Source organism: Schistocerca serialis, chromosome 6 (assembly GCF_023864345.2).
Source record: "Schistocerca serialis cubense isolate TAMUIC-IGC-003099 chromosome 6, iqSchSeri2.2, whole genome shotgun sequence".
Taxonomy (NCBI): Eukaryota; Metazoa; Arthropoda; class Insecta; order Orthoptera; family Acrididae; genus Schistocerca; species Schistocerca serialis.
The window spans coordinates 134,293,085-134,423,420 of record NC_064643.1 but is presented as its reverse complement, the minus strand read 5'-3'; the positions used below and the strand labels follow the sequence as shown (position 1 = coordinate 134,423,420).

At 43.0% G+C, this 130,336-nt stretch overlaps 1 protein-coding gene across 1 annotated transcript; it reads right to left on the bottom strand.

The window, feature by feature from the left end:
- Positions 1-51,215: 51,215 nt before the first annotated feature.
- Positions 51,216-129,998, bottom strand: LOC126484143 (UDP-glucosyltransferase 2-like). Its single transcript, XM_050107537.1, has 7 exons — positions 129,915-129,998; positions 93,570-93,819; positions 88,119-88,373; positions 70,736-71,056; positions 62,399-62,621; positions 58,703-58,922; positions 51,216-52,158 (listed from the first exon to the last, which is right to left on the bottom strand). Exons 2-7 carry the CDS (start codon positions 93,804-93,806, stop codon positions 51,882-51,884), a joined length of 1,533 nt encoding a protein of 510 aa, XP_049963494.1. The 5' UTR covers positions 93,807-93,819; positions 129,915-129,998; the 3' UTR covers positions 51,216-51,881.
- Positions 129,999-130,336: the final 338 nt, after the last annotated feature.

The following is a 130,336-nucleotide window of genomic DNA, read 5'->3' as shown; positions in this document are numbered from 1 at the left end:
CTAGTGGGAGTCCACAGTGCTGTTCTTTGGTGACACACTCTCACGGATGTCAACACACTACTAATGCACGTGGCTTTCAAGTGTGTGCATATTACTGCACTTATCAGCGTAGAAGTGCATGGAGTATTGAAGAAGTTAATTACTAAAGTAATTTTGAAACAAGGCACTGTGTTTATTGACTAGTTGGTTTGATTTTTGTTTAAATTTTGATTTGCTTTGTTTGTGATAAAGTAATAGCTCATGGAGCCCGAGAAAGGACATAGGTCTATTAAAAGGATGCTAAGTATTTTAGTTTTTCATTGCATCTCCTTTGTCAACTTGTGTGTTTAAACTATGCCTGTCAGGAATAGATTTTCCAGAGAGGTGCAAATTACACCCAGGAAATCATTACACACTGACCAGCAAGCTCTTCTCAAGTTTCTCTGTGTGCTACTTTCCTGTACTACATCACCATTGCCCATTAAAAGTGCTATTTTGATCTTCAAAGTTAATGGTTTTGAATTATGTTTGATGCTTGTGAGATGCATGTAGTTTGTAGGAATATGGTAATGGAGCATAAGACTGTGGCTGCAGGACAACTCTGTTGTCATAAATGTAATTTATTAAAATTTGCATTTGTGATAAATGCAAATGCAAATTATGTTTCAAAATTCAAAAACACGAATCTATGTAATAAATGCTATTTCATAGTGAATAGTAACCATCTGGAAAGAGAAAGTTTGAAAGAGGTTTATTTTGTGCATGTAAATAACAAAGCGGAAACCAATTTTCAGTTACTGGTACTGCACATCATCTGACAAATGGCAATTTGGAAAAAGAATCTGCATAAGAATGCGTTTGGTTTGCAGCCAGAGACTGTATGTGTGTGTGTGTGTGTGTGTGTGTGTGTGTGTGTGTGTAGCAACTATCCTTGTCATAATATTGTCATTACTCCATCTTGGATTTTCCATTGTTTGTTGTCAAGAATGGGTCACACAGCTCAGAAAGGACTCTGCAATATGTAGATTAGGGCTTATTATGCTAGATTCAAAATCACTGTTTACAGATTTTGTAATTTATTGAACTGAGACGTTTGAATTCCTTTTCTGCATTTTTATATTTTCTCCTTTCATCAATTAAATTCAGTATCTCTTCTGCCAAGGATTTCTACTAGCCCTCGTCTTTTTACCTACTTGATCCTCTGCTGCCTTCACTACTACATCCCTCAAAGCTACCCATTCTTCGTCTACTGTATTTCTTTCCCCCATTCTTGTCAATCGTTCCCTAATGCTTTCACTGAAGCTCTCTACAACCTCTGGTTCTTTCAGTTTATCCAGGTGCCATCTCCTTGCTGTGCTGGTACTGTGAACGGCTGAAAGCAAGGGGAAACTACAGCCGTAATTTTTCCCAAGGGCATGCAGCTTTTCTGTATGATTAAATGATGATGGCGTCCTCTTGGGTAAAATAGTCCCCCCCATTCGGATCTCCGGGCGGGGACTACTCAAGAGTACGTCGTTATCAGGAGAAAGAAAACTGGCATTCTACGGATCGGAGCGTGGAAAATTCAGATCCCTTAATCGGGCAGGTAGGTTAGAAAATTTAAAAAGGGAAATGGATAGGTTAAAGTTAGATATAGTGGGAATTAGTGAAGTTTGGAGGCAGGAGGAACAAGAATTTTGGTCAGGTGAATACAGGGTTATAAATACAAAATCAAATAGGGGTAATGCAGGAGTAGGTTTAATAATGAATAAAAAAAATAGGAGTGCGGGTAAGCTACTACAAACAGCATAGTGAATGCATTATTGTGGCCAAGATAGACACGAAGCTCAGGCCTACTACATAGTGCAAGTTTATATGCCAACTAGCTGTGCAGATGATGAAGAAATTGATGAAATGTATGATGAGATAAAAGAAATTATTCAGGTAGTGAAGGGAGAGGAAAATTTAATAGTCATGGGTGACTGGAATTTGACAGTAGGAAAAGGAAGAGAAGGAAACGTAGTAGGTGAATATGGATTGGGGCTAAGAAATGCAAGAGGAAGCCGCCTGGTAGAATTTTGCACAGACCATAACTTAATCATAGCTAACACTTGGTTCAAGAATCATGAAAGAAGGTTGTATAAGTGGAAGAACCCTGGAGACACTAGAAGGTTTCAGATAGATTGTATAATGGTAAGACAGAAATTTAGAAACCAGATTTTAAATTGTAAGACATTTCCAGGGGCAGATGTGGACTCTGACCACAATCTATTGGTTATGAACTGTAGATTAAAACTGAAGAAACTGCAAAAAGGTGGGAATTTAAGGAGATGGGACCTGGATAAACTGGAAGAACCAGAGGTTGTACAGAGTTTCAGGGATAGCATAAGGGAACAATTGACATGAATGGGGGAAAGAAATACAGTATAAGAAGAATGGATAGCTTTGAGGGATGAAGTAGTGAAGGCAGCAGAGGATCAAGTAGGTAAAAAGACGAGGGCTAGTAGAAACCCTTGGGTAACAGAAGAGATACTGAATTTCATTGATGAAAGGAGAAAGTACAAAAATGCAGTAAATGACGCAGTCAAAAAGGAATACAAACGTTTCAAAAATGAGATCGACAGGAAGTGCAAAATGGCTAAGCAGGGATGGCTAGAGGACAAATGTAAGGATGTAGAAGCTTATCTCAAGAGGGGTAAGATAGATACTGCCTACAGGATAATTAGAGAGACCTTTGGAGAAAAGAGAACCACTTGCATGAATATCAAGAGCTCAGATGGAAACCCAGTTCTAAGCAAAGAAGAGAAAGGAGAAAGGTGAAAGGAGTATATAGAGGGTCTATACAGGGGCGATGTAATTGAGGACAGTATTATGGAAATGGAAGAGGATGTAGATGAAGATGAAATGGGAGATGTGATACTGCGTGAAGAGTTTGACAGAGCACTGAAAGACATAAGTCGAACAAGGCCCCGGGAGTAGACAACATACCATTAGAACTACTGACAGCCTTGAGAGAGCCGGTCCTGACAAAACTCTACCATCTGGTGAGCAAGATGTATGAGACAGGTGAAATACCCTCAGACTTCAAGAAGAGTATAATAATTCCAATCCCAAAGAAAGTAGGTGTTGACTGATGTGAAAATTACCAAACTATCAGTTTAATAAGCCACAGCTGCAAAATACCAACACGAATTCTTTACAGACGAATGAAAAACTGGTAGAAGCCGACCTCGGGGAAGATCAATTTGGATTCCGTTGGAACACGTGAGGCACTACTGACCCTACGACTTGTCTTAGAAAATAGATTAAGGAACGGGAAACCTACGTTTCTAGCATTTGTAAACTTAGAGAAAGCTTTTGACAATGTTGACTGAAATACTATCTTTCAAATTCTGAAGATGGCACAGGTCAAATACAGGGAGCAAAAGGCTATTTACAACTTGTACAGAAACCAGATGGCAGTTATAAGAGTTGAAAGGGAAGCGGAGGTTGGGAAGAGAGTGAGACAGGGTTGTAGCCTATCCCTGATGTTTTCAATCTATATATTGAGCAAGCAGTAAAGGAAACAAAAGAAAAGTTCGGAGTAGGTATTAAAATCCATGGAGGAGAAGTAAAAACTTTGAGGTTCGCCGATGACATTGTAATTCTGTCAGAGACAGCAGAGGACTTGGAAGAGCAGTTGAATGGAATGGACAGTGTCTTGAAAGGAGGGTATAAGATGAACATCAACAAAAGCAAAACAAGGATAACGGAATGTAGTCAAATTAAGTTGGGTGGTGCTGAGGAAAATAGATTAGGAAATGAGACGCTTAAAGTAGTAAAGGACTTTAGCTATTTGGGGAGCAAAATAACTGATGATGGTCGAAGTAGAGAGGATATAAAATGTAGACTGGCAATGGCAAGGGAAAAATAGAATAAAAATTAAAACAAAACTTGCAGTTTATATCATACCATGGATATCCCATCTGCCTATTATTCACATGGAACAAATTACATATACCAAGTTGCCACTCACCGCAAAGCGGAGATGCTGAGTCGCAGATAGGCATAACAAAAAGACTGTCACAGATAAATAAAGCTTTTGGCCAGTAAGGCCTTCGTCAAAAATAGATCTCTGTCTCTCTCTCTCTCTCTCTCTCTCTTCTCTCTCTCTCTCTCTCTCTCTCTCTCTCACACACACACACACACATCTCACACACAGGGCCATTGTGTTCTTATTACATTTCATCCTGGATTTTCCATTGTTTGATATTATACATGGAATCTAATATATTGGGTTGACATGAGTTTGGTAAGAGAGGAATTTCATCTAAGTACTTCAAGAAACGATACTGAACAATTGGAACATGTACCACAAGCACAATGTAATCAATAACAAAAAACAAAACACAAACCAGTTTACCCAACAAAACAGTAGATGCAGTTGATTAATGTCTAATAGTTACAGGCATAGGTCGTGTGTGACTTAGGGATGGAAAATGAGACCACATGTCTTAAAAACTGCTTGATGCATTTCTTTTAATGCATTTCGTGAAACTCGAGAATGTATGCATGCCTCTGACATCATGGTTCTGCAGTACTCAGAGTCTGAAGACTACAACAGGCTTGGATGTCTTGTGGAATGGGGCAATTTATCAAGTCAAACGAATATACCTGTATGCCTGTGTGTGTATGTGTGAACTGCTGGAACTACAATACATGATAAAAATGTGGTTATTTCATACGAGATGCATCGTTTGTTTCTGTGAATAAGAAAGTGCTGTACCGAACACCATAATTGTACTGAAGTTTGTGAATAGGAAATTGTGGGCCTGACAATATTTAACAAGTGTCAGAAGATGAGGTAAATTTCATATTTGTGCCCAGTAATGTTTTGAAAGCCAAAATACAGTGAACATGATCCGCCAATTGAAGAACCTTGAAATATTAGAGGCAGTCGGATATTAGCAGTACCTCTTCTTCTTTGAATATTGCTAGTGTAGATATGACTAATAACAATACCAAGTTACTCATTTTCTGGGTATGAAAGATACTTCTATGTTATGGTTAAAGCCATTTGAGTTGTATCATCTTAAATACTGCAATATGTGGTCAGGTTTCTTTGCTGTTGCCCTATCTAATTTTTTCCATACTTGTGTGCTTTTGATCTGTCTTCATGTACTCAAAAAATGTAAAAGGTATTTGACTACCTAGATATTTCAACCTTTGAGTATGTTTAGGGAATAAATTATTGTGCTAGCAAGGAAATATACTGTAGATGTAGATGTAATTTACATCTGCTGCACAGAAGAAAAAAATATTAATGTTTCAAAAGGAATAAAAGTTAAACAACCTTGCAATTTAAACATAAAATATTCAGGGCGTGTACGGTTCTTTTTTTTTTTTAAAGAACCTGTGGTCAAATTCATGTGGTAACATGGGCTGTGGATGTATTTGGAAATTATAGAAATTGTGCCTGAAGAAAGATAATTTGTTGAAGGATACATGGTGGTGACTTACTGTCGCAGTATCAACATTCAGAGAGGGATGAAAATTCGAAATTGTGACTTATTTACAGAATTTGGTACAGAAACCTATTTTTGAAAAAGCATATATTGTCAGATTAAGTGCCATTGTAAAAGGTGTCTTTTTTTTCATCTGTGTAAGTACTATCTAGAAGAAGTTCTTAATTCTGTTACTTTCAATGTCTCCACTACTAGCACTTTGCTCCAGTTTTCTCAAAGGCATTTTGTCACGTTGCTTTTAATTGCAGTGTGATTCCTTTTAGTGGAGGATTCTAAGATGTCCCACAAATTATCAACATACTTAAATCATGAGGCTGGAATGTCTTCGGCTGTATTGACATATTGTATCGGAATAACATTATAATATTTGTGGCAATATGCTTAATATCATTTTCCTGTTGGAAGATCAAATTGTTGTGGTCTACATCTGTACTCCACAAGCAACCATTTGGTTTGTGGCAGAGGTATTTTATTTTTTTTATTATTTACTTCATATACTATTGTTTGCAGTCAAACACACACACACACACACACACACACACACACACACTCTTGCCTGTCACTAAACCATGTTGCCCATTATTCCACCAATGAAAGACAGGTTTTCGACACCATCAGAACTTATAAAGTGTTCCCAAATGAAAAGTAGTCTACTTTTATACTTGAAGAAATTTCAGTAACAATATTATTATTACAATTCATGTGGAAAAGTACAACTGTACATCATTGACACTGATACAGCGATCTCATCACCTAGGAAGGGAGTGGAAAACTTCAGTATAGAAACTCCTGGGTTGCTGACAGATCCAGTTTCCCATGGTACCCTGCATTTCCTTGTCACACGTGAACCTCTGACCTTTCAGAGATTGTTTCAAGAGGCCAAAGGTATGAGAGTTACATGGGAAGATATTGGGGCTGTAAGGAGTATGTTCCAGGTCCTCGTATATAGGCTGCTGTTCACTGCATGTGGTATAGCATTGTCCTAGAGAAGCAATATTCCATTTGATAGCTTGCACCCGTGCTTGTTTTTGATGGTCTGTTTGAGCCTCAGCAACATGTTGCAATACTGCTTAGCAGTAACTGTTGCACCCCATGTTATCCTGTCGATGAACAGAGGTCTTCTTTTGTAGCCAACTGATGACTAGAAGTCCTACTTTGTTTGTCTTTTCTGGAGCAGTGAGCGTTTTTGAACTAGGGGAGTCGGGATGCTACCACTCCACGCTCATACATTTGGAGGCAAGGTCAAAGTGATGACACTGTTTCATCGCATGCCACTGAGCAATGAAATCCATTCCTTGCTCTGCAAATCTCAATGGACGGGCCAGGAAACCTCACATTCTCACCATCTGATTCTCAGAAAGATCTTGGACACCTACTGTGCACAAACTTTACCATGACGAAGCTTCTGTTGGATGTGATGCACAGTTCCTTTTGCTTATCGACAGTTCAACAGCAATGTCACTGTGGAGATCCAACAATTTGTCCATCTGAGCTTCTCCACAGCCAAAATTGTGGTACTGCTGGTAACAGCTTGCTCCCGTCCAGGGCATGGTATACCCTTGATGTTTACAAATTCCACCTCACAATGCTGACAGAACTGGAATATTGTGCACTGTTTGACACACTGCTCTCCATACTCCTCTTTCATCCTGCAATAAATTTGTGAAGTGTGTTCCCATTTTGCATAAAGAAATTGGATAACTTTTCTTTGTGCTGATCATGAGGAATCCATCGTGCAACGAACTGCAGATACAACTCTCCAGAATTGTGAAACTGCTGCAATGCTGTTAACTCCATTTGTGCAACTGACCACAATGCCATCTCTCAGCACTCACATTTGTGCTCTGAAATTACATACACCACCACTACAGTTAGGATCACCTTTTCAATTGGACATAACTTATTCTATTCGTCCACAAGCAAGCACTGGCTCACTTCTTTATTTCGTAGTTGGAATTACTGTACATACTGTGCCGACAGCTTTGTATGTGCTAGATATACAGTTAAAATTATAAGGGAAATCAGTGAAATAAATAGTAGCACCATGTGAAATGCATTGTTCACTACGATGTGGTGGTTACAGTCAATGGGCTGGCGATATACTGGTCACCAATTTACAGTTTTACAGTTCCTACCTTCCACAGTTATTCAAAGTTTGAGATTTCTGGAAGTTCCTGGAGCTTTTTTATAAAATATTGGAATCTCCTAGACCAGACTATGCAAGCAAAAATAGGAACATACACTGTTGAAACAGACAGTTTAGGTCTGTGTACGCTGAGCAAACTTGCAAAGTGCTGGTTCTAACAAGGAAAATCCAGAATGGAATGTAACAATACCAGAGAAGGAAAGTTTCTACTCACCATATAGCGGAGATGCTGAATCGCGATAGGCACAACAAAAAGATTCACACGATTAAAGCTTTCGGCCATTAAGGCCTTTGTCAGCAGTAGACGCACAGACACACAACGCGCGTGCACACACACACTCACGTAAATGCAACTTGCACACACGTCTGCAGTCTTGAAGAGCTGAAACCACACTGCAGTGACCGACACACTAACTGGTTCTTAATTCTGGGTTTCTATATTCAGTATCCATAATATAGATAACAAACTAAGTTTTCATTAAGAGTTGAATAAACTGTGTTCTGCCATTATTTATTTTATTTGGTCTTACTGACTGTAGATCAAAACTTTTTATGTTTACTAGGAAGAAAATTCAACTTTGTTTAATGAGATACAATAAAATGTATTTGCTCCTGAACACCTTCCAAACTGGGTTTCGCTGTGTGTCAAATATGGTTGTAAATAAACACTTCCATATTAATGAAGAACAGGTGCTCCAGACACAAATGTAGCCATCAAACTTGCATATCAACTGCTCAATTGCCACAGGTTGCTGTTTTGCTACATGCACACAGCTGCGTTTGCGACTACAATGGTTGCACTTTGTCAATCCACAGCTTAATTAAATAGGACTACTACCTCTGAATGCTCTTTACATTAACAGTATGTTCATTTACTTTTTCACGTGTTAACTGTTTAAAACTAGAATGACAGAAGGACTCAAAAGACCCTTGCTGTATTTTTACCTTCAGTGTTATATCCATGTTTTTACTTTGTTCATGAAATCATGTGACTATTCCTAACTTTTTTTTTCATCTTTATGAAGATGTATTAGGATTATCAAAATATTAACATTTTCTTGGAAATTCCATTTGATATATCTGAAGGGGTCAATTTCTGTTAATTATTTTCTGAATATATGTAACTAATCCAACAACAAACTGGCAAACAATCAGCAATTATGCAGAATTGTTGCTGCTCGTTGTTGCATCATGGCACATGCACATTCCAATCTGCCACATTCATACCATGTCATGCAGGTAGTATTATCTGTCCATGAAATATTTCTTCAAACGAGTCATCTCAGCATGGACTTTCTGATGAAGAAATGTGACATTTCTTAGAGAATTCTGACACTGACTGAGAAACTGACTTCACTGATGAAGACGAGGATTTTGTAGCAGAGACAAGGGAAGGTGAAGAAGACATTGTGGACAAGGAAGGATTTGGGCAGGAGGATTCATATGCAGATCTACATAAATCCTCACTTCATCCATAACAGCAGGCCGTGTTGAATGTCTCAACAAAGATAGTCACTACGGATGGAAGCAAGTGGGAGACTGCAAATTTTTCGTCTTCTGGAAGGAGGTCAGCTGTGAACATTCTAAAGGAGAAAGGCAGTCCCACTATTTATGTTTGCCAACGAGTAGTGGATCTGTCATCAATGCTTTCCACATTATTTTTGACAAAGCAGTGCTACATCTCATGAAGAAATACACAGAATCAAATGTTCAAAAAGTACTAAAAAACAGTTATTGGACCATGTCACTTGAGGAGCTGAAAAAATGGATAGCTGTCTCATATGCTCAGTGTCATTTGTACAAAAGGTATGTCTGCAGATGGTATTTGGTCACATTCCTAGGGACCTACTTTCATCAAGGACCGTCTTGTGAAGGGACAGATTTAAGGAGCTTCTCAGATTTCTCTGTTTTGATAAAAAATGAATGAGCACCGAACACCTACCAGCCAACAAATTTGCTCTTTCATCTGAAATTTGGGGACATTTATGGAAAACAGTATTAATTATTACTACCTAATCATAGACAAACAACTGTTACCAAGCAAAACAAGATGCAGGTTTACTCAGTTAATGCATGACAAACCCAGTCTCAAATTCTGGATTGCTGCCGATGTAATGACAAAGTATATACGGGGTCAAGAATGAGATTTTCACTCTGCAGCGGAGTGTGCGCTGATATGAAACTTCCTGGCAGATTAAAACTGTGTGCCCGACCGAGACTCGAACTCGGGACCTTTGCCTTTCGCGGGCAAGTGCTCTACCAACTGAGCTACCGAAGCACGACTCACGCCCGGTACTCACAGCTTTACTTCTGCCAGTATCTCGTCTCCTACCTTCCAAACTTTACAGAAGCTCTCCTGCGAACCTTGCAGAACTAGCACTCCTGAAAGAAAGGATATAGCGGAGACATGGCTTAGCCACAGCCTGGGGGATGTTTCCAGAATGAGATTTTCACTCTGCAGCGGAGTGTGCGCTGATATGAAACTTCCTGGCAGATTAAAACTGTGTGCCCGACCGAGACTCGAACTCGGGACCTTTGCCTTTCGCGGGCAAGTGCTTTACCAACTGAGCTACCGAAGCACGACTCACGCCCGGTACTCACAGCTTTACTTCTGCCAGTATCTCATCTCCTACCTTCCAAACTTTACAGAAGCTCTCCTGCTCTCGTGCTTCGGTAGCTCAGTTGGTAGAGCACTTGCCCGCGAAAGGCAAAGGTCCCGAGTTTGAGTCTCGGTTGGGCACACAGTTTTAATCTGCCAGGATCTTTCATATCAGCGCACACTCCGCTGCAGAGTGAAAATCTCATTCTGGAAACATCCCCCAGGCTGTGGCTAAGCCATGTCTCCGCTATATCCTTTCTTTCAGGAGTGCTAGTTCTGCAAGGTTCGCAGGAGAGCTTCTGTAAAGTTTGGAAGGTAGGAGATGAGATACTGGCAGAAGTAAAGCTGTGAGTACCGGGCGTGAGTCGTGCTTCGGTAGCTCAGTTGGTAGAGCACTTGCCCGCGAAAGGCAAAGGTCCCGAGTTCGAGTCTCGGTCGGGCACACAGTTTTAATCTGCCAGGAAGTTTTATATACGGGACGGTTCTTAATAATGTTTAAAAACTCCTGAAGTGGCATAGGTGATGCTGATGCAAGTAATTTGACACACGTGGGGCAGCAAATGTTGACAAATACAGCTAAAATGGATGAGAGAAATGTTGAACATGTGATGTCGACAGGTGACATACTTCGCCACACCTGCAGGGCTGTGAAGGGGTGATTGAGTGATGTGATATTTGCATTCAGGCAAACGGTGCAAATTTTGGACACTGTAGTAATCGTGATCTGTTGTAAACATAGAAGTTACAAAATTATTGTCCTTGGTATAGCCAAGGAAAAGCTGTTCTTATTTTGTGTTTCTTTCCATTTGTCCCTTTTTTTGTTTACAGACATTATTTAGTAAAGAAAACGCAGGTCATTTACCGGGAACAATGCAGTTCAGAAGGATATACTCATTTATTGCATTTTTGTTGTACTGTACTTTGCACTAGGCCAGCGGAGACTATGAGATCGTTAAATAAAATAGTAAATTTTACTTCAATGTCTACTCCAGTGAAAAAAGTACTGTCTGCTAGACATAGGTGAACCCTTATCCCCAGATGCTAAAGTCATTCACGTGGGACCAGAGCCACACCGACGCAAGTACTTGACTAGTATTGGTATGATCAGGTGTAACAGACTGAGAGGCTCAACTGCTGCACATGTGGTGAGGTACGTCATCTGCTGCCATCACGTGTTCAACATTTCTCATCCACTTGTGTGACATCTAAAGCCCTGTGTGTCTCACGTTAAATTACTTGTCTCAGCACCATGTACATCATTTCAGAGGTTTTTAAACATTAATAAGAATGTAGTACGTAATGCCTCACCACAGCTTGGCAAAAAGGACACACATAGAGAAAAACATCTGCTTGGGTAGTATGTCATTCTACGTCTCATGGTACCATTTCTAAATTAAGGAAGAAACATGAGGACATACAGTTTCTTCACATCTCTTCAACTTACAAAAAAATTCAAAGAAAATAAAACTTCATTACTTGGAAGATCAATCACAAAATCTCTGGTGAGGTAAAAAAGTCAATTGCTGAAATACGCTCCATCACAATCCTGTGCCAGACTTGCAATACTGACTGTGCTATGACCATATTCCAAGGAAAGAAGAATAAAAATGTAATTCTTCTGAGTACACTGCATGCCAAAGTAGCAATAGGGAAAGAAGAGAACTGAAACCAAAATATTCTACAACGCAATGAAGTATGGGGTGGATGTGTTTGATCAAATGACCCATATATATACTACAAAGGTTGCATGTAGGATATTGCTGATGCATGTCTTCTACAACATTTTGGACATGGGAGCAATAAAGGCATGGATCACTTATACAGTAGCATCAAGCAAGAGAATGGGAAAGGAGTAGTTAATACTTCAGTTGGTGAATGAGTTCTTTTGAATGAAAGAGCTGGAAGAAAAACAAACAAAAGAAGAGGATACAGGAGCAAAAACATCTAGAAAGTTGAAGAAGTGCCAAAGCCTCTGCAAAGGCAACAAGATTAGTGACAACTGTGTAAAGTGTTCCAAAGCTGTGTGGAGCTAAAAATACAACAAAGCTGCCAGTAAAACACAGGAGACTATAATATGGACCATATGTACTACATGTGTGTTCTTAATATATGAAAGTCTGCAGTTTATGAAACTTGTTACATGAGCCATGACAAATTGGTTAAGATATTTATTTGTGGAAATATGTAAGTAATTTACAAATTATTGTGTTAAACAGTTATTGTTACAACTCAAAAAAGGTAGGGATTGAAAAACACTAAAATAATTTATTTAAGTCAAATGTGGAAATATTTTATGCAGGTCCAAAATGATCCCTTTATGCTATTTTAGGAATGTCAGACACTCACCCATTATAATGTTAAAGTTACTTCCACATTTATCTATCAGTCAGCAAGTGGCATGTTACTTGTCCCTTCTAAGCTTGCTTACAAGGGTTTATGTAGCCACTCCTAAGGTAGAATTAGAGAACAAAACACTAGTGTGTGACAGTGTTCCCTACCACACACCCTGAAAGTTTTTAAAAAAAATGTGATTTGAATTAATTGTGTGAAAAGCCAACAAGGTGTACAGATTGAAGTTTCAAGGCAGCCATCACTGTAAACAGAAGATATATCTTGCTGCTGACAATAAAGTTATGAAATAATAGAGCTTTTAAGGTAATAAGCGATGCTGGAGAGAGGGTGGGCAGGTAGACAGAAAAAAAATGTCCTCTAACTCAGGACAACCAGGAGGCACATATACAAGAGCCTTCACATAACCCTGCAGAAAGAAACCAGTGGATGCCATGTCCTAGATCCAGATGGCCAAAAGCCGAACATGGTGTCATTATGTCTAGTATGACAAATCCAGCTGTTTGGAAGATGTTCATTTAAAAATGGACAAATCTCTGTACACAAATGTGGGGCTGCTCCAATCAAAATTTTGAAACTTCTTTTTCATTCTATGTAATTCATATCAATGTACTTCTATGCATTAAATAGTTGTTTTTAATTGCTATATTCATTTTGAATTTTGCTGTGTACAATGCTTTGGTGAGTATATCCATACACTATGAATGTGAGCATTGGCGTCAAATGGGAGATGAGCTCTGTTAGTGTTTCACTAGTGTATCTACATGACTAAAGTGTGTTTCTTTTAGAGTGCAATGGGACAGTTTTTTTTTTTTATATTTATATAGGTACAGGATGTAAATGCTCAATTCTGAAACCATGATAAAATTTTCACTATGCACCCACAATAAGATCTGTCTTTAGAGAACAACCATCATTACATTGTAATTTTTTCAGTGCAAAAACATACATTTTAATTTTGTGCGCTCAGTAGGTAGGTTTTAATCAATCCAGAGTCTTCCAGGGCACTTCACTGAACCATGTTTTACATCATAACAGGTGGTGCACACCCTACAGGTTGTGACACACCCAGCCATATGTGAGTGCTGCTCCTTGTCTTCAGCAAATAGAGACTCTTCCGTTCCACTGATGTAGATAATAACTTGCAACTGAAGCAATCCAGGAAGATGAACCCAGAATTGTTTATAAGGAAAAAGACATGTACACCATAAAAAAATAAGTTAGCACAGAAAAACTCTTAACTGAGAGGAGCTTTAGAGTGAACCATGAGAGAGAGAGAGAGAGAGAGAGAGAGAGAGAGGCACTTTAACAGTAGACTGAAATAAGTTTTGTGGAGGGAAGTCTGCCTTCAGTCACTCTTATATTTTATGTACCCACACACATTGCATTTCAAAATTCATGGCTTCATCATCAGGCATAGATTGCTCAAATTACAAAGCTTACTGTAAAAAAATATTAGTCCCTCTTTAAAAGAGCATACATAGAATAATCAACATGATCAGTCATGGGTAAATCAGGTGGTAGACTTCATTTTTTAGGTAGAATACTGTGGAAGTGCAATCAGTCTGCAGAGGAGATTGCGTACAAATCACTCATTTGATCCAGTCTGGAATATTTACTCAGGTGTGTGCAACCCATACCAAATAGGACTAATGGGGAATATTAAACATATAGTGGGAGTGTGTCACAGAGATCTTGAAGAAACTGAACTGGCAGACTCTTTATGATAGACATAAACTACACTGAGAAAGTTTATTAATAAAATGTCAAGAACCAGTTTTTAAGTGATATTCTAGCAACATACTACAACCCCCTACATATTGCTCTCATATGGATAATGAAGACAAGATTAGAATAATTACTGCATGCATAGAGGCATTCAAGCAATCATTCTTCTCACATTCCATAAGTGAATGGATTGGGAAGAAATCCTAATAACTGGTGAAACAGGATGTATCTTCCACTATGCACTTCACAGTGGTTTTCAGAACACAGATGTAGATGTGGATGCTCACTTTGGAGAACATTAGATGGTGTAGAATTGGTACCAGGCAGTTATGTGACTAAGAATAGTTGACATAAGTCATAGATGCCAATGAAATGGCATGTATGTGTCAGTCACCTGTATGGAATCAGCATAATTATATGGGTTGACCTGGAGATGTAACAATCAAGAATGAAGTTGTCTGATTTGTTGATGTGTCAGCACAGATTGTCCAACAGGACTACAAGTAATGGTTTATCAGCTGCATCCAAGTAGGAAACTGTAGCAGATATGGTCATGAAACAAAATGTGGACATGATTTTAAACTGCAGAGAAGGGCCATAAGAGCTGCTCACTCTTACTGCACCAAGAGAGTACATATACCAGTCTGTAGTGTATATCAGGGAAAATACTGATAAATATTGCACTAATAGTTCTATACATAATCATGGAACAACAGCCAGTTTGGAGTTACATTTACTCAGGAAAAAAACAAACAAAAAACTCAAAATGGTTCAAATGGCTCTGAGCACTATGGGACTTAACTGCTGAGGTCATCAGTCCTCTAGAACTTAGAACTACTTAAACCTAACTAACCTAAGGACATCACTCACATCCATGCCCGAGGCAGGATTCAAACCTGCGACCGTAGCGATCGTGTGGTTCCAGACTGTAGTGCCTAGAACCGCTCGGCCACCCTGGCTGGCCAAAAAACTCAAAACAGCATTTCATATCACATTATAAAATTGTATAATGAATTGCCAAATGATGTGAAAAAGGAAGCTAAAATATTTTTCACAAGTAATGCTTGTTGTGTGGCATAATTAAAGATTATTTAGAGGACTCAGAGTAGGGGATAGTAAATAATGAAATGGGATAACTACAGCAGCTTGTCACCCTTCAGTACGTGATTGTGGTTTACTGCTTTCACAAGGATGATGTGTCAAGAAGTATAATGTAAGACAGTAATGTCTGTTGGCTTAATTTTTCAGGTTGATAGTAGCACTTAGTTGAACATGGAGTCTGAAATTGAGGCAAGGCACACAGCAGCATCTTCTTAGTCCAGAAATCATCAGTGGATGCCTAAGTGTGTGTAGCAGTGAAGAGTGGAACCATGTTTTACATTGCAAGTGACCAGAAACAGTGCAGGAGTCATCAGCAGATGTACTCAGTGTGCGAGCAGCAAAGAAGGAAATTACGTTTTATATTGCAAGTTGCCTGAAACAATGTGTGTGTAAACAAAAGAACATTATGCAATAGAGAATTACTGAATGAGGCAGTGCAGGTTTAAGACATTGATCACATATTTGGGAGAATGGAACTGCTCTGTCCAGCCATCCTGATATGGATTTTCTGTGTCCTTGCTAGATCGCTGAGGCAAATAATGGGATGGTTCCTTAATCAAGCCTATGGCTTTATGTTCATAAAGCCTAGGTATGTCTAATTTTGTTTTGCCTCTGGTATTATGGTGGTATATGTTTTCCCTCATTTCAAAATCTACTATATTGTTTTTTGCATACAATGCTGAGGCGTATATATAAAGATTAATAACTGTTAATATTTTCAGCTGAATGAACAGTGGCTGGCAGTGCTCTGATCTACCAAAATTGCTCATTGCCCTTATCACTTTCTTCTGAATTTTTGGAACTTCAGTGATGTGAAGAGAGTGTCCCCATATCAGCAGTCCATACTCTATGTGTGACTGAAAGAGTCCAAAATAAATAACTCTTAAATATTCTTTTGCCACCAGGCTCCTCACTTTCCACATTAAATATGTAACTCGAGACAATTTTGTGCAGGTATAGTTGATGTGTGTTTCCCACGTTAACTTAGAGTCTACATGAATTCCTAGAATTTTAACTGTTTTCACCTCTACCTCTTTTGACAATCCTAGTATACTCTGTTGGTTTTTATCAGGCTTGCAAAGCAGTATATTTGATGAGAACCAATTTAGTGCTGCTTCCAGGCAAACTTGTATCATATCTTGCAGAACTGATATGTTCTCAAGCTGAGCAAGCAAAGTTGTATCATCAGCATAACAAATAACAGTATTGGGGGTACAATGGGGTAAATCATTGACTGCAATTATAAAAAAGAAGGACCCAAGGACAGAACCTTGTGGGACTCCTGTCTTAACTTCTAGCAATTGTGATTCTTTGTTTCTGACAGAGGCAAACTGCTTCCTATTGTTTAGGTATGATTCAATAACTGCCATGCAGGGTCTTGTACACCATAGAATTTGAGTTTAGCAAGTAAGATATCATGAGAAATGCAGTCAAATGCCTTACTAAAATCACATAAAAGAAGTGAGGCTTTATTTTTATTCTCAAAGGCTTTTATTACTTCATTCACAATTGAAAGAACAGCAGTGGTGGTATTTCTTCCCTTTGAGAAAATGGGAACTATTGTAACTGGTCAGTAATTTTTGAAATCATGTTTGTCCCCTTTTTTGCACACTGGGATAACTTTCGATATTTTTAGAGTTGTAGGATAGACTCCAAACTTTAGACACATATTAAACAGAAAGGTCCATGGTTCACTAATTATATGCACTGTTTTTTTAATTATGTAATTGAACAACCAAGAGTAGTCCATGATCTTGGAGTTCGAGAACTTTGCCACTACCTTTGTAATCTCAGTGGGTGTGATTGTCCTCCATTTAAAGGTATTGTTTGCAGGTTGATGCTGCTTAAGTAGATCACTTGCATTAGTATTTGTTGTTTCAATTTTGTTCCTAATATCACTTACAGAGTCCATGAAAAAATGATTAACTTTATCCAGCTCAAGAGCTATGCTATGTTCATCGTTCCTGCAATGCTCTTGTGGAACAACATTCCATGCAGCTTCGCACTTATTAGGAGCCCCTTCAATGTATCTTTCGTATGCTGTTCTTTTTGCCATTCTAAGCTTAGTTCTGTAGGTTCTTTTACATTCAAGATATGCTTTGTACAATTCATCTTTCTGCTCCATTCCATATTTAAGAGAATTTTTATACGTGTGGTACAACAATAACATATTTTCCCTTGTATTGGTAAGTTCCATCTGTGTATCACTTAATGTTTTTCTTTATAGGTTGGCTTTTATGATTGATTTTTATAAGAGGAGGACAAGAATACCACAAATCTAAATAAATTTTAATGAAGTTCTCCAAAGCAGTTTCAGTTTTATTTACTCCCACTTGACAGTTATATATACAGTCCCACTTAATATCTCTGAGTTTCTGAATGAACTGGTTTACTACTTCTTCCTTCTGCCCTCTAATCCACATTACCTTTTCCTTAGCATTGGCACCTGTGTTGGAGGGGAGTCCTTTAATTTTGTTTTGGTTGAGTGTGAGGAGTATTGGATCATGGTCTGCAAATCCCCCACCTACAATACTGACAGTGTACAGATCCCTATAAAAGTTAACAATGATGTTATCTGTACATGCTCCATCACGTGTGGCATTTCTATTGCTACAATATAGACTGAACATTCTGAGGAGGTTGAAAAAACTGTGTGTCTTGCTCACAATCATTTCCCATTTCTGTATTGAAGTCCCCACAGATAGCAATTTTTGATTTAGATTTTAACAACTTTTCCATTATTAATTCAAATTTCTCAAAGAAAACACACGTCACCTGTCCTAGCCCCTGAAAGCATGTTATATGTGCCATATGTCATATTTTGGCCCACTGATCAGCACTGTATTACATTGGCAAATCCAATATCATTGTGAAATGATCCTTGGGTGAATAAAGATAAGTAAAATAAACCAATAGGGAATGGAGGCAAATGTCGCACATTGACAGTGACAATCAGTTTGAACCCAATGGGAACTGCTGCTGATGGTGAATGTGGTTGTGTCTCAACCAGTTTCCAAATGAACATTATGAAGTGAACTGCATACACACACTAATCTGCACTATGTGAGTGGGTTAAACAACAGAGAAAATGGACAGTAGCTGGATCAAGACATGTTTTGTGGTTTGGCAAGTCACTCTTCAAATGATAGAAGGCATCAAGTACACCAATGGCTCAGGTTGGAGGTGGTTCTTTGATGTTTTAGGGGTGTTTTCTATTCCATGCCTAGGGTCCACTCATTCAGGTTACTGTGAACATGTACCAGGATATTGTTAACATTGTTGGTGACCAAGCGTACCCTTTACTATGTATCTTCCAATTTGACAACAGCTGTGTTCACAGGAGTGCATGTTCACATGCCTTGTTTGACAAACACTTAGGCATCTGAATGCATGATGACTGACTGATAGATCACCTAATGTTATTCCTATGGAAAACAACTACCACTATTTTCAACTGTAGTTGAAATGTAATAGTCAAAATCTCCACAATTTGGTGGTTCTACAGGATCTAGTCATCCTCCCTGTGGGTGGCAATGGTTTCCATTGTCATAAGCTTCAGATTTTATTCAAATTTGATGTGGGAAGCTAAGCAAGAATTTTTTATCCAACCTACCTGCACGGCTGTCATGTATCATGTGGTTTTGTCAAAAATGTTGACCAAGCAAGGGGGCATAGCAGTTAGCACACTGGAGTCGCATTTGGGAGGACGATGGTTCACACCAGCATCCGGCCATCCTGATTTAGGTTTCCCATGATTTCCCTAAATCACTTTTGGCAAATGCTGGGATGGTTCCTTGAAAGAGCATGGCCGACTTCCTTCCCTATCCTTCCATAGTCTGATGGGACCAATGACCTTGCTGTTTGGCCCCCTCCCCCAAATCAACCAACCAACCAAATATGTTGGTTTGGTGCTGAAGAAATGAAATGTGTGTACTGGCTACATCAATGTTCTGACATTATCTTCTGCCACTTGGACTGGTGGGTTGTGTGTTGCTACATTAGCCTCCATTGTTGAGGTCATTAAGTACTTCAAGCAGCAATGGATATGTAGCAGTCATTGCTGGTGTGCTTAGAGGTAAGGTTAGTGTTCTCAAACTCACCCTATTCAACCTGTCCAACAGTGTCCGTGCTGCAAGTGTTATAAGTAGAGCTATGATGTTATGTAATTACATATTCTGTTCCTTTATATGTAGTTATAAGAAAAAACTAAAATGTCTACAAATTACAGTGAAAGGACCCCTAAATCAGAGTTTTAAAATACATATTTTGTGGTATAATACATAGTTCACACTATATCATATAATTTTACATTTTCATAAGTCCCATAGATTGTTGTTACATAGCTAGAAACGTAAAAAAAATTAAGTTTTGTTGTTGTGTTTCTCATATTGCTGTAAATCCCATTACACTTAAATCTAAATTGCACAAGTTCAATATGCACAACAATGATTTATTTTAAATGCTTTCCTTTCTCATTCTCAAATGCTTCACACTGTGTAAAGTCAGTTCCATTTAAGTTAACCATGGTACTGGTTCCATCTTCATTGTCATCAAAGCTGAAAACATGGATTTCTATTGACAGTGCTTTAACCACCAATGGCTGAATAGTCCTCTGTGAAACATGCGATAAATTTCTAGGATGTACGATGAAATCTCAAACTGAACACCACTCACAAAGTGATCTAGATGTGAGGAATAAATAACAGATTTTTCAGATAATGAGGTTCTACTGACACAGTTGTAGGGACAACCTACATCATCTAATAGTGAATTTTTAAAAAACTGTGCTTTGCATTGGTTGCAGGGAACATACAGCAGAAAAACTTCAGGTACTCGGAATTCAACCTTTCTTACAGAAATACTGCAACTGCAACATTTCTAACTAGTTCATCCCCAGAAAGAATGATCTGGATTCTTGCTATGTTGACATATTAGGAAAAAAAAGAAAAGAAAAAAATTGGGACTGACATTGGCAAATCACTTATAAGGATTTCTGCCAATGGGGCAGTGGATGTGGTAGGCTATTTCATTGTTAATATAATTGTGGGCAAGTTAGACTCTGAGGCTGCATCTAAGCCCTATTTAATTTATTGTAAGCCTTTGAAGGAACAAATAGTTCAACAATTGCTAGATTCATTGATGATGGTCAGATGGTGTAAAAGAAGAGAGTGTCATATTGATTAACTGATGCTGCCCCTTACATGTTGAAAGTGGAGAAATTGCTTAATGTATTTTATTCTAATTTAGTGCATGTTACATGTATGGCTCATGCATTGCAAAAAGTGGCAGAGAGAGTTAGACATCAATTCCCAGAAGTAAATACCCTGATATCAACAATGAAGAAGCTTTTCTTGAAATGTCCTTAAAGTATACGCTGCTACAAGTAACAGCTACCTGATGTACCTGTGTCTCTAGAGCTAGTGATAATAAGGTGGGCAACATGGACTGAAGTTGTGATTTTCAACAGTAAGCATTCTGAAGCTGTTAAGTCAATGGTGGAGAATTTTTCTTTTGACCCTGCAGTGTCTAGCAGTGAATCCTTGTCAGCATTCATTCAACAGTTTTAAAGTGCTCAATTCAGTTTTATACATTGCTAGTCACTTCAGCTGGTTTCCCAACAGTATCGAGGAACTGGAGACTTCAAGTATGCCTCTCCAAGAGAATGTGGGAATAATGTAGGATGTAGTTCAGAAGGTTAGTGTTGTAGCAGATGAAGTGGGTGGTGTAGTTTCTAGCAATCTGCACTGAATAACAATCCTGGATGTTCAAATCATGTCATTTTGTCTTGCTTATTTAATGGTAAAATTGTACAACCCCCTGAGAATATTATTTCTAGCACAACCTCTCTGTATAGATACACACCGTTGACTTCATGCGAAGTTGAGCAATCATTCTCTATTTATAAAAACACGTTGTCAGACAGAAGACTGTGAATGGCAACAGAACATTTGAAAAAGTATATTACAATTTATTGTGCATTCCATTCCAGCATGATTTAAATACTTGAGTAGGAGACACTAGTATTTTAGTACTTTGTAGCAGAAGTGAACTTATTTACTTTACTTTCCATCTAAAGTCTCTTCTTCCAAAACTCTGCAGCTTTAGTGGCCTTTTCATTGCACAAAAATGACCTTCTGTGGTATTTGTATTTGTATTTTATTTGTCTCACAATATACGTTTATGATCATCCAGTCCATACATAATTCCCTACACTACTTTTTACTGTATTTGTATTTCATTTGTCTCATAATATACATTTATGATCATCCAGTCCATACATAATTCCCTACACTACTTTTTACCAGTACAGGTTGATATTGGACATAGTAATACTATTAAATTGTTTTTCTTATATGATGTAACAGTACATTATCTTTATATATGTATACAATATTATATACAGTGCTATAATATTAAACAGTCACACTATTCAAATGATGGCCATAGTGCAAACAAATTCTACCTGTGGAAATATGAGCAAATGTTCAATCGTCTATGTTTCTCCACATTCACACTGATGATCTTCAGAGTAGCTCCACTTAGCAATGTTTACTTTGAATTTTGCAACTTCTGTTCTTGATCTATTCAGTGTTCTTCTTGTACTATACTGTAGTTGCTGCCCTTGGGGCAGTACCCTCTTTGGGGTGCAGGTTAGTATTTTGCAGAGTGTCTAATCATAAATATAGGGGGCGTACCCTGGAAATGTTGAACTAGTGTAATGCCAATTTCTTGTACCATTGGGAAACATCAGAGAAAAATGGCTAACATTTGATAAGTGAACTGATTAAGAATTAACATAGATATTTGACTAGCCTAACTGTAAACTTATATTTTCTAGCAAAAAAATAAAATTTTGAATTTGACATATAATTGCTTCATTGCATATTTATTTACATATTTCACCAATTTTGGGGAACACATTTATGTACATATTTCTTAATTTGATATTAAATAAAATCCAGGTTTTAGTTATAAGCTGCTGTGGCAACTAAGATCAAACCTCCTGCATTGAAAGTCATAGTTGACAGTTGCCAAGTGTGGTGGTTTGGGGCATCGACATATGCAACATATTCTGCAGGAAAATCTGTACAGCATCCACTACATTAGATTAGGTTCTAAATGCTGATGGACTGTTTCTTCACACAATTACACATTTCAGCAGGGCAATGCTTTCCCACATGTAGTGATGAATGGGCAAGCTTCCTTAGAAGAGCTACAGGTATGATTGCTTCCCTAGGCTGCCCATTGAACATATCTGGGGTATGATTTATTAGCATCTTGTTCATTTTAGTCCTGCAGCAACAACTGTAAATTATTAATAGGCATACATTTAAACCATTGAAATCCCATCATAGAGTATTCAGAGCCACCTTTGTGCTGATACCATGATAAGACATTCTGACTGAAACAACTGAGGACAAAAGGGGACAGAATTTTGAGGTCAGAGGTTATGTTAAGTTCTCTACTTGTAATCAGTTGTGCTTAGTCATTCACATAATTTGCTGTACAAGATTATCTTACATAAGATTTATCCTTTGTGGTGTTGTGGTTTTACAAAAATACAAAATTTAAAACAGCATCAGTAAGGATCAGCCACTGCAACACCTATAAGGAAGTTCAACAGACTGCCACTATATACCCGGTCTGGTACTGTGCACCGCAGAATTTGAATCCCCGCCAGACGTCACGTACATTGAAGATCCTTAGAGGTCTCTGACCCATTGCACTGTAAGCTGTGGCGGCACATGCGTCCTGGCCCGCATTTAGTGTGAGGGTGCCACAGTGGAACACGTGGTACAGTGGCCAATAGTGGTACCCCCGATAGAGTATTTAAGTGCCTGTCTCTCGCTCAGCCAGCGAGTCTAATCGTTGCGTGAGTCTTGACACATCGCCTCAACAACAGACAGTGTATTTATCGTTCTTTGTTTTCATTACTAGTGGACGTCTTGGATTCGTTTGGTTGTTTCTGTCACTCCATTGCTTCTTGTGTGTTGTCGTCATCAGGTCTCTCTCCATCATCCGTCGTCGTTTCGTGTCCACCCTTTCCATTCGTTTGTTTGTTCATGGGTCGCTCTCTGTTTGATCCCGCCACGCTTTCTCGGCCACCCCGCGACCGGAATGGTCATGCTCACGACAGGTTACAACACCTGGGTACTGTACTGCATGCCAGAGATGGCACTATGGTGGCTATGGTGGTGGGGGATACACAACTGGTGGCACACAGAGCCGTCTTGGCAGCCAAAAGACCCATCTTCGAGGCCACGTCCTGCAGTGATACACTGGAGGCTACCAGTGGACAGGTCACTATCACAGACACTGAGAGCTGAGTGCTGCGCCAGCTGCTGTCCTATCTGTACATCCTGCATCTGCAAGGTGGAAGTCAGTGGTCTTAAAACTCTTGAAAATGACTTTTTGCCATCTCTGCTTAGAACATCCATGTATTGTGTGCCACTGGTTTCCATGATGTGTGCTCTGCTGGAACACACTATGAAGTGATACTGTGCGGGATGTGGAAGTGACCAAGGTAAGTGCTGTAATTACAATGTTGTGTGTGTCCTGCTTCATAGTTCACGCATGAAGTCTGTGCTCAGTTCAGCCGTTAGAGGCCATCCAGCCTCCTAATATGACAAAAGCCATGTGCTCAGCCTCCCCACGGTTCCTCCTGTTGGAACTAATTACCTTATAGGTTGGAGCACAATTTGCTGTATAAGATTGACTTAGATCAGATTTATCCTTCGTGGTGTTGCGATTTTGCAAAAATCAAAAATTTAAAACAGCATCAGTAAGGATCAGCCACTGAAACACCCTGGTTTAAGTATGGCAATGATTTTGGCTGTTTTCCATTCTCTTCAGCCAAAATAATTGCCATACTTAAACCAGGAAAGAGTGAAACTGACACAGGAAACTTCAGGCCAATCTCATTACTGTGCATAACCTACAAACTGTTTGAAAGGATACTGTTGGAAAGACTTAAACCAGTACTGGAGGAACAACTACCAGTGGAGCAAGCAGGTTTTAGACAAGGAAGAAGCTGCTGCGACCAGGTGCTGGCACTTACCACACACATTGAACGAGGCTGTCAGGAAAAGAAGAAAACAGGGATAGTCCTCATTGACTTGACATCAGCGTACAACACTGTATGGCTAAATGGTCTCATGTTAAAACTGGTAAAGATAGTCAAATGCAAAACAACGTTGAAGCTCATGAACAACATGCTGAGCGAAAGGAAGTTCAGGGTCAAATTAAATGGTGAAACCAGCAAGTGCCATACTCTAAAAAATGGTCTTCTGCAAGGGTCAGTCTTAGCTCCCTGGCTCATCAACATTTATATAGCAGATCTGCCTGATCTGCACTCATATTAATTTGCCTATGCAGATGATTTAGCTATTACAGCGCAAAGTAACTCGTTTGAAAACCTGGAATCAACACTAAATGGAGATCTAGCTACACTGAAAAAATACTATGACACATGGCATCTAAAAATCAATGTGACAAAAATAGTAAGCACAGTCATGCATCTAAATAACAAGGAAGCGAGAAGGGAACTGCGCCTGGTTATAAATGGTAAAGCTGTCAGCCACGAGAATTTCCCAAAATATCTCAGTATTAAGCTAGATCGCAGCATGACTTTCAGACAACACCTAACTGATACTGCCCAAAAGCTAAAGATGAGAAATAACCTTCTCAACAGACTGGCAGGCACCACTTGGGGTTGTGATGCTGCCACTCTACAAACCGCTGCACTGGCACTGGTGTATAGTGCTGCAGAATACCGTACCCCAATCTGGAGCAGAAGCCCGCACGTCAAAAAAGTGGATGTACAACTAAATGCCACTCTGAGAACCATCACCAGCACTCTCAGACCAACCCCCGTTGAGTGGCTTCCTGTGCTGGCAAACATCGCTCCTGCTTCCATACGTAGAGAGAAAGCAACCCAGGACATAGTAGAAAAAATTGAAGCAAACCCAAGGCTACCCATAAATGCTGACATGGGAGGACCCACGAGACTCAAGTCCAGGAAACCTATCGGCTCTAAACAGGTTTCGCATGGGAGTTGGACGATGCAGACAGCAAACAACCAAATGGCGCTATACAGACGATTCGTGTTGTGACTGTGGCGAGGTAAAAACAATGGATCATCTTCTGGTTTGTAACATTCATGGTTTCAGAGACAGCTCTCTAATGTCACTCCACAAGTTAACAGACAATGCCAGGAAATGGCTCCATAATCTTAATGTTACTGTGTAATTAACTGTCTTCAATTTATGTGATTTATGTTCCATTTAATGTAATAATGTAGTTTCCCTGACATAATTGTAATGTAATAACTGATATAACTTGTTTTGACATTGTAAGTTCCAAACATTTATTGTGATTAATATTAATCTTATCTGTCCTTTGTAAAAGGTATCTGGCAGATCAAACGAGAAATAGTAATAACTGCAACACCTATAGGGAAGTTCACCAGACTGCCGCTATAGACCTAGGTACCGTACTGGATAACAGAGATGGCACTGTGGTGAATTTGGTGGTGGGGGATACATGACTGGTGGCACACAGGGCCGTCCTGGCAGCCAGAAGACCCATCTTTGAGGCCACGTCCTGCCATGACTCACTGAAAGCTACCAGTGGACAGGTCACTATCACAGATATCGAGGTCCAAGTGCTGTGCCAGCTGCTGTCCTATCTGTACATCCTGCATCTGCAAGGTGGAAGTCGGTGGTCTTAAAACTCTTGAAAATGACTTTTTGCCATGTCTGCTTAGAACATCCATGTATTGTGTGTCACTGGTTTCCAGGTTGTGTGCTCTGCTGGAACACACTATGAAGTGATACTGTGCTGGATGTGGAAGTGACCAAGGTAAGTGCTGTAATTACAATGTTGTGTATGTGCTGCTTCATAGTTCATGCATGAAGTCGGTGCTCAATTCAGCCATTAGAGCCCATCCAGCCTGCTAATGTGACAGCAGCCATGTGCCCAGCCTCCCAGTGGTGCCCCTTGTTGGAACTAATTACCTTATAGGTTGGAGAAAAATTTACTGTATAAGATTAACTTAGATAAGATTTATCCTTCATGGTGTTGCGGATTTGCAAAAATCCAAAATTTAAAACAGCACCAGTAAGGATCAGCCACTGCAACACCTATAGGGAAGTTCACCAGACTGCCGCTATAGACCTACGTACCGTACTGGATAACAGAGATGGCACTGTGGTGACTTTGGTGGTGGGGAATACGTGACTGGTGGCACACAGGGCCGTCCTGGCAGCCAGAAGTCCCATCTTTGAGGTCATGTCCTGTCATGACACACTGGAAGCTACCAGTGGACAGGTCACTATTACAGACATCGAGGTCCAAGTGCTGCGCCAGCTGCTGTCCTATCTGTACACCCTGCATCTGCAAGATGGAAGTCAGTGGTCTTAAAACTCTTGAAAATGACTTTTTGACATGTCTGCTTAGAACATCCATGTATTGTGTGTCACTGGTTTCCAGGTTGTGTGCTCTGCGGGAACACACTATGAAGTGATACTGTGGAGGATGTGGCAGTGACCAAGGTAAGTTGCTGCTTGCATGGAGTTTTACCACAACCAAAAGCAGCCAAAATAGTCATACAGGGCATGGGCAGCAGAACTACATGAACTTGGCCAGCATTGCAGTTTTGTGGCCATTGTTCATAAGGAGTCCTATTCAGATAAAATGGTTCATGATGCTTTCATACATTTCCCCCCTGATAAGGAAGTTCAACAGAGAGCTCTGCACTGTGAAAATCCTATGCTTATGGCAGTACTGGACGTAGCTCAGTCATCCAAAGTTTCAAGGGCTGCAGGTAGTCAGATAGAAGCCCGGTCTAAAGTTTCAGAAATCACTTCTTCTCACCCCTCCCACCCTTCAGTCAGTTCAGAAGAGAAGGTAGACATTCTTACAGCAGTCCAGCAGATGCATCAATGTCATATAGGGCATCAAACAATGGAAAATCAAGGATGGAATGTAACAACATGAGAGAAGAAAAGTTGCTACTCTCCATACAGCGGAGATGCTGAGCTGCGATAGGCATAATAAATGTGCAAGATGTGTGTGCAAGTTGTGCTTGTGTGAGTGTGTGTGTGTGTGTGTGTGTGTGTGTGTGTGTGTGTGTGTGTATGTGTGTCTACTGCTGACAAAGGCCTTAATGGCCAAAAGCTATGATTGTGTGATCTTTTTATTGTGCCTATCGCGGCTCAGCATCTCCGCTATATGGTGAATAGCAAACTTTCCTTCTTTCATATAGGTCATCATCATTCATGACCGCCGTAGTCCGCATCACAACAGCACCAACCTCATACTCCACTGCCTTTGTGCCCATACTGCTTTATTCAATATGAACAAACTGTCTGTCTCAAGTGCTGGGCAACATGTAATAGGTGCCATAAGGAAGGACACATTGCTTCTGTATGTAACTCCTTTCCAAACGTGAATGAAGATGAAATGAACATAGATGTGAGCCATGTGTCAGCAGTGACAGTGTTTCAAAGCAAGTTATACACTGAAGTGTGTGTGTTTAACAAGTCCTTGAGAATGGAAACTCTGTCAGCAAATCTCAGTAAAAACCCTAAGAGGTTTTGGCCATATGTAAAAATCAGTAAGTGGGTTAAAATCATCTATTCATTCACCCAGTAACCATACTGTCACCAAAAGGGAAGATAACAGAGAGAAGGCCAAAATACTGAATTTGGTCTTCTGAAATTGTTGTACCATGGAAATTGTAACATGGTTCCGCCTTTCAATCATCGTACAAATGTTGAAATGGAAATTACTGAGTTAACTGATCATGGGATTGAAAAACAACTACAATTGCTTAGTAGTGGAAAGGCGTCAGGAACTGATGAGATACCTGTAAGATTCTACAAAGATTATGTGAAAGAACTTGCTTCCCTTCTAGCAGTAATTTACCATAGATCACTTGAGCAATGATGGCTATGTAGCAACTGGAAGAAATCACAGGTCATTCCCATTTTTAAGAGGGGACATAGGACAGATGTATGCAGTTATAGCCCTTTTTCGTTGACATCAATCTGTTGTGGAATTATGACACATGTTTCATGCTCAACAATCATGATGTTTCTGGAGAATGAAAATCTCCTCTGCAAAAATCAACATAGATTCCACAGAAAGAGATCCTGTGAAATTCAGCTTGCTCTGTTCCTCCGTGAGATCCACAGCATCATAGACAATGGCACTCAGGTTGATGATGTGTTCCTTGACTTCAAGAAGGCATATGACTCTGTTCCACATTGCTGTTTAGTGAAAAAAATGAGATTATGGACTATCAGACCAAACTTGTAACTAGATTCAAGACTTCCTTTCAGATAGAACCCAATTCGCTCTTAACAAACAAAATTGACAGATGCAAAGGTAATTTCCGGAGTACCCCAAGGTAGTGTGATAGGACCTTTACTGTTTACAATATATGTAAATGATGTAGTAGAAAGTGTCAGACACTCTTTAAGGCTGTCAGATGATGTGGTTTTCTATAACAAAGTAGCAATGCCAGAAGATACTGATGATTCGCAGAATGACCTCCAGAGAATTGATGATTGGTGCAGGCTCTGACAGTTGACCCTGAACATAAAGAAAAGTAATGCATTGCACATACATAGGAAAATAAATCTATTACTTTATAGACACACTATTTATGACAAACCACTGGAAACAGTATCTACCATAAAATATCTAGGAGTAACTATCAAGAGTGACCTTAAGCGGAATGAGCACATAAAATGAACAGTTGGAAAATCTGATGACAGACTCAGATTAATGGGAAGAATATTAAGGAAATGTAACTCATCCACAAAGGAAGATGTTTATAAGGCACTTGTTCAACTGAATATTGAGTATTGTTCATCTATCTGGAATCCCTACCAGGTACGGCATAGAAGAGGTAGAGAAAATCCAATGAACAGTGGTGCATTTCATCATCAGATTGTTTAGCCACCATGAGCACGTTATGGAGATGCTCAGCAAACTCCATTGACAGACATTACAAGAGAGTCATCATACATCACAGAAAGATTTACCACACTCTATTCGTGGGTGAAACAGGTCTGGAGGGCTCAGTTAGTAGTATAAAAAATATCCTCCACCACACACCATTAGGTAGCTTGCAGAGCATGATGTAGATGTAGATGGAGGTGGACATGGGTGCAGCAGCAACATTGGTAAATTCTTAGACTTAGTGGACTTGGGTTCTCCGCCTCTGACTCCAGAGTCATGGAGACTGATGAGTTATACCAGACAGCATATTCCTATGCACCTGCAACTTGTGAGGCTGTGGTTTGTTCATTAATATTCCTAGTTGTGGACAAAGCTTGCACTAAAAATCTGTTTGGTTTGGATGTTTTTAAACTGTGTGAGATTCTCTATCTCCTCTGGTTGTAGTCCAAGCTGCCCTTTGGTGTGAAATTATGTGTTTGTTACATGTGGACTATTGGGGTGTGTCACGTACGAAGGCAGTAGCATGCAGATATGATTTTTAGCCTGGCATTGATGGGTAAATAGTGCAAGATGTTGCAGCCTGCCCACAGTGTGCCACCCATCAGGCAGATCCCCATGCTTCTTTTTCACTGTGGTTGGATCCACAGCAGCCTTGAAAACAAATTCTTGTAGATTTTGCAGGACTTTTTTTTAAATTTCTACTGGCCTGTTGCAACCAATGCTCATTCAAAGTCTCCATATGTGCTACATTGTCTGTCTACTTCTCCAGTGGCAACAATTTCCCCTTTGTCCAAATCAGTTACTGAGAATGACCCCCAGTTCATATCTCAGGAATTTGAAGATTGTTGTAAAAAAAGGAGTGTCTGCCATGTCACAGTTCCTCTTTTCCATCCTCAATAGAACTACGCAGAACATTGCAGACTCAGATGACAAAATATGTTTCAGATGTATCGCCAGTAGCAGCTCTTGACCCATTCCTCAGTTGTTATAGGATCACCCATGTTGGCAATAAGAGTCTGTCAGAGTTGTTACACGATCATCAGCCCTGGACTCTGCTACATTTGCTTTGGCCTATGCCAGGCAATCCATCGGCAACAGTGCCACAATGTTTCCAGCTTGGCTCAGCTGTTTGGGCTCACCGGGTTGGCCGCCAGCTGAAATGGGTGCCAGTAGCAATTGAGAGCACCTGTAGCTAGTGCCGCTGCACCATCTGCATGGCTGAGGAAAGGGCATCACAATGTGTTGGTTGGCGTCACAATGTGTTGGTCGACCAGCTACAACCGTGCACGGTTGGCTGAGCCCTTGGTGTGCCTCTGCTCCATCCAAGTCCTCCTCCTGCCTGGATGCCTCCCCTTGGCTTCTCTGCCACTGCCAATGTCTTCAAAAATGTCTCCTCTGCTGTAGGTGCCCCCTTCAGCTATCGGGGCCACAGGTGGACCCTGGCTCCTATGCTGTTGCAGCCGACTCCTCCACCACTGCCGCCTTTTCTGACCCCTTCGTCCCAATCGCACTGGTGGCAGTGCATCGCATGACTCGACAAGCTATGTTGACCACAGGAGAGGTGGATGTGAGTACAGTGCTCACTTCTCCACAAAGAAAGAGGAGTGCTGTAACTACCGATGTTGTGTGTTACAACATGGCAACCATTTTGGAAGCCTGGATGCAACCTGTAATTTTTAAATGGAAAAAGAGCCATGTGATGTATCAAATGGGTAGAGACCTACAGAGTGAAAAAAACAACAGTGGCTTTCATCTGAGCAGAGCTTTATTAATTCCTGAATTATGTTACATTTTTTGTGGCCAAAATTCTCATTTTTTGTGTGTGGCTGACCCCAGTTTCCTTCTAAATGTGGCAAGTACTGTGCTCTGGACTCCTACTGAATGATTCGAAAACAGTGGTTGATGTTACTTCATCCCTAGCCATTTTTAATCATACAACATTCCATTTGTCTGCAACACAACCAGTTTTATGAGGCTTTACAAGAAATTTCACCACCACATTGAGGTTTATGGGTGGTCTATCTGTGTGGCTTTCGTTGAAATCTTCTGTGATAACACAGATGTTCCGCTCTCCAGATATCAGGATGATCTCAATGCATTCAGTATCATTAGTGCCATCAGATGCCACATCAACTTTACAGAAGGAACACCAATAATAACTTGAGAATGAACAAAGCTATGCTCACATGAAAGAAACCATTATTTCTCATGTATTTCTCTACTTCTTTGATATGTGTTGTTCCATTTGAAAATCAAATATAGCGGCTTATGAAATGGCCATCTGGTTGGTAACAAACCTCACAGGTTTTCCTCCTCTGTCACCTCAACTAATTTCTTTAAAATTCTGTTTATTCACCCATTTTTCTTTGAGAAGGGTGGCTCTAAACCTATTCACCACTCTGTAGATTAACCATGATGCCTTGGAGATGTATCAAACGTTTTCCTGATATTGTTATTATTAACAACATCTAGTGGGGAAAAAGCTATTATTCACTGCAACACATGCATTCCCTTATGATGAAGGTGTCATACTGTGATTACTGTATTTATTCCTCATCTATTGCTGCATAGTACTGCAGGGTGAATGGCTGTGTTGTATACCTTTAACACAATTTATATTGCGGCAACATAACATAGACTATGACAAAAATGTAACTTAGCAGTTCCACACACTTTTGAAATGGAAAGAAAACCATGATGTGCCATGATAACAAGGTAACTCAAACAGAATGACTTCCACCATTCCAACCATCACGAGTTCTGAAAACAAGTGATATGAAACCCAATTCACATTTTTCTCACATGACTTGGTTCAAGGCAATTGGGAGGATGCAGTATTTACTTATTTTTAAAAAGCATTTGACTTGATTATCATTTATTAACAAAAGTACAATCGTATGAGGTAGTATAAAAAATTGCTGAATGGCCCATAGATTGTTTGCTAGGGAGGACACAGCATGCTGCTTTGGATGGAGAGTCATCATCAGAAGTAGAAGTAACTTCAGGCATGCCCCAGGGAAGTGTGTTGGGACTCTTGCAGAGCACATTGTATATAAATGGCCTCACAGAACATACTAAATAGTGACCCCCAATTTTTTGAAAGTGATGCAGTTACCTAAAATATGAAAAAAGTTCCATAAATATCCAGTCAGATCTTTATAAGAGTTCAAAGTTGTACAAAGTTTGGCAACTTGCTTTGAATTAAAATTTTACTCTTCACACAGAAAAGTGACCACAGTATCGATGAGTCAGTACTGGAATAAGTCAACTCCTACAGGTGCCTGGGTGTAATAGTTTTTAGGGATACAAAATGGGATTTTCTCATAGACTCAGTCATGGGTAAGGCATAGCAGTCTTGTTAAAGTGAAATGTTTATATTACCTCTCTTTGCTACATAGCATATCTCTGTATGAAATGTCTTTAGTTGTTATAAATACAAGTGTATGCAGTAAGAACTACACTGTGCATGTGTTTTATGTTTCCCCTTTTCTTTGGGTTTCCACAACATGGCAGCTCAAGAAAGAAACTGGGTACTATTATTGTACACCTTGAGGTGGCAGTAACATGTTTGCATGTGTAGTTTGATTTGCATGTTTCATATGATATGTGAACAACTGTCTGGCACATTCTCACATGAAATTTTTGCAGCTGGAAATCTAAACTGTTTTACATGGACACAATGCGTTTCTGTGGCATAGAGAAACTCTGTGGTGCTGAAAATTAGACCGTATGGAAGTTTGCAGCACAAAACGTATTATGTGCATCAAACTGCAAATATGAGGTATTTGTTGGTGAAGTGCAAAAATCAGCAGCTTTGTTAGCATATGCAACAACAGCACAAATAGATGCATTTAATGCTGTGCCAAAAACACAGGACAAAGCTGATCATGCAGCAAGTCAGAACATCATTAGAACTGTGAAAATTGGAAAGATAATGGCATTACTCCTAAGTGAAATGAGTGTTGAAAAACTGGAGATTCATAATGAAAATGATGCAAATGAGTTTAAAGAACCTGCAGAAACAAGTTCTGCTGAGAGAGAACTGATAAATGGGCAACACCTGAAGAAACCAGATCATGTTATTGAAATCATGCTGGCTGAAGTAAACAAGCCTAAAATCTGTACAGCTGCTATTGAGTCTGTGGACTGTGAACATTGGAGAAAAGCAATGGAGAAAGAAATGGCTTCACTGGAGGAAAACATCATGTGGACTTTTGGAACCTCTGCCACCAAATCTTAAGCCATTACAAACTGTAGGGTCTATAGAATTACACACAAAACTGATGGTAAATTGACTGATATAAAGCAACACTAGTTGTTTGTAGATTTAGCCAACAAGAAGGTATTGACTACAACAAAACAATTAGTCCTGTTCTTAGATGTCATACAATTCAAGAAATCTTCAGTGCTGCCACAAGTGAGCATCTTCACTTGGTGCAGTTCAATTTAAATTTCCTTTTCTTAATGGATCCCTAAAAGCAGATATACATATGCAGCAGCCTGACAGATGTATTGACGGAGCTGATTGGGTATGCAAACTTCATAAAAGTTTATATGGTGTAAAACAATCTCAGGAGTGCTGGAATCAAAAGTCCAAGGACTTCCTAGAGGATCTTGGTCTTGTGGAAGGCAAGGCAGTTCTACAGAGAAGACTGCAATGATAAATTGATGGTAGTTCTGTATGTTGATGAGGGATTAAGAAGAGGACACTAAAGTTTTCCTGAGGGAAATTTGAGATCAGTTTAAGAATGCTATAGAGCCAGTTGGATATTTCTTAAATTTTAATATTATATGCCAAAAGAATGTATCAACAGAGAATATTCACAAAAGTTAAGGTAAAGACATGCTTTGATGGTTTAACATGGCAGAGATAAATAATCTGTCATCTCCAAATGAGCAGTCTCTGCGACCAGTTGAGCTGACCAATGTTAAACAAACGAATGTTCCATATTCTAAAGCAGTTTGCTATTTATCATATGCCTATTTATCATATGCCGTGAGTAAGCAGTATTGTGAAGAGCACCATAGACATTTCCTGCTGTTGCACAGACAAGTTCTTTTGCCGCACTCACAGCTTCAATAAGGATCAATAACCATGACAACTAATATGGCAGTTCAGCAGACTACCACTGTAGGACGAGGTACCCCACTCGATGGCAGAGATGGCATAGTGGTGACTTTGGAGGTGGGAGACACACAACTGATGGCACATTGAGCCATTCTGGCTGCTAGAAGCCCTGTCTTGGATGCCACATTCTGCCACGACATGCTACAGGCCAGCAGTGGTGAGGTCACTATCACAGACCTCCAGGTCACAGTACTGAGACACTTACTGGTGTACTTGTGTATTGTACAGATCTCCAAACCCCCCCTCCCACCACATTGCTGCACAAACAAGTTCTTTCGACACACCCACAGAGTCAATAAGAATCAATCACTGCGGCACCTAACAGGAAAGTTCAGCAGACTGCCACTGTAAGCCAAGGTACCCTACTGAATGCCAGATAAGGCACAGGTGGCTTTGGTGGTTGGAGACATGCAACTGGCTGCACACAGGACCATCCTGGCTACTACAAGCCCTGTCTTTCAGACCCCGGCCAGCATTGGTGAGGTCACTATCAGAGACTTCTAGGTCCACTATGACAGCTGCTATCCTTCTTGTACATCCTCCAGTCCTCCAACCCCACCACAAACCCTCCTTCTCTCCCTCCCCCCCCCCCCCCCCCCCACCCACCCAACCTGCTGCTGCACAGAGAAATTTTTTGCCGCAGCCACAGTGTCAGTAAGGATCAACCACTGTGCAACGTAATACGTAAGTTCAGCAGACTGCCACTAGAGATAAGGGTACCCTACTGGATGAAAAAGACGGCACTGTGATGACTTTGGTGGTGGGGGACACACAACTGGTTGAACACAGGGCTATCCTTCCTGCTAGAAGCATAGTCTTCAAGGTCACATTCCGCCACGCCATGCTAGAGTGGCAAGGTCACTATGACAGTACTCGATGTCCCCATAGTGTGACAGCTGGTATCATATTTGTAATCCCTCAAGTCCTCCAATAACCCCCACCCCCACCCCCCGCCCCCAATACCACCACACATGCACGCACGCACGCACACACTGGTGCGCAGAAAAGTTCTTTCGCCACACACACAGCAGCATCAGTAAGATTCGACAACCGTGGCACATAATAACGAAGATTAGCAGACTGCCACTGTAGGCCCAGGTACCCAACTGGATGCCAAAGATGGTGCTGTGGTGGCTTTGGTGATGGGGGACATGCAACTGGCTGCACATAGGGCCGTCCTGGCAACTATCACAGACATCCATGTCCCAGTACTGAGGCAACTACTGTGCTACTTGTACATCGTCCAGTTCTCCAAAAACACCCCTCAACCCTCACTATTGCACAGACAAATTCTTTGTGGTAACTTTGGTGGTGGGGGACACATAACTGATGGCACGCTGAGCCATCCTGATGCTAGAAGCCCTGACTTTGAGGCCGCAATCTGCCATGAAATACTACAGGGCAGCAGCGCCGAGGTCAGTATCACAGATCTCCAGGTCCCAATACTGAGACAGTTACTGGCATACTTGTACATCACCCAGTCCTTGAAAATGCCCCTCTCCCCACACTGCTGCACAGACAAGTTCTTTGGCCGCACACACAGTTTCAGTAAGGATCAACCATCGTGGTGCCTAACAGGGAAGTACAGCAGACTGCCACTGTAAACCCAGGGTCCCTACTGGATGCAAGAGATGGCACTGTCGTGACTTTGGTTGTGGGGGACACGCAACTGGTCCCACACAGGGCCATCCTGGCTGCTAGAAGCCCGATCTTCAAGTTCACGTTCCACTGTGACATGCTACAGGAGAGGAGTGGTGAGGTTGCTATCACAGACATCCAGGTCCCAGTACTGAGACACCTATTGGCTTACTTGTACATCATCCAGTCCTCCAAAATCCCCCATCCACACACGCCTACTGCCAGACAAGTAGTTTGTGTGACATTGCTGGTGTGTGATATGCAACTGGCGGCACACAGGGATTTCCTGGCTGCTAGAAGCCCTGTCTTTCAGGGCCCTTTCCACCATGACATGCTAGAGCCCTGCATTGGTGATGTCACTATCAGAGACTTTGAGGTCGACAATGACAGCTGCTATCCTACTTGTACATCCTCAGTCCTCTAACCCCCCCCCCCCCCCCCCTTCTTGCTGATGCACAGAGAAGTATTTTTGCCACACCCAAAGCATCAGTAAGGATCAACCACCATGCCACCAAATAAGAAAATTCAACAGGCTGCAACTGTAAACTCAGGAAACTTACCGGATACCAGAGATGGCACTGCAGTGTCTTTGGTGGTGGGAGACACACAACTGGCCACACACAGGGCTGTCTTGACAAGTAGAAGCCCCGTCTTCGAGGCCATGCTCTGCCATGACATGCTACAGGCCAGTAGGGGTGAGGTCACAATCACAGACACCCAGGCCCCACTACTAAGACAGCTACTGGGCTATTTACACATTGTCCAGTCTCCATAACACCTGCCCCCTCACCCCAACTGCTGCACAGACAAGTTCTTTGTGTAACTTTGGTGGTGGGTGATACGCAACTGGTGGCTCACAGGGAATTCCTGGATGCTAGAAGCTCTGTCTTACAGGCTCCTTTCTGCTATGACCAGCATTGGTGACGTCACTATCAGAGACTTCAGGGTCATCTGTGACAGCAGCTATCCTACTTGTACACATGAATCCTACTATTAAAAACTCCAGTTCTCCAACACCACATTTCCCTCTCCCGCCCACCTGTCACACAATGCAGCACAGGCAATGTTCTTTTGGCGCACCCACAACGGCAGTAAGGATCAATTACCATGGCACCTAATAAGGAAGTTCAGCAGTCAGCCACTATAGAGCTAAGCACCTTACTGGATGATCCACGTTCAATGATGATGTACTGGAGGCCAGCGATGCAAGGTCACTAGTCACTATAATATACGTCCTTGTCCCGATACTGTGACAGCTGCTATCCAGTCCTCCAGCACCCACCCCCATGCTGTGGCTGCATAGACCAGATCTTTTGCTGCACCCACAGTGTCAATAAGGATCAACCACTGTGGCACCTAACAGAGAAGTTCAGCAGCGTGCCACTGTATACCAAGGAGCCCTACTAGATGCCACAGACAGCACGGTAGTGACTGGTTGTGGGGGAGAAGCAACTGATTGCTCATGGGGCCATCTTGGCTGCTAGAAGCCTGGTCTTCGAGGCCATGCTCCACCATGACATGCTCAAGACAACAGTGGCGAGGTCAGTATCACAGAAATCGTGGTCCCAGTACTGAGAAAGCTACTGGGCTACTTGTTCGTCATCCAGTCCTCCAAAACCACTCCTCACTATTGCATAGACAAAATTTTTGTGGTTACTTTGGTGGTGGGGGCACACAACTGATGGCACACTGAGCCATCCTGGCTGCTAGAAGTCCTGTCTTTCAGGCCCCTTAATGCCATGAAATGCAATAGCCCAGCATTGGTGACATCACTATCAGAGACTTTGAGGTCATCTATGACAGCTGCTATCCTACTTGTACACATGTATCCAACTTTTACAACACAAGTCCGCCAACACCACCTTTCCCCCTTCCGCCCCCCCCCCCTCCCCACACGCTGCAGCACAGGGAATATTATTTTGCCACTCCCATAGCAGCATAAGGATCAATTACCATGGCACCTAAGAAAGAAGTTCAGCAGTCAGCCACTATAGAGCTAGGCACCTTACTGGATGCCAGAGATGGTGCTATGGTGACTTTGGTGGTGAGGGACATGCAACTGGCAGCACATAGGGCAGTCCTGGAAACTAGGAACCCAGTCTCTGAGTCCATGTTCAACAATGACGTGCTGGAGGCCAGTATTGGCAAGTTCACTATCACATACATCCTGGTCCCAGTCCTGAGGCAGCTACTGTCTTACTTGTACATCCTTCAGTCCTCCAGTCCTCCAGCCCCCACCCCCATGCTGTGGCTGCACAGACCAGTTCTTTTGCTGCACCCATAGTGTCAGTAAGGATCAACCACTCTGGCACCTAACAGGGAGGGTCAGCAGAATGCAACTGTATACCAAGGTGCCCTACTAGATGCCACAGACAGCACGGTAGTGACTGGTTGTGGGGGAGAAGCAACTGATTGCTCATGGGGCCATCTTGGCTGCTAGAAGCCTGGTCTTCGAGGCCATGCTCCACCATGACATGCTCAAGACAACAGTGGCGAGGTCAGTATCACAGAAATCGTGGTCCCAGTACTGAGAAAGCTACTGGGCTACTTGTTCGTCATCCAGTCCTCCAAAACCACTCCTCACTATTGCATAGACAAAATTTTTGTGGTGACTTTGGTGGTGGGGGCACACAACTGATGGCACACTGAGCCATCTTGGCTGCTAGAAGTCCTGTCTTTCAGGCCCCTTAATGCCATGAAATGCAAGAGCCCAGCATTGGTGACATCACTATCAGAGAATTTGAGGTCATCTATGACAGCTGCTATCCTAGTTGTACACATGTATCCAACTTTTACAACACAAGTCCGCCAACACCACCTTTCCCCCCTTCCGCTCCCCCCCCCCCCCCCCTCCCCACACGCTGCAGCACAGGGAATATTCTTTTGCCACTCCCAAAGCGGCATAAGGATCAATTACCATCGCACCTAAGAAAGAAGTTCAGCAGTCAGCCATTATAGAGCTAGGCACCTTACTGGATGTCAGAGATGGTGCTATGGTGACTTTGGTGGTGAGGGACACACAACTGGCAGCACATAGGGCAGTCCTGGAAACTAGAAACCCAGTCTCCGAGTCCATGTTCAACAATGACGTGCTGGAGGCCAGTATTGGCAAGTTCACTATCACATACATCCTGGTCCCCGTACTGAGGCAGCTGCTTTCCTACGTGTACACCCTCCAGTCCTCCAGCCCCCACCCCCATGCTGCTGCTGCACAGACCAGTTCTTTTGCTGCACCCATAGTGTCAGTAAGGATCAACCACTCTGGCACCTAACAGGGAGGGCCAGCAGAATGCCACTGTATACCAAGGTGCCCTACTAGATGCCACAGACAGCACGGTAGTGACTGGTTGTGGGGGACAAGCAACTGATTGCTCATGGGGCCATCTTTGCTGCTAGAAGCCTGGTCTTTGAGGCCATGCTCCACCATGACATGCTCCAGGCCAACAGTGGCGAGGTCAGTATCACAGAAATCGTGGTCCCAGTACTGAGACAGCTACCGGGCTACTTGTTCGTCACCCAGTCCTCCAAAACCACTCCTCACTATTGCATAGACAAAATTTTTGTGGTTACTTTGGTGGTGGGGGCACACAACTGATGGCACACTGAGCCATCTTGGCTGCTAGAAGTCCTGTCTTTCAGGCCCCTTAATGCCATGAAATGCAATAGCCCAGCATTGGTGACATCACTATCAGAGACTTTGAGGTCATCTATGACAGCTGCTATCCTACTTGTACACATGTATCCAACTTTTACAACACAAGTCCGCCAACACCACCTTTCCCCCCCTTCCGCTCCCCCCCCCCCCCCCCCTCCCCACACGCTGCAGCACAGGGAATATTATTTTGCCACTCCCATAGCAGCATAAGCATCAATTACCATGGCACCTAAGAAAGAAGTTCAGCAGTCAGCCACTATAGAGCTAGGCACCTTACTGGATGCCAGAGATGGTGCTATGGCGACTTTGGTGGTGAGGGACACGCAACTGGCCGTACATAGGGCAGTCCGGAAACTAGGAACCCAGTCTCTGAGTCCATGTTCAACAATGACGTGCTGGAGGCCAGTATTGGCAAGTTCACTATCACATACATCCTGGTCCCCGTCCTGAGGCAGCTACTGTCTTACTTGTACATCCTTCAGTCCTCCAGTCCTCCAGCCCCCACCCCCATGCAGTGGCTGCACAGACCAGTTCTTTTGCTGCACCCATAGTGTCAGTAAGGATCAACCACTCTGGCACCTAACAGGGAGGGTCAGCAGAATGCAACTGTATACCAAGGTGCCCTACTAGATGCCACAGACAGCACGGTAGTGACTGGTTGTGGGGGAGAAGCAACTGATTGCTCATGGGGCCATCTTGGCTGCTAGAAGCCTGGTCTTCGAGGCCATGCTCCACCATGACATGCTCAAGACAACAGTGGCGAGGTCAGTATCACAGAAATCGTGGTCCCAGTACTGAGAAAGCTACTGGGCTACTTGTTCGTCATCCAGTCCTCCAAAACCACTCCTCACTATTGCATAGACAAAATTATTGTGGTGACTTTGGTGGTGGGGCCACACAACTGATGTCACACTGAGCCATCCTGCCTGCTAGAAGCCCTCTCTTCGAGGCTACATTCCACCCTGACATACTACATGCCAACAGCACCGAGGTCACTCATTACAGGGTCCTGCAGGTCTGCGATAGACAGTTACTGGCATATTTGTGTATCGTCCCGATGTCCAAACCGCCTCCCCCCTCGCTGTTGTACAAAGAAGTTCATTTGCCACACCCAGAGAGTGAGTAAGGATCAACTGCTGTGTCACCTGACAGTGATGTTCAGCAGACTGCCACTGTAAATTCAGGTAACTTACTGGGTACCAGAGATGCCACTGAGGTGTCTTTGGTGGTCGGGGACATGCAACTGGCTGCACACAGGGCCATCCTGGCAACTACACGCTCAGTCTTTCACACCATGCTCTGTCATGACGTGCTAGAGGCCAGCAGTGGTGAAGTCGATGTCACACACATCCAGGTCCCAGTACTGAGGCTGCTATTAACCTACTTGTACAGTGTCTAGTCCTCCGAAATACCTCTCCCCCCACATTGCTCTACAGACTAGTTCATTCCCGCACCCACAGTGTCAGTAAGGATCAACTACCATCACTCCTAATGAGCAAGTTCAGCAGACTGCCACTGTACACCCAAGTCTCGCCTCGATGCCAGGGATGATGCTGTGGTGACTTTGGTTGTGGGGGACATGCAACTGGCTGCATACAAGGGCATCACTGCTACTAGAAGCCCAGTTTTCGTGGCCACGTTCTGCCACAACATGCTACACGCCAGCTGTGGTGAGGTCAATATCACAGATATCCAGGTACCGGTACTGGGGCTGCTATTAACCTACTTGCACATCATCCAGTCATCCAAGAAACCCCTTCCCCCCTAACTGCTGCACAGACAATTTATTTTGCCCACGCACACAGTGTCATTGTGGCTCCTAATAGAGAACATCATCAAGCTGCCACTTTAAACCCCGGGGGCCTACTGGATGCCAGAGACAGCACTGTAGTGACTTTGAAAGTGGGGGTCAAGCTGCTGGTTTCACACAGGGACATCCTGGCTGCTAGTATGGTCTGCAATGCCATGTTCCGCCATGATGTGCTAAGCCCAGCAGTTGCGAGGTCACTATCACAGACATCCAGGTCCCAGTACTAAGACAGCTACTGCGCTACTTGTACATCATCCAGTCCTCAAAAATCACCACTCACCCTACACTACTGCACAGACAAATTCTTTGTGGTGTTTCGGTGCTGATTGATATGTAACTGGTGGCACACAGGGATTTCCTGGCTGCTAGAAGTCCTGCCCCTTTCTGTCATGACTTGCTAGAGGCCAACATTGGTCAGGCCACTATCAGAGACTTTGAGGTCGACTATGACAGCTGCTATCCTACTGGTACATCCTCCAGTCCTCCAACCCCACCACATACAACCGCCCCCCCTCCCCCCTCCCTTTGCTGCTGCACAGAGAAGTATTTTTCCCATACCCACAGCATCAGTAAGGATCAACCACCGTATCACCTGATAAGAAAGTTCAGCAGACTGCCACTATAGACACAATTACCCTACTGGATAGCAAAGACGGCCCTGTGATGAAGTTGGTGGTGGGAGACACACAACTGATTGCTCACAGGGATCTCCTGGCTGCTAGAATCCTGATCTTCAAGGCCAGGTTTGCCATGACGTGCTACAGGCCAGCAGTGGTGAGGTCACAATTACAGACATCGCGATCCCACTACTGAGACAGCTACTGGGCTATTTACACATTGTCCCATACTTGAAACACTCCCCTCCCCCCCACCCCCACCCCCGCCCCGCCCCCTACCTCAAGTGCTGCACAGATAAGTTCTTTGTGGTGACTTTGCTGGTGAGTGATATGCAACTGGGGGCACACAGGGATTTCCTGGCTGCTAGAAGCCCGGTCTTTCAGGCCCCTTAATGCCATGTAATGCAAGAGCCCAGCATTGGTGACATCACTATCAGAGACTTTGAAGTCATCTACGACAGCTGCTATCCTACTTGTACACATGTATCCAACTTTTACAACACAAGTCCGCCACCACCACCTTTCCCCTCTTTCCCTCTTCCCTCCCCCCCCCCCTCCCTCACCACACGCTGCAGCACAGGGAATATTCTTTTGCCACTCCCATAGCAGCATAAGGATCAATTACCATGGCACCTAAGAAAGAAGTTCAGCAGTCAGCCACTATAGAGCTAGGCACCTTACTGGATGCCAGAGATGGTGCTATGGTGACTTTGGTGGTGAGGGACATGCAACTGGCAGCACATAGGGCAGTCCTGGAAACTAGAAACCCAGTCTCCGAGTCCATGTTCAACAATGACGTGCTGGAGGCCAGTATTGGCAAGTTCACTATCACATACATCCTGGTCCCCGTCCTGAGGCAGCTACTGTCTTACTTGTACATCCTTCAGTCGTCCAGTCCTCCAGCCCCCACCCCCATGCTGTGGCTGCACAGACCAGTTCTTTTGCTGCAGCCATAGTGTCAGTAAGGATCAACCACTCTGGCACCTAACAGGGAGGGTCAGCAGAATGCCACTGTATACCAAGATGCCCTACTAGATGCCACAGACAGCACAGTAGTGACTGGTTGTGGGGGACAAGCAACTGATTGCTCATGGGGCCATCTTGGCTGCTAGAAGCCCAGTCTTTGAGACCATGTTCCATCATGACATGCTCCAGGCCAGCAGTGGCGAGGTCACTATCATAGAAATCGTGGTTGCAGTATTGAGACAGCTACTGGGCTACTTGTACATCATCCAGTTCTCCAAAACCACCCCTCACCCCACACTACTGCAATAGACAAATTTTTTGTGGTGACTTTGTGGGCAGTGGGGACACACAACTGATGGCTCACTGAGCCACCCTAGCTGCTAGAAGCCCTATCTTCCAGGCTAAATTCCACCGTAACATATTACAGGCCAACAATGCCTATCACAGACCTCCAGGACCGGGTACTGAGAAAGTTACTAGCGTACCTATGTATAATCCAGACGTCCAACCACATTCCTCCCCCTCTTCCCCCACACTGCTGCACAACGAAGTACTTTTGCCACACCCACAGAGTCAGTAAGGATCAACTACTGAATCACCTAACAGGGATGTTGAGCATAGTGCCACCGTAAACTAAGGTCACTTACTGGATACCAGAGATGCCACTGAGGTTTGGTTGCAGGGGACATGCAACTGGCTGCATACAAGGGCATCATTGCTTCTAGCAGCCCAGTCTTCGAGGCCACGTTCCACCATGACTTGCTACAAGCCGACAGTGGCGAGGTCACTATCACAGATATCCATGTCCCAGTACTGAGACAGCTGCTGGCCTACTTCTACATCCTCCAGTCCTCCAAAACCCCCCTTCCCTCCTAACTGCTGCACAGACAAGTTCTTTTGCCCATCACACACAGTGCCATAGTGGCTCCTAATAGAGAACATCAGCAAACTGCCACTTTAAAGCCCGGGGGCCTACTGAATGCCAGAGACGGCACTGTAGTGACTTTGATGGTGAGGGTCATGCAACTGGTTCCACACAGGGCCATCCTGCCTGCTAGAAGTGCGGTCTGCAAGGCTGTGTTCCGCCATGATGCGCTACAGCCCAGTATTACCTGCCCCCCCCCCCCCCCCTCGTCTCCCACACACACACACACACACACACACACACACACACACACACTGCAGCACAGAGAAATGTTCTTCTGCTGCACCCACAATGTCACAGACATCCAGGGTCCTGGTACTGAGACAGATACCCTACTGGGTGCCAAAGACGGCAGTTTGATGACTTTGGTGGCAGGGGACAGGCAACTTGCGGCACACAGGGTCACAATGCCAGCTAGAAGCCCGGTCTTTGAGGTCATGTACCACCATGGAGTGCTAGAGGCCAGCAGTGGTGAGGTCACTATCAGAGATATCCAGGTCCTGGTGCTGTGGCAGCTGGTATCCTACTTGTACATCCTGCAGTATTACCTTCCCCCCCCCCCCCATCTCCCACACACACACACACACACACACACACACACACACACACACACACACACACACACACACAACATTCTTCTGCTGCACCCACAGTGTCAGTAAGGATCAACTACCATGGCATCTAATAAGCAAGTTCAGCAGACTGCCACTGTAGAGCCAGGTACCCTACTAGATACCACAGATGCACTGTGGTGACTTTGGTGGTGACGGACATGCATCTGGCTGCACATAAGGCCATCCTGGCTACTAGAAGCCCAGTCTTTGAGGCCACGTTCCACCATGTCATACTGGAGGCCAGGAGTTGTGAGGTCACTACCACAGACTTCTACGTCAATTGTGACAGCTGCTATCATACCTGTACATGGTCCAGTCTTCCAGTCTCTCCCCCCCCCCCCTGTCCCCCCAACTGCTGCTGCACAGACAAGTTCTTTTGCTGCACTCACAGTGTCAGTAAGGATGGAACCTAATAAGGAATTTCAGCAGAATGCCACTATAGACCAGGTATCCTACTGAATGCCAGAGGTGATGCTGTGATGACCTTGTTGATGGGGGACACTCAACTGGTGGCACACAGGGTCATTCTGGCTGGTAGAAGTCTGGTCTTCGAGGCCATGTTCCGCTATGATATGCTGAAGATCATCAGTGGTGAGGTCACTATCACAGACATAAAGGTCCTGGTATTGACAGGGCTATTGTCCCACCTGTACATCTTCCAGTCCTCCAACTGCCACAGATAAATGTAGCATTTTGGTTCTGAAGGCAGAGTGTGGACAAATGTGGCCACACAGCTGCCTGTAGATAACACAGCTCCCACAGCTGTTCTCACACTGAGGCATTCCTGCAACAGTCTCAGGCAGACTGCCATCACATTCACAAAGACCTGCACCCACAAGGTTTCGGCCACGAAGGGCTGGGCTGTATGATGCACACACAGCCTGAGGATCTGATCGAAATGAGTCAGCTGCTCACAGAGGTGTTCACGGGCCTTTCTGGACAGGAGAAGTGCATGTGGCTGAGCCAGGCGTTTCAGAGGGGGCAGTGGGGTAGCTGTTCGCACCAGCCTCAGACAGTCTGCCAATCACATTCATGAAGACCTGTACCCATGAGGTGATGGCTACGAAGGGCTGGGCTGACAAGGTGCACACACAGCCTCAGGATGTGATCAAAGTGAGTCAACTGCTGACTGAGGTGCTCTTGAGCCTTGTTGGACACCAAAAGAACAAGAAGCTTATCTAGGTACCACAAGAGGAGGCAGTGGAGGAGCTGTGGGTGGGCACCACCCTTAGGCAGGCTGGCATCTGGAGGCTGGCACTGAGCAAATCACTATCATAAACATCGAGGGTCCAGTACTGCGCCAGCTGCTGGCCTACCTGTACATCCTCCAACCCTCCCCCCCCCCCCCCCCACCTCTCCCTCCCCACCCCCTGCCCTGGAAGGCAGAGTGTGAGTAGGAGGTGGCCGCGCAGCTGAACGTGGAGACTGCGGTTGCCACAGCTGTTCTCACAGTGAGGCACTCACCTACCTGCCTTAGGCATACTGCCATCACATTCATAAAGGCCCACGCCTATAAAGTAATGGCCATGAAGGGCTGGACTGATATGGTGTGCAGACAGCCTGAAAATGTGACTGGAGTGAGTCGGCTGCTCATTGAGGCACCAGGAACTCTTCTGGACAGGAGGAGGGCAAGAGGCTGATCCAGCCATCTCAGGATGGGGGCAGTGGAGGAGTTTAAGTTGCTGCTAGTGGCAAGGGCAGACTTGGGGTCAAGAGAGGAGGCCTTACACAGCAGGACTGCTTGCACTGGGCAGCAGCCACGAACACGTGAAGGCAGTGAGGTGCCTGGTAGAGGGCAGAGCAGTGGTGGACACAGGAACAGACGGCAGAACACACTGCAGCATTTTGCCACTCTTGTATCCCTGGTTTGGCTGCTGACAGCATGTTCTGCTGACATTGGCACTAGGAATGTGGACAGATGGATGCCTTGCATTGGCTGGCAGGCGGAGGCCATGCAGAGGTGGCAACTGTCCTGCTTGGGACAGGGGCCAACAGGTTGGCCAGAACTAACAGCAGGGCACCTCCTTGGACCTCATCTGGCACAAAAACCACTAGCAGCTGATAGAGATGACCTCCTGAAACTTGCAGCCCAACATACATCTGTGGAATAAAGTTGAAAGAGTTTCTTCACATAAAAATATCAAAAAATATATAAAAAACTATTTCAGCTTTACTCCACAGATGTACATTGGGCTGCAAGCTTCATGAGAGTATTCCTGTCAGCTGCTGGTGGCAGCTGTGCCTGGTGATGTACAAGGTGGTGTCCCCACTATTATTTTTGACCACCCTGTTGGCCCTGCCTCGAGCGACGCAATCTCCATCTCTGCATGTCTACATGCCCCCCCCCCTCCCCCCTCCCTTCCTTGGCAACCAATGCACTGCCATCCATTTGCATGGCTAGTTATGTACTTCATACCCAATGACACTGAACCTTTGACATTTTTTTTACCAAAGGCCAATGATTCTCTTGAGGATTCTCTAAACATTTTGACACATGACTCACCACAGACGGAAGACTTGAGATATATACTGATGCTGCTTATGCCACTGATCCAGCAACTCACTGCTCAGTTAGTGGAGTGATTACAGAATTTAGTGGAGGAGCAGCCACCTGCACAAATGAATAGGAAAGCAACTACATGTGCAAGTGAATAGCAACAATACATATTATTGTTGAAAACAAAGTCAGGATATGCGGCTGCCAGTTGTAGGTACTTTAATTACGTAACCATTACGGCACCTCAACTCAACCTCTCGATACCAGCAATATTCTACTGTGTTTCTGTAAAGTAGCTGACATATTTCTGAGACAACATTCAGGTTTGATTTCATTAATGTAGAGGTACTTTGATACATCGATATGTTTATGTTGCAATAATATTATTCTTATGTGTATTCTTTCTTTTGTCACTATGATCTTTGTCGTACTTGTAACTCTGATTTTTGGGCGCGTAAGCGATTATTAGTTTGTTAGAGAGTCGGACCTTGAGAAAGTCAAGTCTTGGACGTCATGTTGGGAAGACGCATAATGTAGTCAGCTTATAAAATGTGAACTTTAACAGTGAGGAAGATTTTTTCAAGTATGTTTTGTATTGTGAAGTGATGTTTTGTATGTTACGTGATATTGCAATAAAAGCCATTAAAAGGAAGTGTAACTTAAATTCGGAGTGCTGATTACTTTTTTTTGTCCTGCAAAAGTGTAACCTTCAAAAATGGTTTGTGAAACACATCTACAAAACTTGTGAATATAGCAGAATAAAACCTAGGCGTCTTTGCATCCGAGCTTGGAATCATCACCACCTAGATTTTTGCCGACTGAGCCATGATTTTACAACGAGACCAGCGTGGGAAACACGAAAAGATGAATGCCTAGTTTATTCATTATTACATGAAATGACTTTATTAACTGTGCTCTAATGACACCTGCCACATAATAACTTTGTTGTTACCTGAAAATGCAGTATTTAGCAGCGTGAGCAACAGCACAATCATTATTAAATTTTGACCTTTGTTGTGGTAGATGTTAGACAGTGAAGGGGCAAGAGAAGCAATATGACTATGAAAACTCTATGAAAAAATTTCCCAACTGGAGAGTGTTCCTTTTGTTTTTGTTGATAAAGCAAGTGCCGACCGAGCGAGGTGGCGCAGTGGTTAGCACACTGGACTCGCATTCGGGAGGACGACGGTTCAATCCCGTCTCTGGCCATCCTGATTTAGGTTTTCCGTGATTTCCCTAAATCGCTTCAGGCAAACGCCGGGATGGTTCCTTTGAAAGGGCACGGCCAATTTCCTTCCCCATTCTTCCCTCACCTGAGCTTGCGCTCCGTCTCTAATGACCTCGCTGTCGATGGGACGTTAAACACTAATCTCCCCCCCCCCCCCCCCCCCCAAAGCAAGTGCCATTAAACTGGCCAAAAACTCTGAATTGCACAAGAGATCAAAACACATTGACATACATATGATCTACGTCTGTGAGAAAATTCAAGAAGGCCAGTTAGCTATTGGACTTGTACCTGGCAATAAACAAATTGCAGATATTCTCACCAACATAATGCCACATGTTCAACTTGAATATTTAAAATCATTAACTGCAATGTGTCTAGTACTATTTTTAGCAATATCATCATTTGGGGGATGTGCTGAAGTGAAATGTCTATCTTTTCTGTCTATACAATGCCCTTTGTTATTTCCTAAATACAGATGTCATGCTTTAAGAACTATTCCATGTGTGTGCTTTAAGTGGTACCATTCTTTGAGTTTCTACAATAAGTCTATAAAGGACACTGCTTACAAAACACTTGTGCATCACATCTTACAATGAACCCCTTGAGTGGAAGCTCGCAAAAGGCTAATGATATTTACGTCATTTGAAACTGCACATATTATCTACCATCTAACCACAATATTGGCTTCTAATGGCAACAGAGGGCAGGACTGAAGACATACAATGAGCTCAGATAAGGCTGTGGAGCATAGTTGAACTGTGTAGCTTATGAGGTGCTACAGTGTTAGTAGTGTTCATACAAAGCAGAGCAATGGCAACACTAAACAGACCAAACTTTGCATTATATCTACAACAACAGTTGCCAAAGTTAACATTTCATCAGAAAAGAACCCAAGGAATTTTGCAGAGTGAGAAAGAAGTAGCAGATCGAAGGTTAGCCTTTCTGCAAGATGAGTCAGTGGAATGTGCGATGTCATATACGCTTGACTGTGCAGACAATGTAGATGAGGAGTACAATGATGATGATGACACATGCTTAAAAAGTGAATGTGATACTGAAACAGGTGTTGGGCCAAGTAGTTTATCATCCTTGTCAGACAGGGAGCCACAAATCCTGAAATATAGTAAAGGACAATTTTTGTACAAGGAGCAGTTACTAAACATAATTACCCGCAGCATAGTAAAAAAAAAATAATTATGAACAGATTTTGAATAAGTGCACAGCAATATGACCACATAGTGCTTAAGAAAAACTATGGATTTTCAAGGGAGAAGAAAGTGCACTTGTTACAAAAACTGGTGTTTGGCATTTCAAGGATGATAGATACAATTTACAGGATGGGCAGACCTATAACATTATGCACATATAACATTATGCACATCAAACTGCACATGATATATATTACAGTGATTTCAAGGGAAGCAGTGGGTGTTTGTATAAATTGAAACAGTGCTACAGAATCAGAAGACAGAAGATAACAAAATGTCAAACAAAGCACCAATTTGACAATGCACAGCAGACTGTGGAATTGACCCAAAATTTTTTTAGATGAGATAAACAAACTTAACCAATTGTTCAGTAAAGAGTTTGTTTTCAGCTCTGACCAATTGGGATTTGAAGTGGAAATGCATGAGATAAAAACCCTGGGAATTAGAGGTACTGAGAGAGTTGTACCAAGTTGAACTAACATCAATGCCTTAACAAATTCAAATACAATTATGGTAACTTCATCTGGATGCTAAATTGACTGGAAAGTTATTTATTGTGCTGCAAGTAGTTGGAGATGCTCTGCCTCCTATGATTGTTTCTTGTGTATGTGATCTTGCAAAGGCAGAAGGGAATATTTATGTCACAGCAAACAAGACTGGGAAAATGGGTGTAGGAGAACTACAACTATGGTATGAACACTGCTTTTGGCCAAGAGCTAGTCAAAATAACTTGCTTTTGCTTGATTCATCGATTCCTGGTCTATGTACAAAAATCATTCTCCTTTAGAGCAAACTATCCCTTCTGAAAAGTGTGTGACACTGCAATCCATACCACTTGGAACAACTGGCCAAATACAGTCTCTGGATCTTTGTTTTTTTCCATGTGTGTAAAATATATTACCACACTATCTGCAGCTACACCTTAAAAGATAGCCAGTTGGAGCTTATGCTCCATGACAGACTGTGTCACATTCTGTCTGATGCCACCGCATTCCATCAGTTGTCTTCACCCTGTTACACCAATATATGCATTCTTTAAGGGTGGATACATAGCTGAACATCTTGCACTGTTTGCACCTCCCAAGTAGTTCACCCTTGATCTTGATGGTGTGAACCTTTGGGATCACTGTGATGTGCCATTTTTCATTCAGTGTCCATGGTGCAAGTTAATAGTTTATTTTGAACATTTCTTGAATGACGGTAATGTTCATTTCGTGAAGTGTAATACATACATTTCACAGATGGTTGATCTCTGCATCTCCCGGACACTCATTTTCTTCGCCCTCCTGAAGCTCACATCGAGTCATTAGGAACTAATATTTTTCCTGTCATAATTGTTAACACAACAATTTTAAATGAGCCTTACTAAACACTGAACTTGCGATCTTGCACTCAAGGAGTTGTTAGAATATTTCTCATACGTGTGGGACCCGTAAGAAAGAGGAATAACAGAGGATATTAAAATTATATAAAAAAAGAGCAGCACAAATAGTCAAAGGTATGTTTGACTCCTAGGAGAATTCCACAGAAATGCTGAAACATCTGAACTGGTATAAACTTGAAGATAGATGCCAGTTATCCCATGAAAGTCTATTTACAAAGTTTCAAGAACCAGTATGAAGTAAAGAATTTAGGAATAGACTTTAGCTCCCTATGTATCTCCCATGTTGACTCTGCCAAGACAAGATTTCACTAATCACAGCATTCACAGAAGCATTTAAGCATTCAACCCTCCTACACCCCATATGGTATTGGAATGGCCAGTGAGATAGGTATCTGATGAATTTGGCATTAACAAGGCTAGTGCTCATGCCATCATTCACAAGGATAGGGTAAGTGGAGGATGTGACAAGTAGAAGACATCACAAATGGTAACTGCTAGAGATTTCATTGCCTCATGTATCTGTAGAATCATCTTTCCTGTAAATCATCATAACACAGGGTGAGGCTTGGTATAACCAGTTCCATTCAAAGCTGGGTTGGCCATCACAGTAGTCTCAGTACACAGCTCTTGCATCACATTTCAATGGATATCGAATATCTGACATCGATGCTACACTCAATTCCAGATGAAACCTTTCCAGAGTTTCCACTAGAGGAGTAACTGATGCTGAAAGTTTTATTTACTAAGATGCCTTTCATTAAATAGAAAATGCTTTTGGAGATGTCGGGAAGGCTGTTCCCATATTCCTTGGTAAAGAAGATAGCGATCTGCTGAAAGTGTCGAGACAAATTTCACTGATCAGTTAATTTTAACTTTCTGTTTTTGGCTGAAATTGCGTTTAAGGCATGATGTGAGTTGGCAGAAGATAAGGCACAGAGTCAGTGCCACTGCCACCAGGAAGGTGGCAACATCTAGGAGCAGGAGCTGGTACCAGGTGAGGTCAAGGGCGGCGGACCTGAGATGTCGTGCCCCCTGGTGGCGCAGCACATACTCCACCCAGTAGACCGCCTCCTCCAGTGGCGGCCGAGGGCGGTCACGGAACAGCTGGGACAGATGCTTCGCCTGCTCCCGATACCTGCACACAGTGAGCAACTGATGTGGCATGAAATGGAGCTTACTTAACATCACTGATGAACTAAGTGACTCCTATTCACAAACACATATTCATATTTTTAAGTGTGTTGTTTTACTTCCACATAACACATGAAGTTAAGGTACTATAATAATATGGTACCAGAAATGTAAATGAAAAATTTATGAGACAGTAATACAGAATATCTGCATTATTTGTATTGTTTAATATATTTTTGTATTGATTTTTTTACACGTTTCTTGTGTAACATAGAAATGTACACTGTGCAGCACCATTGAAGGATCACAATTTAGAAATGCTGCAATTGCCTCTTGTTGTGACACATAAGTTTGAAATTTGGCTCAAAAGTGTCTACAATCTTCCTCTGCAATGGTGCAAAAGTGTGGCACCCTGTAATGTTACCCTCAGACCCAGTGATGCCGCAGACGGATAGGTGTCGACACTGCATGAATGTGGCCATATGATTTCCTAGGAGATTCAGCATTTTCTCTAAAGAAATATCTCATGAGGCCTTTCCTGAAAGGTTAGTGATTGTAGATGATGCTAAAGACACATGCAGCAACCAATTATCTTGGAAAAAAATAGTGGTAGAATGTGCTTTTGAGTCTACATAGTGGTTCTGTGATGATGCTACAAACTTTCAAGAATGGTGGGAAAGAGTAACTGTATCTATTTGAGGCAAGAGACCCTGGTCGAGAAACCACTGAGTCAAAAGTTATAAGAGAAAATCGTTCTGGCAACTCTGACAGTGGACTTCTTCTATCCAAGGTCCTTGCTTTCCTATTTTGGGAGGAGGTACTATAGACTGAAACAACAAAACCATTCCCAGTAAACACGGGCTCTAAAATGCTTACCTTAGGAGCTATGAGAAGTTATTCAGTAGAAGAGGTTTCACAGTTGTGAAGGTGAACAAGCGGTCATAGGTCTTAGGACATGCATCTCAGACCCAATGTTTACTAGACATATTTTTCTTCTTCTGGCCCACACTAACACCTTGCAAAATATGGAAATCAAAGAGCTTGCAGTAGACGAGGTCCACAGTCAGAAGTATGAGCACAATTTTCACTTGTAACTTTTGACTCAGTCATTTCTGGTCCAGGGTCTCTTACCTCAAACTGAGACGTATACCCTTCTCTGTCATGCCTGAAAGCTTATGACATCATCACGGTATCATCCTTTATAACATCTAAAATTGAAATTTTGCATAAACCTATCAAAACCAGTGCAGAAAATGCAGTACGTATTGTGAATGCTATAACTGTATTACACATTACGTGTGATCTTTAATCAATAAATGAGACCAACACTGCAATTTTTTCCAGGATTTATACCAAAATATATCAAAAACTGCACAACAATTTACAAAACAGATATAATGTTTCATCATGAGCAGTCTTGAAGGTGAGGGAAAAATTTTAAATTGTATTCTGAACCAAATACTATACAAAGATTGCAAAATATGATTATTAATAAATCTGTTGTGTGTACTTATGTATAGTACCAATTACTTTGGAAACTTACATGCTTTCTCATATGATATTAAAAGGTATTGTAATTTTTATTTCTCTTGTCTTTACTTCATAGATATGTGCTTCTGTGTATGAGATGGGCGACCATGTGGAATTGGCACTTTCTACAATTCATAAAGTCTTGGTCGCAGTTTAATTTATTGATGTGCTTTGATACATCATCATCATCATCATCATCATCATCATCATCATCATCATCATCATCATAGCTTAGCTGTGTTAAAAAGGAAAGGAAGAGTTACAATATGAAAAGCCACAGAGCTATTACACTGATCAACCAGAACATTAAGACTACCGACCTACTACTGATATAAACCTGTACAGGCGAGCAAGTCACCTGGCGAGGAATGACTGCTACTCATGGTGCATGCAGCATCAGTGTGTAGAATGGGGAAGGCGAATGATCTATCTGAGACTGACCAAGGGCAGACTGTGATGGCCTGGAGGCTTGGCATGAGCATCTGGGAAGCTGCACGACTTGTTGGGTGCTTGAGGACTGCTGTGGTGAGTGAATTCAACACATGGCAAAACCAAGCTGAAACCACAACAAGACATTGTGCGGTTGGACAGCCACCACTCATTATAGATGCTGGATGTCACAGGCTGGTAAGACAGGACAGGGGCGAACTGTGGTGGAACTAACATCACACTTTATTGCTAGGCATAGCACAAACATGTCTGAACTAAAGTGCAGCAAACTCTCCTAATGATCGACTTCCATAGCCGACGACCAATGCACATGTCAATGTTAACACCACGGCATCAGTAACTACACTGAAATGGGCACCTGACCAAAGGCAAAAGATGTTGGTGCAATGGCAGAGTGCTACACAATCTGATGAATTCTGATACTTTCTTCATCATGCCTAAAGGAGGGCGTGAATCCGTTGTCTTCCAGAAGAATAGCTCCTTGACACCTGTACTACAGGATGGAGACAAGCACCTGGCAGCTCCATTACGCTCTGGGGAACATTCACATGGACATGCACGGTTCCAGTGGAGCTCAAGCAAAGTACCATGATTGCCAAGCAGTGTCAATATTAAAAATATTCCATGCCCCTAGGTGTCGGTCACCCCTACAAATTTTTGTATGGGCCCTCTTGCACGTAAGGTATTGAAAACAGCCAATACATGTATGAAGTCTAGTGCCAAACTGAACATGCAGATAAGCAGTGGCATGGAAAACAACTGCCATCAGCAGATGGCATTGGCAACTAATACAGTGCATAAATGATTATCAAAAAATGTAACCAACAGGAGATCATCCACTGAGGATTGATTTGAAAACCATGTAAGAATCATACAGGCATAGTATTTTAAAAATCTATGTGATAGAGAGAATAACTATAAGTAATATAATAAAATATGCAGATTTCATATGGAATGTTAGCTGCTGCAGTTACTAAACATAGAGCAAGTATCAATAAGATTAAATTATAACAACGTGAAAGACATGAAATACATAAGCAATACAATTTATGTTCATAAATGACTACACTGTGAGTGTAGAATACAACATAGCTTCATACAAATAATCTTATTGATACTTTCCCTGTGTTAAGTAATTGTAGCAACTATGATTCCGTATGAAATCTGTATATTTTGTTGAATTATGGTATTTATTGCAATCCTGTGCTCCACACACAATTTTTTTAAAACAGTATGTCTGCATGATTCCTCTGTGGTTTACAAATTGTGTAGTACATAACCGATGTTTGGTGTATGTATCTCTTGTTGGTTATTTTGTTTGTTAGTCATTCATGTGCCGTATTAGTTGCCAATACCATATGATGATGGCACTTGTTTTCCTCGCCCCTACTGGTCTCTATGTACAGTCTGGCACTATGCTTTGCACTTGTATGGACTGTTTTCATTACCTTATTTGCCTACTCTCGGCTCAATCTTTTATTTCTTTGTAAGTACTGACCATTGTGCATTAATTGTTTTGTGGGATTTCATACTGTAGTTCTTACTTTTTTTTAACATGGCTATGTTCCAATGACGATGTACCAAAATACGTCAATAAATTAAATTGCTACCAAGACTTTCCACATTTAATTAAGTGCCAATTTTATTTCTCTTGGTCCACAATATAAACGTTCTTGAATAGCTCTGACTAGAATTTCAGACACTTTAACAAAAGGCTGCAAAACGTGTCCACTTCGTGTGGAAGTATCAAACTGAAGGATTGCGTCTGCTTCGTTGCATCACACTGTAATGGGATGTCCTCCTCTAGCATTACATTTCCTCAACAGTAGTAGTCGATACTAGTAATATTTTTCTAATTTTGGACAAGTCAGTATTATCTCAGCTGTTTTTCTGAAAAATATCATATAATTTTATACACAATATGTTATATTTCAAACTAAAATTTTTGAATAGGAATTGTTTTTTGGATGTTATAATTAATAAATACTAGTTCTGAATATACAGTTAAAATTATTCTTTTTTAGAAATATTTGAAATTATGAATTATTTGGCACACTTAAAATTTTTGTTATTAATTACACAATCTAGTACCATATATTATGTTTATTTCTGGATTCATTTATAAAATAATAATCGAAACTAATATAAATTCATTTGTCAAGAAAATCTGTAAACCATTTGGAATATTGTTATTGCTACAAAGTGAAGTATGTAGTTGTAAACATGCTTCTGATGTGACTGGATGTATTTTTGTATTTAAGAAAAACAATGGAATTTTGGCTTTGTTAATGGGAAAAATCAAAAGACTGTGTGGTATACTAAAATGTGACAAAATAAATTAATGTAAAAACAAAAATTTTGCTGCAACAATCTTCAAAATTATTCAGATCAATTCAACCATGAGGACCTGAAATGTGATAATTTCAGCTTCAAGAATCAGACCCCTAGGCAAGAAGAGCTGGAGCAAACTCTACAAGAAAAGAAGAGTAAACTAAACAGTTTATTGTAATCTTACTCTTCTCAAATCTTCAGAAATGACTTTGCACACTGTGGACAACAGCTGCAACTAAGAAGGAGGGGGTAGACTACAGCGCTTCGCCCGATGCCCCATGCGTTTGCGCTCACATGGGAGACAACTCAACCGTTGGCCACTGATAATTCTGTGTGGTCGTCATGCTGCACCTCATTCGCAACAGTTTGTTCACACAGGACAGTGCATTATCAGTTCCCAAGGTATTCATGCAAACCGCAGCCATGGTTAACTTTAGTGAAATGGCGACACTTTGTACCGGTGAAGAAGTATACGAGAAGGATGGAAGTGAAGCAGGGCGCTCTTGTCTTCATATGCCAGGAAAGAGCAGAATTATTCAGAAACACATAACAAATGTGGATCTTCTAATGTAAGATGCGCTTAAGCTTAACATACACAATAAATCATTTTCATCGTAGAGATCGGCCTACATTATATAAGCTTTGCATGACACTATGTGACACTGAACTTTTAAAGGCAGCTAATCATCATTGCAAGTGGTTCTGCAGCGCCTTGGTTTTAAATACAAAAATACTTCAGTCCATAAAACATTTCCTGTGACGTGTGTAACATACAACAGCATCAACCACCACTACTCACTAGTTGTTAACATGTCAGATCATGTAGTTATTGTGAGGACAGTGTCAGATAACCAATGAAACTGAGAAATTACAGTTTTATTTTATCTGTCTTGAGTTTGCTTTTAGAAGTTAGCTTTAATTTCTATGAACAAAGTGAGTATGGTTAATAGCTCTGCCACAAGGTGCTAACCACTGTTTTCTCAAGATACATTGTACATCATGAGGTTGTGTTTAGGTTAGGATACGAATTTAAATTCGTGCAACAAAATGTGTCATTTGCCGCAGTTCACTCATTGGTCAGCTGTCAACAGAGCATATGGCATTCCCTCCATGCCTCATGGTGGCTGGTTGCAACATTACTCCACATTATACATAACAGCACTTGTCAAATGACATACCTTGTTTGTGTGTCGCCTATTGCCCAGTTGCAGCTGATGTGGCAACATTGCAGCGGCAAGCGACAGGCGTCAACTAACAGGTAACAACTGTAATCAGACTATAGTACTGAATTGGTAGAAGGGGCAAAAATTGGAAGGCTTCAGCTGATAGTCATTTGTTTGTGCCTGCAGCCAATGTTACCTAGCTTAGAGTACTGTTTGAGGAAGTTCCATATTGGTACAACAATTCTAATTTTCGCTTGAGACAGCAATCGGTTTCATTTTCAAAACAAATAAAACCTTAGTTCTAAATAATATAATTACTCTGAAACTGGTAATCTGATTCTGAAGAGTAAAACACCTTGGAATTTGTACATTTTACAACTACGATAGTGGCAGCAGAAATTACTGTAGTTTCTTTTGTGAAAGTGAAGTTGATACCAATATCTCTGTAATTTATATAACTGTGAAATGACAGTGCATGTCAGAATGAAATTTTCACTCTACACGGAACTGATACGAAACCTCCTGACAGATTAAAACTGTGCACTGGACCGAGACTCGAACTTCAGACCTCTGCCTTTCCTGGGCAAGTGCTCTACCATGTGAGCTATCCAAGCACAACTCACAGCCCATCCTCACAGCTTTAATTCTGCCAGTACCTTGTCTCATTCCTTCGAAACTCCTCAGTCTGGCACACAGTTTTAATCTGCCAGGAAGTCTCACGTTAAAAGTCATTTGGTAAGGATTTTTTCACAGTTTTTTAGGTGAAAACAGACTCTCAATATCTTAACTGGTTCCAGAAATAGTTGAAGTGAACAGCTTACCTGAATCACACTTGCATGATCTCATCCATTTGTCAATTAAGATAAGTTCCCTTTCCAGTCTTGTGAGACCGCCTCTGAGGTAGTGCTAACATCAAGGTGAGGTAATTTAGTGTAATAGGAAAGGGCTTCCACCATACAAAAATTCTCACAAGTTTTAAGAATATTTGAGATAGGCCAACACTGTGTGATGAAGGTTGGTGAGAGTGTAGGACACAGTGGATGTTTCGGATGCAGAACGGGCTGGCGGCTTTACCTGGTGTCGTTGACAAGAGCATCGAGTGCAGCCCTCAGCGTCTGTGTGGTGAGGTCCTCAAAGTGCAGGCAGATTCCGCTGCCCGAGGCAGCGACCCTCTCTGCGTTGAGGTACTGGTCGGCAAACAGAGGCACCGCCAGCACTGGTACACCTGCCATCACAGCCTCCTGGATGCCCATCAGTCCACCATGCGTTATGAGGATGTGCAGGTTTGGGTGGTCTGAAACCGAGAGTGACTCATTTTTGTGACCACTCTCCCCTTGAATGAGAAGTGCTCTGACCATTACACATCTTCTACAATGTAGTGACACATTTCTGAATAGAATAGATATCCTGACAGCAAATTTGTCCCACCCCAACTAAAACACAAACAGTTCCATACCGCCACACATATATATCACAAAAAGTGCCAAGAGGAGGAAAGGAACGCATGCCTAAGTCTCCGCGAACACCACTCAGGGCACAGAATACCGTAAGGAACATCAGGGTGAAAAACGAGAGGTCACAGGACAATGGAACTTCCTGGAAACATTTGTAAGTGCATGCAGAAAAGAAATTACGAATGAAACACTGAACGAAACAAATTTTAATTTCCACATGATAGGGTATCATTCTTTAATAGCATGTTAACATTCCATAATACAAACGTTGCTCACTGTGACGACCATCTGCATCCACGTCATCCTGGAACCACATTAGAGATTGCTCTGTTGTTGACCATAACATTTCAGGTGGGGTTTTGGCTACCTCCCTCTCTATTCTCGTCTTCAACATCCAGCATTCTCAGCCATGGCAACAGGAAATTCTTCAAGAAGTTTTTCGGAAAGAAGGTTTTAGGAAACAGTGGTCATGCGAGACACAGCTGGCTCTCTTTGTGCATGATATACAACAGGCTCTATATACCGGCTCCCAGGTTGATGCCATATTTCTCGACTTTCAGAAGGTGTTCGACTCAGTTCTGCACTATCACTTGCTCCAAAAAGTGAGTGCTTACGGTCTATATGATGACATATGTGATTGGATAGAAAGTTTTCTAATAGACAGAGAGCAGTATGTCATCCTGAATGGGGTGACTTCAACAGAAACAAGCATAACTTCACGTGTGCCCCAGGGCAGCGTAATATGTCCACTGCTTTTTACGATTTACATAAACAATCTGGTTGATGGTATTGACAGCGGCATTAGACTGTTTGCCTATGATGCTGTAGTCTACAGGAAAGTAGTATCACATGAAAGTTGTGAATGAATCAATGAGGATTTGCAGAAAATAAATGAGTGGTCTAATGAGTGGCAATTATCTCCCAATATTAGTAAGTGTAACCTACTGAGTCTAACAAGATGAAGATCCCCATTAATGTATGAGTACAAAATAAATGCCCAGCCTTTGGAAGCGGTAACATCCATCAAGTATCTAGGTGTGACTATTCGAAATGATCTCAAATGGAAGGATCAGATTACACAAGTAACGGGCAAGGCAAGCTCTAGATTGCAGTTTATTGGTAGAATCCTGAATCGATGCAGTCATTCAAGAAAGGAAATTGCTTACAATACGTTAGTTCATCCAGTATTAGAGCATTGTTCGTCTGTATGGGACCCTTACCAGTTGGGTCTGATCCAGGATTGAGAAGGTCCAAAGAAGAGCGGCAAGACTCGAGACGGGTAAATTTAGCCATCATGAGAGCATTACAAATCTCATAGAAAGTTTGAAGTGGGACACACTTGCAGCTAGACGACGCGCTAAACAGAAGGGGTTGCTCACTAAATTCCGAAGTCTGGTCTTCGCCGAGGATGTAGAGCATATATTATTACCACTAACTCTCAAATCGCGCAATGATCACCATTCAAAGATAAGGGAAATAAGAGCTCGTACTGAGGCGTTCAGACAGTCGTTTTTCCCTCGCGCAATCCACTAGTGGAACAGAGGGGGGGAATATGACTTTGGCACGAATTGTGCCCTCCGTCACCCACTGCTTGGTGGATAGTGGAGTATATAAGTAGATGTGTTTAGATATAGATATAGAAGAATTTGTGGTGCAATTGGCTGTTGGCCTCTCCCATGAGCAATTCCCAAATCGCCATTAAATTCAAACTTCCGAAACATGTTCTTCAACCCTGGTGCAGAAAGAAGATCTCTCTATATTCCTCTGTGGCGTCGATACTCATGAAGAGCAGCAGCACTGCTGATGTTGTTTTGATAAAACAGCTTCACAACTAAGGCCCTGCTCATCTTGTCCAGACTCATGTTGACTGTCTCCAACCGTAATTCACACTGATGCACATGTTTCCGCTCCACATTGCCATACCAGTACCACTCCTTAAAGGCAAGTCATGACACTAACACTACTAACAACATAAATCCTGCGGTGCATAGTCTGAACATGATTCCTATAAAGTTTGTTACACATATGGTAAATAGTTTTCGTCTACATTGGCTCAGTAGCGAAAGTTTCATGATAACCATCCCGTAGACTATCTGGTCAAATGTATCCGGACACACACATAATAATTCAGAATTGCCCAAAAATGTCACGAGAGGTGGACTCGCTACTATGAAAGAAGGCAGGGACTATTGTGTTGTTTGCAGAGAGGCAGTGACAGCAGCATAAATCCGTGAGAAGAGCTCAATGACTTCCTTGTTGACTTCTCATTGGATCCACCTGAGTAACTTATCTGTCAGTGACATGAAACTTCCTGGCAGATTAAAACTGTGTGCCGGACCGAGAGTCGAACTCGGGACCTTTGCTTGTTGCTGAGTCTTGCTGGTGCATTTAGCCTACAGCATCGCTGCTCACCATGCTTCTCACTGCTGGTTTGTGTTTAAAGCTGTGACCATCGCCATATGCCCTGAAAGTTGAGCTGTGATTGGCTGCTTAAACATCAATCAAGCTTTGCCATTGTTTAGAGTAGTGCTCCTCATTTACATGGATGTCAGACACCATACATTCACAATCTGCAAATGGCTGTGAAGTCCATTCCTATTGTTCATGATAGGCTTTCTTTCTGATCTGTTTGCGTACAGAGTGTGGGAAAAATGACTGCTTAAATGCATCTGCATACGTTGTAATTAGTTTAATCTCATCTTTGTGAACCCTACAAGGGTGAACCCTACATAGGGGCTGTAGTATATTCTTAGATTTCTTACTAAATACTGGTTCTTAAAGCTTTGTAAGCAGTGTTTTGCGAGAGTTTCATCTTCAGACATTAGCCAGCATTAGCATAATTTCGCATGGAACAAACAAACATGTAACGATATGTGCTGCACTTTTCTGTATAGTTTAATATCCTATTTGGTAGGGATCCCAATCACTTAACCAATATCTTAGGATGGGTAGTATCAGGATTTTGTAAGCAATTTCCTTTGTAGACTGGCTGCATTATCCCAATGAACTACTAATGTAACCTTTATTCACAGACAGTAGTGTTTTCTCGGGAGCTTACAAGATGGTTTCGAGCGTGAGAACTGCAAGCGACAATTTGAAACAGCCATGTATTTAAGTCTTTTTTGGGCTAAAATCTGACCAGATGCATACATCACACACACTTCTTGCTGGATAGTGTTAGGTGTAATAATTGTTGTAAATTTGTCTGTTTCACCTAATTAATTCCCAGAATTAAACAGAATTCCCTGTGAGGAGAATGCCTGCCACTGGAATAAAACAGTATTTATGGACTGGCTGCCTTGCTGGGACGTCTTACTGAGTATGTCATTCTGCGGCATCCACGTCTCTGCCCTGACGTTGGGTGGCAGCGGTGGCAGAGAGGAGGGGTCCACCCTCCACAGGACGTTCTGCGGCACTGCAGCAAAGGCATCAATGATGGAGCGCAGCTTCTCCGCTGGTAATGAGCTGGTCTTCACCATGGAGCCCAGGCTGAAGTAAATCACTCCGTGACGGCTCTTGTCGATGTACGAACGCAAGTCCTAAACAGAACCAGCACTTGAATGTAAAAAGAATATGTTCACCCTGTGTATAAAGACGTGGAAGTAAAATGTCTGAGAGACAGAAGAAATATTTTCAAATACAGGGTGTTACAAAAAGGTACGGCCAAACTTTTGGGAAACATTCCTCACACACAAAGAAAGAAAAGATGTTATGTGGACATGTGCCCGGAAACGCTTAATTTCCATGTTAGAGCTCATTTTAGTTTCGTCCACCTACGCTCAATGGAGCACGTTATGATGATTTCATACGGGATACTCTACCTGTGCTGCTAGAACATTTGCCTTTACAAGTACGACACAACATGTAGTTCATGCGCGAGGGAGCTCCTGCACATTTCAGTCTAAGTGTTCGTACGCTTCTCAACAACAGATTCGGTGCCCGATGGATTGGTAGAGGTGGACCAATTCCATGGCCTCCACGCTCTCCTGACCTCAACCCTCTTGACTTTCATTTATGGGGGCAGCTGAAAGCTCTTGTCTACGCAACCCCGGTACCAAATGTAGAGACTCTTCATGCTCGTATTGTGGACGGCTGTGATACAATACGCCATTCTCCAGGGCTGCATCAGCGCATCAGGGATTCCATGCGATGGAGGGTGGATGCACGTATCCTCGCTAACGGAGGACATTTTGAACATTTCCTGTAACAAAGTGTTTGAAGTCACGCTGGTACGTTCTGTTGCTGTGTGTTTCCATTCCATGATTAATGTGATTTGAAGAGAAGTAATAAAATGAGCTCTAACATGGAAAGTAAGCGTTTCCGGACACATGTCCACATAACATATTTCCTCTCTTTGTGTGTGAGGAATGTTTCCTGAAAGCTTGGCCGTACCTTTTTGTAGCACCCTGTATAAGTTAAAGTTGTTTCTGCTTATGAACTCCTGTACCATGAAGTCTGAGTAGACTTAAGGAGAAAACACAAACTCATAACTGGCTAACACATTAGCAGGGCGCAAAAAATAAACAATGGGACCAGAAAGAATTTCGTGTACCTTAAGACAGGCAAACCAACTTACATCATCTGCCCCTACTGCAGACGATGTAAATTGAGTTGCACGTCTTAAAATGCATGAAATTCACTCTAAGAAAAAAGATGCACCATAAAGGAATTATCCGAATGGGATGGAAATCGGTACATGTACAGATAAACAAATCGTAACATTTTCAGAAAAAATTAATAATTTGGTCAAGAGAAAGAGCTTCACAAACAGTTCAGTGAATAACGTGTCGGTCCACCTCTGGCCCTTATGCACTCAGTTATTCGGCTTGGCATTGACTGATAGAGTTCTTGGATGTCCTTCTGAGGGACGATGTCCTTCTGAGGGAGGCTTGGACGGGTGGCCATCCAGTCTGCCGAGCGCCATTGGCAAGCGGGTGCACTCACCCCTTGTGAGACAAACTGAGGAGCTACTTCATTGTGAAGTAGCAGCCCTGGTCTCGTTAACTGACATACGGCCTGGAGAGTGGTGTAGTGACCACATGCCCCTCCATATCTGCATCCAGCGGCGCCTGTGGGCTGTGGATGACACGGCAGCCAGTCAGTGCCATTGGACCCTCATGGCCTGTTCGGGCAGAGTTTTTTTCTTTTTTTTTTTTTGTCGCATTAATGTGACCACCTGACAAAAGCCTGAGTAACCACCTTTTACAGTGTGGACCGTTGCGAGACATGTAGGAAGAGAGCTGTTGACGTTCTGGAAGGTACTGACAGGGATGTGGAGCCATGGCGACTTCAGTGCTAGCTGCCCTAGGTTTCTCGGTTGAGAATCCACGGCGTGTACAGCCCAATTGAGATGGTCCCACAAATTCTCGATTGGGTTGAAATCCGGGGAGTTTGGTGTCCAGGAGAGTACGGTAAATGCATGCTGGTGCTCTTCGAATCACACGCATATACGGCAAACTGTGTGACACGTTGCATTGTGCTGTGGCTAAATTCGATCGTACTGAGGAAAAAGAAACTGCATGTAAGGGTGGACATGGTCCTCGAGGGTAGATGCATATTTGTGTTGATCCGCTATGCCTTCCAGAATGAGAAGGTCATGCAGGGAATACCACGAAAACATTCCCCAGACCATAATGCTCCCTGCACTGGCTTGGAACCTTCCAACAATTCAGCAGGATGTCTTCTCCGATGAAGCATAAAAAGGCCATCTCAGTGGATGTCCAGTTGTGGTACTGGCGTGCAAATTCCAGCCTTCGTCGCCGATGAACAGCAGTCAGCACGGGTGTACGAAGCACGAGCCTGTCGCGGAGACCCATACGCAGCAAGATCTGCTGAACAGTCGTTGAGCCGCCGCCCGTACACGTCTCTGCAGCTGCCATTCAGCCTTGACATCAACGGCGCGTGATGAACCACAGCTATACCGGCGCCTGTTTTGCACAGCGCCATTTTGCCATGCGGCGGCACTTGAACAGGCTACAGACTTCGCTGTTTTGTAAATGTTTCCACCCTTGGCCAGGAAGCTAATGATCATGCTCTTTTGGACTTGAGGTGAATCTCCCCGTTTCCGCATCGCAATGACTGCACTGTTACTCGCACCCCCGTACCCCCTCCCCCCCCCCCCCCATTTTTTATATGCACTCAAATGCCAGTAGTGCTGTGGTGTCACCGCCAGACACCACACTTGCTAGGTCGTAGCCTTTAAATCGGCCGCGGTCCGTTAGTTTACGTCGGACCCGCGTGTCGCCACTATCAATGATTGCAGACCGAGCGCCGCCACACGGCAGGTCTAGTCTAGACTCTCTAGCACTCGCCCCAGTTGTACAGCCGACTTTGCTAGCGATGGTTCACTGTTTACAGACGCTCTCATTTGCCGAGACGACAGTTTAGCATAGCCTTCAGCTACGTCATTTGCTACGACCTAGCAAGGCGCCATATTCAGTTACTATGTCTTCTGAACAGATAATGTTGTGACTCATGTACCGTCACGAGCGACGTTCATCATTAATGGATTAAAGTTGAGTATGAAACTAATTACGTCCGCTTTCTGAATTCTAATTCCTTGTCATGTTCCAGACCTCACGTCAGTATAGTTCTTCCCTCCTCACGCCAGCCTGCGTGAGCTAAAAAGCGTGCACTTCGGCCTCCTCTAGTAACACGGTGTTGGCTCTTCAGCCAACACAACTACTGCCACCTTCCGTCTGTGAGTGGTTATTTCACGTTGACGTCAAACATAGGCAGTGGTCACATTAATGTGATTGGATCATGTACACTGACGGAAAAAGAAACGCAGCACCAAGAAAAAGTTGTGGGAAAAGAACGAAAGTTGGTAAGCGTGTTCCTACATCTGAACAGTGGCGTCTATTCAAATTTCGCGTCACTAGCGTAAGAGTGGCGCTAGTAGCGCTATTATGAGGATGAAATTCAGGTTTGCTTTAAATACACGCTGTAACGGTCGTGAACGTTAGTTACCTTTGAGACTGGACGTGGTGAGTTGACGTTAGTCAAAAAGGCCTTTAAGGCGACACACGCGCCATTGTCAATACCTCACTGAGTTTCAACGAGACTGCGAGACACTGGTCTTGAGGAGCGCCTCCGATTTGTCATGGCGGTTTGCAGCGAAACCTCTCTAACGTCTGTGGTATCGATGTGTGTTGCTGACTTTGGTGTAGCACTGCGATCTCCCGACAATAGAGATACAGATGTTGTAAAAAAAAAATCAGCAAACACGAACAAGGCTCCACCAACAGAATATTAAAGCAAGGAACACTGTAACTGGTGAGTTGGTGACGCGGCATAAATGACTTAATCAATAAGATTACTTCGACAAACAACCGACCTAAAACACCGGGTGATCAAAAAGTCAGTATAAATTTGAAAACCGAATAAATCACGGAATAATGAAGATAGAGAGGTACAAATTGACACACATGCTTGGAATGACTGGGGTTTTATTAGAACCAAAAAAACACAAAAGTTCAAAAAATGTCCGACTGATGGCGCTTCATCTGATCAGAATAGCAATAATCAGCATAACAAAGTAAGACAAAGCAAGGATGATGTTCTTTACAGGAAATGCTCAATATGTCCACCATCATTCCTCAACAATAGCTGTAGTAGAGGAATAATGTTGTGAATAGCACTGTAAAGCATGTCCGGAGTTATGTTGAGGAACTGACGTCGGATGTTGTCTTTCAGCATCCCTAGAGATGTCGGTCGATCATGATACACTTGCGACTTCAGGTAACCCCAAAGCCAATAATCGCATGGACTGAGGTCTGGGGACCTGGGAGGCCAAGCATGGCGAAAGTGGCGGCTGAGCACACGATCATCATCAAACGACGCGCGCAAGAGATCTTTCACGTGTCTAGCAATTTTTTTTTTGTTCTAATAAAACCCCATGTCATTGCAAGCATGTGCCAATTTTTACCTCTCTATCTACATTATTCCGTGGTTTATTAAATTTTCAAATTTATACTGACTTTTTGATCACCCGGTGCATGTAACTGCCACGGGTGGAACCCAATAACATTCCTTGGCCGCAACGACGACACGTGGAAGTCCATAGTTTCAACTCAGTGAGTGCCCCGCACACCAACGTAGTCACAACCGTTGTGGCATGTCGCTCTCCTGGTTGATGTCCAGTAGAACTCCATCAGAAAGCTCTCCGCCGATGGCAGGTATCCGTACACGTCGGCCAAGGGGAGGACAAGAGTGCCCTCAGTATTGCTTGATTACCTCAGTCTGCAACGCCGCCAGGAAATTAAAATCGAACAGTGACGCGCCCATTAGTTAACAACAAGCAGGTCCAGACTCACATGCCTGTTACTAAACAGTTCATGGTGTTCATTTGTTGAGTCCCCGCATTCGTAACTCAATCCGCGAAAGTTCGTCTGGACACTTGGTCATCACGTCAGTCGCATATCGCCGTATATCTTCCTTTACAGAGAGGGAAAGCTTTCCACCTCCAAGTTATGTGATGTCACGTAGACGTCCAACATCTTGTCGCCTGCTCGTAATTTCACCATCTTTCAACCACTTCCGATAGATGCTCATGACAGTGGCACGTGAAAATCGGAGCAGCTTCACCATTTTCGAGATGCTCATTCCCAGACACCAGGCCATAATTTTGTGCCCTCTGCCAGTGTAATTTACACTGAGGTGACAAAAGTCACGGGATATCGATATGCGCATATATAGATGATGGTAGTACAGCGCACACGAGGTATAAAACGGCAGTTCATTGGTGGAGCTGTCATTTGTACTCAGATGATTCACGTGAAAAGACTTCCGACGTGATTGTGACCGTACGACGGAAACTAACAGACTTTGAACACGGAATGGTAGTTGGTTCTAAATGGTTCAAATGGCTCTGCGCACTATGGGACTTAACATCTTAGGTCATCAGTCCCCTAGAACTTAGAACTACTTAAACCTAACTAACCTAAGGACATCACACACATCCATGCCCGAGGCAGGATTCGAACCTGCAACCGTAGCAGTCCCGCGGTTCCGGACTGAAGCGCTGAGAACCGCGAGGCCACCGCGGCCGGCAGTTGCTTCTAGACGAATGAGGTATTCCATTCTGGAAATTGTGAGAGAATTCGGTTTTACGAGATCCACCGCGTCATAATTTTCGAACTCAATGTATGTTCCAAAATCCTGCTGCAAATCGACGTTAATTATGTTGGCCTGTAATTTAGTGGGTTACTCCCACAGCCTTTCTTGAATATCGGTTTAACCCCTACAACTTCCCAGTCTTTGGGTACCGATCTTCCGTCGAGTGATTGTCAAGTACGGAGCTATTGCACCAAGCATTCGTAATATTAAAAGAGGAGGAGTACGTTTCGAAGACCTTAGCGTTTTTGTCGAAAATAGTATTACGGAAATTCCGAAAGACATAACAGCCAATTTCCAAATTAAACTAAAAAATGTTCTTAAACGCACACACTTCCTGCTGAGAGAAGTCAAAAAAAGAAGATGTGTTATCATGAATCCAACGGCCCCCAAATTAAGATCACAGGTGAAGATACATAAAGATCTGCATCCGGTTCGTCCGATTGTTAACGGTCGAAATAGTCCAGCATACAAAATAACGAAATTGTTGAACCAAATTCTGAAAAAGACTTACGTGTATAAAAATAACTATTCGGTGCGTGGTAGTATGAGCATGATAGGTGAAATTAAAGATACGCCAGTCACTGACACTTCCCGTTTGGTTTCGTTGGATGTTAAGAACTTATACTCCAGTGTTCCGGTTAACGAAACTGTAGAAATCATTAAGGGAAATTTCCTTAAATACGGTAAAATTTCAACGCAAGAGACTATTGAATTTATTGAACTCCTACAGCTCATTACAAGTTTTAATTATTTTACGTTTAATAAGAAATTTTATATTCAGGACGATGGGTTAGCCATGGGGTCCAGTATTTCAGGAACTATGGCGGACATTTTTATCAACGACCTTGAAGATAAAGTTCTAAATTCTGGCGATAACATTATGGATAAAATTGTTTATTACAAACGTTATGTTGACGACACTCTGTTACTTGTCGATGGTTCCCGTGAGGACAGTGAGGAAATAGTAAAAAAGTTCAACGACGCACATAATAAAATAGAATTTACCGTGGAGTGTGAAACTGACAATTGTTTACAGTCCCTGGACCTGAATATAAAAAAGCAGGGCAACAAACATGTCTTCTCCGTTTATAGAAAACAAACTACGACTGATGCTGTGATCCCGAATGATTCATGCCATCCGCAGGCTTATAAAGAAGCTGCTTTCCGTAGTCTCGTGCATAGGGCAGTCAATATACCTATGAGCAAAAAAGATAGGGAGACTGAAATTAATACCGTTAAGAGAATAGCGATGAATAACGGTTACAGAATAGATATGGTTAAAAAACTGTTACGGAAAAGTAATAAGCGCAAAAAGAAAATACCTGATGGAGAGAAAGTGAAAATTATCACGATGCCATACTACGGAACAGTCTCACAAAAGATAGCAAATATTTTTTAAGCCATACGATGTTAAAATAGCTTTTCAGACTAACAACCTAGTGAGGTATAGCCTTAAGCACGATATTGGCGAGAAGAGAAATAAGTTTGAAAGATCGGGAGTTTATAAGATTCAATGCAGAACTTGTGATGCAAAATATATAGGGCAGACAGGAATATCATTCGCGATCCGGTATAAAGAACATAAAGATGCGATCAGGTTAGGAAATTATGACAAATCAGCTGTTGCGAACCATATATATGAAACAGGCCATCCCCTTAATAGCATAGAAGATAACGTGGAAATATTGCATGTAGAAAAGAAAGGGAGAAAACTTGATTTACTAGAGGAATTCGAAATAGCTATCCATGAAAAGAAACAAAACAATATTCTAAATGCACAAGATAATTTTAAAGAAATGAGATTTTTAGCGGGTTTTTAGAATTATTTTAGGGTAAGTATGGGACTTTAAACTTGTAGCATGTCACTGACGGAGTTGCGAGAGGCTAACGATGGCAGACCAATGCAATAAGGAAATAAGGCGCCCAATAGCATAGCGTTACCGCCAAGCACACGGCTGTAACCACGCCACAACACCTAGGCACGTCAGTCCACAACAGCTCCCGAGCCGGCACAGTGCGACAGAATACTTGGTAGCTATGGGACGGCCATCGACTTGTGTCAACAACTTCAATGTAAGACGAGGACCCACAGTCCAATATACTTTTAATTCTATTTTACTCTATGGACTTCCCAACTATTTGTGATGGTATTTTGTCTTTTTAGTCCGTTTAATTTCATGACATAGACTTTACAGCCTGATGATGAGAGCATTGTCTCTTGTAACGCGTTGTTAAAATATATGTAAGAGAATCGCGGTTGAATGCTAACAGTGATAACCACTTTGATGTTTGTTTCAAGCTTGAATCCAACTAACAGGCCTGAATATTCCAGCTTTGATTAAGCTTATATACTTGAACTTTACATCTGGAAACAAGTTTGAAACCGGCTTACTGTGCTATCTGTTTCCTGCATTACAATGGTCATAATGTTTTGGCTCATCAGCGTGCACCGCATGCAAAAGGTCCACTTCTCCCACTCCTCTACTGCTCAGCATCAATGCAAAAGTGAAATGGGAGGGAAACTGGAGCACTGTACCTGCGGCAGGGCCCGGGGTTCCTCGACGTGGAGGCCGCCCACCTGCACGAGAGCCGGCACCGCTGGCAGCGGCTGGTCCCAGCTCCAGTGGCTGTTGACCAGCACCAGGCTGGTGTTGCGCAGCACATCCCGCAATTGGGGTGTGTCTCCGCCCAATACTGCACGCACCTTCTCCTCGAGGAAGGCTTCAGTTATCCACCAGTCAGCGGCGCGTATCAAGAGGTGCACCAGGGTGCTCTGCACTCTGCCCCAGAAGCTGAAGGGCGCCTTCAGATGCAGGTCGTACTGCTCCATGTATGCAGGGTTATACGGATTCCCAATCTGGAAAACACAGCAGAAGGATTTGCAACCGCGAGATTTAGCACTCGTATGGAATGTGGATTAAGATAGTATGGGCATGTTAAGAGGATGCATGGGCAGAGGCTTCCCAAAATTGTGGAAGAACTAAAGATGGATGGGAAAAGACCTAGAGGGCGCCCAAGAACACAGTGGAAAATGGGAGTGAGAATATCTGTAGAAAGGAGAGGTGTGACCAGGCAGCAAGTGGAGGAAGAAAAATGGTGAGAGGACCGAGCCAAATGGAGAGGATTCGTCAGCACCCAGACCCGGCAGTAGCTGGAGCGGGATTCGGGTATAGATAGATAGATGGAGTGTGGAACTGCTGGCCATCGCACAGATCAACTGAAACTCAATTATATCGCTGAATGCTGAGCTACATCACTAGCAGTACCATGCGTTCGTCACAATAATAGTTTTAGTTGTTACAAACAACTTTCTCAGGAGGGCGACCACAGCTCAGACACATTACAAATAAGAATAACAACACTCAATACTCAATAACCCTTCAAATTACCATAAAAGTTACAAAAATTAAAAAGTCAAGAATGATGAGGTGTTTCCAAAAGGCGCATAGCTGTATGAACGTGCTTTATTTGCAGCTGCCGGCTTCACGTCAGTATAGACGCATCATCAGATTTATCTGTCAAAAATATGAATTATTGAAATTTTTGAAATGACTTGTAGAAGGCTTTTGACAGTGTTGACTGGAACACTCTCTTTCAAATTCTGAGGATGGCAGGGATAAAATACAGGGAGCGAAAGGCTATTTACAATTTGTACAGAAACCAGATGGCAGTTATAAACAGTCGAGGGGCATGAAAGGGAATCTCTGGTTGGGAAGGGAGTGAGACAGGATTGTAGCCTATCCCCGATGTTATTCAATCTGTATATTGAGCAAGGAGTAAAGGAAACAAAAGAAAAATTCGGAGTAGGAATTAAAATCCATGGAGAAGAAATAAAAACTTTGAGGTTCGACGATGACATTGTAATTCTGTCAGAGACAGCAAAGGACCTGGAAGAGCAGCTGAACGGAATGGACAGACTCTTGAAAGGAGGATATGAGATGAACATCAACAAAAGCAGAACTAGGATAATGGAATGTAGTCGAATTAAATCTGGTGATGCTGATGAAATTAGATTAGGAAATGAGACGCTTAGAGTAGTAAATGAGTTTTGCTATTTGGGGAGCAAAATAACTGATGATGGTCGAAGTAGAGAGGATATAAAATGTAGACTGTCAATGGCAAGGAAAGCGTTTCTGAAGAAGAGAAATTTGTTCACATCGAGTATAGATTTAAGTGTCAGAAAGTCGTTTCTGAAAGTATTTGTATGGAAGTGAAACGTGGACAATAAATAGTTTAGACAAGAAGAAAATAGAAGCTTTCGAAATGTGGTGCTACAGAAGAATGCTGAAGATTAGATGAATAGATCACATAACTAATGAGGAGGTATTGAATAGAATTGGGGAGAAGAGAAATTTGTGGCACAACTTCACGAGAAGAAGAGATGGTTTGTAGGGCATATTCTGAGGCATCAAGGGATCACCAATTTAGTATTGGAGGGCAAAAATCGTAGAGGGAGACTAAGAGATGAATACACTAAACAGATTCAGAAGAATGCAGGCTGCAGTAGGCACTGGGAGATGAAGAAGCTTGCACAGGATAGACTAGCATGGAGAGCTGCATCAGTCTCTGGACTGAAGACCACAGCAACAACAACAATACCAATACAGAACCATAATGTTGACATTATTCAAGAAACAATATTTCCATAATTTATATGGACAACTACGGAGTCCCAGCTTTCGGAAAGTTACCCAGACCACAATGCTTGCTCGTCATTGCTTCTTGTTGAATGTCAACACTATTGTTCCGTATTTCTGCAGTTTTAAAAATTCCAAACAGTGATTTGTATTTCTGACAGATAAACCTGAAGATGCGTCTATACTGGGGTGAAACCGGTAGTTCCGAATAAACACGTTCATACAGCTATTCTAGATTTCCAGAAGGCTTTTGACACTGTACCACACAAGCGACTTGAAGTGAAATTGCGCTCTTATGGAATATCGTCTCAATCATGTGACTGGAATCGTGATTTCCTGACAGAGAGGTCGCAATTCGTAATAGTTGACGGAAAGTCACCGAGTAAAACAGAAGTGATTTCTGGGATTCCCCAAGGTAGTGTTGTAGACCCTCTGCTGTTCCTTATCTATATAAACGATTTATGAGACAATCTGAGCAGTCGTCTTAGGTTGTTTGCAGATGATGCTGTCGTTTATCGTCTAGTAAAGTCATCAGAACATCAAAACTCATTGCAAAACAATTTAGAAAAGGCTCTGTATGGTGTGAATATCTGCAACTGACCCTAAGTAATGAAAAGTGTGATTTCATCCACATGAGCGCTAAAAGGAATCCGTTAAACCTCGGTTACACGATAACTAAGTCAAATCTAAAGGCTGTAAATTCAGCTAAATACCTAGGAATTATACTTGCGAACAACTTAAAATGGAAAGATCACACAGATAGTGTCACAGATGTACTAAAGAGACTGCCTACACTACGCTTGTCCGTCCTCTTTTGGAGTACTGCTGCGTAGTCTGGCATCCTTACCAGATAGGATTAACGGGGTACATAGAGAAAGTTCAAAGAGGAGCAGCACGTTTCGTAATATTGCGAAATAGGGGAGAGAGTACCACTTACAGGATACAGGATTTGGGTTGGACATCATTAAAAGAAAGACGGTTTTCGTTGCGGCGTAATCTCCTAACGTAATTCCAGTCACCAACTTTCTCCTCCGAATGCTACAATAATTTGTTGACGCCGACCTCCATAGGGAGAAATGATCATCATAATAAAATGAGGGAAAGCAGAGCTCGCACGGAAAGATATAGGTGTTCGTTTCTTCCGCGCGCTGTTCGAGAGTGGAATAATAGCGGATTGTTGTGAAGGCGGTTCGATGAACCCCCTGCCAGGCACTGAAGTGTAATATGCAGAGTATACAAATAGCTGTAGACGTAGATGAGTCGTGGCAGTAGCAAATTTTCCGACGATGAGGATGTTCACAGAATGGTTCTCAAATAAATCTGTGACCAGGGAGCGACTTTTATCGTCGATGAACTGCGCACGATTGGTAGAACGTACCAACCGTTGTTTACAAAGACTTCGTCACAATGTTGAAAAACAGTGCCATGTATCTGTGTCACTTTGATGTGAAGTGCAGCATTCAACAGAAGTAACTTTGCCTGCCACAAGAATCCCCCGTATAGCATATTTTGTAAATACATTAAAAAGTAGTTTCCAGTAACGAGGTGCGTATTTGAGGTTACCCATGTTTTCGAGCATCCGTGCACTCTTTGGTCTGCATTAGGACAGATAATCAGGGTTCTGCTGTATGTTATACCTGCCTCCAACTACACACATCAACCTAGTATGTGGTGCAAGTGTGATGCATTGTGTCTGTTCATGTACCGAAACGTTGACCACAGATGTTGTATGTACACGTACACACAGTTACAATGAGCGCTACCTAAGGGTACAACGCCGCACTCGAATGGCTTGCAGCATTTTACTTGAAAGCAAAGCACCAGTAAGGATGCATTAGAAACGTCTGTAAACTGTAGAGTCAGCATCCATCACGCTACGAACAACAATCACGAGCAACGATCGGATCTACACCATCATATTACGTGCATCGGAGTTAAAGTGATGTGATGCTGACATGGAATCGATTCAAATTGACAGGTAGTGTTTAGGATTTACACCGCACAAGCCGTGCACGCTAGACAGGTGCACAGGATGATCCATACCTACGACTTTCGAGTCAAAGGAAATGTGTGCTTAGTGATCCCGAAATGGATTCGGCATCCAAAGAAACTTACAGGACCTCACGTATCGAATAAAACTGTTAGGTGGCGATTGCATGATGCGAATCTCCATTGCCGACGGTTTTGGCAAGCACCACGCCGCACACCACAACACAACTGACTCCGTTACAAACGGGCAAGAAAATGGACGCGCAGGATTGGCATCTAATGTCGTTTACGGACGAAATTCGGATGTGAAACTTCCTGGCAGATTAAAACTGTGTGCCGGACCGAGACTCGAACTCGGGACCTTTGCCTTTCGCGGGCAAGTGCTCTACCAACTGAGATACCCAAGCACGACTCACGCCCCGTCCTCGCAGCTTTAATTCCGCCAGTACCTCGTCTCCTACCTTCCAAACTTTACAGGCCAGCTTCGCAGGAGAGCTTCTGTAAAGTTTGGAAGATAGGAGACGAGGGACTGGTGGAATTAAAGCTGCGGGGACGGGGCGTGAGTCGTGCTTGGGTATCTCAGTTGGTAGAGCACTTGCCCGCGAAAGGCAAAGGTCCCGAGTTCGAGTCTCGGTCTGGCACACAGTTTTAATCTGCCAGGATGTTTCATATTAGCGCACACTCCGCTGCAGAGTGAAAATCTCATTCTGGGAACTCGGATGTGTTTGTACGCTGACAGCCGCAGACGACGTGATTGGAGAAAACCTGGGAATATTGAACCTCTCCAACACTGTCTCACATATACAAATGTGTGGTGGTGGAGTGATGTTCTGGGCCAGCATTACAAGGAGCCACCATATATCTCTCGTAACTGTTGAGGGTAATCTCATTGCTCTATGGTGTGTGGACGAGATGCTGCTACCATTAGCGGAACGGTATCGACAACAATTTGGTGACACTTTCATCTTGATGCTCATGTAGGAGCTTTCTCATTGTGCTATTCTCATGAACAAGTTCTTTCAGCAGGCTAGGATCTCCAGAACGGTGTGGCCTGCTATCTCCCGCGAAATGAGCCCAATGGAACATGTGTGGGAGAGATTGAAACAAGCTGTTTTTAGACGACGAAGACAACGCCCACATACTCTGCTCGACTTGCCGGGTTCACACAGGCGACAAAAGTATCGCCACTGCTAATGGCGAACTGCAGTTGCTTTGTAGTTGCATGTGTGAACTCCTAGTTTTCGGTGGCGCCATTTAAGAAGCGCGACTTTTGCCACGCCACAAAAAGTTGAACTTGGTTCTACTTTGTTGCGCCATTTTGCCTTCTCCACAATCGAATAACGTTATTCAGTTGCTACCTCGCGGCTGGATTCAAACCTTTCTAGTGCGTATTCGTTCGCAGATGGTGTTTTTGTTTGTGCGTTTGCTATTAATACGTCGAAAAAGTGGTCAACAGCGACAATTATGAGATTCTTGGAGGTGTATCAAGAACGAGAATGCCTTTGGAACCACAAAAGCGAATCATACAAAGGCAGAAATTTGAGAGATGCTGCATTAATTGAAATAGTAAACAGTATGCGTGAATATGTACCTGGAATTGATGTAGCTAGAACAAAATTAAAAATTCGAAGCATTCGACATGCTTACATGAATGAACATAAAAAAGTACTGAAATCACTTAAGAGTGGTGCGTCTACAGACGGTATTCATAAACCCAGCCTTGCTTGGTTTGAAGCTGCAGACCGGTTCTTAAAACATGTAGTCGAGACAAGAGAGACGAGAAACACTTTGGTAAGTAATATTTTACATTTATTATGTTTCCAAAACATCTTATTTAGTAATATGTACAGCCGTTTAATCAGCTGAGACAGGTGACGCCATTTTGCAAACTGCGCAATTACAAAGAATTTGTGGCGTCCTGTGTGAACTGTAGCTCACAGCGCCACTCCAGAATGACTTGACTTGTGGCGATACTTTCGTTGCGTGTGTGAACCCGGCTTTACGCAGAATCGCGATAGAAGAGTGGGGCAGTTTAGACAACGGCTTGCTTGCTGATCTCATCGATGGTATTCATCGACGATAGCAACGACAGATTCAAGCATGCATCCGAGCAAGATAGTTCCACTACATTATGGCATTGTTGAGGAGTGCAGTGTAAAGAAGGAGAACATGGGAAACAGACAATTTTGCCGTTACACAAATTTTTATTTTATACGGTGATCTGGATATGCTGCTAATGAATTTAATCGCATGCCTCAGAAGCAACTTTTGTTCTCTATGTCATGAATTTCAGAATAAAGGGGTTATGCACTACTTATGTTAAGTACATGAGAGAGATAGGATTGACGATATCTTAAAAATATCGGAAGTCCGATATATCTATATCTAAAATTCTACTACTGCCGCCAGTCAACATACCGAGAAATAGTATCGATATAAGGTATATCGACGTACAGGCCACAAAAAATTCGGCTGCGCATTGTAAATATACTGCCTGTTTTAGAACTGTGTATTTAAATACTGATTTATTATTAGATATCCCCCTCCCAGTGCAATAGGACTTCTTTTTTGTACCGTCTGTACTTGCTTCACACAGACAAAGAGAAAGAGTGGACGTGATGAAAGCTCAAAAAGTATTAAGACTCTTTCACACAGTGAAAGTAAAATTACGTTCTACTACAATTTCAAAAGAACAATTTCAAACATTTAGCGAAAATTGCGAAAGAAGTGTAATATAAAATAAAAATATCGGCATTCGATATTGCTGTTTCGTTATCCATATGTGGGTGAAATAAATACAGCATATGAATAGCGATATCTTTTGGGAAATATATTGATACACCCTTATGTCGATATTTTAACAACAGCCCTAGCGTGAGCCAGCGGCTGTTTCAGGCTTTTCTGCTCACATTTTATCCTATTATCATACTGAATTTGCATACGAGACTCTCTTGCTTCATTTACTTTCCGATTCAGTTTTTGCTTTTCAACTTTTCACCGGTATCCCGCGCTGATTACATGAGTGGTTAGGAGTAGCTTGTAGCAACGTGGGGTAGCCACCTCTCTGTACCTAAACTAACATTTCATTCTCAAAACAGTTTTTCCCATTAAATGAATCTGGTGTTGACCACAGGAACTCCTTTTCACTCGGGTGAAAAGAGGAGGAAATTTCATACTCTCTGGAAGAACTGTCAGCCACTCAAGAAGGCAGCTCCGACACGAGCAGACTGCACAGATAGACAATCGAGCCTTTCGGGGATTATCCTCCTGGTTGAGCCTGAGGAGACAATGAGCAGCAGAATGGGAAACTGGTGTCGTCTATAGTAGAACAGGAAACCATTGGAAGAAGGGGGTTAGACCGTCAGTGAGAGAGCTCTTCGATTTCCTGCTGCTAATAAGGCGAGTACACCGTTCGCTTGTTACACATTTTTACGAGCTTCAAACAGGTACAACTTATTTTCAGTTATCTGGGTAGTTACTATTTTATTTTTGTAATTTCTTGCGTGTTTGAGTGCCTACTAGACACAACCTTTTATTTTAATAACAGTGTAGTGTACAGTATCGCCGTTGCTACTGACCCTCGTATCGTACAGGCTTTTGTTTGTTTGGTTAGAACAGCTCAGTGTCGGTTAGACCGTCAGTGAGAGAGCACTTCGATTTCCTGCTGCTAATAAGGCGAGTACACCGTTCGCTTGTTACACATTTTTACGAGCTTCAAACAGGTACAACTTATTTTCAGTTATCTGGGTAGTTACTATTTTATTTTTGTAATTTCTTGCGTGTTTGAGTGCCTACTAGACACAACCTTTTATTTTAATAACAGTGTAGTGTACAGTATCGCCGTTGCTACTGACCCTCGTATCGTACAGGCTTTTGTTTGTTTGGTTAGAACAGCTCAGTGTCGGTTAGACCGTCAGTGAGAGAGCACTTCGATTTCCTGCTGCTAATAAGGCGAGTACACCGTTCGCTTGTAGGGTAAACATAGTCATGTGTAGGGACTGTGGTTGTTGTGAGCGGACGCAAGGAGAATTGGCCACTCTTCGGGGGCAGGTGGAGGCTTTGTCTGTTAGGCTCATCGAGCTCGAGGCGCAGGCGTCGGCTCGTAGTGGCGTTGGGGCAACTGTGGTGAGACCTATGCCTACTTCGGTGGCCTTGGAATCGCATGGAACCCCTGATGTCGCTGCGTCTTCCGGCAGTGAGCATCTTACCGGTCAGCCATCACTCCAGGGTGAATGGCGGACAGTGGTGGGCTCGCGCGTGCCTGGCCGAAAGGCGAAGGTGGGATCTGGCCGCGTGGCAGCTGCCTTACCTCTTTCCAACAGGTACGGGGTGCTTCCTAGTGGTGATGACATCGTTTCCGAGCCACCACAGGATGCCTCGCCTGTTGGGCCAGTGGCCGATTCTCCGGCAAGGTCCCGACAGTCACAGAGGGCGGGCCTATTAGTTATAGGGAGCTCCAACGTTAGGCGGGTTATGGAGCCCCTTAGGAAAATAGCGGGTAGGTCGGGGAAGAATGCCAGTGTGCACTCGGTGTGCTTGCCGGGGGGGTCTCGTCCGTAATGTGGAGGAGTCCCTTCCGGCAGCTATTGAACGCACTGGGTGTGACCGGCTGCAGATAGTAGCACATGTCGGAACGAATGACGCCTGCCGCTTGGGTTCTGAGGCCATCCTTGGTTCCTTCCGGCGGCTGGCTGATTTGGTGAAGACAACCAGCATCGCACGCGGAGTGCAAGCTGAGCTTAATATCTGCAGCATAGTGCCCAGAGTCGATCGCGGTCCTCTGGTTTGGAGCCGTGTGGAGGGTCTAAACCAGAGGCTCAGACGACTCTGCGACTATAATGGTTGCAAATTCATCGACCTCCGTTATTGGGTGGAGAACTGTAGGGCCCCCCTAGACAGGTCAGGCGTGCACTACATACCGGAAGCAGCTACTAGGGTAGCAGAGTACGTGTGGCGTGCACACGGGGGTTTTTTAGGTTAGAGGGACCCCCCCCCCTTGGGCGAAACGATAAAATACCTGACGGCTTACCAGAGAGGACATTATCATCGTTGATAAAGAACGTCCGTCCTCAGAGACCAAAAACAGGAAAAGTCAACGTAATATTGGTAAACTGCAGGAGTATCCAGGGCAAGGTTCCTGAATTAGTATCTCTTATTGAAGGAAATAGTGCGCATATAGTATTAGGAACGGAAAGTTGGTTAAAACCGGAAGTGAAAAGTAACGAAATCCTAGACACAGAATGGAATATATACCGCAAGGATAGGATAAACGCCAATGGTGGAGGAGTATTTATAGCAGTAAAGAATTCAATAATATCCAGTGAAGTTATTAGCGAATGCGAATGTGAAATAATCTGGGTTAAGTTAAGTATCAAAGGTGGGTCAGATATGATAGTCGGATGCTTCTATAGACCACCTGCATCAGCAACCGTAGTAGTTGAGCGCCTCAGAGAGAACCTGCAGAACGTCGTGAAGAAGTTTCGTGATCATACTATTGTAATAGGGGGAGACTTCAATCTACCAGGTATAGAATGGGATAGTCACACAATCAGAACTGGAGCCAGGGACAGAGACTCTTGTGACATTATCCTGACTGCCTTGTCCGAGAATTACTTCGAGCAGATAGTTAGAGAACCAACTCGTGAAGCTAACGTTTTAGACCTCATAACAACAAATAGACCGGAACTTTTCGACTCCGTGAATGTAGAAGAGGGTATCAGTGATCATAAGTCAGTGGTTGCATCAATGACTACAAGTGTAATAAGAAATGCCAAGAAAGGAAGGAAAATATATTTGCTTAACAAGAGTGATAGGGCACAAATCGCAGAATATCTGAGTGACCACCATCAAACGTTCATTTCTGAGGAAGAGGATGTGGAACAAAAATGGAAAAAATTCAGAAACATCGTCCAGTACGCCTTAGATAAGTTCGTACCGACTAAGGTCCAAAGCGAGGGGAAAGATCCACCGTGGTATAACAATCATGTACGAAAGGTACTACGGAAACAAAGAAAGCTTCATCATAGGTTTAAGAGTAGTCGAATCATAGCTGATAAGGAAAAGCTGAACGAAGCGAAAAAGAGCGTAAAGAGAGCAATGAGAGAAGCATTCAACGAATTCGAACATAAAACATTGGCAAACAATCTAAACAAGAACCCTAAAAAGTTTTGGTCATATGTAAAATCGGTAAGCGGATCTAAATCCCCTATTCAGTCACTCGTTGACCACGATGGCACCGAAACAGAGGACGACCGAAGAAAGGCAGAAATACTGAATTCAGTGTTCCGAAACTGTTTCACTGCGGAAAATCGCAACACGGTCCCTGACTTCAGCCGTCGCACGGACGCCAAAATGGAAAATATTGAAATAAACGATATCGGAATTGAAAAACAACTGCTATCACTTAGCAGCGGAAAAGCATCCGGACCAGACGAGATACCCTTAAGATTCTACAGTGATTATGCTAAAGAACTTGCCCCCTTTCTATCAGCAATTTATCGTAGATCGCTGGAAGAACGTAAAGTACCTAGCGACTGGAAGAAAGCGCAGGTCGTTCCCATTTTCAAGAAGGGTCATAAATCAGATGCGAATAATTATAGGCCTATTTCGCTTACGTCAATCTGTTGTGGAATAATGGAACATGTTTTGTGTTCTCGTATTATGACGTTCTTAGATAATACAAATCTCCTTCATCATAACCAACATGGATTCCGCAAACAGAGATCATGTGAAACTCAGCTCGCCCTATTTGCCCAAGAAATTCACAGTGCCGTAGACACTGGCGAGCAGATTGATGCCGTATTCCTGGACTTCAGGAAGGCATTTGATACGGTTCCGCACTTACGTTTAGTGAAAAAAATACGAGCTTACGGAATATCGGACCAGGTTTGTGATTGGATTCAGGATTTCCTAGAAGAAAGAACACAACATGTCATTCTTAACGGTTCAAAATCTGCAGATGTAGAAGTAATTTCGGGAGTACCGCAGGGAAGCGTGATAGGACCTTTATTGTTTACAATATACATAAATGACTTAGTTGACAACATCGGTAGCTCCGTGAGGCTATTTGCAGATGACACGGTTGTCTACAAGAAAGTAGCAACATCAGAAGACTCGTACGTACTCCAGGAGGACCTGCAGAGGATTAATGCATGGTGCGACAGCTGGCAGCTTTCCCTAAACGTAGATAAATGTAATATAATGCGCATACATAGGGGCAGAAATCCATTCCAGTACGATTATGCCATAGGTGGTAAATCATTGGAAGCGGTAACGACCGTAAAATACTTAGGAGTTACTATCCGGAGCGATCTGAAGTGGAATGATCACATAAAACAAATAGTGGGAAAAGCAGGCGCCAGGTTGAGATTCATAGGAAGAATTCTAAGAAAATGTGACTCATCGACGAAAGAAGTAGCTTACAAAACGCTTGTTCGTCCGATTCTTGAGTATTGCTCATCAGTATGGGACCCTTACCAGGTTGGATTAATAGAAGAGATAGACATGATCCAACGAAAAGCAGCGCGATTCGTCATGGGGACATTTAGTCAGCGCGAGAGCGTTACGGAGATGCTGAACAAGCTCCAGTGGCGGACACTTCAAGAAAGGCGTTACGCAATACGGAGAGGTTTATTATCGAAATTACGAGAGAGCACATTCCGGGAAGAGATGGGCAACATATTACTACCGCCCACATATATCTCGCGTAATGATCACAACGAAAAGATCCGAGAAATTAGAGCAAATACGGAGACTTACAAGCAGTCGTTCTTCCCACGCACAATTCGTGAATGGAACAGGGAAGGGGGGATCAGATAGTGGTACAATAAGTACCCTCCGCCACACACCGTAAGGTGGCTCGCGGAGTATAGATGTAGATGTAGATGTAGATGACAGGATGCTTACATAAGTGTAACCTTTTGGTGAAGTCCTCAACTGTATTTATCCAGAATGGATAAATACAGGTCCTTTATTAAGACACGAAGGAATTACAGACATTGGTCCGAGTGGACACTGATATAAATCAGTGGGGTAAGTTGAGAATTTGTGCCAGGTCAGGACTCAAAACCGAGTCTCCTGCTTGCTACGCAGATGTATTGACCACTGCACCATCCCGACACGGTGGTCATCGCAACTGCAACTGCACAGACGCCTCCTGTCATACCCAAATTCGCAACTTATCCACAGACTACTAACGTACTACCCATTGCCCATTATTCTCATTACTCACAGAATTCCGCCAGTTCCTGCAAGAGTTCAAGTGTGGTGTCCATCTGCACTGAAGTAATCATTGGCCAGCCTCGCTTTAGTTGTACATTGTAGAGCCAAAGAAACTGGTACACCTGACCAATATCGTGTAAGGCCCCCGTGAGCACACAGAAGTGCCGCAGTACGACATGGCATGCAGTTGACTAATGCAGCGCTAGAGGGAGTTGACACCATGAATCCTGCAGGGCAGTCCATAGATACGTAAGAGTACGACGAGGTGGAGATCTTTTCTGGACAGCACGTTGAAAGGAGCCCCAGACATGCTCAATAATGTTCATGACTGGGAAGTTTAGTGGCTTGTGGAAGTGTATAAAAACAAAAGAGTGTTCCTGGATCCACTCTGTAGCAATTCTGGATGTGTGGAGTGTTACATTGTCCTGCTGGAATTGCCCAAGTCCGTCGGAATGCACAATGGACTTCAATGGCTGCAGATGATCAGACAGGATCCTTACATAGGTGTAACCTTTTGGTGAAGTCCTCAACTGTCCACTTGCTGTTATCCCACTGTGTATGGTCTCCCGCCATCGTGCGTTTGAAAATTTCCAAATTTTGCTCTTCCCATGGGAATGCTGTGTGAAGCCCAACGTTTCCACAATTTCCGACAAAAAAGTCTGTATGTGGGAATGGAGCGACACGTGTTTTCCATATACAGGGCTATTACAAATGATTGAAGCGATTTCATAAATTCACTGTAGCTCCATTCATTAACATATGGTCACGACACACTACAGATACGTAGAAAAACTCATAAAGTTTTGTTCGGCTGAAGCCGCACTTCAGGTTTCTGCCGCCAGAGCGCTCGAGAGCGCAGTGAGACAAAATGGCGACAGGAGCCGAGAATGCGTATGTCATGCTTGAAATGCACTCACATCAGTCAGTCATAGCAGTGCAACGACACTTCAGGACGAAGTTAAACAAAGATCCACCAACTGCTAACTCCATTCGGCGATGGTATGCGCAGTTTAAAGCTTCTGGATGCCTCTGTAAGGGGAAATCAACGGGTCGGCCTGCAGTGAGCGAAGAAACGGTTGAACGCGTGTGGGCAAGTTTCACGCGTAGCCCGCGGAAGTTACGAATAAAGCAAGCAGGGAGCTAAACGTACCACAGCCGACGGTTTGGAAAATCTTACAGAAAAGGCTAAAGCAGAAGCCTTAACGTTTACAATTGCTACAAGCCCTGAACCCGATGACAAAGTCAAACGCATTGAATTTGTGGGGCGGTTGCAACAGCTCGTGGAAGAGGATGCGTTCAGTGCGAAACTTGTTTTCAGTGATGAAGCAACATTTTTTATTAATGGTGAAGTGAACAGACACAATGTGTGAATCTGGGCGGTAGAGAATCCTTACGCATTCGTGCAGCAAATTCGCAATTCACCAAAAGTTAACGTGTTTTGTGCAATCTCACAGTTTAAAGTTTACGGCCCCTTTTTCTTCTGTGTAAAAAACGTTACAGAACACGTGTATCTGGACATGCTGGAAAATTGGCTCATGCCACAACTGGAGACCGACAGCGCCGACTTCATCTTTCAACAGGATGGTGCTTCACCGCACTTCCATCATGATGTTCGGCATTTCTTAAACAGGAGATTGGAAAACCGATGGATCGGTCGTGTTGGAGATCATGATCAGCAATTTATGTCATGGCCTCCACGCTCTCCCGACTTAACCCCATGCGATTTCTTTCTGTGGGGTTATGTGAAAGATTCAGTGTTTAAACCTCCTCTACCAAGAAACGTGCCAGAACTGCGAGCTGGCATCAACGATGCTTTCAAACTCATTGATGGGGACATGCTGCGCCGAGTGTGGGAGGAACTTGATTATCGGCTTGATGTCTGCCGAATCACTAAAGGGGCACATATCGAACATTCGTGAATGCCTAAAAAAACTTTTTGAGTTTTTGTATGTGTGTGCAAAGCATTGTGAAAATATCTCAAATAATAAAGTTATTGTAGAGCTGTGAAATCGCTTCAGTCATTTGTAATAACCCTGTATTTTTACCAGATCAAACTGTATCATTCAGGAACCATTAAAGTAAAATATTCAATTGAAGTGCCCACGTCCTCGAATCATTAGCAATAGGCGCGGCCCCTGTCGAGTTCAGGAACTTACCAAATATTTTCCGACGTGTGGGTGGCAGTTGATTTTTTCAGGTAGCCTATTAGCTGTATGGTGGGTAATCTACATTGATGTTCAGAAACAAAACAGAGCACCTTGAACGACTAGAGACAGGGCATTAATATTCACAGGAGACGTACATTAGTATGTTCCGCAGTCTGCAGAAATGATAAGCATTTCACTCACCTGTGTTCAGCATATGTTATGTTCCCTAGCAAGCACAGGGTCCGCCAACGACCCTGACAAATTGTTCCATGCATGATGGCATCGACGCGTATAATGCACGAATGGTGTCCTCTGGTATAGCCATCCATGCTGCATTCAGCTAGTTCCAAAGTCCATCTGTGGTGGCTGGCATTGGGTCACAGCGCTGCACCTGTCGTTTCACCATATACGGCACATTTTCGAGTGGCAACAAGTCTGTTGATTTGGCGGGCCAGGGCAGAAGGTTGACATCCTGTGACACCAAGAACGCACGTGTTCGTGCAGCAGCACGTGGTCGTGCATTGTCTTGTTGGAAAATGGTGTCTGGGGTGTTGTGCAGAAAGGGTAAGCCTACAGGTCGAAGGGTGTCATTCACGTAGGTCACACTGGTCACAGTGCCCTGGACACGCACCAGCTGTGGTTTGTGGTTGTACTCAACAGCACCACATACCATAAGGCCTTGAGTTGGCGCTGTATGTCTTGTGTATTTGCGGTCACTGTGATGCCGCTCCCCCTGTCTGCTGTGAATCAATGTGCAGGCATCGTTTTCAAACAAACAGGACCCGGATTCGCCCGAAAACACTATCTGACCCCATGACTGCCCCAAGTGACGTCGTTCCATACACCATTGCCTCTTGCATGTTTCTGCACATTCGTCAAAGGTACGCGGAGAAGTGGACGATGCGCACGTAACCTATAACAAACGGCGATGCACTGTCACCACTGATAGTGTACGATGGGTTGCACTGTTCCACTGTTGCGTCAGAGTCGAGGAGGACGCAGTTCTGTCCTGCAATTCCACTCGGATGAGATGTCGACCTTCTCGGCGGGTGGTCTGGGTTGTGCGACCCGGCCGATCTCACCGTGTTCTACGGCCTTCAGTGAACCATTCTGCACACACCCGTTGCACTGGAGAAACACTTCGTCCCGCGCGAGCAGCAGTTTCCCAGATTCATGCGTCACATTCCATCATGCCAATAATGTGCCCTCTTTCAAATTCACTGATTGGATAGTTGAGACTTAGCGCCATATACCGATCCTGCCTTGGAAGCGGTTAAATGAGAGATGTGTCTCAGAGCGAGATGGTGACGCGAGACTGGACGCGCACGTAGTTTATGAATCAGCCGATAGAGGACAGTATTGGATAGGGGACTGATTTAGTTGCGATTGTGCCCACTAGAGTGCACTAAAGTAATAGAATGTTTTTCATAAACCGTTCCAGTATTTTCATCAAGTGTTATTATGTCTTTTTGTGTAGGTAAAATGTTATAAATGTGTTTTAGCAGTATGAATGTGCGTCAGTGTGGTTTAAGGTTAATATAAAGATAATTGTTTAACGAGTTATGTAGTGGGATTTAGTGTGGGAACATTTCGAAGAAGTATGGATGTGCACAAAGGGGATTTTCGTAGAATAGATTTGTAAAGTAAGTTTATGGTAAAGGGAAAGTTAATTCAGGTATAAATAACAATAGTAAATAACTGTATGCATAAACAAAACTTCAGCATATTAGATAATTACGTCGGTCAAAAGTGCAGTCGTTAGGTTTACTATTTTGCGATTGGTTATTGATGAAAAGCGTGGACTGACGCGGGAGAATGTTGTTTTGCTATTGGCTGTTAAGTAAACTGACAAATGGTAAAGCAATATTCTTCGCGCGCTATTCTCTGCTGGTAAAGAGGACTTAGAGTATTCTAGAGAAGAGTCGGAGCTTAGCCATGAAACAGTTCGGACGCGTGTAGTGGTGGTTCCGATGGAAATAAGTTGCCGGATCTAGCAGTGTTTCATACATCAAAAGTGTGGTAAAGTGACGGCATAATTATTCCGATGGGTGTGTAGAAATTTCGGAATTTTGTGACGAGAAAAGACATATATTGAACAGGTCGGTGGCTAAAAACTGTGACTGCATTTGGTACCGACAGACTTAATATTTGACGAGCATTCTCAATCAAAAACAATAAGTATTTTTGTAGCTATTACGTTTTCGGGAAATGCAACACCATAAACTTGATGACGTGAGTGAAAGGGATTGTGAGTGACTGTGTTAAGACTGGCACGGGCTTGGCAGTGATACTTGTTCACCTAAGTTTCAGAATATATTAATTGAGGACAAAATTTCCAACCTTTCATTTCGTGTGAAAACTTTCTCCCGAAACGTAGATTAGTGACTTTAATTGCAGCCTGGTTCACATCGAAGTACAATAGGTTTCGCTCGGCTTCCCTGCTGATGATATGGTGAGACAATGTTCACAGGTTCGTCGTAAAGGGACGGAAAGAACCGCGCCGCCGCATAGTTCGGTTCGCTCATACGTGTCCGAGGCATCCTGCACGTCTGCTCAAGTCACACTGATCCGTTACCTTCGGTTTATAGCAACAACGAGAGCCGCAGGCACATTTTACCGGTAGGTGGTGTCGTGTCGCGATGTCGTTGTTGACCTTGAACCCGCGGGTCGACATATTACAAATGCCAATCGTTTCTGCAGAACATACTAACGTACATGTCCTGTGAATATGAACGTCCTATCTTCAGTCGTTCAAGGTGTCCTGTTTTTTTTCTGAATAGAATGTATCATTTTATATGATCTGGGGTGATTCTGCATCATTCTAACCTGCATAACGTTGGAGCACCTGATGAGCAAGGGGTCATGTTCGCGGCACACGCGGCTTTTGGCACATGCACCACAGTCGTGCTAGAGGTGACATACTCACCCTGTCATATACCCTAGGCAGAGCCATGCTGGAAGTGATGCCGACCAGCGGGACTCCGAATTTGGCGGCAAACGCGGCCATGCAGTCGGCGTGGAAGAACTCTGTGATGACGAGGTCGTAGTGGTCGCCGAAGGAGAGCACGCGCCGCACCTGGGGCAGTGCCAGGGCGTCGGTGCACTGCTGCCTGGCGATGTACTTCATGATGATGGCGCTCACCGGCGGGGAGCGGGCCCGCTCTATCAGGTCCCACGTCAGCTGCAGTCGGAACAAACACACACACTGTACAGTTTATGGGACCAGGCAATAGCGCGCTGTTTGCAAGCTCGCTATTTACTCGTTTCCTGTTCCACTTGGATCAGCACAAAAAAACTGCTGGATGTTGAAATTGCAACGCCATAAGGAATCGATGAGATCTGGAGGGCTATACTCGAGGCCATCTCTCAACAACTCTATGCGACTAGTGCCCGGGAGGACATACAGGGGGCGGACAAAAGCATGGAAATCCCAGAAACACAATACATTGCCATGCCTAATATGGTGTAGGAAAACCTTTGGCATTCAAAACAACTTCCAGAATGGATAAATACAGGTCCTTTACTAAGACACAAAGGAATTACAGACATTGGTCCGAGTGGACACTGATTTAAATCAGTGGGGTAAGTTGAGAATTTGTGCCAGGCCGGGACTCAAAACCGGGTCTCCTGCTGGCTACGCAGATGTATTGACCACTGCACCATCCCGACACAGTGGTCATCGCAACTGCAACTGCACAGACGCCTCCTGTCATACCCAAATTCGCAACTTATCCACAGACTACTAACGTACTACCCATTGCCCATTATTCTCATTACTCACAGAATTCCGCCAGTTCCTGCAAGAGTTCAAGTGTGGTGTCCATCTGCACTGAAGTAATCATTGGCCAGCCTCGCTTTAGTTGTACATTGTAGAGCCAAAGAAACTGGTACACCTGACCAATATCGTGTAAGGCCCCCGTGAGCACACAGAAGTGCCGCAGTACGACATGGCATGCAGTTGACTAATGCAGCGCTAGAGGGAGTTGACACCATGAATCCTGCAGGGCAGTCCATAGATACGTAAGAGTACGACGAGGTGGAGATCTTTTCTGGACAGCACGTTGAAAGGAGCCCCAGACATGCTCAATAATGTTCATGACTGGGAAGTTTAGTGGCTTGTGGAAGTGTATAAAAACAAAAGAGTGTTCCTGGATCCACTCTGTAGCAATTCTGGATGTGTGGAGTGTTACATTGTCCTGCTGGAATTGTCCAAGTCCGTCGGAATGCACAATGGACTTCAATGGATGCAGATGATCAGACAGGATGCTTACATAGGTGTCCCTGTCAGAGTCGTATCTAGATGTATCAGGTGTCCCGTATCACTCCAACTGCACACGTCCCACACCATCGCAGAGACTCCACCAGCTTGAACAGTCCCCTGCTGACGTGTAGCGCCCATGGATTCATGAGGTTGTCTCCATTTCCGTACTCGTCCATCCACTCGGTACAATTTGAAACGAGACTCGTCCGACCAGGCAACGTTTCCAGTCATCAACAGTCCACTGTCGATGTTGACGGGTCCAGGCGAGGCGTAGAGCTTTGTGCCATGCAGTCATCAAGGGTAAACGAGGGGGCCTTCGGCTCCGAAAACCCGTATCGATGATGTTTCGTCGAATGGTTCGCACGCTGACAGCCGTTGATTGCCCAGCATTGAAATCTGCAGTCGCCTTGGTCCCATCCTTGCAGGATATTTTTCCGGCCGCAGCGACGTTGGAAATTTTACGTTTTACCAGATTCCTGATATTCACGGTACAGTCGTTAAATGGTCATATTGGAAAATACCCAATTCATCGCTACCTCGCATTTGCTGTGTCCCATCGCTCGTGCATCGACTATAGCACCACGTTCAAACTGACTTAAATCTTGATAACCTGCCATTGCAGCAGCAGTAACTGATCTAACAACTGCGCCAGACACTTGTTTCCTTACATAGGCATAGCTAACCGCAACGCAGCGCCGTATTCTGCCTGTTTACATATCTCCGTATTTGAATACGCATAGCGCTGCAGTCTATGTGAGGTATCTGTTCGTTCAGACTTCAAGTTGACCACTGTGTCTGGATAGCCTAGTAACTAGCAAGCCCAGGTTCGAATCCTGATCTAGCATAAATTTTGAAGTTACTCCATTGATTTACAGCAATACTCACTCCCAGCCAATGTCTGTAATTCCTATGTGTCTTAATTGATAGAGGCTGTTTGATCAAAATGATGCCTGTTCTTTAGGACAGTTCCGAAAAACAGACATCACTTATACACAGGTCCTCTATGATTTTGAAGGGAATCTTATGCCATTCCCCCTGCAAAATAGTGGCAAAAACTGGTAACAATCATCTAACTGAGTAGTGATCACACAGTCTTCTCTCCAAAGTAGACCACAAAGGATTGATAATATTGAGATATGGTGATTGTGGTGGCCAGGAGTGATGCGATAATTCATTCTTGTACTTGCAAAACCACTTCTGGACCATGCGAGCTGTGTGAATAGGCCCCATCGTCTCTGAACATACTATCACCATTGGGGAGCAAACATTGTGCGATGGGATGGACAGTCAAAAAGTCCATGTGACCCTTGGCAGTAACGCGACTTTGTAGAGTGCTCATGAGGGCCCATGGACCACCACGATACAGCTGCACATATCATCGGAGAACCCCCGCTGTGTTTCATTCTTCGGATGTAAATTCGACCAGAAGTCGGAAACAGTGTGCAACAAGACTCCAGTCAAATGACTTTCTTTCATTGCCGCATAGTCCACGTCTTATGGATCCTACACCAATTTTACCTGCTATGGGTATTTGCATCACTGAAGACTAGCTTTGGAATTCCTGCACGCTCTGCAGTTCCCTGCTTATGGAGCTCTCTTCTTGTAGTTTTGGTGCTGACAGGGTTCGTGAAGGCGCCATTCAGTTCCGCTCCGACTTTTGCTGCTATCGCCCTCTTACTTTTTGTCACAATCCTCTTCAATGACTGTCTGTCAGTATCGCTCAACACACAGTTTCGTCCCCATTGTGACTTAGCAGATGATGTTTTTCCGCTTTCCTCACAGATCTTCGATGTGGTGCCTTTTGAAACATCAAAAATTTTGGCTCCCTTGATTATGGAAGCACTCACCATAGGAGCAACAATTTCCCCACGTTCGAACACAATTAGCTCCCATGTGATGCGTACACAACTACATAACACATTGTTCTGGCCACGACTAATACTTGCAACATATTGAGGACACTGTACAGACGTTAGTCGTGGTCAAGCACAACAGCAAAACTTGCAAACTTGGCTAGCATCTGCATTTATGTTCAAATATGCATTTCACGCGGTGTTTCTATATTTTTGTCTGATCCCTGTACACTGCTCGCCTGGCCGTGCACCATCATGCTGCACTGGTTAAGAATCTTGACTCAGGAATTGGGTTTGTTTGTAGCAAAACACGTATCCACAATAACAGTGCTCCAGATGTGGAGTACAACAGACTGCCAGCACGGCAACCAGTGTTGTCGCTTCCCCTGACATGGCAGCAGTGAGAGGTATGCCAAGAGTGGTTCGTCCAGCTGCAACACTGGACAATGGAAGTGGCACCGTGGGACCTCTCAGGCAAGTCTTGGTTCTGTGTAAAGCATTATGGTATACGTACCCATGTAGGAGGCTCCAAGAAGTACGAATGTTGCTCGATTGCATTCATTATTCCCATATGGTCGCAGGACCAAGCATCATGGTATGGGATGCTATTACGTACACAATACAATCACTTCTGGATCATGTAGTCAATAATTTGGACAACAGCCATTACACTTCTGACACACTAACGCAACTGGCTGTGCACTATGGCCGAGGTTGCCGAGTCGTTATCTTTCAACAAGATAACGCAAAACCATACGGTGTCCGTGCTGTCCCGGCCAGCATGCACTCCAGATCTCACACCCACTGAAAACATCTGGTCACGGGTTGCCAAGACACTGGTATGCCTCCATTCACCAGCTGCAACGACTGGTGAACTCTGGCACAGATCTGAAGCAGCGTTTCTGTCAACCTACCTCACTTCGGTCGTGCTCAGCCGGATTAGAGCCACTCTTGCTCCCATAGGTGGCATCTCTATATACTAAATTTTGCATCCTGTATACCACAATTCGCCTACAAATTCTTTCATGCATTCTTTCTGCTACAGTGGAGACTCGATTAACAGGACGAATTGTTGCCGTACGTCTTTAGGATTATAGAAAATCCGAATAATTGAATGGCTGAAGAAAAGCGATTTTTGTGTTATTAACTATAGAAAGATCATCTAGATTGCCTGTGTCTGGTTGGCTTTTAGGTACACTGTCATATTGTTATCTTTCTAAGATTAATAAATAATGTTAGGTGTTTATTCAGAATAACAAAAACAAATTAAACTTATTAAACTCAATAAAAACAATGTTTATTAAGAAAATAGAGACATTTTCGTACATAGCTACATATTTTAATAAAATTACTAAAATACTGCAAGCCTAATCATGAAATACCTAACAAAAGTCACACTAGTTTTTGTTTAAAACATTTAGTAATTGTCACCTGATGTAAACATTTTTTTCTCTTCATTGCTGCCACATCACGAATTCGTTTTAATTGTAGTAAACTCACGATATCACACGCTTTATTTTCGAACCATTTGAAAACTGTTCCCAGGGCTCGAAATACTTCCGCATGACGTGATCCTGCATCATTTTCTACATTTACGGCTTCTTTTGTTTTATGTTCTTGCATTTCCTGGTGTTCGTTTGCCTGCAATATGTTTTCAATAATTTCGTCATCCCACATGATCTGATCATTACAGTCACAAGTGAGCTACTGTTTCATATCATCGGCATCACATTCCTAGCATATCTGCATGTTTGTCGATATCTCATTTACATCCTCCAAAACGGAATCATCCGTATCGGTTATTGAATTTTCGTGCTCCTGTTATAGTATTATGTTCCAGACTTTGTTCAAAGTCTTCCTTTCAATCAAATCTCACGCATCTACAACCATGTAACAACACTTCTTTAAACAGCTGCGACACGGCGCAGCGGCGTAGCGATTGCCTACTGTATACTTCAAACAATAATGAAACGGGCGCTGTCTAACTCAATATACGAGGTCTGTTCAAAAAGTTCCGGAACGTTCCTAATTTCCCGCCGATGATGTGTTGAAGCGAAATGCACACGCCTGTGTTTAATGTGTAACTACAAGAAGTTTCATTACTGTTTTATATCTGTTAATTATTGTTCAGTGCTGTATTGAGTAGCGGGTTACTAAAACCGTACTAATCAATAAACGATCCAACTGATTAGCGACACGTGAAGCAAATTATCGACTTCCAGATTGATGAGTAAAGAAAGGTTAATGTGCGGCGATAACTAACCTCTGGCTTCTTCTCGTTTGATGCTATGCTCACGTCGCGGTAGTTCTTGAGAGGAGTCTTCAGCGGGAACTGGCTGATGACTGTGACGTTGTGGCCTCTAGCCGCCAGCTCCCTGAAGAGTCGCCCGAACATGGCGAAGTGGCTGGCGCCAGAGAACCACACGGGCGCCAAGATGTTCGCCGCCTCCGACGGAACACCCACTGCCAGCGCCAGCAGGACCACCGCCAACGGAGACATGGTGGTCTTGTACCTGAGCAGACGAAGAAGTCACTGAAAACGCTGCCTTGTGTCCCATATCTGGTGTAAAGCCAAAAGCTTAGAACACGATGATAGCACAAAAGCGATTCAGCAGCATCCGACATTAGACGAACACTCCAGAACCTTGAAGGACTGTAACAACTTTCCATGGAATCAGATCAAGATGTGGATGGAAGTCATCAGAAGAAAACCTAAGCTATCCTGTCTTAATAGTTGCTCACCGTTCCTAATTTTGTTCATGGATGGTTGTTAGTACCAACTTAGCTCTACCACACCCCATGGACGTTTGAATGGAGTAATATCGCAAGAACGTATATACTAAACTGAAGCCTAAAGAAATTGGTATAGGTATGCGTATTCAAATACAGAGAAGTGTAAACAGGCAGATATGCCGCTGCGGTCGGCAACGCCAATGCAACACAACAGGTGTCTGGTGTAGTTGTTAGATCGGTTACTGCTGCTACAATGGCAGGTTATAAAGATTTAAGTGAGTCTGAAGTTGATGTTATAATCGGCGCACGAGCGATGGGACACACCATCTCCGAGGTAGCGATGAAGTGGGAATTTCCCCGTACGCCCATTTCACGAGTGTACCGTGCTTATCAGAAACCCGGTAAAACATCAAATCTCCGACATCGCTGCGACCGGAAAAATATCCTGCAGGAACGGGACCAACGAAGACTGAAGAGAATCGTTCAACGTGACAGAAGTGCAACCCTTTCGCAAATTGCTGCAGATTTCAGTGCCGGGCCATCAACAAGTGTCAGCGTGCGAACCATTCAACGAAACATCACCGTCATGGGCTTTTGGAGCCGAAGCCCAACTTGGGCACACTTGATAACCGCACGACACAAAGCTTTAAGCGTCGCCTGGGCCCGTCGACACCGACATTGGACTGTTGATGGCTAGAAACATGTTGTCTGGTCGGACGAGTCTCGTTTCAAATTGTATCGAACAGATGGACGTGTAGGGGCATGGAGACAACTTCATGAGTCCGTGGACCCTGCATGTCAGCGGAGGACTGTTCAAGCTGGTGGAGACTCTGTAATGGCGTGGGGCGCCTGCAGTTGGAGTGATATGGGACCCCTGATATGTCTAGATACGAATCTGACAGGTGACACGTACGTAAGCATTCTGTCTGATCACCTGCATCCATTCAAGTCCATTGTGCATTCCGACGGACTCGGGCAATTCCAGCAGGACGAAGCGACACCCCACACATCCAGAATTGCTACAGAGTGGCTCTAGGAACACTCTTCCGAGTTTAAACACTTCCGCTGGCCATCAAACGCCCGAGACATGAACGTTATTGAGCATATCTGGGATGCTTTGCAACCTGTGGTTCAGAAGAGATCTCCACCCCCTCGTACTCTTACCGATTTATGGACAGCCCTGCAGGATTCATGGTGTCAATTCCCTCCAGCACTACTTCATACATTAGTCGAGTGCATGCCATGTCGTGTTGAGGTACTTCTGCGTGCTCGCGGGGGCCCTACACGATATTAGGCAGGTGTACCAGTTTCTGTGGCTCTTCAGTGTATAGGTGGAATGGCACCTATGTACAAGAACACGAACACAGCATTTTTCTGTGTTGTTGATGTGGTCCTCAGTCCAAGGACTGGTTTGATGCAGTTCTCCACGCTAGTCTATTCTGTGCAAGTCTCTTCATCTCTGCGTAATTACTGCAACCTTCATCCTCTTTCACCTGCCTACATTATCAATTTTTGGTCGCCCTCTGCAGTTTATTTCTCTCACACTTTCCTGCATTACCAAATTGAGTATTTCTTGATACCTCAGGACGTGACCTGTCAAACTGTCCCTTCATTTAGATAAACCGCAGATGTACCTGATGCAGTATATCTCTAACTACAGCCTTCAGCCCACACGTGTAGAGTTAGGCTGTTATAACCAGTCACCCACGCACGATCTTTACAGAGTGCAGATGTTGTATATGGCATCCGTTGCAGGGTTGATTTGTATTGACTGTGGCGGTGAAGAATTGTAGGAAAGCGAACAGTGAACCTGCAATAACAGTGACTTTATTTTTACGACAGAACAGTGACTTTTAATCATTGCAGTAAAGACCACACATTTTCTGAACGGGAGAACATTGCTTACAAACTGTGAACATGACTTTGACAATTTCTTTTTCTGGGTTAAAATTATGCAACAAAAAAAGACTACATCTATTTAAACTCATTCTATTCGCCAGCAACCATTCTATACATTATAAATGACAGCGTGGTTCCACAATAAAGTAACAATTTAATTTACATAATTCGTAATATCTGTAATGTATCTGTATATGTAACATTTCTACACAGAGTAATAACCACTACCAGTCACAATATAAGGTGATTTTATTTAGCACACGACCGGTTTCGGGCTTGTGCCCATCTTCAGGCGGTTTACATTCATGTATATGTTTTCATATTCATTGTTGTCTGTTCACAGATGGTTATGACTATGGGACCGCAAGAAACAAAATTATTGAGTTTAGCAAAAAAAGTAGGACAACAATGGTTCAAGAAAGTAAGATTTACTAAGTCACGTGAAAAGGAGGTGGATAATACATGCAAAGATAATATAGAGATACAAGTAAAAAGCATCATTTGATAGAATACACTGTGCAGAAAAGCATGCACGTAGCTTCAGACTCAGACATAAGTAATATTTAGCGCTACCTTGTGCTACAAGAGGTACACCCCATTTAATTTGATTGTTTTGGTAGCCCATTTGTAAACCCATGGAACGATGACTCGTTGAACATTTGTGCTTTAGAAAACATTTATTATGAGCAGAAGGGAGGATTATAAGTTACAGTATAAAGAAATTACAAACTAGAAACAAGAGGTAAGCCAAAGTTATAGCGATCTGATTTACCGACGAGAGTATAGATCCCTTTTTACGAATTGATCCACCAAATGAGACTGCAAATAGAAAACGAGGAAAGTTAAGCCAGAGCCGAAGGTGAGAAACTGGAAAATGCGTTACTGAAAAGCCATGAGGAGTTCATTACTTACATGGTAAAAGCTGAGTGTAGTAGTCTACAGTACAACCTCAAAGACTTCGTACTTTGCAAACTTTCTCTCTGTGTAACACCACATCAAACATAATTTATTTACTTCACCACGTAGCCGTTTTCGATAGTAAACAGCTAACTTTTCAGTAATTATCATTACAATAGATCCAAGACCATTTTATAGGTACATTCATCCCGGACTGGAGCATATTGCGTTAAGCAGAATCTGCCTGAAGAGCGTGGCACTTTGAAATAAACGTTGATCAGGAAGGTTCAGATGTGACCACGCTGTGCTCTCATGTGCTCAAGTGTTTGCGACAGTTCATTGAACACTTGCTATCAGAGCATTATGGACAGTGGGATGAAAATATGGATTTGGATGTCATATTCCATTACAGAAGGATGTGTTCTGGCTTATCTTAACGATTTTTAAATTTAATCAAATCTTGTAAAACAGTCTTAGCTAATCCAGTTCTGCAGAGTAATAGCCGTTAGGGTTAATTAGGACCGTTAGAGAATGGCCCTAAAGGGATATCCATAAAGTGATAATTTTTTAAAATTTTATATACCACAGTGAAGCTATAAGCGGTAGTACTTGACAGAAAGGCGAGGCTCGACTAAAAACACCCACACACACCCACCCACACACCCACACACACACACACACACACACACACACACACACACAAACTGTGATATGCTAAGCGAATATGTGTCGGTTTTTACGTTACGTGAGCCGGTGAAACAGTCGACTGAAAGATCCACTTCTTAACAGAAAAACATCGAAGCGCAAGGGAATACGATCTGTTGCAGAGAAACGAGATATAGCATTCCAATGGTTTCTCAAACAAATAACCTATGTCATTTAGACGCATACAGACCAACAGTTACACTACCGCTCCCTAATGTGCACCAAACGGACCAATTTTTACATTTATTTGTTGCTGAAATACTGTAGCTGTTAATATTGCTCCAATAAACCCAAATATTGAGGAAACGTGTGCTATGGCCCAGATATACGTCCGATACAACAGGTAGTCACAGGCTGTTGTCAAAGGGTTACCGTGTTGTCCACGGTAAGCAGGACGGTGTTTCGTGTGGCTGTGCTAGTCTGGTCCGAGTTTGTAACTGCTTGCATCTCACCATTTCATCAATCAGTTTCCCAACAATGATTAAATGTGCTCTCAAAACACTGTATGAAGCAAACACAAAGAAACTCTGTGATGCGCTTGGGCTTGCGCTGTACTTCCCGTTTTGTTCACCTTCACTTCTGAGCTCACAGACGGTGCAATGAATATTTTATAAATTCTTTTTATGTGTTTGACAGACCAACGTTGTGTCGGGTCCTATGGGCGGAACGTGTCTTCACTGTATTAGTGCCATGTGTGCACGTTAATAAGAATTTTCCGAAGATCCGATGATGACAGCAAGATTCTGTCGAAACTGGTCACTGTGAAATATAGTAAAAGTACCAAGTGATCTTGGCTGCATAAGATTTCCTTACGAACATGTGGAGCCTGTATGGTGAAGAACAGTCAGATAATCAACGAAAGAAAGCATCTGATGACATTCTAGTTGCAACTTGTGTTAGAAGACCACCTGTAGTGTTACTACATTTATTAAGTTGGCAGACGTGTTTCTGTATCTGAAAGACGATGAACTGAATTGAATTGAATGAAATTTTATTGTCGTTTAGCTATTACAGCAATTGACAAGTTATACAGCATATATACATGAAGATCATTCTGTCACTATTGGTTTTCCATATAATATAATATTTAACATCAAATAATATGAAAACATTGCATCATAAATTACTCAGTTAAGTAAATTATGCTGTACTCTCCTAACCGGTACCACTACGATATTTTACAGTCATAAAATTCCTGAAGCGAGTAGCAAGGATTTGCAGCTAACCAACTGAATAATTTGTCTTTAAATAAATCAAATGGAGCTTCTACCCACTCAAGTGGCAGTTTGTTAAACATCTTCATGCCCATCACTTCGTAGCAGTTCAGTGACTTGGATAATCTGCAGTAAGGTATGTCAAGATGGCTACTATTTCTGGTTCCATGAGAGTGTACATCTCTTCTACGCTGGTATTCTGATAAATTGTTCTTTATATGGCTCGTTCAAATGGCTCTGAGCACTATGGGACTTAACATCTATGGTCATCAGTCCCCTAGAACTTAGAACTAATTAAACCTAACTAACCTAAGGACAGCACACAACACCCAGCCATCACGAGGCAGAGAAAATCCCTGATCCCGCCGGGAATCGAACGTTCTTTATATGCAGTAGGGCAGTGTAAATATAAAATTTTATAACAGTTAATATTTTTAAGTTGATCAACAGTGGTTTGCAGTGGGCTAGTTAATCACTGTTTTCGATAATTCGAATTACTTTCTTCTGAAGTACCAAAATGTCCTGAAGGTGTGAGCTATTGCCCCATATTAAAAGCCCATAAGATATAATGCTTTGAAAAAAAGCAAAGTAGGCCGATCTTACAGAGGCCGCAGGTACATGGTTTTTTAAATTCCTTAACAAATACACCACTCTAGACAGCCTTGCACTAATGTATTTAATATGTGGCTCCCAAGTCAATTTACTATCTATAACAATACCTAAGAACTTAGCCGGCCAGTGTGGCCGAGCGGTTCCAGGCGCTACAGTCCGGAACCGCGCGACCGCTGCGGTCGCAGGTTCGAATCCTGCCTCGGGCATGGCTGTGTGTGATGTCCTTAGGTTAGTTAGGTTTAAGTAGTTCTAAGTTCTAGGGGACTGATGACCTGAGCAGTTAAGTCCCATAGCGCTCAGAGCCATTTTGAACCTAAGAACTTAACACTATCCATGAAGTCTGCTCCTGGCAGATATCTTAAACTAAACACAATTTTTTGAGTTTTACTCTCATTAAGCAGGAACCTATTAGCTCGAAACCAGACTGATGCTTGTGATATTGTGTCATTTGCCACAGTTTGGAGCATATCCACGTCTGAGCTGATACTGAAAAAAGTGGTATCAACTGCATAGAGAATGGAGTGAGTATTTATGTAAGAGAGTAGATCGTTTGTCATTAGGATAAATAGCAGAGGTCCTAATACTGAGCCTTGTGGCACACTGCACTTAACTTCAGCTAAGTGTGATCTCTGTTTACCAATACAAACAATTTGTTTACAGTTGCTGAGGAAAGACTCGAATATGTTGTCAACTTCACTGTTTGTGATTCCATAATAAACTAGTTTGTTGAGGAGTGAAATATGCTCCACACAATCGAAGGCTTTGCTAAGATCACAAAAGGTAGCCTGAGCAAAATTTTTCCCTTTTTCCTTCGTAAGCATTAAGGACTTTTTTAATCAGGGAGTCAATGGCATGGACGGTGGATTTGCCCTTCCTAAAGCCAAATTGTACTGCAGTAATAATGTTATTACCTGTCAGATAATCACACAACTGGGAGTTGATCGCGGATTCCAAAACTTTAGATAAAATAGGAGTCAGAGATATTGGGCGATAGCTAGATGGGCAATTTTTGTCTCCTTCCTTGTCTATTCAAATTTCGCGCCAGTTGCATAAGAGTGGCGCTAGTAACGGCTGCGACAAGCTGCATGTTCCTTTTGCGATACTGCAGAAAGACTTAGTAGAAATGTAGCCACTGTACGTAACTGCTGGCAGCGGTAGTCAAGAGAGTGGATGGTCGCAAGATAACGTGGCACTACCGAGAGTGAAGACCATCGTGTTCGGCCTGTTGCTCTGGCGCATCGGACTGCTTCTTCAGCAGCAGTTGACACCACAGTGGTGTAATGAACTGTTACAAATCGGTTACTTCAAGGACAGCTACGAGCCGGACGCCCTCTAGCGTGCTTTTCACTGACCCCACACCACCGCTATTTACGATTTCAGTGGTGCCAAGTGAGAGCTCTTTGGAGGCCAGGGTGGAGGGCTGTTGTGTTTCCTGATGAAAGCTGGTTCTGCATCGGTGCCGGTGATGGTCGTGTGTTGCTTATAAGGAGGCTAGCTGAGGGCCTGCAACCATCCTGTCTGCGTGCAAGACACACAGGAACTAGATCTGGAATAATGGTCTAGGGTGAGATTTCGTACGACAACAGGAGTACTCTCGTTGTTATCCCACGCACCCTGACTGCAAATTTGTACGTTAATCTGGTAATTCGACCTGCTGTGCTGTCTTTCGCGAAAGCATTCCAGAGGGCGTTTTCCAACAAGATAACGCTCGTAACCTAACATGCTCTACAGAGTGTCGACATGTTGCCTTGGCCTGCTCGATCACAAGATCTGTCTCCAATCGAGCACTTATAAGATATCATCGGACTACAACTTCAGCGTCATCCACGAACAGCATTAACCGTCACTATATTGCCCGACCAAGTCCAACAGGCATACAACTCCATCCCACAAACTGACATCCGGCACCTGTAAGACATAATGCATGCACGTTTTGCACCGATTATTAATGTACCACCATTTCACATTGCAATGGCTTATCTTGCGGGTACATTAACCTGCGATCTTGCAAGGTAATTATTTAAATATGTTGCCTAGATAAGCGTATTCCCGAAATTTCATTACTCTACTCAAATTATTTTTTGGTGTTGCGCATTTTTTTCGTAAGGGGATTTGTAAGTCCAAACGACCACGCGGTGTCACGTGTACAGTACGTGCTCAAAGTTATCTCCATTTCGTATTGCGACACTTGTTGTTGACTCACTCTTTATTATCAGCTTATCTGTAAAACTCAACGTGTACGATCCACGAGTACCACAATCTATCAGACCCTGTAATTCTCCAATGGGAGTGTTCCACCTTTATAACCTTGCGTTAACAGTCTTTGAAGCTAACTGTTACCTGAAGTGAACACTGCTGACCAACTATTGGTCACACGAATTAATACCCACGAATTACTAGCCTATGTTAGATGCGTCAAGGCACTTCTCATACACGTTTAGATACAGAACAGCTTTTTTAACATAGTTTTTGGGCGTTATTTGACAAGCTGGTACTTTTTGCCGATGATACAAGTATAGCTATCACACCCAACAGACTAGAATTAACTGGTGAAATTGTACACCATGTTTTTCAGAAAATCATTAAGTGGTTCTCTGCAAATGGGCTCTCATTAAACTTCGACAAAACACAGTACATATAGTTCCATACAGTAAACGGAATGACACAACTAATAAATATAGACTTCGATCAGAAATCGGTAGCTAATGTAGAATATTCAAAATTTCTAGGTGTATGCATTGATGAGGGGCTGAACTGGATAAAACACACTGAAGATCTGCTGAAACGTTAGAGTTCAGCTACTTATGCTATTAGGGTCATTGCAAATTTTGGCGATATACATTTCATTAAATTAGCTTACCACTCCTATTTTCATTCTCTGCTTTCGTATGGCATCATATTCTGGGGTAACTCATCATTGAGTAAAAGAGTGTTCATTGCGCAAAAGCGTGTAATCAGAATAATTGCTGGAGCTCATCCAAGATCATCCTGCAGACACTTATTTAAAGAGCTAGAGATCTTCACTGTAGTCTCACAATATATATATTCACTTATGAAATTTGTTATTAACAATCCGAACGAATTCAAAAGTAACAGCAGTGTACATGGCTACAACACTAGGAGAAAGGATCTTCACTACTCAAGCTTAAATCTAACTTTGGCTCAGAACGGGGTAAATTATGCTGCCACAAAAGTCTTTGGTCACTTACCTAATAGCATCAAAAGTCTGACAGATAGCCGTTTAGCAGTTACAAGGAAATTAAAAGAATTTCTTAATGGCAACTCCTTCTACTCATTAGATGAAGTTTTTGATATAGTAAGTGGGTAATTTCCGCAACCCCCACAAAAAAATTAAAAATATTAAGTGTCATGTATAATATTTTGTGTAATGTAATATCTTGTACAGACATTTTTTATTAACCTGACACGTTCCACATCATTACGAAGTGTCGTATTCATGATCTATGGAACAAGTACTAATCTAATCTAATCTAATGTATTCAACTTTTTCGCGGTTATTGTCTGCATGTTGTGTTTCATTTTCCACACAGCCGATTGCCTGTTTTTATTTTACTTACTTGTAGAATATTTCTTGGCTCTTCCTTCCATCGCGTTGTACTTTAACTTGCGTCACCGAGCAGAAACTTGTTTGTTCTATTGCTTCGTACGTTTCATTCAGGCTATATTTCTACATAAATCCAAGGTAACCACTCACCACCGTACGTTGGAAAAAAACAGACCATTTCGATATTGTGTCTCTTTAGTTATGTGACGATAACACTCAAAGTGTTACTGTTTTGTAGGTGTTAACTGAATATTCTGAGCTGCCATTGTCCATCAATTGATTAGTTCATCTGTTAATAGACTAGTGGTCGAAAAAGGATAAAAATGAAGTAGAGACAATTGAGCTTAAAATATTTATTGCCTCAGCTAGGTGTACCAAATCCGTTACATGCGATCTTCCTTTCTGGAAATAAAACCAAGCTGCTTCACGGTATAACCAAATGAAATTCTCGGGCACTTAAGTAAGAACTAACAAGTTAACAGTCCGAATCGTTATGTCGAAACCTAGTTTGCTTCTCCCCTGGTAGTCAACTTTTAAGAATTTCAGTGTTGACATGAATTTAAAGTAAAAAAAAAGTTATTTTTCTAATGGCTTTCTGTGCGGTCAGCTGATGTGCATCCGACCTTAATACTCTCTTGTCGCTTCTTCCATTGGTCTGCTAGAGAAAGCGATAAAACCACCGACTGAAACAACTGAAATGTCACTGAATCTGCATAGACAAATACAACTTATATTCGATCTATAACTTCCTTTCCAAACTTGTAAGAAGCATCCGCAATAGATACAAGATTTCCAACACGTCAATATTCATATATTGTAGCTACTGGAAAATGTTAATAGCTATACAATCTTCCAAGGTCACATTTCTTGTGCACCGTGAATGTAAATTAAGGACAATATGTCACAGCCATGTGAATCGGAGGCAGAATTCGACATTTTCACGCAAGATTAGGCCTGAGTTGGGAATGAGTCCGACTGAGTATGTGAATAACTTTGGAGTAGCACACAGATCTCGTCAGACTTCTAAACAAGAGATCAAATTTAAAGTATATTAATACATGAAATGAATTACGAGGGTAGTCTGAAAAGTTCTCGGAATCACCACGAGAGGTCAGCGCCAGCGCAACGAGTTGTTCACGTGATATTCATTGGACTGTTGCCTGTAAAAACGTGCCACGTCAGTGCTCTTGGAAGAGAGCTGTGGCGGTGACGTGGCCCTGTTGCTGTTCCCGCATACTGATTTGCGAGGATGGAAAAAAATCGAAATTCGAGCAGTGGATTAGTACTTGGTAAAGAAAGGTATGAAAGCAAAGTACATTCATGCTGATTTCCCAGAATACTCTGGGGGACTCTGTTCCTTCATAAGCAACTGTTGCGAAGTGGACAAGTGAATTTAAATTTGGTTCGGAGAGCTAAGACGATGATCCGCGCAATGGTCGGCCAAGATGTGTCAGTACTCCAGAAATCATTGCATAAGTGCACAAAATGGTCATGGAGGATCGCCGATTAAAAGTGCGTGAAATTGTTCACGCTTGCCAGATGTCATCTGAAAGGGTATATCACGTTTTAACTGCAGAATTAGAAATGAAAAAAAATATCTGCAAGATGGATGCCGCGACTCTTGACACTGGATCAAAAACGCATGAGAATGAACATATGAGAACAAGGTTTGGCCCGTTTTAGGAGAAAGGAACAAGATTTTTTGTGCCGGTTTGTGACCTCAGATAAAACTTGGGTGCACTGCTATACCCCAGAGACAAAACAGCAGTGAAAGCAGTGGAAACATGCTGATTCTCCGCCCCCAAAGAAAACAAATACAATTCCTTTCGGGAAAGGTCATGGCATCAGTGTTGTAGGATGCGAAGCGGACTCTGTTTGTAGATTACCTCCCCACTGGACAAACAATTACTGGAGAGTACTATGCTAACCTCCTGGACAAATTGCAACCAAAGATACGCGAAAAAGGCCAGGTTTAGCAAGGAAGAAAGTCATCTTCTATAAAGCCAATGCGCGCCAGCAAGCATGTGCCGTCGCCATGGCAAAATTACACGAATTGTTGCCACACCCGCCTTATTCAACTGATATGGCTCCGTCAGATTTCCCAAAACTGAAAATTTTTCCTGGTGTCAAGAAGTTCTGGTATGGAAAATGAACTGCCATGTCTAGCAGTAATTGCAGTTGATTTCCGTATCCCCACCAATACTTGCAAAACATAAATTTAAAATAAACAAGAATTATAATTTATTAAACTCGTTTTGAAACGCTTTTCTTGTGAACCTTTGGTTGCTTTATAGAATATATTACATTTCTCACAGACATCAAATGGGCTATTTTCATTTTTCTTGTGTGCCAATAGAATTCGTTTTACATTTCTTAGTTCTCAATTCCTTTTTATTCATTAGTCTTATGTTTTAAACTGTAAGTATTTACACAATTTACTTCATGTGCCAAATATAGAGATATTGTCAATAGTAACACTACTATCGTAACTCTTCTTATAATTTGTATGAAGGAGAGTGAGATTATATGAAATGGCAAAAGACTTAAGTATAACTGTATAATGGATTTACCCTGAACTTTTAAATTAAAAGTCTTCTTAACACTACAGAAGGTATGATGTAATTCTGTTTAAATGTTAAAAACTTAATAATGCTTATAATTATTTCATAAAAACTAAAAATCCTAATAGGGTGCGCACTGTATCACGACTTTTACAATGAATTTCCCATCAGTTCCACTTCTATAGCACAATCTTCAAAATGTTAATCACTGCAAAATCAGAAGGGTTTGTTGTACTACTTTTTAATGTAAATGGCAACTCCGGCTTCCATTTCACTTCTCAGAGTAGTTCGTGATCGCTGGATAAGTATAAATTCTAATGTACATTTCCTACTCAAGGTGGGCAAAGCGAAACGAAACAAAACTGCACAACCACGCTTGATAACCAGAGAAACGGATCGCAGCCATATTGCCACACACCGCTGCTAACCAGCCAGGCAGCCATATTGCGTACACGAATCGCATGTGATCCACCAGATTGCCTGGGACTTCAAGCAATTAGCGGCCGATCGCTTCGATTTGCCCACAAATGTGCCGTCTACGAAGCGATCGGTTTCCCATGCAACTGATCGCTTGGAACGGTGGCTCGTGTGTGTGGCCCTTCAGATACTGCTTACGAGATTGCAGAAGTGGTACCGAACGATCTAGACTACATATATTGCCTGTAGCAATCCTAGATTGAGTGCAGAAATTATGATCCGTCCAGTTGCCAAAGGCGTACACAGTGACAAACTTCCATGGGATGAGCAGTACTTACCGGAGGCGTGGTAGCTATTGAAATGCCCACAGGTGCCGACCGTCCACGTTGCATGTCTGCTCGATCTTCGGTTGCCTTATCGAAACACTCCAGCGAGGCTGCCAGCTCCCCAGTAAAAGCTACTATCTTATCGACTACAGCCCTGCGCTATCAAGAAGCGGGCATCAGGCTACCAAATGTGAACGCCATTGCCTGAGATAGATATCTACGCCGAGCTACACACTGGCCTTATCCTATTTCATATACGCAAAAATTTAAACTAACGTGCACAAGGATAAATCATTTGTACTTGAGTAATATTGTTCAGTTCCTTTCGGCTTATCGTGGTTGCCGGCCGCGGTGGTCTCGCGGTTCTAGGCGCGCAGTCCGGAACCGTGCGACTGCTACGGTCGCAAGTTCGAATCCTGCCTCGGGCATGGATGTGTGTGATGTCCTTAGGTTAGTTAGGTTTAAGTAGTTCTAAGTTCTAGGGGACTGATGACCACAGCTGTTAAGTCCCATAATGCTCAGAGCCATTTGAACCATTTATCGTGGTTTCTTTTTTTTTACTTTTTGTCAAAAAAAAAAAAAAAAACAACTAGGCTTCTATGTGAATGTAACCAGATAGACTAGAATCCTGAGCACTACCGTTCAGAATAAACGTGAAGCACTGAACAGGTAAGCAGAGATAACGCGTGTTGAAGTACTTCCAAAAGGGTTACTCGTTCTTTTGTTAGGATTTTCGGGAGTAAGGTTTATTTAAACTCATTAATAACGGTAGGCATGTAATGGTTAATTATTTTGAAACTTTGCTTTTGAGTCAGTGGGCTGTGTCAGGTAGCAAAGTTTCACAATACTATTAGCGCTTGTGCTGCGAGATGTTACTTCAGTTTTAAAGGAAGAATTGACTTCAAGTAACGAAACAGTCGTCGATATTGCGGTTTCGTGTGATCGAATTAAAATTTCGGAACTAAGTAGGAACCCCTTGAGTGCGAGGTCACATGTTCAATATTTAGTGAAAGTGTTCTATTAACAATTACGACAGGAAAAAAAAAACTAAGCTGCCACCGACGGAGCCGGCCGGAGTGGCCGAGCGGTTCTAGGCGCTACAGTCTGGAACCGCGCGACCGCTACGATCGCAGGTTCAAATCCTGCCTCGGGCATGGATGTGTGTGATGTCCTTAGGTTGGTTAGGTTTAAGTAGTTCTAAGTTCTAGGGGACTGATGACCTCAGCAGTTAAGTCTCATAGTGCTGAGAGCCATTTGAACCATTTGAGCCACCGACGGATGGTCTAGGGGTTGCGGGCACGTTAGCTCAGCACGTTCAGTGAGAGAGCTGGGTGGTCTCTGTAATATATATATAAACAAAAAGAAACGACAACTGAGTTAAGGGATCAACAACGAACTTCAACGGACGTCATGTGACGTCCGCTACGCCCAAATACAACGAACAATAACGAACAAACTGCAAAAAAAGGGGGAGTAGAGTCATTGGTCCCTGGTTCAAAATTCGCCACCGCTTAAATTTTGATTAATAAGCAGCATTGGTGGCCGAAGACTTCCTGCGTGAGAAGTCACCCTCATTCTGCCAACGGCCTTGTCAAAGAGGGCAGATGAGCAGACAGAGATTCAGGGCACACTCTTGCCATAGGGGTGGGAAACTGCCCGTAGAGGCAGGAGAATGAGCGATGATCAACGGCCTGAGGATGCAGAAGGCAACGGAAAACCACTGCATTACAGACACATAACGTGTATCCACAGGACACGTGGCCTGTAATTGAAAAAGTGTCATAATGATCTCTCCGTTGGCAAAAGATTCCGGAATAGTCCCCCATTCGGATCTCTGGGAGGGGACTGCCAAGGGGGAGGCCACCATGAGAGAAAGACTGAATAATCGACGAAAGGATAACGTTCTACGAGTCGCGGCGTGGAATGTCAAAAGCTTAAACGTGGTAGGGAAATTAGAAAATCTGAAAAGGGAAATGCAACGGCTCTATCTAGATATAGTAGAGGTCAATGAAGTGAAATGGAAAGAAGACAAGGGTTTCTGGTTGAATGAGTTTAGGGTAAACATCAACAACTGCACAAAATGGTATAACGGCAGTAAGATTCGTTATGAATAGGAAGGTAGGGCAGAGAGTGTGTTACTGTGAACAGTTCAGTGATAGGGTTGTTCTGAACAGGATCGACAACAAACCAACACCGACAACGATAGTTCAGGTATACATGCTGACGATGAAGAGATAGAGAAAGTACATGAGGATATTGAAAGGGTCATACAGTACATAAACGGAGATGAAAATCTAATAATTATGACTGACTGGAGTGCAGTTGTAGGGGAAGGAATAGAAGAAAAAGTTCAGGAGAATATGGGCTTGGGACAGTGAATGAGAGAGGAGAAAAATTGAGCTCTGTAATAAATTTCAGCGGCAATAGCGAATACTCTGTTCAAGAATCACAAGAGGAGAAGGTATACTTGGGAAAGGCCGGGAGATAAGGGAAGATTTCAGTTAGGTTTCATCATCGTCAGGCAGAGATACCGAAATCAGATACCGGATTGTAAGGCATGCCCAAGAGCAGATATAGTCAGTTCACAATACAGTAGTGATGAAGAGTGGGCTGAAGTTCAAGAGATTAGGCAGGAAGAATCAATACTCAAAAAAGTGGGATACGAAGTATTAAGGAATGACGAGATACGCTTGTAGTTCTCTACTGCTATAGATACAGCAATGAGGAATAGCTGAGTAGGGAGTACAATTGAAGAGGAATGGACATCTCTAAAAAGGGCAGTCAAAGAATTTGGAAAGAAAAACATAGGCACAAAGAATGTAAGTGCGAAGAAACCAGTGGTAACAGAAGAAATACTTCAGTTGATCGGTGAAAGACGGAAGTATAAAAATGTTCAGGGAAATTCAGGAATACAGAAATAAAAGTCTCTGACGAATGAAATAAATTCGGAGTGCAGGGAAGCTAACACGAAATGGCTGCGTGAAAAATGTGAAGAAATCGGAAAAGAAATGCTTGTCGGGAGGACTGACTTAGCATATACGAAAGTCAAAACGACTTTCGGTGAAATTAAAAGCAAGGGAGGTAACATTAAGAACGCAACTGGGAGTCCACTATTAAATGCAGAGAAGAAAGAGCGGATACGTGGAAAGAGTACATTGAAGGCCTGTATGAGGGGAAAGATTTGTCTGATGTTATAGAATAAGAATCAGAAGTGGATTTAAAAGATATAGCGGATCCAGTATTAGAATTTAAGAGAAGGCAGAAGGGAGAGATAACATTCATCAGAATTTCTAAAATCATTGGAGGAAGTGGCAACAAAACGGCTATTCACGCTGGTGTGTAGAATGTATGAATCTGGCAACAGACTATCTGACTCTCCGAAAAATATCATCCACACAATTCCGAAGACTGCAAGAGCTGACAAGTGCGAGAACTATCGCATAATCAGCTTAACACCTCATGCAACCATGTTGCTGAGAAGAAGAATATACACAAGAATGGAAAACAAAATTGAGGATGTGTTGGATGACGATCTATTTGGCTTTAGGAAAGGAAAAGGCCTCAGAGAGGGAATTCTGACGTTGCGGTTGATAATGTAAGCAAGAATAAACAAAAATCAAGACACATTCACAGGATTTGTCGACCTGAAAAAAGCATTCGACAGTGTAAAATGGTGCAATATGCTCGAAATCCTGAGAAAAATATGGGTAAACTATAGGGAGAGAGCCGCGCGGGATTAGCCGAGCGGTCTTTGGCGCTGCAGTCGGACTGTGGGGCTCGTCCCGACGGAGGTTCGAGTCCTCCCTCGGGCGCGCGCGCGCGCGCGCGTGTGTGTGTGTGTGTGTGTGTGTGTGTGTGTGTGTGTGTGTGTGTGTGTGTGTGTGTTTGTCCTTAAGATAATTTAGGTTAAGTAGTATGTAAGCTTAGGAACTGATGACCTTAGCAGTTAAGTCCAATAAGATTTCACTCACATTTTTATAGGGAGAGACGGGTAACATACAATATGTACAAGGGCCAAGAGGGAATAATAAGAGTGGACGACCAACAACGAAGTGCTCGGATTAAGAAGGGTAGAATACAGGGATGTGGCCTTTCGCCCCTACTTTTCAATCTGTGCATCGAAGAACTTATGACGGAAATAAAAGAAAGGTTCAGGAGTGGAATTAAAGTTCAAGGTGAAAGGAAGTCAATGATAAGATTCGCTGAGCGAAAGTGAAGAAGAATTACATGATCTGCTGAATAGAATGTACAGTCTAATGAGTACAGTATATGGATTGAGAGTAAGTCGAAGAAAGACGAAAGTAATGATAAGTAGCAGAAATGAGAACAGCGAGAAACTTAACATCACGACTGATGGTCACGACGTAGATGAAGTTAAGGAAATCTACTACCTACGCAGCAAAATAACCAATGAGGGACGGAGGAAGGAGGACATCAAAAGCAGAATAGCACTAGCAAAACAGGGCATTCCTAACCAAGAGAAATCTACTAAAATATAACATAGGCTTTAATCTCAGGAAGAAATTCCTGTGAATGTACGTCTGGAGTACAGTATTGTATGGTAGTGAAACATGGACTGTGGGAAAACCGGAACAGAAGAGAATCGAAGCATTTGAGATGTGGTGGTATAGACGAATGTTGAAAATTAGGTGAATTGATAAGGTAAGGAATGAGGAGGTTCTGCGCAGAATCGGAGAGGAGAGGAATATGTGGACAACACTAACAAGGAGAAGGACAGGTTGACAGGACATCTATTAAAACATCAGGGAGCTGCAGGGAGCTGCAGAGGGCAAAAACTGTAGAGGAAGACTTAGAATACATTCAGCAAATAATTGAGGACGTAGATTTCAAGTGCTACTCTGAGATGAAGAGGTTAGTGCAGGAGAGGAATTCGTGGCGGGTCGCATCAAACCAGTCAGAAGACCGAAAAAAAAAAAAAGATTCAAAGAGTGCATCAGGAGGGCGACAGAAAATGAGTGTTTGGGAGGTGCAGAGATCAACTTTCTCTGCGGTGTATGCATTACACGTCACAAGGTGGATATCGTCGACTTTCAGGACATATTCAAAACAAAGCATTAACTTGCACCACGAACACCGAATGAAAAATGGCACGGCACAGTGACCACAAAGGTTCACACCATCAAGCTCAAAGGTGAACTCCTTGGAAGTTACAAATCATACAGCACGTTCAGCTAGGTAATCCAGTCTTGAAGATTGTATATAGAAACATTTTACTGTAACGTGGTGATGAGAATTGATGGAATGGTATGGCATGCAACCGAATGCGAAACAGTCTGGAGGTTATCGTAAAACTGGCTTTCCTCTAAGGCGTAATTGCAGATAGTACGATAATATGTTTCATAGGCACGGAAAACACAAACACCCATAGGTCGTAAATTTGTCCAGTGGTTCCAGGTGGTATAAAGTGCAACGTCACATACTTTTCAGGAGGGTATGTTTGCTCTAAAGGAGTATAATTTTTATACGCAGACCAGGAATCAAGCAAAAGCAAGTTCTTTTGACCAGCTATTGGCCAAAAGCAATGCTCATACGATAGTTTTAGTTCTGTTATGGCTATTTTCCCACTGTTGCTTGCTGTGACGTAAATATTCCCTACTGTCCTTGCAAGATCGCGTACACGAGAAGGAATCGTAGGGGGCAGGGCCTTCCCAACTTCTCGCAGCACACTAAATCACTTTCCAGCCAATTTACCATCCAGATTAACACTCGGAATAATTGCATACGAATACGTTAAGGCACTGATGTTAGCTAATCTTGATACAACTCCCTTGGTACCTCTGTTTCCAGAGTTCCTTCCATATACATTTCCGCTTCAAATTTCGATTGTTCAGAGCTGAACACAAATTCTTTACTGAACGATGGGATAAGTTTGTTTACCTCATCTAAAAATTTTCGGGCCGATTCTGCGGTTTGCTGCGCATCGTCAAGTTTGCGCGTTGTTTGACGTTTCATTATCTTACCTCTTCCAATTTTATAGCATTGTTTTAAGTCATGCAATCATCCATTGCTATCCTTGATACTACTATAATCTATGTCGCGCGCAATTTCATGTGCATGAAGTGGTAGATCACTATCATATATACCCTGGAAATTGTTTGACATCTCGCTATCTTACGTGGTTTAAGTATTGAATAGGATTGGGGAGAAGAGAAGTTTGTGGCACAACTTGACCAGAAGAAGGGATCGGTTGGTAGGACATGTTCTGAGGCATCAAGGGATCACCAATTTAGTATTGGAGGGCAGCGTGGAGGGTAAAAATCGTAGAGGGAGACCAAGAGATGAATACACTAAGCAGATTCAGAAGGATGTAGGTTGCAGTAGGTACTGGGAGATGAAAAAGCTTGCACAGGATAGAGTAGCATGGAGAGCTGCATCAAACCAGTCTCAGGACTGAAGACCGCAACAACAACAACAACGTGGTTTAATCCTACAGCATTGTTTGAAGTCATGCAACCATCCATTGCTTCCCTTGAAACCACCATAATCTACGTCTCGCTCTATTTCATGGCCCGGGGTCCACACAAACGCCGCTGAAAGACCACACTCGGCGAGAGCAAAAACAGCATCTTGAATACCGCGCACCAAAGGATCCCGAGAGATACACTGGTCCAGTGCTTGCAATCCACTCAGGGAGTCACTGCATATGACAAATGACTCCCCAGGGCAGGAGGAAAGGTGAGCGAGTGCACGAAAAGATCAACCAGCTCCGCAGTGAAAACACTGCTCCCACAAGGCAGGGAATGCTGCTCAATGAAGTCGCCGTGGAGGAAAGCAAACCCAGTGCGTCCATCGACCACAGAACCATCGGTGTAGACTACATCTGCGTCGCGAAACAAGGCAAGAAGAGCCACGAATTGTTGACGAAGACTGGCAGGTGGAACGGAGGACTTGGAGTCACAGGACAAATCCAAGCAAAGCCGCAAGCGAGGGAGCGACCAAGGAGGGGTAGAGGAAGAGGGCCGGACGGATGGAGGAAGGGGAAAGGACTCGAGTGGCGAGAGAAGGGAACGAATGCGGACCGCGATCGGGAGACCCGACCTAGGTGACCGTCGTCGGGAGGGGAGTGTAGAAGATGGAAAAAGAAGCCTGCGGTTTGGGTGGTCGGGCGAGGCATGGACGCGGGCGATGTATGACGCAAGCAACTGTTGTCGGCGGTATCTTGGGGGAGGGATTCCAGCTTCTACAAGAGGCTAGTCACTGGACTAGTGCGGAAGGCACCTGTCGCTAGGCTGACGCCACAATGGAGAATCGGGTGCCCGAACCTCCAGCACTTAAACCAGCGCATGGGAGGAGGGACGTAAGGCTTAACATCACATCGACATATCATCACCTTGCCCTTGTCGGGCAGGGTGTCACCCTCAAAAGCCAAGATGGAGGCGCCAGTGGCGACCCTACTATCTTTAGGTCCCCTGAAGACACATCGTACAAAGTGGATACCGCGGTGTTCCAGATTTGTACGGAGCTTGTTGTCAGACTGCAACAACAGGTCACAATGAAAAATAAGTCCCTGCACCATCTGCAATGTTGAAGGTGCTGCTGAGTCGTACACCACGCTCCCGTAGTCGAGATGGGACTGGACTAAGGCCTTATAGAGTTGTAGGAGGGTTGTTCGTGCAGCCTCCCAAACAGTGTGGCTCTGGCAGCGAAGGATGTTGAGGTGCTGCCAGCAGCGTTGTTTAAGCCTGCGAAGATGAGGTGTGAAAGTGAGCTGAGCATCAAACGGCATGCCAAGAAAGCGATGCGTCTCCTCAATATGGAGTTCATTGGCAAGGTAGAGCACTGGATGGAGGTGGACCATTTGACAAAGACAGAAATGCATCACTCGGGTCTTAGAGGCTGAGAACTGGAAACCATAGTTGGATGCCCAAAAATGTGCCTTACGGATAGCTCCCTGCAGCTGCCGTTCAGCGACACTGATGCTTGGGGAACTGTAATAAAGACAAAAGTCATCGACATATAGAGAGGAACAGACTGATGAGCCCACCACAGCCGCAAGACCATTAATTGCCACCAAAAAGAGGGGAACACTGAGAACTGAGCCCTGCATGACACCGTTCTCCTGAATATGAGCAGAGCTAAAATAAGTGCCAACTCTAACCCGAAAGGAGCGATTGGAGAGAAAATTCCGTAGAAAAATCGGAAGTGGACCCCGTAAGCCCCATTCGTGCAGTGTAGCAAGGATATGATGGCACCAGGTGGTATCATACGCCTTCCGAAGATCAAAGAAAACAGCAACTAGATGTTCTCGCCGGGTAAAAGCTGTACGAATAGCCGACTCTAGCGAGACTAAATTTTCGATCGCTGAGCGGCCCTGACGGGAACACCCCTGTTGCTGGGCTAGGAGGCCCCGAGCTTCGAGTATCCACATGAGCCGCCGACTCACCATCTGTTCCAGGAGTTTGCACATAACGTTGGTGAGGCTGATAGGGTGGTAGCTATCAACCACCAGCAGATCTGCACCAGGTTTCAGCACTGGGATGGTAACGCTATCCTGCCGAGTTGGGAAAACGCCCTCCATCCAGATGCGATTAAACAGGGCGAGTAGTTCTCCCTGACAGTGCACCGACAGATGGTGAAGTAACTGGTTGTGAATTCGGTCTGGACCTGGAGATGTATCGGGGCAAGCTGTAAGGGCACTTTGGAACTCCCATTCACTAAACGGGGCATTGTATCGTTCCCAACGGTGCGTGCGAAATGACAACTGTGTATGCTCAGCCTGCACTTTAATGGCGCGGAATTCTGCGCTGTATCCTGCTGTCGCAGTATTACAAGCGAAGTACTCTGCCAGATGTTCGGCGATGGCGATTGGATCAGTACACAGTGTACCCCGAAGAGAAAGGCAAGGGACAGACGCATGAGGGCGAAAGCCAAAAATGCGCCGAACCCGCGACCACAGCTGAGATGGGGAGGTGCGAGAACCTATGGTGGCAACATATCGTTCCCAGCAGTCCTGTTTGCTCCTCTGGATTAACCGGAGCCCGGGCCCACAGCCATTTAAAGGCAACCAGATTCTCTAGGGAAGGATGACGCCGATGTCGTTGTAGGGCTCGCCAGCAGTCCCAGATAGCTTCTGCAAGGGACTGACTTACGCCTTAGGGTGCTTGAAGAGCAGGGGACAGTTGCCTCGGCAAAACAAACAATGGCCATAGTGACCTCGTCCACTGCCAAATCAATGTCACCAGGAAGCGGGGCAATGGCCATAGTAGCTGACGTGTAGGCTGCCCAATCAGCTCCACAAAGAGACAATCGTTGCAGCTGGTCAGGGGGTTGGGATAGAGGAAGAGAAACCAGGACAGTAAAGTGGTCACTACCACAGAGGTCGTCGTGGACCCTCCAACTGAGCTATGGAAGAAGACCTGGGCTACAAAGAGAGAGGTCAATGGCCGAGTATGTGCCATGAGTCAAGCTAAAATATGTGGGAGCACCAGTGTTAAGGAGGCAAATGTCCTGCTGTGCCAAGAGAGCCTCAACATTCCTACCCTGGCCCAAGATCTGGGCCCCAACCCATAAAGAGTGGTGGGCATTAAAGTCCCCCAAAAGGAGGAATGGCGAGGGGAGCTGGGCAAACAAGGCAGCTAGGTCGGCCAAGAGGGACAATCTCATCTGGGGGAAGGTAGAGGGAACAGATGGTAACCTCCATTCCTGCCCGGATTCTAACAGCCACAGCTTCGAGAGCCACGTGACGTGGCACTGGGGCACTAGGAACAGTGGCAGGAACATAAACACAGACACCACCAGACACCCAGTCGTATTCTAGGCAGTTCTTATAGTAACTCCGTTAGCCACAGAGGGAGGGGGTCCGCTGAATAGGAAACCAGGATTCCTGTAGGGCCAGACAAGTGGCAGGGAAGTAGCACAAAAGCTGTTTCAACTCAGCAAGGTGGTGGAAGAAACCACGGCAATTCCATTGAAGGATAATGGTATCTGACTGTGAAGACATGAAAGAACCTGGGGGGGGGGGGGGGGGGGGGGAAGGTCACGCCTTAGAAGCACTCGCTGCCACCAATTGCGAAGTAGCCTAATCAACTTCCATAGGAGCTTTGGGTCGAGCAACATCTAGCTCCTGAGTGGACGCTGGATGCTCCACATCATCTTCAGGTGCAGTGGTGAACTCCTTTTATGTCTCTATGTCCTTCTCCTTTTGCTTTTTCTTCTTTTTGGTAGGGTCCCATTTGTCCTTTGGTTTATCAGGCTGCATGGGCTTTTCCGACCCAGTCTCATGGACCGAGGAAGACCTGGAAGCCCTACGACCCTCAGGTGGTGGCTTTTTCAGCCACTGGCTGACATCTGGAGAGGCAGTAACTGTGGAATGGAGGGCACCAAGCGATCACTTCCGCGCGACGGGAGCCGGAGGAGGCGGGAACTTCTCCATCTCAGAGGTGGGGATTGATGTCCGCATAGAAGGAGGGGTTGTTACTCCCAATGTTGAAAACAGGGGAGCAATGGAAGAGGGTGTTCCCCCATCTACCAGAGGGGCAGGAATAGACGGCTGGGTTGGAGGGTCCACAAAAAGTGGCTGAGCTTGGGGGCTCAATGCCAGGGATGGAGACATCAAAGCTGCTGCAGCATACGTCGATGAAAGGCTCACAGGGTGAAGTCGGTCATACTTGCGTTTAGCCTCTGTGTAAGTGAGCCTGTCCAAGGTCTCATACTCCATAATCTTCCATTCTTTTTGATAAACCACGCAGTCTGATGAGCAAGGTGAATGTTTCTGTCCGCAGTTGACACAAACAGGGGGCGGCAAACATGGGACGTTCGCGTGGGAGGCACGTCCACAATCCCAACAGGTACGGTTGGCGTCACGTCTCGATGACATATGCCCAAACCTCCAGCACTTAAACCAGCGCATGGGAGGAGGGACGTAAGGCTTAACATCACATTGACATATCATCACCTTGCCCTTCTCGGGCAGGGTGTCACCCTCAAAAGCCAAGATGGAGGCGCCGGTGGCGACCCTACTATCTTTAGGTCCCCTGAAGACACATCGTACAAAGTGGATACCGCGGTGTTCCAGATTTGTACGGAGCTTGTTGTCAGACTGCAACAACGGGTCACAATGAAAAATAAGTCCCTGAACCATATTGGGGATCTTATGAGGCGTAATGGAGACTGCAACAGCACCGAGCTTGTCACAAGCAAGCAATGCCCATGACTGTGCTGGGGATGCTGTCTGTATGAGGACTGCTCCAGACCTCATTTTAGACATGCCCTCAACTTCTCCAAACTTGTCCTCTAAATTTTCCACAAAAAAACTGAGGCTTTGTGGTCAGAAATGAGTCCCCACCTGTTCAGCTGCAAACCAGAAATCGAGGAGAGTACGTCTCACCAGGTAATTTAGACTGCCGTTCCTCCCCTGGTGTGGGCAGGGAAGGGAACGATTGGGGGTCATACTGTAAAGCATTGAACTTTCCTTTCTTAGAGACTTGTGCTTGCACACTATTCGTATTTCTTTTCATGGTGGTCCCACGAGCAGCTAGGGAAAGGAATGTCCACCCAGACAGAGCCCTGCTTCCCTGGGTAAGCCTAATACAACCAGGGGGCGGCAGGTTCCCCAGAGATCGCCCGCTAGCAGCTGTTCTACATCAACAGCCATGCGTCTCCTCGGCGCACAGCACACCTTGAGATTGAGGTTTTTTTATAGTGATTTATACCATCCTCGCGACCCAGGCAGTTAAACCAAGATCCCCGGGCTCTGTACCGTCCAACATTCCACAGTCGCGCCTTACGGTGGTCGTTGAAGCACACTCAGAGCTTACGGTATTGAGGACTGGTGGCGCTTGCCAGTCCCCAGCTCAGGGACCTCGGGGTCGCCAAGCCCGTACCCAGCAGCTAAATGCTGAGCCCCCTAAGGGTAATCATTTGGGGAATTGCCCACATAAGCTAATAGCGCAAACATATGATAGTGCAGCAGTCATGAGTGGTTCGTCACATTGGGGTGCAGGCTCTTGTCAAGAAAAAGTTTTCCAATGCTTCATACATTCATTGTTATGCCAACCAGTTGAATCTCATTATGCTTAAAGCCGCTTCCAATAATAAAAATGTGCGAATATTCTTCACTAAACTTCAGGGACTTTGCAGCTTCTTTTCAGCATCTCCTCAAAGAACAGCAGTTCTCGACGAAATAGTACGAAAACGACTGCCACATTCAATGCCTACTCGTTGGAATTTTCACTCAAGGAGCGTCAATAACTGTGTAATGAGAACACGATCCTGCAAGCCTGTGGCTTGGTAACAATTTTGAAGGATGGAAAGTTCATTTTTTGGGTTTCATTTTTTCATGAAATCTTGATCCATGTGGATATTTTGTACAACTAGCTACAAAAAATGGATATTGACCCAACTTACGCACAAAATCAGCTGACAGCTTTTGAGCGTGAAATTTCGAACATTAGGGAAGGAGTGAGTGAAAATTCAACAGGTTTACACGAGTACCATAAAAGAGGGAGAACTGAATGAAGATGGCGCAGCGATGTGTAATCTACTGCGGGAGGCAAAAGAAATATGTGATGTCATAAGTTACGAGGCAAAAGAAACATTCAAGTTTCCTGGACACCTAGTTGCAGCCTCTCTCTTTCTACCAGAGAAATTCGCTACTTACTCTTCCTGTTTTCCAGAAACTTCTTTCAGAGCTGCTATAGAATGCTGCTCTTTTTTTGGAAGCAAAGAAACTTCGAACAGAACTCTCTGTTATTTATGGAAGAGAGGAGTTCAAAAGCTTGTGTGGAGCTTTGAGCTTTCTGGATTACCTAACAGACAATAATCTTTGTGATACACTGAGCGAATCTGTGAAGCTCCTGAAAGCGATAATTCCAATTCCAATTACCACACCAGAAGCAGAACGTTGTTTCTCTTCGCTGAAACGCATCAAAACCTACTTGCGGAATACTACGGACCAAGAAAGACTATCAGCACTTGCGATGCTCTCTATTGAGCGAGACCTCGTCTTATGAATTGCAGACATCAATCAAAGAGTGATTGAAAGATTTGCAAATATGAAGGAAAGAAGATTGGAGTTCCTGTACAAGTGATCACCACCACATTCAAATTTAGAGATAAAATCGAACGGCGTTAACATCAGTCCTGCTGAAAAGGTTAGTAAGGCATGCCTACCACTTTTTGAGTACATAGAGCTGCAGTTGATTTTAATTCCTTTTATTCTGCAAAAGTAATACTTTTTTCTGTGTACACTTTTGGTTTTATCATGAGTAGATGCAGGAGTGACACGAGCGAGCAGTCTTTATATCAGGCATTACAAAAACATGAGCATTCTCTCTTTTGTTGATGTTTTCCTTCGAGAGCAAAGTGCACCACATTCTTCTCTGGTCACGAGCCGCCGCTGATGTACAGTACAGTACAGAGCGTAATAAATGCAGGACTGTTCCCTGACAGATTTCTTTCAAACTGTCGACCACCATGAGCATGACAGTGTGTTTCAGCGACGCACCATCGACTGTCTTACACGCTCAAGAATTCCAGGCGTTTTGGCGTACTACTTCGGCGTCTGCGATAATCCAAACAACCAGATCCGTGCGAATACCACCCGGAATCTCGTAAATTCGGCTCTGCACTTGCATCCAGAATAAGAAGTCCATTTGCGTCATGTCAGGCGACCAAACTGGCCAAGGAAGAGGACCGCCACGACCAAAACAGTATTGTAACTACTGTACATCCATTGGGTTCCTAACATCGAGTGCAAAGTTAGAGCGTGAAAAAAAAAAATTACACACAACGAATATCACCGACATTTGAAATTTTGTGCACGATTTTCAGTGCAATACAGATACAAAGCTAATTGGGGAAAGAAACCAATGGAAATGCAATAATCACGTAACGAGCTCCAGGAGAGTTTGGGACCTTCGTATTAAAATACTTAGAAGGTATCCCTGAACAATCTTTGAAAGAAAGTTCTGATACAGCGTCCCTATATGGAAGAAACATTTTAAATAATGTAAAATTTTACACGCATCACCGTGAAGAACATCCCATGTGGCATCTGATTATTAATTTTCACACGTGTTACGATGAAAATGTGATAAACACTGTTGATGTGAGAAAAAGTGTGAAAGAATTTTATTTCCCTACGCAAAGAATTAACAGAGTGCCGTAACGTCTGTGAATAGCATATTATGTAATAAACTCTGAGGTCTTCTTCTTAAAAGGATGCACAAGATCGGACATTAATGAACCTTGCTCTCTGGAGTAGCCGAATGTAGACGCATATTACTTACGCTGTTGTATACGGTCTGTATTGTGAGAAATAACAATAATATATGTATTAGGTAATACTTTGCGGTTATTTATGTAGTAATGGCACCCTCCATCTCAAATATTTAAGCATTTGTCATGTATTACGTAAGACTGCAGCTTCGAGAAATAACATAGTTGGCGCGCAACAATACGCCGCCATTTTGCGGCAGACTTAATTTTCTTTAAATTGTGAGACAGGAAAGTAAATTATACATTCTGATTTTCGGCATATTAATGAATGGGAGCAACATAATTTAAAGTCAGTTTGCAGTTTCTTAATGAGTACTTTCGCAACAGGCTGTGGCATGTTCTTACGTACCGATAGAAATATTTTCACTAAGAATGATGTTCATCAACCTTATTCGAGGCTCTCAGCATTAAAATTAAGACAGCAAAAATTTAAATTCAGAGAACATGATCTCAATTAACAGAAGGGATAATTAAATAATTTTTCCATTTTTTGCTATTGCTTTTACTTCTCTCTACCACGTACAGCCATATACGTAGCACATATTTACTTTAAAAGTAAAAAGAGAGAAATATTTAACAGTAGCGGGACAGTATACTGGCTCACCCAGTATACCTAGACCGTTACACGCCGACCACAGGCCATGAAAAGCACTCACTACCGTGGCAAGTTTCTCTCTCTCTCTCTCTCTCTCTCTCTCTCTCTCTCTCTCTCTCTCCCCCTCCCCCTCCCTCCCTCTCTCTCTCTCTCTCTCTCTCTCTCTCTCTCTCTCTCTCTCTCTCTCTCTCTCTCTCTCTCTCTCTTCGTTGACCTAGCGCCTCCCAACGACAGATGGGTTACATTGTTTTAATCTTCTGTTTGTATTCTGAAGCAAAAGATTTGATATTAGTCACCCATTTGGATCTCCGGAACGGGGACTGCTAAGGGGGAGGCGGCCATGAGAAAAAATTAGAATAACCCACCATGGCATTACGTGTGACGAGTCGGGTCATGGGATGTCAGAAGTATCAACGTAGTAGGAAAGCTAGAAAAATCTAAAAAGGAAAATGCAAAGGCTCACTCTACATGTAGTGAGAGCCAATGAAGTGAAATGGAAAGAAGATAAGGATTTCTTGTCAGCGGCAGAAAATGATATACCTGGAACAGGATTCGTTATGAATAGGAAAGTAGGGTAGAGAGTGAGCTGCTGTGAAAAATTCATTGATAGGGTTGTTCTCGTCAGATTCGACAACAAACCAACTCCGAGAACGATAGTTCACGTATACATGCCAACGTCGCAAGCAGCAGATGAAGACAAAGAGCAAGTACATTACAATACTGAACAGGTAATTCAGATGAAAATTTAATAATCATGGGGCACTGGAACACAATTATGGGGGAAGGAATTGAAGAAAGCGTTACGAGAGAATATGGGCTTGGCAGTAGGAATGACGGGAGAAAGACTAATTGAGTTCTGCGATAAATTTCAGACGGTAATAGCGAATACTCCGTTCAGGAATCACAAGAGGAGGAGGTATACTAGCAAAAGACTCGGAAACATTGGAAGGTTCCAGCTTGTGGAGTTTCAAAAGTCTAATCAGGAAACATCGCGTTTCTTTACCGCTTGAGCGATGCCAGGTAAGAAATGTTAATACATGTATTTATTTATCTGTAGTATGTAAAGTGGAGACTTGTTATTTAAAAAGATTTTGTTTCTTTTCTTTCATGTGGATCGTCGCAGCAAAATGATCCAGTGGGGACTCCAGACGCGGCGGACGACGAGAGCTAACCACTATTGCATCGTAGTCGACGGCCGGCGGCTGGAAGAACCGTTGAAACATCATGCTGACCATTATTAAAATAAGTTTTATGTTTTTTTTTTTATAAAATGAAAAGGAGTTCAATGTTGAATGTGGAATGATAAAGTTTGTAATTGGATGTCAATTGGTTATCAACTGTTAAAATAAACTTCGAATTGGAAGTTAAAACAGTCAGTTGACTCTTGTTTCGACGTACATCGTAAATATTACTTATGTGTGAAATTTGCAAATTTTTTTAAACTTCAGACTCTTTGAAGAGGTTCTGGCAGAATTTTATCAGGAGTGTGGACGATCTTCAATAATTAACTAGTTTAAAGTTTTATTAATGAGAAGTCGACACGTATTGACGTTTTGAAAATAATCGGTACTATGAAGTGTATTAAATTTCTGTTTTAAAACTTTATCAGCGATTGTGGTCAAGAAGATCGGTTTTAAAGTGGAATATTTCGTTAAATGAGAACAAGATTGATTCTTTAGTGACATTAATTAATTATTTAAGGAAAAATTAGGAGAATTTCAGTTTACTCTGGCAAAGATATCAAGGAGTGTCAGACCGCACAATAAACATATAAAAACTCTGTGACTTTGTTGAACTGTTAAAAATATTTTTTACGATAAAACTATTCTACAACAGGAACTGGTGAATTTTGTAGCTTCTATCCTTATCTTCTAGGTTGAATCTGCTACAGCTTAATGTTTTTCTTTATGGATTTTTCAAGAAACTGAGAAAAGATCTTATAATTTGATCTGCGGCGGACCGTCGATATTGGGTACACGGTTAGGCTGTTGTGAAGCCTCTTGGTTTGCAGATTGCCTTCTTTCCCTGCTGCAGACATCGTTGCTGAGTTGCTGCGACAGGATCGGCGGTTCAGCGCAAGCTAGATTACATCAAGGTCAGAGATTTCAATATCAAGTATTGGACAGTAAGGCGCAGGTGCAGATACAGACTCAGACCACAACTTAGTAATGATGAAGAACAGAATGAAGTTTAAGAGAATCGTCCGAAAGACTCAGTGTGGAAGGAAGTGGGCTACTGAGGTAATGAGGAATGACGAGATGCATTTGAAGTTCGCTAAGGATGCGGATACTGTGATAAGGAGTTCCAGAGAAATATTTCAGTTGAAAAGGAGTGGATATTTCTCAAAATGGCAATCACAGACGTTTGACACATAAACATAGGTACAAGGAAGATAACTGCGAAGAGACATTGGGTAACAGACGAAATACTTCAATTGATCTACGAAAGAAAAAAGTACAAAATGTTCAGGGAAAGACAGGAATACACCAATATAAATCTTAAGAATGAAATAAATTGTACGTGGAATGCAGCCAACGCGAAGTGGATGCAGAAAAGAAATTATTGTCGGGAGGACTGACTCAGTATACAGAAAATCCAAAACGACCTTCCGCGAAATTCAAAGCAAAAAAGGTAACATTAAAGAGTGCAATGGGAATCCCACTGTTAAACGCAAAAGAGAAGGCGGACAAGTGGAAGGTGTACATTGAAGGCCTCTATGAGAGGGAGGGCCGGCCGAAGTGGCCGAGCGGTTCTAGGCGCTACAGTCTGGAACCGCGCGACCGCTACGGTCGCAGGTTCGAATCCTGCCTCGGGCATGGATGTGTGTGATGTCCTCAGGTTAGTTAGGTTTAAGTAGTTCTAAGTTCTAGGCGACTGATGACCTCAGATGTTAAGTCCCATAGTGCTCAGAGCCATTGGAACCATTTGAGAGGGAGGACTTACCTGATAATGTAACGGAAGAAGAAATTCGAGCCGATATGGATGACATAGGGGATCCTATATTCGGGTCAGAATTTCAGAGGTCTCTGAAATAAGATATTCAATAAGGCAGAATAAGTAAATTACATTCTATTGGAATTTCTAAAATCGTTGGGGGAAGTCGGTATTCAAGCTGGTGTGTAGAATCTATGAGACTGGCGCTGTACTATCCGATTTTAGGAAAGATATCCACCCAATTCCAAAGACGGCAAGGGCAGATAAGTCTGAGAACTATCGCATAATCAGCTTAACAACTCATGCATCCACGCTGCATGCAGGAACAATACACAGAGGAATCGAAAAGAAAATTGAAGATCTGTATATGTTAGGTGACGATCTTTTTGGCTTTAGGAAAGGTAAAGGCGCCAGATAGGCAGTCCTCACGTTGCACCTGATAATGGAAGCAAGGCAGGGGAAAAATCAAGACATGCTCACAGGATTCGTCGATCTAGAAAAAACATTCACTTGTGTAAATTGGTGCAAGATGTTCAAAATTCTGAGAAAAATAGGGGTAAGCTATAGCGAAAGATAGGTAATATACAATATGTACAAGAACAGGATTCACGGTGTTGTACCGATCCCCCTAACCAACAAGTCTGAGGTGCTGTCTCTCACCGAAACTGAAATTGAGCCTGTGGTACTCACTTCACCAGTTTTGGGAAACACGGAAACCTGTTTTTTTTTTGTCAAGTGTCGAGAGGAGGCAAACGCAAAAGGTAGGGGTCTATTAATCGTCGATAGTTCAAACGTACGGCGAATGATGGTACCCCATAGGGAAATGGCGCCAAGGGGCAGGAAAGGGCACCAGGTGCACTCAGTGTGTATTCCTGGAGGCCTCATTCAGCATGTTGAAGACGCTATTCCAGCAGTCATTGAGGAAACAAGGTGCAACCCACTTCAGATTGTGGCACACGTTGTAATAAATGATGCCTATCGTCTGAGCTCTGAGGTCATTCTTGGGTCATTCCAGCGACTGGCAGAGAAGGTTGAGAAGACCAGCCTTGCTCATGTACTTCCAACGAAGCCCACAATTTGCAGCATTGCCTCCAGAACTGGTTGTGGCTCTTTGGTTCTGAATCGAGTGGAAGGGCTGAATCAGATATTTCGAAATTTCTCTGACAAGCTAGGCTGCGACTTCCTGGATTGCACCATGGGGTTGAGAACCGTAGTGGCCCCCTAAATGGTTTCAGGACTCTCTCCAACCAATCCAGATAGCTATAGGAAACCCAGAAGCATCAGTGTAAGATCGAAAGGAACGCGTCTCTCAGGTGAGAGTATTAAAGTCCTAATGGTAAGCTGCCAAAGCATTCGCAACAGTGTGCCAGAGTTTGAAGCACTGGCGAAAAGCGGTGAAGCTCACATAATACTGTGTACAGAAAGCTGGTTGAAACCTGAAATTGATAGCAGTAAGATTTTTAGGGAAAATTTAAGTGTGTATCGAAAGGACAGGCAAATGGGAAATAAAGGAGGTATATTTGTTGCAGTAGACAAGAAACTTAAATTCACTGAGATAGAAACTGAAACTGCACATGAGATGGTTTGGGCAAGACTCAGCATCAGGGGTGACATAGTATGATAACTGGATCCTCCTATCGCCCTCCGGACTCATCTCCTGGCGTAATCTAGAGGAAACCTCTGCTCTGTTCGCTTGAACGTAAATTGAGCAACCATACTGTAATCATTGGTGGAGACTAATCATCCAACAATTAATTAGGAAAATTAGTATTTTGTTAGTGGTGGGCGTGATAAGACATCATGTGAAACATTACTAACTGCCTTCTCTAAAAACTAACTAGTACAGATAGTTAGGAACCCCACTTATGTTGAAAATAAGTTGGACATAATGGCAACGAATAGACCTGGCCTCTCTGAGGCTGTCTCCATCGAAACCAGCATCAGTGATCATGATGCGGTTGTGGTAACAATGATTATCAAAGTACAAAGAACAACCAAAACAAGCAGAAAGATACACACATTCATTAATGTAGATAAAAAATCAGTAATGCCATTGCTCAATGAGTAACTTGAAACTTTCAGTACAGTGCAGGGACACGTAGAGGAACTATGGCACAAGTTTAAAACAATAGTTGACCACACACTGGATAGATATGTACCTAGTACAACAGTCCCTAATAGGAGGGCCTCCATGGTATACAGTCACTCTAAAGAATCTTTTAAAGAGACAGAGATTACTGTGTAATACGTGTAAAACAAAGCGTAAGACTATAGATAGATAGATGCTGAATGAAACGAGTTTGGCTGTCAAGAGAGCAATGCGTGATGCCTTCAATGACCACCGTAGCAAAATATTGTCCAGTGATCTTTCACAGAACCCAAAGAAATTCTGGTCGTATGTAAAGGCTGTTAGTGGCAACAATGTTAGGGTCCACTCCCTAGCGAATGAGACAGGAACTAAAATTGAGGGTAGCAAAGCAAAGCTGAAATGCTTAATTCCGTTTTCAAATGTCCCTTCACAATGGAAAATCCAGGAGAATTGCCTCAATTTAATTCTCATACCACTGAAAAGATGAATGAAATATGTATTACTGTCAGTGGTGCTGAGAAACAGATGAAACCGTCAAAAATGAAAAAAGCTCCAGAGCCCAATGGAAAGCCTATCAGATTGCATAATGAATTTGCGGCTAAGTTAGCTCCTCTTTTTAACTATAATCTATCGTAGATCCGTCGAACTAAAAACCATGTCCAATTCTTGGAAAAAAGCACAGGTCACCCTTCTACAAGAAGGGCAGTAGAAGCGATCCACAAAACTACCCTCCAGTATCCTTGCCATCGACTTGTTGTAGAATCTTACAACATATTCTGAGCTCAAACATAATGGGGTACCTTGGAGAGAATGACCACCTCAATGCCAACCAGCACGGATTCCGAAAACATCGATCATGTGAAACCCTACTTGTACTTTTCTACATGACATACTTAAAGTTTTGGATCAAGGCAATCACGTAGATGCAGTATTTTTTAATTTGACTCAGTACCACACCACGTTTATTGTCAAAAGTACGATCATATGGAGTATCAAGTGAAATTTGTGACTGGATTGAGAATTTTTTGGTAAGGAGGACACAGCATGTTATCTTGGATGGAGAGCTATCATCAAATGTAGAAGTAACTTCGGATGTGCCCCAGGGAAGTGTGTTGGGACAATTTCTGTTCACAATGTATATTCATGATCTTGCAGACAATATTAATAGTAATGTCAGGCTCTTTGCAGATGATGCAGTTATCTATAATGAAGTATTATCTGAAAGAAGCTTCATAAATATTCAGTCAGCTCTTGATAAGATTTCAATGTGGTGCAAAGATTGGCAACTTACTTTAAATGTCGAGAAATTTAAGATTGTGCACTTCAAAACCTGAAAAAACGTAGTATCCTATGACTATAATATCAGTGAGTCACTGTTGGATTCGGCCAACTCATACAAATACTGGGTGTAACATACTGAAGGTACATGAAATGGAATTATCACATAGGCATAGTCGCGGGTAAAGCAAGTGGTAGACTTTGGTTTGTTGGTAGAATACTGGGGAAGTGCAATATATCTACAAAGGAGACTGCTTACAAATTACTCGTGTGACCCGTCCTAGAATGTTGTTCAAGCATGTGGGACTAACGAGGGATATTGAACGTATACAGAGAAGAACAGCACGAATGATCACAGGTTTGTTTAATCCGTGGCTAGTGTCACAGGGATACTAAAGGAACTGAACTGGAAGACTGTTGAAGGCGGAAGTAAACTATCCCGACAACTTTTGTTAACAAAGTTTCAAGGACTGGCTTTAAATGATTACTGTACGAATATACTACAGTCACTCGTATTAGAGTGCATCTAAATGTACAAATTATTGTCGATGTTATGGGATGGAAGATGAATTAAAAAAACGGGAAAATTAAGAATAATTCTGAAAAGCTGGTGCTCACTAAATACGCAGGGAAGTACTGTATCCTACAATTACGAGAGAAGCTTTCTGGAAAAAAATCTTTAAGAATAAACCTAAGGGTAGCCATTTCCAGTAACTTATGAAATGTTGGCCCATAAACACAAAATAAAATACGCTAATCATTTATCTTGTAGAACCACAATTTTCTTAATAATATATCTTAAGTGAATATCATACTCCCATTATATCAGTTTCTCGTCCACCTTCTTCCTTCAGGTTGAAAGAAGGTAGAGCAATTACTATAGCAACAATGTCTTGAGCGTCCAAAATTTCGAACCAGACTTTGTACTGCACATTATTTTCGAGCAGTCTAGAGAGAACTTAAATAATACCGTTATTGCACAACATTATTGTACAGTAATATTGACCGACTAGGGGCCACTTGAGTGAGATTTGTTGCGAAATCATATTGCAGTGTGAAAGATAAGAGGATATGTGAATATGTAAACTCTTCGTGTGATTCGATAAATTGTATCTGAGCTTATCTTCTTTCATGATACTGATAATATTGCTAACTATAAACCGCAATAATAAAATTCGGTTCTGAAGCCAGGGAAAAGGAACAAAATCCAAGATGATTTACATCCATAAAGAAGATTTTTGACAGACTGGATGCCCGAAACTGACAAATATCTTCGACTGTGCTCAGCAAACAGAAAAATAGTAGCATTCGCTCGGGAGTAACCAACCCATTCATTCGCTATTGGCTTACCGCATTGTACGTAGAGCTTATTGACCTGCACATATGCGTTCAAGTCGATGTTTATAATGTTGAATTTTGGAAATAATGCTAGAATAGTAGTAGCACAGTCTATGTTAGACTGTGGTAATAGGAGTGCACAAATGGTCGAGAATAATAAATCCAAGGGCGGCAGCTGTAGGAGTACGCGCTAAGGTCGAGACAGCAGGTATTCTTTCCAGGTTCCTTCCGAAATTTGGCTCAGTACCGTATCTACGCTTATAGTCGAAAATACGATCGTGTGGGGTAGGAAAAGAAATTTATGAATGGATTAAGGATTTCTTGGTAAGGGAGGACGCAGCGTGTTAACTTCACCTGTGGGAGAACTTCACAAATGGTGAAAAATGAATGACAAATGCCTGAAGATAAGACACAAACCATGCCTTGAAAGCTTCCTCAGTAATCTTCTAGAACCAACTTTAAGTGAGAATTCCAGGAATATACTACAACCATACGGATCACGAAAATAAGATTGGGCTACTTACAGCACGCTCAGAAACTCTTTACGAACTTATTCTACCCGTACTCCATTCGCGAATGGAACGGGAAGCAGCCTTCATAACTGGTATAGTGGAAAGAACCGACCCCATGTACTTCGCAGTGGTTTCCAGAGTATGGACGAAGATGTAGGTCAACAGATAGGTGTTGCAGAGCTCCAGCTCTCAAATCAATGGGCTGATACGCGAGGACAGGAGACAGCCTCATTCCTAAACACATTTGCAGTAGAACGTTATATTGTAGCCATTACACGCGGCTGTTTACAGAGCGAGGTAGCGCATTCGGGAGGACGACGGTTCAGACCCGCGTCCGGCCATCCTGATTTAGGTTTTCCGTTGAGTTCCCTAAACTGCTTCAGGCAAATGGCGAGATGGTTCCTTTGAAAGGGCACTGCCTATATCCTTCTCTAATCCGAGCTTGAACTCTGTCTCTAATGACCACATTGTCGGCGGGACGTTAAACACTAATCCCCCCCGCCTCGCATATTAGTACCACGTGTTCCTAATGAAACAACGTCAGGAACATCAAATTCACTCTACAAAACGGAGTACCATTTATTCGGAATGTTATGCTTCGTGGCACGGCTATCACAATATTATTTATTTACGTCAATATAGTTTCTGTTACATGTATCCATGGCGCTTGAAGCAGATACTGCCTTATCACTCACCTTCTGGTTTTGCCACGCGCTGTCGCAGTGAAGAGCCTTCAATCGACACACCGGTGCCCCGCGAGGCTGCCAACTTGACACAAGCCGGAATCTTAATCATGGCAACGTCGCGGACGTGTCAAATAGACGTCCGGTTAGACAGAACGGACGTGTTGTACTTTAAAACCAAAACAGTTTTACTTTTTAATATCTGCAATAGTATAATTGTAGCATGCACACGAGAATGAAACACATATATTCTTACGATTTAAATAGCCACTAATGCAATTTTATCAAGAGCCATAAACTGTAATACACGAAACCAGAACATAGTGCAGAAGTCAATTATGCAGTAAGACGTGTGGTGGGCACTTTAATTAGCGCAATTCTACGGTTGATAAAAGTGTGCACGAACAAATCACTGTTACGCTGCCAATTTTTAT

Bases quoted from the DNA above. Each gene is read 5' to 3' on its own strand.
- LOC126484143 (XM_050107537.1), bottom strand. From the start codon at position 93,806: ATGTCTCCGTTGGCGGTGGTCCTGCTGGCGCTGGCAGTGGGTGTTCCG. The intron at 71,057-88,118 runs GTGAGTATGTCA...TGTGTTTTCCAG, and splicing joins TGCCTAGGGTATATGACAGG to ATTGGGAATCCGTATAACCC. The intron at 62,622-70,735 runs GTACAGTGCTCC...GGTTCTGTTTAG, and splicing joins AACCCCGGGCCCTGCCGCAG to GACTTGCGTTCGTACATCGA.